Source organism: Rhinopithecus roxellana, chromosome 2 (genome assembly GCF_007565055.1).
Source record: "Rhinopithecus roxellana isolate Shanxi Qingling chromosome 2, ASM756505v1, whole genome shotgun sequence".
Classification (NCBI taxonomy): domain Eukaryota; kingdom Metazoa; phylum Chordata; class Mammalia; order Primates; family Cercopithecidae; genus Rhinopithecus; species Rhinopithecus roxellana.
Genome location: NC_044550.1, coordinates 135,595,603 through 135,708,564, shown reverse-complemented (window position 1 = coordinate 135,708,564; position 112,962 = coordinate 135,595,603). Strand labels below are relative to the sequence as shown.

The following is a 112,962-nucleotide window of genomic DNA, read 5'->3' as shown; positions in this document are numbered from 1 at the left end:
CTAATAGCATTAAGAATTTCATATATCTTTAGTAAAGAGTCTTTTCAAATCCTTTGACAATTTTTTAAAAATTGGGTTGTCTTCTTGTAATTGAGTTGTAAGAATTATTTATACATTCTGAACGTAAGTTATTTATTGGATAAATGTTTGGCAAGTATTTTCTCCCAGTCTTTGACCTACCTTCTCATCTTCTTATCAACATGTTTTAAAAAGCAAAACTTTCCATTTTGATGGCATCCAGTTATTACTTTTTTCTTCTGTGGTTTTTATGTACTATTTAGGAAATAATTGTCTAAACCAAGATTACAAATATTTCCTTGTCTTTCAGAAGTTTTATGGTTTTAGCTCCTAAGTGTACATCTGTGATCCACTTTGAATTAATTTTTGTAAATGGTGTGATGTAATAGTCAAGGTTTTTATTTTTGCACATGGATATTCAGTTGTTCCAGTACCATTTCTTGAAAATAATCACCAATACCATTAAATTACCTTGGTACTTTTATTGAAAATCAATTGACTGGAAAATGTGGATTGATCTCTAGGCTCTTAGTTCTGACCCATTGACTTATATGTCTGTTCTTTTTTTTTTTTTTTTGAGATGGAGTCTCACTGTGTTGCCCAGGCTGGAGTGCAGTGGTGTTATCTCGGCTCACTGCAACCTCTGCCTCCTGGGTTCAAGCGATTATCCTGCCTCAGCCTCCCAAGTAGCTGGGATTACAGGCGCGTACCACCACACCCAGCTAATTTTTGTATTTTTAGTAGAGATGGGGTTTCACCATGTTGGTTAGGTTGGTCTTGAACTCCTGACCTCATGATTCACCTGCCTTGGCCTCCCAAAGTGCTGGGATTACAGGCATGAGCCACCGCGTCCAGCCATGTCTGTTCTTATGCTAACACCACAGTATCTGGATTACTGTAGCTCCATAATGAATGCTGGAATCAGGTAATGTGAGTCCTCCAACATTTTGACTCTTTTTCAAAGTAATTTGGCTATTTTAAGTCCTTTGCATGTCCATACAGATTTTAGACTCAACTTGTCAATTTCTACCTGAAAATGTCTGATTGAGATTGTACTGAACCTGTATCTTAATGCGGGGATAATTAGTATGTTAGCAATATTGAATCTTCTAACCTACATTTACTTAGTCTTCATTAATTTATCTTATCAATATTCTGTAGTTTTCAGTGCACAGACTTTGCACACATTTTGTTAAATTTCCCTATAGGGATTTCATATTTTTATATTTTTCATTTTGTAAATGTTAATTTAAAGAAATAAGACACCCTCGTTATTTTTCTTTCTTTTTTTCTGTTTTTTATTTTATTTAATTTTTTTATAGAGACAAGGTCCCACTATTTTGCCCAGGCTGGTCTCGAACTCCTGGGCTCAAGCAGTCCTCCCACCTCAGCCTCTCAAAGTGTTGGGATTACAGGCAGGAGCCACCACACCTGGCCAGATACCCTCATTAGATTTTTGTGTCTATTCTTATTTCTTTTTTTTTTTTTTTTTTTTTTTTTTGAGACGGAGTCTGGCTCTGTCGCCCAGGCTGGAGTGCAGTGGCCGGATCTCAGCTCACTGCAAGCTCCGCCTCCCAGGTTCACGCCATTCTCCTGCCTCCGCCTCCCAAGTAGCTGGGACTACAGGCGCCTGCCACCTCGCCCGCCTAGTTTTTTGTATTTTTTAGTAGAGACGGGGTTTCACCGTATTAGCCAGGATGGTCTCGATCTCCTGACCTTGTGATCCGCCCGTCTCGGCCTCCCAAAGTGCTGGGATTACAGGCTTGAGCCACCGCGCCCGGCTTATTCTTATTTCTTTAAAGTAAAATTTACTTTAATAAATGTTACTATATAAATATATAGTATTAATATAAAATTGTTACTAGTCATATAAATACAATTAACTTTTTAGATTGCCCTCGTACCCTGTGACCTTGTTAAGTTCACCAATTCTAGCAGCTGCTTTTGTGTATTTGGTAAGATTTTCTACAAAGACAATCATGCCACAGGTACATAGAACCCATTTTACTGCTTCCTTTCCAAACTGCATGCTTTTTTTTTTTTTTTCTCTTGCTTTATTGTATTGGCTAGGTCCTCATGCACAATAGTGAAATGAAGTAACGAGAGTAGCCGGGCGTGGTGGCTCATGCCTGTAATCCCAGCACTTTGGGAGGCCAAGGCGGGCGGATCACAAGGTCAGGAGATCGAGACCATCCTGGCTAACACGGTGAAACTCCGTCTCTACTAAAACTACAAAAAAATTAGCTGGGCGTGGCCGGCGCCTGTAGTCCCAGCTACTTGGTAGGCTGAGGCAGGAGAAAGGCGTGAACCTGGGAGGCGGAGCTTGCAGCCAGCCGAGATGGCACCACTGCACTCCAGCCTGGGCGACAGAGCGAGACTCTGTCTCAAAAAAAAAAAAAAAAAAAGAAGAAGTAACGAGAGTAAACACCCTTGCCTAGTTTCTTGTCTTAGTGGGAAACCATTTAGTCTTTCACCCTTAAGTATAATGTAAGCTGTAATTTTTTTTGGTAGATGCTTTTTATCAGGTTGAAATCTATTTCTATTTTGTTGAGTGTTTTTATCATGAATAGTTGATGAATCTTGTCAAATTCTTTTTTCCTCATCTTTTGAGATTATCATATGGTTTTTCTTTTTCAGCCTGTTCATATGATGAATTACACTGATTCAGTTTCAAATGTCCAACCAAGCTTGTACTCCAGAGATGAAGCCCACTTGATCCATGTGTTATTCTTTTAATATATGATGGATACGACTTGCTGTTCTTTTGTTGAGGATTTTTGTGTTTATGTTAATGAGGATATTATTTGTAGTTTTCTTGTAATGTTTTTGTCTTCGTTTAGTGTCAGAGTAATGCTGACTTCATAAAGTGAGCTGGGAAGTACTCCCTAGTTTTCTCTTTTCTGTAAAAGAACTGTATAGAACTGATGTTATTTCTTCCTTAAGTGTTGCGTAGAATTCACTTGCAAAGCCATCTGGGGTTGACGTCTTCTTTGGGAATGACTTTAGCTATAGATTCAATTTATTTAACAGATATAGGGCTATTAAGGTTATTTAATTTTTTTCTTGAATGAGCTTTAGTGTCCTGTGTTCTTCAAGGAATTTTCCCATTTTAGTTAAGTTCTTAGATTTGTTGGCATAAAGTTATCCCAATATTTCCTTAGAAGTTGTGACTTTTACTGCATGTAAAACATACCTCAATACAGACAAAAAAAAAAAAAAAATGTAGAAGAATCCCTTTTGGCCAGGTGCAGTGGCTCATGCCTGCGATCCCAGCACTTTGGGAGGCCGAGGCAGGTGGATCACCTGAAATCAGGAGTTCCAGACCAGCCTGGCCAACATGGGAAACCTTGTCTCTACTAAAAATACAAAAATTAGCCAGGTGTGGTGGCACACGCCTATAATCCCAGCTACTTAGGAGGCTGAGATAGGAGAATTGCTTGAATCCAGGAGGTGGAGGTGAGCTGAGATTGCACCACTTCTCTCCAGCCTGGGCAACAGACTGAGTGAGACTCCATCTCAAAAAAAAAAAAAAAAAAAAAAAAAAATCTTTTTTATCTATAGGATCTGTAGTGAAGTCCCCTCTTTCATTTCTGATATTGGTAATTTGTGTTTTGTTTGTTTGCTTGTTTTTTGCTTGTTTTTTTTTTAAATGGAGTCTTGCTCTGTCACCCAGGCTGGGGTGCAATGGTACAATCTCTGCTCACTGCAGCCTCCGTCTCCTGGGTTCAAGTGATTCTCCTGCCTCAGCCTCCTCAGTAGCTGGGATTACAGGTGCCCACCACCACGCCTGGCTAATTTTTGCATTTTTAGTAGAGACAGGGTTTCACTATGTTGGCCAGGATGGTCTCCATCTCTTGACCTTGTGATCCGCCTGCCTCAGCCTCCCAAAGTGCTGGGATTACAGGCCTGAGCCACCGCGCCCGGCCTCATGTGTTCTCTTTCTCCTTAATTTGGTTAGAGATTTATCAGTGTTACTGACCATCTCAAAAAACTAGTTTTTGCTTTCATCATTATCTTTATATTTTGTTTTCTATTCATTGATTTCTGCTCTTTTGGCTATTATTTCCTTTTTCTGCTTCCTTTTTTTTTTTTTTTTTTTTTTTTTTGAGACGGAGTCTCGCTCTGTCGCCCAGGCTGGAGTGCAGTGGCCGGATCTCAGCTCACTGCAAGCTCCGCCTCCCGGGTCCACGCCATTCTCCTGCCTCAGCCTCCCGAGTAGCTGGGACTACAGGCGCCCGCCATCTCGCCCGGCTATTTTTGTTTTTTTTTTTTTTTTAAGTGGAGACGGGGTTTCACTGTGTTAGCCAGGATGGTCTCGACCTCCTGACCTTGTGATCCGCCCGCCTCGGCCTCCCAAAGTGCTGGGATTACAGGCTTGAGCCACCGCACCCGGCCTTTTTGCTTCCTTTAGCTTTAGTTTGCCTTTCTTTTTCTAGCTGTCATTTGAGACCTTTCTTTTTTTCTTATATAATTTTTAATGCTATAAATTTTGCTTTAAACATTTCCTTAATTATATTCCACAATTTTCCTTATGTTATGTTTTTATTATTATTCTGGTAAAACTATTTCCTAGTGATATTTGTGATTTCTTCTTTTACTCATTGGTGTTGAGAAGTGAGTTAACTTCTAGACATTTAGGGTCCTTTCTAGATTAGTTGTTGTTACAGATTCCTAATTTATTACTGTTGTGGTCTGGAAACACTCTGTAAGATGTGTGCTATTAATACAGCTACTACAGGCCATGCGCAGCGGCTCGTGCCTATAATCCCAGCACTTTGAGAAGCCAAGGCAGGAGGACTGCTTGAGGCCAGGAGTTTGAGACCAGCCTAGGCAACATAGTGAGACTCCCATCTCTCCAAAAACAAAACAAAAAACAGTTTAGGAAATCAGCCAATCATAATGACATGTGGTGGCTGAAGAAGAAGGATCTACATAGGAGGCTGAAGCAGTAGGATTGCTTGAACCTAAGAGTCGGAGGTTACAGTGAACTCTGATCACACCACTGCACTCCAGACTGGACGACAGAACAAGGCCCTGTCTTAAAACACACATGCACACGCACACACGTGCGCACACACAATAACACACAGCCTCAGCTATGACAACTTTCTTATGCTAGCTATTTGCATGGTATATTATTTTCCATCCTTAAATTTTAATTTCCACCTCTTTGTCTCTTGAAGGCAACATAAGGTTGGTTCTTGCTTTCTTTTTTTTTTTTGGAGACGGAGTCTCGCTCTGTCACCCAGGCTGGAGTGCAGTGGCCGGATCTCAGCTCACTGCAAGCTCCGCCTCCCGGGTTTATGCCATTCTCCGGCCTCAGCCTCCCGAGTAGCTGGGACTACAGGCGCCCGCCACTTCGCCCGGCTAGTTTTTTGTATTTTTTAGTAGAGACGGGGTTTCACGGTGTTAGCCAGGATGGTCTCGATCTCCTGACCTCGTGATCCGCCCGTCTCGGCCTCCCAAAGTGCTGGGATTACAGGCTGGAGCCACCACGCGCGGCCGGTTCTTGCTTTCTTAAGTCAGTCTGACCATTTGTGCCTTTTGCTTGAGATACTTCATTTATGTTTGATGCAATTATCTAAATGGTTATAGTTACATGATATTCTCTATGTGTCTCATCTGTGTTTTGTTCCTCAGATTATTCTTTCTTGCCTTCTTGTTCATTAATGTTATATTTTCTTTGGACATATTTTTCTTCATTCATTAGTGGAAGTAAATTTCCATATCATTATTTTATCCATTAAGGCAAAGCTGCACTGTGTTTGTTCAAATTTACATTCCCACCCAGGTCCCTTTCTCAGTTACCTTTTTCAATCTTTTAACTTTTTTTTTTTTTTTTAAATTTTATGTCTCCCTATAGTTTTCTGGTTACATCCATTCTATCTCCTTCTATATATCTTATTTTATAAATGGTGGGCAACAAGCATGCCCACAGACGTGACTTGCAAAGGTGAAAGCTGACTCCCTGAGGGTGATGAGAAGAGGCTTACCCCTGCTGCCTTGCCCGGAGCTGCTCCTCTGGTAGCTTGAATCCATTTCTTTCATATCCAGTCTTCATCCCTCAGCAACCCAACTGGAGCCACTCAAGACCCATGCGCCAGAAGGACGACCATCATTATTCTGGGGCGGGCAGCAGCTTCCAACAAGATGGCCTTGCGACTCCAGGTCACGACTGCCTGCTGCCTTCAGAGGAAGGACTCACCCCAAATCCAAATTCCGCTGTGTGTGGCCGTCAAATGTGAGGCCATCTGGGGACTTGTCATGGGGACTGGGGTGGACACAAGTCACCTTTCCAGCTCCCTGTTGGATAACTTTTCTGTATTTGATGAAAAGTAGTACCTGACTTCCGGACTTGGAGTTTGAAACTCAGTTTCCAGCTGCCCGGAAACGTGCTCGGGAGACGGACTTGGAAGACAGAGGAGCAAGGAAGCGGCGTCCCAGCGTCACTTCCGGCGGGGAGGGGCAGCGTTTGGCGTCCTCTGCGGCTGACTTCTCAGCAGAGGATCCGGGTGCCTCAGGCCGCAGTGCTCAGAGGTGCCGGGTGGGATGTGGGATATGGTAACCTCTGGGCCGCAGTGCCCAGGGGTGCAGGGGATATGGTAACTGGGAAACATGGCCCCGAGCCCAGTTACTGCCCCTGTTAGTTAGGTAGTGAGGATTCAGTAGTTTGCAAGACTTTGCCTGACACGGTGCCCGGGCGTGGTCTGGGCAGTGTCTTCGCAACATCAACGAAGGCATCTGGGGTTTTTCCTGTCGGTCAGCGGGTGACTCCTTCATCCGTCGTCCCTCCGTCCCTGTGGCCATCTTTTGTCGCGTGCCTACGCTGTGGACGTCAGGCTGGGGACACACAGGACCGACTGGACAAGGTGAGATCTAGAATGTATGCCTCATTCAGTTAATGTTCTTTAGATATTTGTTCAACATTTATTTGGTAAGAAGCGGGTAAAAGTTTTTCCACTGATAAAGACCTTACACTTTCTCAGTAACCTATGTACCAGCTGTCCTTTCGCTCACATCTTTGAGCTTTTCTCTCTGTATTAGTCAGGGTTCTCTAGAGGAACAGAATAGGATAGATGTATTTGAAGGGGAGTTTATTAGGAGAATTGACTCACACAATCGCAGGTTAAGTCCCACAATAGGCCGTCTGCAAGCTGAGGAGCCAGGAAGCCAGTCCAAGTCCCAAAACCTCAAATATAGGGAAGCCGACAGCGCAGCCCTGTCTGTGGCCAAAGGCCCGGGAGCCCCAGGCAAACCACTGGTGTGAGTCCAAGAGTCCCAGAGCTGAAGAGCTTGGAGTCTGATGTTCAAGGGCGGGAAGCATCCAGCACGGGAGAAAAATGGAGGCAGGAAGACTCAGCCTGTCCAGTCGTTCCACATTCCCCTGCCTGCTTTTATTCTGGCCGTGCTGGCAGCTGATTAGATGGTGCCCACCCAGATTGAGGGTGTGTCTGCCTTTCCCAGCCCACTGACTCAAATGTTAATCTCCTTTGGCAACACATTCACAGACACACTCAGGATCAGTACTTTGCATCCTTCAGTACAATCAAGTTGACACTCAATATTAACCATAACATTCCTCAACTCAAAAAAGCAAAGAAAATCCCCCCAAACACAACTCCACTTTCTCATGAGTGTTTGTGAGAGAACTTGCTTAGGATTGCAGGGGTACAGTGGTTTCTAGGTGCACAGCACCTCCCGAGAAAATTTCCATTATCTTTCCTCCTGCCACGCCTCCTTCCCAGCCTCATGAAGGCAGGCCTCCTGCCTCCTGACCCCACTGTTCAGTCTTCCCTGCGCCTCCTTTCTCGACTTCCCTCAGGTCCTTTCTGTCCCCTCCGTAATGCAGAGCAGCTCAGCTCTGTTCTCCCAGCTCCTGTCTTCAAGCTTGAGCAGCTCCCTCCAGCATCCCCAGGTCATCAGACACCACTTTAGAAAGTTGTGGGGGTATTTTTTAAATGGATTTTTCTTTTATGAGTTCAAGTTTAAGAGAGTCAATTTACTTGCTAGTTTTTCTATTTGTGTGTAACAAATTTTCACCATTTTAGTAACTTAAAACAACACAAATGCATTTTCTCCCACTTTCTTTTTTGTTTTTGTTTTTGTTTGAGATGGAGTCTCAGTCTGTCACCAGATTGGAGTGCAGTGACACCATCTTGGCTCACTGCAACCTCCTCCTCCCAGGTTCAAGTGATTCTCCTGCCTCAGCCTCCCGAGTAGCTGGGATTACAGGCACCCACCACCATGCCTGGCTAATTTTGTATTTCTGGTAGAGACGGGGTTTCACCTTGTTGGCCAGGCTGGTCTCAATCTCCTGACCTCTGGTGATCCACCCACCTCGGCCTCCCAAAGTGCTGGGATTCCAGGCATAAGCCCTGCACCTGGCCCTCTCCACTTTCTGTGGGGTCAGTTGGGTCCTCTGCCCCTTGCTGCTCCAGGTCGAAATCAAGGCGTCACCCAGAGCTGTGATCTCATCTGAGGCACAAGGGTCTCTTCCAGGGTTGTTCTGGTTGTTGATTTGTCAATGATCAGTTGTAGGGCTGAGGCCCTCACCCCTCCCAGAAGTCACCACCCTTCCCAGGTGGCCCACATGGGCCAGTCTGCATTGTTCCCGCTCCTGCTTCTGCTCTCTACTCTCAGGGTTCACCTGATGAGGCCAGGCCCACCAGAGGAGCCCAGGAGCCTCATGGGCTGGAGTTGGTGAGCATTGGCTCCCAGAGTGGATTGCTGCACTGCAGGAGCTTTGCAGGCCAGCTGTTAGATACAGACATTGCTGAACATTAAATGATATGCACTTATAATTAAATAAAGCTCACTTAAAACATAGGTAATAAATACTCAAAGCCGTCACTTTCTAATTATTTTACTACATTTTACATCACCTGCATTCCTGAGGTCACTGATACCGGCTGTATCTGTAGGGGTAAAAGCTGTAATGGGCTACCACCGTCTCTTCCTAGCACCGTGCTCAGTGACTTTTTATGTGTGGCTCCAAGTTGGCCACAAGGGGGACATTTACACTATAGAAAGTGGCAAATGCTACAAATGCAGGCTGGATTGTTGCTTTATTGACTGTCTAGATTTAATGAAGTTATGGGAAAATTCGAGTAATGTAGATTAAATTTAAACGTGTGTTGCGGCTGTAACCATTACATTGTGAATAGTACCAATTAGAAAACTATCATCTGATTCAGAAGAGGCACTCATGTCATTGATGAAATGACGTTCCAGTGTCTTTGCGATTTCAATTCTCTTTTACTTATTAACATAAATGAAAGTATGAACCACGTTCAACTCAGAACTGCACTGTTCATTAATAATGTGAGAAGTTGTCTGCTGGGTCAGATGATAATCAGGCATTTATTCAAAGCCTGGTTCTGTGACACCGTTGTTGGTGATAGAATTATAAAATCTGAGAGTGGGCCAGGTGCAGTGGCTCACAGCTGTAATCCTGGCACTTTGGGAGGCTAAGGCGGGCGCATCACTGGAGGTGAGGAGTTTGAGACCAGCCTGGCCAACATGGCAAAACCCCATCTCTACTAACACTACAAAAATTAGTCAGGTGCAGTGGTGTGCACCTGTAATCCCAGCTACTTGGGAGACTGAGGCAGGAGAATCGTTTGAACCCAGGAGCCAGAGATTGCACTGAGCCAAGATCGTGCCACTGCACTCCAGCCTGGGTGACAGAGTGGGGCTCCATCTCAAAACAAAACAAAACAAAACAAAAAACTGAGAGTGGATTTTGTAAGAAACAGTAAGTCACACTGGAGTGATAGGTACAAAACAAAAAAAGATAAGAATTTTAGCTTAAAATATATGTTATTTCTAAAATTATATGAAGAAATTACTAATGGAAATTTTTATGTTAACTCTTACATAGTAGCATGGATTTTAATAACATAAAAGTATTTTTCAAATTTTTATCCCTAACCCACCAAGAAAACAGAATAACTTATGTTTTTTAAGTGTGGCAATGGTAAAAACAGACACAGAAAAGAACCCTGGTGCCCTTCACTCATGCACTTGCTTATTGGCTTGTTACTGTCAGGCAGCCAGGGGTTGCTCTAGGCCTTGGGGCACAGCAGTTTGCAAAAGGACAGGGCTCCTTTTGCAAGGAGCGTGGTGGGAGAGATGGAGATGAATCACATCTTCACAAAAATACCCAGTTACAAACCATAAGTCCAGCTGCTGAAACATACAGGAGCACGTGGCAGGGGCTGCTGTCTCATAGGGACTGGGTGGAGTCCCCTTCACACAGGTATCCCTAAGTCTCAGCCCTTGATTCTGTCCCTTCTGTCTACACTCACTCCCTTGGTGACCTCGTCTAGCTTTTCCCTTCCCTTCCTTTTCCTTTCCCTTTCCCTTTCCCTTTTCCTTTCCTTTCCTTCTTCTTTCCTTTCCTTCTTCTTTCTTTTTCTTTCTTCTTTTTCTTGGCTGTTGAGTTTGTCATGCATGGCTCTTATGATTCTGAAGTATATTCCTTCAATACCTAGTTTATCGAGAGTTTTTAACATGAAGGATGTTGAATTTTATCAAAGGCTTTTTCTGCATCTATTGAGATAAATATGTGGTTTTTGTCTTTAATTCTGTTTATGTGATGAATCACATTTATTGATTTGTGTATGTTGACCCAACCTTGCATCTCTGAGATGAAGCCAACTTGATCGTGGTGAATAAGACTTTTGATGTGCTGCTGGATTTGGTTTGCCAGTATTTTATTGAGGATTTTTGCATCAATGTTCATCAAGGATATTGGCCTCAAGTTTTCTTTTTTTCTTGTATCTCTGCCAGGTTTGAGTATCAGGATGATGCTGGAGTCATAGAATGAGTTAGGAAGGAGTCCCTCCTTTTCAATTTTTTTGGAATAGATTCAGTAGAGTAGTAACAGCTCTTCTTTGTACCTCTGGTAGAATTCAGTTGTGAATCTGTCTGGTCCTGGGCTTTTTTTGGTTGGTAGGCTGTTTATTATTGCCTCAATTTTAGAACTCATTTTTGGTCTGTACAGGGATTCAATTTCTTCCTGGTTCAGTCTTAGGAGGGTATATGTGTCCAGGAATGTATCAATTTCTTCTAGATTTTCTAGTTTATGTGCATAGGGGTGTTTCTAGTATTCTCTGATAGTTGTTTGTATTTCTGTGGGGTCAGTGGTGATATCCCCCTTATTATTTCTGATTGTGTTTATTTGATTCTTCTCTCTTTTCTTCTTTATTAGTCTAGCTAGTGATCTATCTGTCATATTAATTTTTTCAAAAAACCAGCTCCTGGATTCGTTGATTTTCTTGAAGGGTTTTGGGCATCTCTATCTTCTTCAGTTCAACTCTGATCTTGATTATTTCTTTTTTTTTCTTTTTTTTTTTTTTTTGAGACGGAGTCTCACTCTGTCGCCCGGGCTGGAGTGCAGTGGCTGGATCTCAGCTCACTGCAAGCTCCGCCTTTCGGGATCACGCCATTCTCCTGCCTCAGCCTCCCAAGTAGCTGGGACTACAGGCGCCCGCCACCTCGCCCGGCTAGTTTTTTGTATTTTTTAGTAGAGACGGGGTTTCACGGTGTTAGCCAGGATAGTCTCGATCTCCTGGCCTCATGATCCGCCCGTCTTGGCCTCCCAAAGTGCTGGGATTACAGGCTTGAGCCACCGTGCCTGGCCCAGATTATTTCTTGTATTCTGCTAGCTTTGGGTGGGGCTTGTTTGCTCTTGGTTCTCTAGTTCTTTTAGTTGAGATGTTAGGTTGTTAACTTGCAATTTTTCTAGCTTTTCAATGTGGGCACTTAGGGCTATAAAATATTTCCCTAACACTGTTTTAGCTGTGTCCCAGAGATTCTGGTACATTGTCTCTTGTTCTCATTAGTTTCAAAGAACTTCATGATTTCTGCCTTAATTTCATTATTTACCCAAGAGTCATTCAGGAGCAGGTTGTTCAGTTTCCATATAGTTCAGTGGTTTTGAGTGAATTTCTTAATCTTGAGTTCTAATTTGATTGCACTGTGATCTGAGAGACTGTTATGATTTCAGTTCTTTTCCATTTGATGAGTTGTGTTTTGCTTCCAATTATGTGATCAATTTTAAAGTAAGTGCCATGTGGCAATGAGAAGAAAGTGTATTCTGTTATTTTTGGGTGGAGAATTCTGTAGATATCTATCAGATCCACTTGATCGAGAGCTGAGTTTAGGTCCTGAATATCTTTGTTAATTTTTTCTCAATGATCTGTCTAACATTGTCAGTGGGGTGTTAAAGTCTTCCCTTATTATTGTGTGAGAATTTTATAGGTCTCTAAGAACTTCCTTTATGAATCTAGGTGCTCCTGTATTGGGTGCATGTATATTTAGGGTAGTTAGTTCTTGTTGAAATGAACCCTTTACCATCGTGTAATGCCCTTCTTTGTCTTTTTTGCTTTTTGTTGGTTTAAAGTCTGTTTTGTCAAAAACTAGGACTGCAACCCCTATTTTTTTTTTTTTCTGTTTTTCATTTGCTTGGTAAATTTTTATCCATCCTTTTATTTTGAGCCTACGTGTATCTTTGCATGTGAGATGGGTCTCTTTTTTTTTTTTAAGATGGAGTCTCGCTCTGTCGCCCAGGCTGGAGTGCAGTGGCGCGATCTCCGCTCACTGCAAGCTCTGCCTCCTGGTTCACGCCATTCTCCTGCATTAGCCTCCTGAGTAGCTGGGACTACAGGCGCCGCCACCATGCCTGGCTAAATTTTTTTTTTTTTTTTTTGTATTTTTGTAGAGATGGGGTTTCACTGTGTTAGCCAGGATGGTCTCGGTCTCCTGACCTCGTGATCCTCTCACCTCAGCCTCCCAAAGTGCTGGGATTACAGGCATGAGCCACTGCTTCTGGCCTAAATGGGTCTCTTGAAGACAGCATACTGACAGGTCTTGGCTCTTTATCCAGCTTGCTACTCTGTGTCTTTTAATTGGGGCATTTAGCCCATTTACATTTAAGATTAATATTGTTTTGTGTAGATTTGATCCGTCATCATGATGCTAGATGGTTATTTTGCAGACTTGCTTATGTGGTTGCCTCATAGTGTCACGGGTCTGTGTATTTGTGTGTCTTTATAGTGGCTGGTAACAGTTTTTCCTTTCCATATTTAGTGCTTCCTTCAGGAGCTCTTGCAAGGTAGGCTTGGTGGTGATGAATTCCCTCAGCATTTGCTTGTCTGAAAAAGATCTTATTTCTCCTTTGCTTATGACCCTTTGTTTGGCTGGATGTGAAATTCTGGGTTGGAAATTCTTTTCTTTAAGAATGTTGAATATTGGCCCCCACTCTCTTCTGGCTTGTAGGGTTTTCACTGAGAGGCCCACTGTTAGTCTGATGGGCTTCGCTCTCCAGGTGGCCTGGCCTTTCTCTCTGGCTGCTCTTAACACTTTCATTTCAACTTTGGAGAATCTGATGATTATGTGTCTTGGGATTGACCTTCTCATACAGTATCTTACTGGGGTTCTCTGCATTTTCTGAATTTGAATGTTGGCCTGTCTTGCTAGGTTGGGGAAGTTCTCCAGGATGATATCCTAAAGGATGTTTTCCAATTTGGTTCCATTCTCCCCATTTCTTTCAGGTACCCCAGTCAGCTGTAGGTTTGGTGTCTTTACATCATCCCATATTTCCCAGAGGTTTTATTTCATTCATTCTTTTTTTTTTTTTTTTTTTTTCTGTTCTTTTCTGCCTGTCTTACTTCAGAAATATAGTCTTCAAGCTCTAAGATTCTTTCTTCTACTTGGCCTATTCTGCTATTGGTACTCACGGTTGCATTGTGAAGTTCTCATGTTGTGTTTTTCAGCTCCATCAGGTCGGTTATGTTTCTCTCGAAACTGGCTATTCTGGCTATCAGCTCCTGTATAGTTTTATCGTGATTCTTAGCTTCTTTGCATTGGGTTACAAATGCTCCTTTAGCTCAGCGAAGTTGGTTATTACCCACCTTCTGAAGCCTACTTCTGTCAATTCAGCCATCTCAGCCTCAGCCCCATTCTGTACCCTTGCTGCAGAGATGTTGTGGTCATTTAAAGGAGAAGAGGCACTCTGAGTTTTCAGCATTTTTGCCTTGATTCTTTCTCATCTTTGTGGGCTTACCTACCTTCAATCTTTGAGGTGGCTGACCTTTGAATGTGGTTTTTGTGGGGACTTTTTTGCCGCTGATGTTGTTGTTGTTCTTACTTTCTGTTTGCTTTCTTTTAACAGTCTATTAACTATTTATACAGTCTTTTAACAGTCTTTTACTCTAACTATTCAACAGTCTTTTAACTCTACCATAAGATGGCTGCAGTTGGTTGGGGTCCACTCCAGACCTGAGTTGCCTTGATTTTTCCCGTACCTGGAAGTACCACCAGTGAAGACTGAGACACAGCAAAGATGACAGACAGCTCCTTCCTCTGGAAGCTCTGTCCCAGGGGGGTACTGATCTGTTGCCAGCCTGAACACACCTGCAGGAGGTGGCTGTAGACACCTGTTGGGAGGTCTTACCCAGTCAGGAGAAATGGGATCAGGGACCTTCTTAAAGAAGCAGTCTGGCTGCTTTTTCATAGAGCAGGTGTGCTGCGTTTTGTTGGGGGTGTGGGGGGGGTCCTTCCTCATCCAGGCCATTTGTATTCTCCAAAGCTGGCAGGCTGGAATGACTAAGTCAGCCAAATGGCAGAGATGGTGGCTGCCCCGTCCCTCTGGGAGCTCCATCCCAAGGGCAGATCAGAGCTCTATCCATAGGACGCTGGCTGGAGTGGCTGAAGCCCCTGCAGGTAGGACCCACCCAATGAGGAGAAGTGGATGGGATCCCACTTAAAGAACCACTCTGGCCATGATCTGACAAGGCAGTTGTGCTGTGTGTGGGGGACCCCTCCTCGTCTGGACCACTTGTATTCTCCAAAGTCTGCAGGCTGGAATGGCTGAGTCTACCTAATTGCAGAGATGGCTGCCACCCCTCCCCTGGGAACTCGGACCCTTCTCAGGCAGAGTCCAGCCTGTTGCTGTTGGCTGACTGGGATTCCAAGCCAGTGGGTCTTAACTTGTGAGGTGCCGTGGAAGTGAGGACTGCAGAACAATTCTGCTTGGCTCCATGGAGTCAGCCCTTTTCCCAGGAATCTGGAAGGATGGATTTCCTACCTTGCCAGGGATCCTGGGGCCAGAGTATGCAAAACGCCTGGGTCTCTGTGTGTGGCTGAGTGGCTGTTCTGCTGAAGTTTCACAGAGCTCTGTGTATCGGGCCCAAGGCGCTGGTGGTGGGGGCTCATGAAGCAATCTCCTGGCCCACGGTTGCAAAGATCCATAGGAGAAGCATGATTTCCCAAGCAGGGTTGCACAATCACTCACCACTTCCTCGGCTGGCGGTGGGGGTTCCTGTGGCTCCATGCCACTCCTGAGTGGGCCATTGACCCCCCTACCACTTATTTTCTTCTCTGTGGGTTGAGTTGTTTCCTCGTCAGTCCCAATGTGAGAACCTGGATGCTTCAGTTGAAGGTGCTGAATTCACTCACCCCTTTTCATTCTTCTCTGTGAGCGCCTCAGACCGCAGCTGTTTCTAATCAGCCATCTTGGATTGACCTGAAGGTTATTTTAAAGTCATCTAGTTTCATGGCTTTAAGAAACACCTGTATTCTGACCACTCCCAAATTCATATTCAGCTCAGATCTTTTCCTGGGGCCTCCAGATAAGACAGAGCCACGTGTCCAACATCTCTCTCAGGGTATCCAACAGGCACCCACCCATAACATCGAAACGCAAGCGTCTGTTCTGCTCACACAGATCAGACCCACCCTAGTGCTCCCTGTTTGGGGACTGGAAACCCCAACCTTGCTCTGGCCAGAAACCTCAGGGGCATCTTCTATGCCTCCCACCCACAGCCAGGCAGCAAATTCTGTGGCCTCCAACCTCGACGTGCATCGGAGCCTGATGGACCCCTGCATTTCTGACCTGGGTGCTGAAAGAGCCACCCCTGGTCTTTGGTCTATCCCAAAGGAGCAGCCACAATTAGCCTTCAAAATTTTAACTCAGTGTGCATCATCCTGTGCTCAAAATGGCTTTGGGCTCATTCAGAGTAAGAGCTGAAGTCACTGAAAGAGACTGAGTCACTGTGTGCGCTTGTCTCTGGCCACCCCCAGCCCTGCGTCAGCCTCCGCCTCTGACAGCCACAGGACTGCCCCTCCCCCTCTTCGTGTATTTACCCAAACATCACACAGGGAGGCCTTCTCTGACTCAAAGTGCACCCCAGGGCTCCCAGTCTCTTTCTCAGCTCTACTTTTCCCATAAAGGAATCACTCTTGTGTTGTAGAATTCACTTGTTTGCGATCTTTATCCTTCCCATAAGCTCTGGAAGACAGTGTTGTCTCTTTTGTTCACTGGTGATCCCAGGAGGAGGAACTGTCTAGCACAGGAGCACAGGAGGTAGGTGCTCCATGAGTATTTGTGGAGTGAACTAGCTAAACAGTTTAAGTAATTAGAATCCATGAATGGAACCCTGAAGCTATTTGCTAGGATGGGCTATGGTGAAACCCCCTTCATTACCTGAGTCCTCAGCACACCTGCTACTCACCAGTGTTGCTGACAGGAGTGAGGGGCAGGGCCTTGTGTCCAGGCCAGGGGTGCTAGATTTTGTTCTGAAAGTACTGGGAGACTGCTAGGATGTCTTGATCAGGAAAATGATGGGACCAGATCAGTCTTTTCAGAAAAATCTCACTGGCCACAGCATGGAAGAAGGATGGGGTGGACAAGGCTGAGGCTTTGGCTGCTCTTGCCCCTTGTGTCCACACGCGCCTCTGTCTTGCGTCTGCTCAGACCTGGGCACTGGCAGCTGCCCTGCTGGACAGATCAAGGCAGTGAAAGCATTTGTTCTCCAAAATGCTGGTGGGAGACGGCTTGCCCCAGCCGTCTGGGTCGTGAAAGAGGAATTTCAAAAGCAGTTGCCGAGGATCCCACTAGGATTCAAGAACACGTGGCCTCTCTCAAATTCAAGGCGTCAAAGCGGGGCCAGACTGAGGGACATGGGGGAGCCCCACAGGACAGACGAGGGCAAGCAGCCCGACACGGCCACAGGGGCTGCCTCTGTCCAGTCACCTCCCTCCTTGGGTCTTCATGCTGATCCTTTCTACCCAAGGCCAGCCTCTCTCCTGCCCTATAACAACCCCCCCATGTCTCCGTTGAGGGCAGCAGGCACCCCAGGCTGCTAAGACGTGCACTCTGAGGGCCCTCCCAGCCCAGGGACTGTCCCCAGGGTTCAGCTGCCCAGGGGCCCTGAGCAGCCGCTCCCACCTCTTGTCATCACAGCTGATACGGACCTGTAGTTGAGGGCATCCTATCTCACCCAGCCCTGGGGGCCACGCTCAGGCCAGGAGAAGGCACCAAACATGGCCACCATCTTCCTGGCTCCAGAGGCTCTGTTCCAACACCAGGCCCTCTTGGGCCCGCCTAGCCCACAGACCTTGGAGGCAGGTGCATGAGCAGGTGCATCGGTCCCATGGACTCTGATGGGCTGTCAGGAAGGATGCAGGTAGAGCCCAGGTTCTGCCCAGCAGGTGCAGTTCCAAGGCTGCCTCTGGGTGGCATGCTTGGACCAGTCAGGTGCCCTGTGTTCGCCTAACACCGCAGAACCCGTTTCCAGCTGCCAGGGTGATGCAAGCTGGTAGAAGCACAGATGTGGTCATTCCTCAGCCCTGCCCAGGCCTTGAGGGTGGAGGGTCAGGGGCCTCTGCACAAAGTCTCTGGTCCCCCAAATACATACAGACCCCCACTTTCCTTGTTAGTTTTCTAACACTTCCACAGCAAGCTACCACAGACTAGGTGGCTTCAGCAGCAGAAATGTATCCTCTGACCGTTCTGAAGGCTGAATGTCTGTGAAGAAGACGTTGACGGGCGTGGTCTCTGCAGAAGCCTCTCTCCTTGGTCTGCAGACAGCTGCTCTCCTGCTACCTCTTCACATGGCCTTCCCTGCACGCGTGCTCACCCGTGGAACTCTGTGTGACCTGGTCTCCTCGTCTGACAGTCATGCTGAATTACAGCCCCACCTTCATGCCTCATTTCTACTTAATCACGTCTTTATTTTTTAAATATATTTATTTTATTTATTTATTTATATTTTGAGACTGAGTCTCACTCTGTTGCCCAGGCTGGAGTGCAGGGGCGCAATCTCAGCTCACTGCAACCTCCACTTTCCAGGTTCAAGCGATTCTCTTGCCTCAGCCTCCTGAATAGCTGGGATTACAGGTGCACACTACCATGCCTGGCTAATTTTTTGTGTTTTAGTAGAGACAGGGTTTCACCATGTTGGCCAGGCTGGTCTTGAACTCCTGAGCTCAGGCAATCTGCCTGCCTCGGCCTCCCGAAGTCCTGGGATTCCAGGTGTGAGCCACAGTGCCCGGCCCAGGCTGCTCTTAAATCCTGGCCTCAAGTGATACTCCTGCCTCGGCTTCCCAAAGCACTGGGATTCCAGGCGTGAGCCGCTGCGCCTGGCCTCAATTACTTCTTTAAAGGTTTTATATTCAAATATGATCACATAATGAGGTACCGGGGGCTGGGACTTCAACTTATGAATTTTGTGGGACACAATTTCAATCCATAACACTGACGTAAGGTTCTTGTACTGTATGTGAAGTGGTATAATATGTAAATGTGACAATTCAGTGGAGAAAGAATTATCTTTTCTTATTTATTTATTTATTTATTTATTTTGAGACGGAGTCTCGCTCCGTCTCCCAGGCTGGAGTGCGGTGGTACGATCTCCACTCACTGCAAGCTCTGCTTCCCAGGTTCACGCCATTCTCCTGCCTCAGCCTCCCGTGTAGCTGGGTCTACAGGCACCCGCCACCACACTCGGCTAATTTTTGTATTTTTAGTAGAGACAGGGTTTCACCATGTTAGTCAGGATGGTCTCGATCTCCTGACCTCGTGATCCTCCCGTCTCGGCCTCCCAAAATGCTGGGATTACAGGCGTGAGCCACCGCGCCCGGCCGAAAGAAATATCTTTTCAACAAATGCTGCTGGAACTATTGAATATGCATGTGCAAAAAGAAAAAGAGAGCCTCGATCTATACCCGGACCACATATAAAAATCACTAAAACTGCACTTGTAACACCTAAGACTACACAGTTTCTAGAAGTAAACATAAGCGAACATTTCTGTGATCTTGAGTGGACAAAGATTTTTTAGCTGTGATATCAAAAGCATCATCTATAAAAACGATAAACCAGCCTTCATCAGAATTAAAAGCATCTGCTCTTGGGAAGACACTGTTAACAGAATAAAAAGGCAATTCACTGCCTGGAAGAAAGTATTTTAAAATCACATATCTGATAAAGGATTTACATCTGGAATATAAAAACAACAAAATGCGTTACAGTACCCCCCGCCACGCGCTTATCTGTGGCTCCACTTTCTGTGGTTTCAGTTACCAGCAGTAAACTGTGGTCAGAAAATATTACGCACAACAAGATATTTTGAGAGAAGGAGACAGCCCACATTCACATAACTTTTATTACAGTTTATTGTTACAATTGTTCTATTTTGTTATTAGTTATTGTTAATCTCTTACTTTGCCTACTTTGTATATTAAACTTTACCATAGGTATATATTTATAGGAAAAAAATGTAGTATGTATAGAATTCAGTACTATCCATGGTTTCAAGTGTTCATTGGGGGTCTTAGAATGTATACCCCACAGATAAGGAGAAGCTACTGTAATAAGTAAACAAACAATCCAATTTGCTTTGAGGTTTGGGTTTTTTTTTTTTTTTTTTGAGACAGGGTATCATTCTGTTGCCTAGGTTGGAGTGCAGTGGCACCACCATAGCTCAATGAAGCCTTAACATTCCAGGCTCAAGCAATTCACCCACTTCTGCTTCCTGAGTAGCTGGGACTACAGGTGTACACCATCGCACCCAGCTAATTTTTAATTGTTTTGCAGAGATGGGGTCTCACTATGTTGCCCAAGGTGGTCTCAAACTCCTGGGTTCAAATGATCCACCCACCTTGGCCTCCCAAAGTGCTGGGATTACAGGCGTGAACCGCTGTGCACAGCGACAACCCAATTGTAAATGAGGACACAGATTTTTTGTCTGTTTTTTGAGACAGAGTCTCGCTCTGTCACTCAGGCTGGAGTGCAGTGGCGCGATCTCAGCTCACTGCAAGCTCCGCCTCCCAGGTTCACGCCATTCTCCTACCTCAGCCTCCCAAGTAGCTGGGACTATAGGTGCCCACCATCACGCCCGGCTAATTTTTTGTATTTTTAGTAGAGACAGGGTTTCACCACGTTAGCCAGGATGGTCTCGATCTCCTGACCTCGTGATCTGCCCACCTCAGCCTCCCAAAGTGCTGGGATTACAGGCGTGAGCCACTACACCCGGCCAAGGACATAGATTTTAAAAGATGCGGGCCACCTTGTTTCATTGTGTTCACTTTCCTGCACTTTGCAGGTACCGCGTGTTGGACTGTTGAAGGTCCGTGGCCGCCCTGTGTTGAGCAAGCCCACCTGTGCCATGTTTCCAACGGTGTGAGCTCACTGACATCTCTGAGTCACACGTTAGTCATTTTTGCAATGTGTCGAACTTTATGATGATGGTATCTTTATGGTGGTCTGTGGTTGGTGATCTTTGAAGTTACTATGGTCATTGTTTTAGGGCTTCATGAACCACACATATAAGAAAGTGAACTTAATTGATGAATGCTGTGTGTGTTTTGACTGCTCCGTGGACCAGCTGTTCCTCCCTGTCTCCCTTTCCTTAGGCCTCCCTATTCCCTGAGAAACAACAATTTGAAATTAGACCAACCAATAACCCTACAGTGACCTCTAAGTCCTCAAGTGAATGGTCAGTCACAAGCTAGACATGACTAGGCTCAGTGAGAAAGGCATGTTGAAAGCCGAGACAGGTGGAAATCTAGGCTCATGCGCCAAGCTGTGAATACAAAAAAGTTCTTAAAGGAGATTGAAAGTGCTACCTGCCAGAACACATGACTAAAAAGCGAAACAGGCCGGATGCGGTGGCTCAAGCCTGTAATCCCAGCAATTTGGGAGGCTGAGACGGGCAGATCACGAGGTCAGGAGATCGAGACCATCCTGGCTAACACAGTGAAACTCCGTCTCTACTAAAAAAATACAAAAAACTAGCTGGGCGAGGTGGCGGGCGCCTGTAGTCCCAGCTACTTGGGAGGCTGAGGCAGGAGAATGGCATAAACCCGGGAGGCAGAGCTTGCAGTGAGCTGAGATCCAGCCACTGCACTCCAGCCTGGGCGACAGAGCGAGACTCTGTCTCAACAAAAAAAAAAAAAAAAAAAAAAAAAAAAAAGCGAAACAGCCAAATCGCCAAGAGGGAGAAAGTTTCAATGTCCTGGATGGAATGATCAAACCACCACAATATTCCCTTAAGCCAGGGGTCCCCAGTGCCCAGGCCACACAGCAGGAGGTGAGTGGCAGGAGAGTCAGATCAGCGGCAGCATTAGATGCTCAGAACCATGCAAACCCCACTGTGAATTCCGCATGCGAGGGATCGAGGTTGCACACTCCTGTGGGATCTAACTAATGCCTGATGATCTGAGGTGGAACAGCTTCATCCCAAACCTTCCCCCGACCCCTAGTCCCTGGAAAAATCGTCTTCCACGAAACCGGCCCTTGGTGCCTAGAAGGCTGGAGCCAAAGCCTTAAGCCAAAGCCTAATCTAGAGCAAGGCCCTGACTTAAATTCTGCGGAGGCTGAGAGAGGTGAGGAAGCTGCAGAAGAAAACTCTGAAGCAAACAGAGGTTGGTTTGTGAGGTTGAAGGAAAGAAATCATCTCCGTAACATGAAAGTTCGAGGTGAGGCAGCAGGTACTGATGGAGAAGCTGCAGCAAGTTACCTGGAACATCCAGCTGAGATCATGGATGAAGGTAGCCATGCTACACAGACTTTTTATGTAGACTCATAGTTTTCTGTTGGAGGAAGATGCCAAATGAGACTTTCAGAGCTGGAGAGAAGCCAATGCCTGGCTTCGAAGCTTCACGGGACAGGCTGAGCCTCTTGTGAGCTCTGATGGCCTTAAATTGAAGCCAGTGCTTATTCACCATTCAGAAAATCCTGGGGCCCTTAAGAATGATGCAACATGCACTCTGCCTGCTCTAGAAATGGAGCAACAAGGCCTGGATGGCAGCACATCTGTTCACGGATGGTTTATGGAATCCATTACGCCCGCTGTTGAGAACTATTCCTTGGGAAAAACAAGATTCCTTTCATAATATTACTAGGAGTCTGGGTATCATGGTTCACGCTTGTAATCCCAGAACTTGGGGAAGCTGAGGCAGGAGGATCACTTGAGCCTCGGAATTTGAGACCAGCCTGAGCAACATAAGGAGACCCTATCTTTATAAAAAAATTTTTAAATTAGCCAGACATGGTAGCTCATGCCTGTGGGTTCAGCTACTCAGGAGGCTGAGGTGGGAGGATCACTTGAGCCAGGGAGGTCAAAGCTGGTCAGCCCGGATCACACCTCTGCACTCCAGCCTGGGTGACGGTGAGACCCTGTCTCAAAATACATATATATATTCATTGACAATGCACCCAGTTCCAAGAGCTCTAACAGAGATGTACACAGTCATGCTGCTTTCATGGCTGCCAAAACAACATCCATTCTGCAGCCCTTGGATCAAGGAGTTGTGTCAACTTCCAAGTCTTACTATTTAAGAAACACATTTCTGGCCGGGCACAGTGGCTCACGCCTGTAATCCCACCACTTTGGGAGGCCAAGGCGGGCGGATCACCTGAGGTCAGGAGTTCAAGACCATCCTGGCTAACATGGTGAAACCCCGTCTCTACTAAAAATACAAAACTTAGCCGAGCATGGTGGTGGGTGCCTGTGATCTCAGCTACTCGGGAGGCTGAGGCAGGAGAATCACTTGAACCCAGGAGACAGAGGTTGCAGTGAGCAGCACTGCACTCCAACCTGGGCGACACAGCAAGACTTTGTTTAAGAACAAAACAAAGCAAACAACAACAAAAACAAAAACATTTCTAAGGTCATAGCAACCATAGACGGTGATTTCTCTGATGGATCTGGCAAGTTCACTGACAACCTTCTGGAAAGGATTCATCATTCCAGATGCCATTAAGAACATTCACGATTCACGGGAGGAGGTTAAAACAGCAACGTGAACAGGAGTTTGGGAGAAGCTGATCTCAGCCCTCAAGGATGACTGTGAGGAGCTGAAGACTTCAGTGGAGGAAGTCACTGCAGATGTGGTGGAAACAGCAAGAGAACTAGAATTAGAAGTGGACCCTGTGAATGGGACTGACTTGCTGCAATCTCATGATAAATGTTTTTTGTTTGTTTGTTTGTTTTTGTTTTTGTTTTTTGAGATCAAGTCTTGCTCTGTTGCCCAGGCTAGAGTGCAGTGGCACAATCGCAGCTCACTGCAACCTCTACCCATAGGTTCAAGTGAGCCTCGTGACTCAGCCACACAAGTAGCTTGGATTACAGGCACCTACCACTACGCCTAATTTTTGTATTTTTAGTAGAGACGGGGTTTTGCCATGTTTTCCAGGCTTGTCTCAAACTCCTGACCTCAGGTGATCCGCCCACCTCAGCCTCCCAAAGTGCTGAGATTACAGGCGTGGGCCCCTGCACCCGGCCCATTGTTTTATTTTTTACTGTAGAACATGTGTGGTCGTTTAAACGTAGCCAACAGTAAACCAGTGTAGACATCAGAAAGGCTGCTGATCTGCTGGGATTTGCAGAACAGGGCTCTGAGAGCGAGGGCCACAGGCAGAGTCTTCTAAACCCTCTGCAGTCTGGAGTCTGCAGGCGAGTGCTGAGGCCTGGATTGTTTCTCTGTGAGGCAGACGCTGCTCGGGGGCTCCTGCAGGAAGGGCCTTCCCCTCCCGAGTCATACACAACTTTTCTTCAGGGTTAAGCATTGCCTCTTTTTTCCCAAAAGAAGAAAAACAATGCATTCTGGTAAAGTACATAAACATGAAATGTACCATCTTAACCATTTTAAGTATGCAGTTCAGAGGTATTAAGTGTATTCATCATGGCTGCACATCATGAATATATTCAATATGTAAAAGGTTTAATATGTAAAAGGATGTAAAAGGTTTCATCTCCAGAACCTTTTAGTCTTCCCAAACTGAAACTCACTGCCATTAAACATTCACTTCCGGCCGGGCGCAGTGGCTCACGCCTGTAATCCCAGCACTTTGGGAGGCCGAGGCAGGCGAATCACAAGGTCAGGAGATCGAGACCACGGTGAAACCCCATCTCTATTAAAAATACAAAAAATTAGCTGGGTGCGGTGGCGGGCGCCTGTAGTCCCAGCTACTCAGGAGGCTGAGGCAGGAGAATGGCGTGAACCCGGGAGGCGGAGCTTGCAGTGAGCCGAAATTGCGTCACTGCACTCCAGCCTGGGCGACAGAGCGAGACTCCACCTCAAAAAAAAAAAAAAAAAAAAAAATTCACTTCCCCGTCTCCCGACCCCACCCCGGCACCCACCACTCCACTTTCTGTCCCTGGGAATGTGACTTGTGACTGCTCCAGGGACCTCTTTTAAGTGGAATTGCACAGTGTTTGCCCTTTTGTGTCAGGCTTATTTTACTCAGCACAATGTCCTCAAGGTTCATCATGCTGTGGTGTGTCTCAGAATCTCCTTCCTTCTTAAGGCTGAATAACACCCCATCGTATGAATGGAGGACATTTTCTCATCCACTCATCCCTTGATGGATGCTGGGTTGCTTTCATGTTTTAGCTGCTGCGAATAGTGCTGCTATGAACACGGTGTGCAAATGTGTCTTTGAGACCTGTGGGGCAGTTTATGGTACAGAATTGCGTCTGCTTTTCTGCAGCTGTAAACAAAGAGGGAATTTTTTTTCACTTCTTACTTTGTCAAGATTTATTTCACCAGAAATTGGGAGAGCTGGCAGGTTTCTTTTCAAAGGGATAGTGTCTTGCTCTGTAGCCCAGGCTGGACATGAACTCCTGGGCTGCAGTGATCCTCCTGCCTCAGCACCCGAGCAGCTGGGACCACAGGCACACACCACCACACCCAGCTAACTGGCAGGTTTTAAGGCCCGGTGTAGGAATTCCATTAATTAATTCTAAGAGGGAAAAAAGACCAGAGTGGGAAGTTTAAAACTGACAAAACATAAAAACGCCAGAAATATGTTATTGACATATGGAAGACTGACACATGGAAGATTGACACATGGTAAATGATTGACACATGGAAGATGTTTGACACATGGTAGATGATTGACACATGGGAGCTGACTGACACATGGAAGATGATTGACACATGGAAAATGGGATGTGCCCTGTTTTACAGGTACAGCACACAGGTCCTGGTTAGACTGCTGTGGAGGGAGTGTGGCGCAGAGAAGCCCTGCCCCTTCAGGCTCAGGTGGGGGCATGAGGGTGGAGCCCGAAGCAGAGTCAGTGAAGAGCAAGAGGAAGGTGCGGAAGGGGGTCGGGGGAACACAGAGCCGCTGAGGAGCTTAGCAGTGAGGGTTGCGGGAGGGCGTCTGAGCACCTTTGTGTCCGGGGGAGGTCATCTACCCAGAGAGAGCTGTTGATGCAGCAAAACCCTCAAAGTGGTGGCAGGGTAGGAATGTAAGCCAGGAGGGATGGGAGAGAGGGAGACACAGGGGATGAAGGTCTCATTGCAGGTGTGAGTATCAACATCATCAGTGCAGCTGAGAACCCAGCTCCCTCGCTGATGGACAAAATAGCCATTGATTAAAACTTCACTCATCATCCCAATGCTGTCTCAATGGACTCCTTCGCCTTCCCCCAGATATTCAGTCACATAATCCAAATAGCAATGACAAGTTCATCTCTTCCTCCCTGGAATCTAGACTCCAGATTCCTGTTTGCTGTCTTCCAAAATGACATTAGGGATAGTGTTATGGTGGTTGTCTCAGATTGGCATCGCAGGATGTCTGTGAAGATGGCACAATCCCTCCCTTCTTTGCCTAGTGCCTCTGCAATGAGACTCTGCTGCTCTGTTATTAAGAGGTGAAGCCTTTTTCTCCGCCCCTTGAATCCAGTCTGGGCTGTAAGACTTACCTTGACCCACAGAGAGCGACAGGGGAGCCAGGAGGGACCATCCCAGGGAAGGCCTCCAGGTCTAGTCCTCTGGAGTAGCAGCAGCCGCGTGGAGCAGCTGAGGCCTCCTGGACCAACCAGCCAGGGGCGGGCGCCAGCTGCCAGGCTCATGAGAGGCGTTGCCACATCCAGCCCAGGTCAGCTGCCAGATGGCCAAGCTGCACAGTAACCATAGAGAACTGCCCAGCTGAGCCCAGCCCAAAAGCCTGACCCATAGAATCATGAGCAAATAGAATTGTTTGACCCACTAAATTTGGGAGCAGTTTGCTATGCAGCGAAACATAGCTGATACTCTAGGACTTCCTAGAAAACATAGCCTGGGGCAAGGGTTAAGCGTGAATCATTTATTAAGGAGATACAGTTCCAGGCAGTAGTGATTCAGAGAAGAATTGGCAGCAAAGCCAGAAACAGCGTTAGTGTCTTGACACCTGGCTTATGACAAACTGCAAAGAGACGCAGCAGGTTGCTCAGCACGTGTGCTCTCGGCCGCTTGCAAGGTGGCATTTCACCCCCATCTAGAAGTGGCAGAAAAGAACAGCCAAGAGGGAGACAGTGCCCTCCCAGTCCCCGTGATGGGTCAGCACCAGGTGGCACCACATGGACGCATGTGGGCCAGACAGAAGTGGCTGAGGCAGAGGCCAGGAACCTGGGGGACAGTGGCCCTAGGACCATCTAAGGGGGAGAGATTACACAACCAAAACCTGTGCACTGTCAGAAAGTGAGGAAGGCATCATGCCTTCACCAGCACGGAGAGGCTGGGTATGAAGTGTTGGGGAAGCAGGTGCTGGTCTTTCTCAGGAATGCTATTTCCATTCAAGAGCTTTTTGCTGGGCCGGGTGCAATAGCTCATGCCTGTAATCCCAGCACTTTGGGAGGCCCCAGTGGTGAGTGACGACGCCCCGGGGTGTTTAACTGCTCAGCCAAGGCAGGGCTGGGGTGAAGGGACTCCTGGCTGCATCGGCCGCCCTGCCATGGAGAAGCTTCTGGACTGAGAGGTACCAGAGGGTCAATTGCTGGAGGCACAGCCAAAGTCCCACTTGGAGTCGGCCCTGTGTGATGGAGGCCAGGAACCCGGGGGACAGTGCGCCACCTGCCAGCTACATGATGTGATGGAAGCCAGGAACCCGGGGGACGGTGCATCACCTGCCAGCTACACGATGTGATGGAGGCCAGGAACCCGGGGGACAGTGCGCCACCTGCCAGCTACACGAAACCCAGGACGCCACGTGACATCTTACCTCACCAGGAAGACCAGCATGAGTCTGGAACCAAGAGGCAGAAGTGGGGGTGCGCTCTACTCCCCTCCCCCACAGTGACTCTTGGGGCCTGGTGCTTCCTGTCCCTGAAACACTGGCTGGCAAGGCTGAGGGTCGTCATCTCCTAAGGGGGCATGCTGTTAACGGGCCACGACTCAGGTCCTTGCTGCTGGGCACTGGGACTCTGGTATCCAGGGTCGAGACGGGAGAGGAGTGGCTGTCTTGGTGGAGAAGCTGATCCGCGAGCAGCAGAGGATGTGGGGCAGCTGCACACGGGCAGGAAGGGACCTCGTGGGGCCAGGCCAACCTCAGGGCGCCCTTGCCCTGTGTCACTGTGCTTGGGCACGTGCAGCCACCCCAGCCCAGTAAGAGTGTGATCATTAGGGGCTCAGTCCCCTCACATAGCCAGGGAAGCCCCCAAGACCTACAGAAGTGATAGTCAAGGGAGAGGAGGTAAAAAATGAGGATGGAGGATGAAGGGAGCCCCTGTCATGGCCCAGTGAGAAGCGATAATGGAGGCCAGCTGCAGGGCTGGAGGCTGTGGTGTGCTCCACTAACTGTGCACGTCAAAGCCTTCTCTCAGGGGGACAGGCCCCAGGAACCATGAGGAGCTCCTCCCCCAACGTAGATGGAGAAGTCGGACTGTGTGGCCCGAGGCGTGGACTGGCTGCCATAACAACAGGAGGTGCCTGCTCAGACCTCCCCGCTAGAGACCCACACTGAGGAGTGGGGGGCCACGGCCTCCAGGCACCCCCACCACCCTCTCAGCAGAATTGGAGTTGTCTCATTCTGCTCAGGCTGCCATATCAAAATACCACACCGACCCGGTCTCTGAAACAGCAGACACTTATTTCTCATAGTTCTGGAGGCTGGGAGTCCAAAATCAGGGTGCCAGCACAGTCAGGTCCTGGTGAGGGCTCTCTTCCTGGCTTACAGGCAGCCGCCTTCTCGCTGTATCCTCACGTGGCCTTTCTTTGATACATGTGTGGTGCAGGATCTCATCCTCTTTTTATAAAGCCACCAGTGGTGTTGAATTAGGACCCTACCCTTGTGATCTCGTTTCACCTCAATCACCTCCTAAAAGCCTTTTCTACAAACAGTCACATTGGAGGTCAAGGCACAATAAATAAAGTTTTGGGGAGACAAATTCAGTCATATCGGACTGAACGTGTTAAAGTCTCCAACCATGATCATGGATTCATAGCTTTCTCCTTGCGGTTTTTGCCTCACATGGTTTGATGCATATCCCTTAAGGATTGTTATGTCTTCTTGAACAACTTGACCCCTTTATCATTATGGAATGCTTTCTCTTCATCCCTGGTAGCTTTCTTTGCTCTGAAGTCTGCCTTGTCTGGAATTAGAATAGCTACTCCTGCTTTCTTTCCATCAGTGTAAACATGGTGTGTCTCTTTCTCCACTCATTTACTTTTAGTCTATATGTGTCTAACTTTAAAGTGTGTTTCTTGTAGACAATAGATAGTTGGGTATCATTTTTTATCCACTCTGATGTAAAAATCTCGGTTTTTTTGTTTTGTTTTGTTTTGTTTTTTATAGAGTTCCACTCTTGTTGCCCAGGCTGGAGTGCAGTGGTGCTGACTGCAACCTCTGCCTCCTGGGTTCAAATGATTCTCCTGCCTCAGCCTCCCAAGTAGCTGGGACTACAGGTGCATGCCACCATACCCAGCTAATTTTGGGGTTTTTTTGTAGTAGAGACAGGGTTTCACCATGTTTGCCAGGATGGTCTTGACCTCCTGACCATGTGGTCTGCCTGCCTCAGCCTCCCAAAGTGCTGGGATTACAGGTGTGAGCCACTGTGCCCTGCCAAAAATCTGTTTTTTTATTGTTGCATTTAGACCATTGATGTTCAAAGTAATTATTTGTATAATTGGATTAATATCTGCCATTTTGTTACTGTTTTCTATTTGCTGCCCTTGTTCTTTTTCCCTGTTTTTTCCCACTCTTTTTCTGCCTTTTATGATTTTAATTGAGCATCTGATATGCTCAGTTCTATTTTCTCTCCTTTCTTAGGATATCAGTTAGTGATTGCGCTAGAATTTGCAATACATTCCCAGCGAATCCAATTCTACTTTCAAATGCTCTACTGCTTCACAGATAACATGAGTTCCTGACAACAACAACGTCATCTTAACTCGTTGTTCGTATCCTTTGCATGATTTAAGCCATTTATTTCCCTCATGTCGAAGCATATGTAAGCATATACGTACCTAAGACACACGTAAGATACATAATTGAATGCATTGTTGTTATTATTTAGAGCTGTTATCTGTTAGATCAGCTAAGAATATTGAAGATTTTATTTTACCTGACTGTTCCTTCTTTGGTGTTCCTCCTTTCTTTATGTAGATTTGAGTTTCTGATCTATAGCACTTTCCTCTCTCTAAAAAGCTTCTTTTAAGACTTTTGCAAGGCAAGTCTACTGACGACAAATTCTCTCAATTTTTGTTTTCCTGAAAAGGTCTTTATTTCTCCTTCACTTTTGAAGGATAATTTCATGGGGTGCAGAATTTTAGCTGGGTGGGTTTTTTTTCTCTCAACACTTTAAATATCTCACTCTGCTGTCTTCCGGCTACGTGGTGCTGGGGTTCGGATGTCCCCTCCAAAACTCCTGTTGAAATTTAATTACCATTGTGACAATATTGAGAGGTGGGACCCTTGAGAGGTGATTAGCTCCTAGGGCTTCACCCTCGTGGATGGATTAGTGCCATTATCTCAGGAGTGGGTTCACTGTCTTGAGAGTGGGCTCCTGATAAAAGGATGAGTTCAGGCTGATTTTCTCTTTGTCTCCCGGTGCTTGCGTCCCTGCTCTGCCCTCTACCGTAGACTGACCCTGGCCAGACGCCGGCACCGTGCTCCTGCACTTCCCAGCTCCCAGAATTGTGAGCCAAATAAACTTCTTTATAATTTACCTAATCTGTGGTATTCTGTTATAGTGGCAGAAGAGGGACTCGGACACATGGTTCCTGAGAGAAGGTGGATGTCATTCTTATCTTCGCCCCTCTACAGGTAAGGTGTTGGTGTTGGGAGGTTTTATTCTGGCTTCTTTCAAAATTTGTTCATGTTTGATTTTATGTAGTTTAAATGTGAGGTGCCTAGGTGTCGTTCTGTTTACTTGTTTGTTTTCTTCAGGGAGAGTGTTTTTTGTTTTGTTTTGTTTTGTTCCCTGAGTTTCCTGGATCTGTAGTTTGGTGTCTGACATCAATTTGGAGGAATCCTCAGTCATTATTGTTTCAGGTTTTTTGTTGTCCTTCCTTCCTTTCTTTCTTTTAATTTTATTTTTATTTATTTATTTTTTCAAGATGGAGTCTTACTCTGCCCCCCAGGCTGGAGTGCAGTGGCGTGACCTCGGCTCACTGCAAGCTTCGCCTCCTGCCTCCACGCCATTCTCCTGCCTCAGCCTCCCGAGTAGCTGGGACTACAGGTATCTGCCACCTCGCCCAGCTAGTTTTTTTGTATTTTTCAGTAGAGACGGGGTTTCACCGTGTTAGCCAGGCTGGTGTCAATTTCCTGACCTCGTGATCCGCCTGCCTCAGCCTCCCAAAGTGCTGGGATTACAGGTGTGAGCCACCGCGCCCGGCCTCCTTCCTCCCTTCCTCCCTTCCTCCTTCTTTCTTCTTTTCTTTTCTTTCTTTCTTCTGCTTCTGATATTATTCGTGTTACACCTTTTATGGGTGTCCTACAGCTTTTGGATATTCTGTTCTGTTTTTTTTGTTTGTTTTTTGTTTGTTTGTTTGTTTTCAGTCATTGTTCTCTTTGCCTTTCACTTTTGGAAATTTCTATTGAGCTATCCTCAAGTGCAGAGGCTCTTTCCTCCGCTGTGTCCAGTCTACTAATGAGCCTATCAAAGGCAGTCTTCATTTCTGTTGCAGTGTTTTCTATCTCTATGTTTCTTTTTGGTTCCTTCCTAGACTTTCCATCTGTCTGCTTACATTGCCCATCTGTTTCTGTGTGCTGTCTGCTTTACCCACGAGAGCTCTTGGCATCATAATCATTGCTGTTTTAAATTCCTGGTCTGATAATTCCAACATACCTGCCGTGTCTGGTTCCAGTGGTTGTTCTGGCTCTTCAAATTCTGGTGTGGGTTTTTGTTTTTTGCCTTATTTTTAGTATGTCTTGTAATATTTTCTTGATAGCCAGACATGATGTGCAGAGTATAAAGACCTGCTGTAAAGATGCCTTTAGTGATGCTGTCGTGAGATGTGGGGGGAGGGGAAGCATTCTAGAACCTTCTACCCAGGACTCAGTCTTTGGTGAACCTGTGCATTGGGCTGTGAACTTCACAAGGGTTTCTCAGCTGCCCACCCCTCACCTTCTTAGGTGAGACAGGATGGCTCGAGGGGGCGGAAGTTGGATGTTTCTCTTCCCCTGTCAGGTTATACTCTGGTTAACAGTTTCTCCTGAGGGCAGCTCTTGTTAAGGACAGAATGTTCTGGTGTGTTTCAAAATGATTCCATTTTCCATCCTCCTATCTGTAGAATGAGATTTTTCTCTGATATTCACTGTGAGAATGTGTTAGAACTCCTGGGGTAAAACACACACGTGGTGTCCGCCATGACTGGGCCCCTCCCCCCGTGGTGTCCACCATGACTGGGTCCCCCCCGACCATGGTATCTGCCATGACAGGGTCCTCCCTGACCGTGGTATCTACCATGACAAGGTCCCACCGTGGTGTCCGCCATGACAGGGCCCCACCGTGGTGTCCGCCATGACTGAGTTCCCCCCAAGGTGTCCGCCATGACAGGGTCCCCCCCACCGTGGTGTCCGCCATGACAGGGTCCCCCCCATGGTGTCTGCCATGACTGAGTCCCCCCCATGGTGTCCGCCATGACAGGGTCCCCCCCACCATGGTGTCCGCCATGACTGGGTCCCCTGGAGGAGTTTGGAGTTGCCCACACTGAGCCTCCAGGGATTCATCAGCTACAGTTCAGGTTTCCCTGCCCTGGAACAAGCTCCTGAGGTGATTTCCACGGATGCATTTCTGCTCTGGCAAACCATGGCCCCTGTCATTGATAGGCCAGCGCCTGCCAGCCCCGTGTGTACCAGGTACCTATGTCTTCGCTGCTGTTTTGGGTGTGGCAAGAACTGTTGATTTTCAGTCTGCTCAGCTGACTTGTTGTTCGGGTTGGGCAGCAGCTCCTGAGCTCCTCACGTGAGGCACCAGAGACCGGAAGTCCAGTTTGGGCAATGGCAGGTGCTAGACTCAGAAAGTTCCACGCGCAGGGGCTCCCCCAAAAGGCGTTCTTTCCCGAAAGGCTAGTACGGTCTTGAGCTGCAGCCTGAGGCTGGTCCTGCCCAGCCACCTTCCTTTCCTCTCCTTCCACAGGTGCCACCATCACACCCTTACCTGGGGCTCCCCACCTGCTCCTCCTTCATCTCCCTTCTACCCCACACAGGGAGTCCCCATCCCATAAATCCACTTCCTATTCCATCTTGGTGTCTGCAGGAGAAGTCCCAGATGGCCTTGGAATGAACAAGGCCCTCCCTTCTCATGCGTGGTTCTCGAGAATACCTGAAGAATGTGCCAGGAATGTAGCCACCTGGTCTAGGGAGGGACTGGCTGGACAGCCCTGGCTCTGCTCCTGTGCCTCCTAGGGCAGGATGTCCCGCACACTGTAGCCCCGTGAGTCAGGTCACCCCTGGCTATGGAACCCCAAGCACCTTTGGGATCCCTCAGCTGTGGCGTGAAGCAGGGCACACATAGAGAAGGCTCCTTTCATTCTGGGCAGCTTTTCCGAGCCTCGGGGACCGGCTCACCATGGATCCTAGGCTGTTCCCTGCTGCCTGCCTGTGAGTAATAAAGTTGCTTTCATAACTGGTTGTGTGAGTGTTCTGTCTCCCTGGACTCGTGCATGTGGGTTGATGCTGGTTCATGGTATTGGGAGGTCTCTAGAGTCCTCCCCTGAGGCTGAGTCTGGGGCATGCTGGAGTCCAGGACGTCAGTCAGGAGTCCGGGCCGAGTCCAGGGCATCAGTCGGGAGTCCAGGCCGAGTCCAGGGCATCAGTCGGGAGTCCCGGCTGAGTCCAGGGCACCGGTCAGGAGTCCAGGCTGAGTCTAGGGCGCCGGTCGGGAGTCCAGGCTGAGTCTAGGGCGCCGGTCGGGAGTCCGGGCTGAGTCTAGGGCATGCTGTCTTAGTCCATCTGTGTTACTGTAAAGGATCACCTGGGGCTGGGTCATTTATAAAGAAAGAGGTTTCTCTGGCTTACGGTTCTGCAGGCTGTACAGGAAGTCTGGCACCAGGGTCTGCTTCTGGTGACAGCTTCAGGAGCTTCCACTCGTGGGGGAGGTGAAGGGGACCCAGCATGCCAGGGTGAGAGAAGAAGGGGGGTGGGGGTGGGAGCCAGCCTCTAACAACCTGAGCTCACAGGAGGTGAGAGGGAGAACGCGGGCTGCACAAGAGGGGCACCAGCTGTTCGTGAGGGATCCACCTCCAGGACCTAATCACCTCCCACCAGGCCCCACCTCCAACATCAGGGATCACATTTCAACATGAGGCTTGGAGGGGACCAAGGTCCAAACAAATCAACGGTGAACCTGCTTCCCGGCGTCTGCTTCCTGGGGGTCCCGACTGACACCGACCCCAGGGTCTGAGTCTCTTGGAGACTCTGGAGCTATGGGGTGAATCAGTGCTTCTCACAGGGACCTTCCTGTGGCCTTTTTTTTTTTCTTTTTTTTTGAGACAGAGTCTCGCTCCATTGCCCAGGCTGGAGTACAGCGGTGTGATCTTGGCTCACGGCAACCTCCACTTCCCGGGTTCAAGTGAATTTTGTGCCTGAGCCACCCGAGTAGCTGGGATTACAGGCACCCGCCACCACACCCAGCCAATGTTTGTATTTTTAGTAGAGACGGGATTTCACCATGTTGGCCAAGATGGTCTTGAACTCCTGACCTCAGGTGATCTGCCCACCTCAGCCTCCCAAAGTGCTGGGATTACAGGCGTGAGCCACCGCACCCAGCCAATTTTTGTATTTTTAGTAGAGATGGGATTTCACCATGTTGGCCAGGCTGGCCTGTGGCCTTTTTGTGGGCTTCCCCTGCCCCTTTAAATCAGGCAGCCACAGCTCTCATCTGCTGACAATCCTCTCTGTTCAGCTGTCCTTGATAATTTCTACCAGTTCAGTGATTGTTTCTCCAGAGAGTTGCCATTCGAACATTCATACCCATGCCATCTACGTTTTAAAGATTTTTTTGATGATCACTATGGGATAATAGGGGAGAAAATAATCTTTAAAAAGACTCTAGTTCTCCTAATCATGAGATGCTTGCTGCAGAGTTTCGGGATCCATCCAACATGGGAAATCAGAGCCTCTCTGGGATGCTACAGGGCTAAGATGCACAGTTGCTCAGGTTGTGCACAACACAAGCGCACTCCATTCACATGAAAACATCTTCATTATTTTGCAAATTGGCTGAGCACTGTGTAGACACAATTAGGAATTACCTTACATGAGGCTCTACTAATTTATGATAGCAATTATTTTTGTGTTGTTATGGAAAATTGGGAGACAAAAATGAATTACTGTTTTGAGATCTCATGAAGCTCGGAAGACAGATTGGCCCTGGGGAGGCAGCGGTGGCTGCAGTTTGCAGAGAAGATTGCTGCTGAGGAGGAATCTGTGCACACAACAGGCTCCAATGATCTGCACAGGGCCACATGGGGCTTTGGCCAAGGACTAAGCTTCACATGCACAGCACAAAACCCCAAGAGCTGAGCAAGAGTGGCCAACTGGGAGCCCCCTGCAGGCTGTACCAGGGCGAGGCCCCTCTGACCAGGTCAAGTGGGGAGCAATGTGAGCTTGTCCCTGGGAGTCGGGGACTGCACCCGGCAGGCTCTGGAGGCTGTTCTGGGACTGAATGCAAAGCAGGCGACCCTCTACCCTGGCCCCAAACCCAAGCACTGCAGCGGCGCCACAACCCCTGCCCCCACCCACATCCCCACTCCCCTGTCCCCAGTGAGAATTCACTATTTTTAGGAAAAAGGAGAGGCCTCTCAGCAGATCCCTGAAAGGAAGCGACTTTGTGACTAAGCGGAGGCAGAAACGTCATGGTACAAGGGCACGCTTCGCACGCCCAGCTGGGCCTACGGTGGACGGCGCAGCTGCTGCACTCAGAGCAGCCCCAAGACAGGCAGCTGCAGCCAGGGCCCTCGCAGAAGCTTCCCCGGGGCCGGCCTCGTGCTGAGAGAACTGTGCGCTCCAGAGGGCACCTGGCTGTCATGCACATGTGCTCACACATGAACACACACACCTACATGTGCTCATACTCATGCTCTGTGCACACACATATGCGCACACTCATGTACATGTGCACACGCGTCTACCAGCAGAGTGCAGTAAAAGAACCACATGAAAACCTTGCACCCTGGTTAAAAGCATGGTGACAACACGGACTGTGGAAAAGATGGGAAGAAACCTCAAGCCCAGGATCTGGCAGCACAAAGGTGCCTGGAAAGCGGCCATCAGCGTTTTCATATTCAGGGAAGTTAGGAACACTGCCACCCGCCTGCCAGGCTGGTGCCCATGCCAGACCCAGCCAAGGTGCTTCCAGCCACATCACCCGTGCCGGCCAGTGGGCAGCTGGCCCAGGAGCCGAGAGTCCTATGGGAGCAGGCAGGGCTTGCTGTGGTGACAGCGGAGAGGAGAGGCCGGGCTTCATTGCCAGGCAGCCCCCACCATTCAGGTCCTCCTGCTACCAACAGCCATGTGGCCTCAGAGCGGCGTTACCCCGAAGCTTGTCCCGGCTGGGGCGTGACAGCAGGTAAAGGCTGACTAGCGACTCTGGATCCCTCAGAGCGTGGGGGAAGGTGCATGTGGTCCCACCTCCACATCCAGAGTCCCCTTGCTGGCCTCTGGGCATTTGAGTCCTGGGTGTGCTTACCCAGCCCCCTCTCCCTGCACAGGGTGAACTGTGTCTCCCGGAGGCAGGGCCAGGGCCCCACCACCTCCCCAGCACACCCGAGCCCAGGTCTCGGCTCCCAGGAGGGCTTGGAGCCGCCTGTGGGACCAACCCAAACCCTCAGGCAGCTCCGCTGGCAGAGAATGTCTTGCTGTGTGTGGGATCACCTCCTTAGGGAATTAGTTCTCAGGGCTTGGTCTGCTGGAAGCCAAATGCCTGCGCCCAGTCGCCCATGACCCCTGCAATAGGCAGGAGGTCCCCCAGCGGTTACTCCCAGCCCTGATTCCACGGGGTCTGGTTTTCCCGGAAGGTGGGAAGTCCTGGGGTCCGAGCAGAGGGAGCGCAGGCCCCCATTTGTGGGAGTGAGTCAGCTGACCCGCCCCCGGGGTTCCTAATCTCACTAAGAAAGACTTTGCTGAGGACAGGGTTTTCCCAGGAGTCCATGCCTGCCAGGAGCAGCAGCGTCTCCAGGGACAGGCAGCCACCATGAGCCTCAGTGAGGAGCAGGCCCGGAGCTTTCTCGACCAGAACCCCGATTTCGCCCGCCAGTACTTTGGGAAGAAACTGAGCCCCGAGAATGTGGCTGCGGCCTGCCAGGATGGGTGCCCGCCGGACTGCGACACCTTCCGGGAGCTCTGCCAGGTGGAGGAGAGCGAGGTGCTGCTGGAGCTGGTGCAGGACATGCAGGAGAACATCAACATGGAGCGCGTGGTCTTCAAGGTCCTGCGGCGCCTCTGCACCCTCCTGCAGGCCGACCGCTGCAGCCTCTTCATGTACCGCCAGCGCAATGGCGTGGCCGAGCTGGCCACCAGGCTCTTCAGCGTGCAGTCAGACAGCGTCCTGGAGGACTGCCTGGTGCCCCCCGACTCCGAGATCGTCTTCCCGCTGGACATCGGGGTCGTGGGCCACGTGGCTCAGACCAAGAAGATGGTGAATGTCAAGGACGTGGATGAGGTGGGTCTGTGCGGAGCCTCGGGGAGGCGGCTGTGTGCATCTCCTGCACCTGTCCCAGGTGTCTGAGGGTCAGCTCGGATACTCAGGCCTCCAGGGAGGCCTCTTATCAGGGCACAGGCTTGTTCTGTGCAGAGGAGGGAGTACCTAGAGCCCCCGCCCGTCACTGTGCCCTGGCCGCCTGCCTCTCCGGCTCGGAGCTTTCGGCTCAAGCTGACATCGTGTGGCCACTGAGTTGGTTAGACCTAAGTCTGGGAGCCTCGGCTGAAGCAGACTCGGGCCCAAACCTGGGTGTCCCTGATTCTGCATCCACGTCCCATGGTGGGGACCATGTAGGTCATGTGAGGACCCCTGGCTTCCAGGAAGACAGCCCAGGTTGGGGCTTCAGGGCTCTCTGGGCTGGGAGGGAGGCCCTGCCTTGGGATTTGGGAAGAAGAGGTCACAGCTGAAGGTGGTGCAGATGCCCAGAAAGGAAGGAGAGCTGGGGGAACCCCAAGTTCCCACTGTGGCAGAAGCAGATTTATCCCATGGGAGCCAACACTGGCCACCAGGGGAGGACAAACCTGGGAGCCACTGAGCACAGGGGTCCAGGATGGGATGGGGGAGGGACGAGAGACTGAGAATTGAGACAGGCTCACTGGGGTCACTGAAGGCGGGAAGGCCAGGGCCTGTCCATGCAAAGCACAGGCTGGGGCAGACGCTTCCTGAGGACAGAGGCAGCCCTGGTGGGACTGGAGAACAAGCGTGGTGTGAGGTGCCTGCCAGACTGGGTGAGGGCAGTGGCCAGCAGAGACCTGGAAAGGCCCTGAGGGGCTGCCTGGCATGCAGGCTCCGAAGAAAGGGGGGTGAAGAAGCCCCTTCTCCCTGTCCTGCACCAGTCCCCAGCTTCCTCTCCCCTTTTCTGTCCCCACGGCTAAGGAGGCTGCAAGGGGCCCAGGCAGCCTCGCTCTTGCTGGATGGGTCTTGGGAATTACCCACCAGGTCGCCTGCCCAGGGGCAAGTGTGGTCCCTCCTTCCCAGGCAGCTGGGGAGGGAGTGGCAATCCTCTTTTTTTTTGAGACGGAGTCTGGCTCTGTCACCAGGCTGGAGTGCAATGGCACAATCTCGGTTCACTGCAAGCTCCGCCTCCCGAGTTCAAGCCATTCTCCTGCCTAACCCCCCGGAGTAGCTGGGACTACAGGCGCCCGCCATCGTGCCTGGCTAATTTTTGTATTTTTAGTAGAGACAAGTTTCGTCATGTTGGTCAGGCTGGTCTCAAACTCCTGACCTCAGGTGATCCACCTGCCTCGGCCTCCCAAAGTGCTGGGATAACAGGTGTGAACCACCGCACCAGGCCGGAAGTGGCAATCCTCTTATCCCAACGGCAGTAAGCAAGCAGCGAGGCAGTGACCTAGATTCAGTAATCCCTGGGGTTACCTGCGTCTCCACCTCCCTCCTAAGAAGTGGGGCACGCACAAATCAGTCATGCGTCAGGAGCGTAAGTTACCAGGAAGCCAGGAAACTTCGCAGTGGTGGTGCCTGGGAGGGACACCAGCTGCCTCCTCCCTCCCCTATTCCCTCCTCCCTTCTCCCCTCTCTCTCCTACTGCCCTCCTGCCTCCTTTTCTGCTGTCCTCCCTCTCTCCCTTCCCTCCTTCTGCATACAATCCCCAAGACAACTTCTCATCCCCACCCTGTCCCAAGCCTGGGCTGTGTCCTTCTCACCACCAGGAGTTCATCCCCTGCTGCCACCACCCCTTCACGCCTTTGTCCCCACCCAGTTGATGGTATCTCGTCCCTGCTCTGCGGGTCCCCCTCAAACTGCTGGGCTGTCCTAGGTCCGTCCCTCAGCCTGGCCTGTTACCCAGGGCTGTTCCAGGTCCTGCCACCCCCACCCCCCGTGCCATGGCCACACCTGCCCCAGCACTGACCTCCCCTGAGGCCTCTCCCCTGCCCAATGTAGCTGGTGCCTCTCTGAGGGGCTGGGCGTGGTGTCTGCCCTCCATTCTGTGGAGTCTTAGTTATCTCAGACTAAGGGAACAGAGACTTGAGTCTAAATTGCCAAAAAAAAAAAGCAAATTTTCATTAAATGCAAATTTTCATTAAATGCATCTCAGCACCCTAAGCACTGCCAAGGGATGGGCTTCTGGGTTCACATCTCAGTTTACAGAAGGGGAGACTGAGGCAGAGCACACCTCAGTCTGGCCCACTGAGCCCTCTTCAGGGGGTGTGAGCCACAGCGGCCGTTTTGGGAGAGCAGCACATGGCTGTGGTGTGAGAGTCCCTGAGACAGGGCGTGAGTGGCCGGCATGCCATACCTGGGCCACCCAGAGCCTCGCCCACCTGAGCCCTGTCTCCCTGTTTACACTGGGGAAATAATGTCTGCCTCACAAGGGAGCTGCAGTGGCTAAACCAGCCTGCTCCTGAGCACAGGGCTGGCAGGCCCCGGGGAACCAGCTCCTCCCTGAGCTGCGAGCGTCCGTCCTCCTAGAGCTGAGAGTGTCAGGCCAGGGCAAAGGCTGCAGTAGCCTGGCTTGTGGGCCCTCTTGTCCCCAGGGGCCTTTCCCAGGAGCCACCACGGAGGGAGGGGCTGCCCAAGGCTCACACTCTCGGGCCTACAGGGAGCCCAGGCAGTGCCAGGCCACGTGGGACCGGCTTCTGGGAGGTGCAGAGCTTCAGCTGATGGCTCCAAGGCCCTGTCTGCTCCCAGAACTACGCTTGTTGTGTCATGGCAACCCCTGGGGTGACACGGCAGATCCCAGGGCCTGCACAAGGAGGGCGCTGCCAGGACTCAGGATGGAGCACAACCTTCCTGGAGCCCGGCCCAGGCCTGGGCATGGGTTGTGAGCCCTAAAACCTTGGGCTCAGGAACCACAGGTCCCAGAAGGTGGACACCAGGCCCTCCTCCATCCCTCCCAACATGTCAGAAGCCAACGGGGCAGCCGGGTGAGAGGCCCTGCCCAGCCACCCAGTGTCCACGGCCCCCAGACAAGCCTCTCGGCAGGAAGGAAGCACAGGTCGGGTGCAGAGAGGTAGGAGTGAGTGGGCCTGTGAGACAGCACGGCCTTTCCCGTCCGCCGCTGTGCACCCCGGGCAGGGACACCGCCCACACCTGATGAGGGGAAGGCCCCGCCATCACCCCTTTGTGGCTCCTCAGACCTGCAAGAGTTCACAGCAGGGGCAGCTGGGATGGAAGATCCTGGCAGACTGGGGTGGGGGGGCTCGGCCACAGCCACCAAGTGGGAGAGCAGGACTCACACCCCGGCTCTGACTCTGCAGCGGTTTCTGAGCCCAGCCCCAGCCAAACAGCCACGAACCCGCAGTGCTGCGCATGCAGCCTCACCCTCCACCCCTCTTCCAGCTCCTCTCCCTGGGACTGTCACGGGAACCCACCCCGAAGGCCCGTCCCGGGACCCTAGTGGGTCCCCTGACTCCTGTCCCAAAACACCTCATCACAGGGTTCTGCACGTCACCAGCAATCAAGACCCCTGGACTCAGTCCTGTGGTGGTCACTACAAGGCTGGACAGAGCAGAGGCGTTGAGAACACGGGCTGGGTGGGAACCTGGAGACAGGAGGAGGGCGGCAGGACCAGCCATCAGCCATGCTGAGTACAGACGGCAGAGGAGGCAGGGGGCTTGGGCAGTGGAACGGAAGGTTGGGAGTGCTTTGGAGAAGCCACATGGGTGTGAAGGCCCCAGAGCCAGGTCCAGCTGCTCGGCTGTGTGAGCACACACAGCCCCCTGGCCTGCTAGAGGCAGAGCAGATGCAGGGGGTTCCCAGGAGTCTGACAGTCCACAGCTGCCGCCGCTCCCAGGTGAGGCTCCTGGCACATCTGACCAGGAGGCTCTGGGGAAGCAGGGAAGCCCGGACTGGACAGTGGAGAGGAAGAGACCAGCAGGCAAGGACCCCCCAGCCAAGCATCACTACAGGGGACACAGAGCCCAGAGGGTACCAAGGAGGAGAGACGGGAGACCAGCGGGGGACCCTCCCACCGAGCATCACCACGGGGGGACACAGAGCCCAGAGGGCACCAGAGAGGAGGGACGGGGGGACGGCGGAGGCTACATGTTAATCTTCACCATGGTGTGGCTGCATTTCACAACGGGTAATTTCGAAGCTGGCAGTCGGACGGAGAGGGCGAGCGTCCGTCCCTGTGGCTGAGGGGAGTTTGCAGGGCTGTCATCCCAGGAAGTGAAGGCTGGGCTGGGGTCAGGCTGCTGGGCCAACGGGGCGGGGAAGGGAGCCACTGAGGCTGGAAGCTGCACCAGCCAAGCTGGGACCAAGGTGGCTGCGGCCTGGCTGGTACCAAGGGCCCATCCATGCATGGGCAGCAGAGTGACCAGACGCTGAGGAAAGGAGAGCCGGTGTCAGTGAGAGAGTGGCCGGATGTTTCCTTGTGGGACTCTTCGCAGTCTTGATGGCAGATTTACAAAAAGTAAACATTCCCTGTGGTGTCAGGGAAGCTGAGGAGGGCAGAGTGCAAGCTGGGGCTTGGTACAGATGTTCCTGGGAAGTCGCTGGACCAGCTGCTCCCAGAGGCCCAACAAGGTACAGGGAAGGAGGAACGAGGGGCAACCTCACTCAAAATCAGCGCTCGGAGGAGCATAGCTTCTGGCAGAACCTCCGCAGTGGCCAAGCTCCAGTTCTGGCTGCCCTGCTCTGGACCTCTAAGGAGCTGTTCCCCTCGCTCCTAAGGGTGTGGGGGCTGGGGAGACACCAAGGGGCTGCAGTCACAAAACCTCAGGGTGAAGGTCTCAGTGCTGGGGCCAAGGGTGTATCTGGCACAGGCCTGGAAGGACCAGGGAGTGAATGGGGTCAGCGGTGAAGGAGAGAGGCTGTTGGCATCAGGATGGTAACTGCAGCCCACCCACCTCAGCTGGGAGAGCTGAAATGGAGCCAGGCACCTGCTGAGACCAGTGATGCAGCCAGGAAGGCAAGGGATGCAGGAGCGGCTGTGAAGGAGAAAGGACGGCAGACGCACAGGCTGAGAGAGCATTTTACGGAGTCCCGAGTGCACTTAAATCCCAGGATGGGGAGAGACTATGAAGAAGAGAAGGTGACAAATAGTGTGAGGTTCTTGGGTGGAGGGCAGGCCGCAAGAGAGAGGCGGGAAGGCTCTGTGGCTGCTCCCATACTTTCTTTGTGAAACTAGAGCTGTGAAAATGTGTGGGGCAGAGAGAAGTCACGGTCAGGTCTGAGATCCAGGAAGAAACTGGTAGAGACAAGGCTGGCAAGAGAAGTGAGGCTGAACATTCATCAACCGTAGCCTGTGTGACTATGGGGCACCATCTGAAGGTCATGTTGTGTGGATCTCTGTGGCGCCGTCTGAGGGTCACGTTGTGTGGATCTCTGTGGTGCCGTCTGAGGGTCACGTGTGGATCCCTGTGGCGCCGTCTGAGGGTCACGTTGTGTGGATCCCTGTGGCGCCGTCTGAGGGTCACGTTGTGTGGATCTCTGTGGCGCCGTCTGAGGGTCACGTTGTGTGGATCTCTGTGGCGCCGTCTGAGGGTCACGTTGTGTGGATCTCTGTGGCGCCGTCTGAGGGTCACGTTGTGTGGATCTCTGTGGCGCCGTCTGAGGGTCACGTTGTGTGGATCTCTGTGGCGCCGTCTGAGGGTCACGTTGTGTGGATCTCTGTGGTGCCGTCTGAGGGTCACGTTGTGTGGATCCATGTGGCAACAGCTGAGAGTTATGCTGTGTGGATCCGTGTGGCACTGTCTGAGGGTCACGTGTGGATCTGTGTGTGGCACCATCTGAGGGTCATCTTGTGTGATGCCATCTGAGGATCACATGTGGATCCAGGAGGCACCGTCCGAGCATCCTTTTGTGTGGATCCGTGTGGTGCCATCTGAGGGTTATGAGGGTCACATTATGTGGATCTGTGTGGCGCTGTCTCAGGGTCACGCTGTGCTCTCTCCAGAATCACTGGTTTATGTCCAGGTGTCATGCTGTGACGATCAGCAGCCAGGGAAGGACCCCAAGTGAAAGTGTCAGTGAGGTTGGCAAGGGATGGGTTAAAAGGCTGGACTCCAGGTAGAAAGGGAGGGAAACAGTCACAGAGAATCTGAATTCAGCAGGGAGCACACATGGTGGCCACTGTAGCACTGATGGCTGGTGGGGGAGACACTGTCCAAACCGCCACAGGCACAACAGGCACCACAACAAGCAGGCAGGAGCGTGCTGTGCTTGGCTCAGGGGACGCAGGTGCCGAGATGAGCTCTCAGGGGACGCTGGTGCCGAGATGAGCTCTCGGGGGACGCGGGTGCCGAGATGAGCTCTCGGGGGACACAGGTACAGAGATGAGCCCTCAGGGGATGCAGGTGGTGAGATGAGCCCTCCCTCAGGGACCACCCCTCTGCTTCAGATCCAGTAAAGGGATGTTGCCCCCACTGCCCATGCTGCCACCCCTGCCAGGGCTCACTCACCTGTCTTCCTGCCGCACCATCTTTTAAACGCTGGTTTTCCTTCAACGCCAGCCCACGTGGCTATGGGCAGCAGCTGCATCTCCAAGAATCAGGAGAGGAGGAGCAGGAAGGATGGGTGCCATTTAGGAGCATTCTGGCACCTCGGCCAGCCCCCAGCAGGCTTCCTCTGGGGAAGGGGGTGGAGGGAAGTTGCGAGGAGTCTGCCCTCTGCCGCTGCAGGGCTACCGTCCCTAGAAACAGCACGAGATGTGAGATGCATCCCAGGAGCTCCTGTTCAGCTGGTGCAGTGGCTGAGGGCAGAGCCTGTTATTTTTGCCTCATGGACTAGTGAGGAGAAGGCCATAGAACTGCCCTGTGCCTGCAGGTGGGAAGTCCAGACTCCAGCAGGGCCGACCCCGGAGCCATTGATCTGGGTCACTGCCCCAGGGCACCCTGGCCTCATGTAAACAAATGTCAGAACCAGGAAGTAAGAGGAGGGTCTGGGGTCACATCCAACTCTCTGAAGAACAGAATCCTGGTCACCTGGGGGTGCCTGGTCTCAGTAACCCTCAGTGTATCTGGGCTGAGGCAGAGCTCAGCTGACCTGTTCCTTGGGGGGCCGGAACCTAAAATCAAAGAGAGGAGGGGCTGCTCTGAATCTGGTGGGAGTGAGGGTAGGAGTGAGGGTGGGTGGGGAGCCCCCAGGAGCCAGAGGCAGGCAAAGTTCTCATCACAGTGGGCCCCAGACCGCAGGGAGCAGACCCCTGGGAGTGTGGGCCTGGGAGGCCAGAGGGGTAGCGTCCAGACCCCAGGGCTGCCAGGACTCCCACCCCGGCTTGCCAGCTGCACCTGCCCTGGCTAAAGTGTCCCACGAACAAGCCCGCAATCAGAATGGGCTCATCCCGCATCCTACCAAGGGCTGTCTCTTGGGGAAGAGTGTAGGAGTGTCCTGCAGAGGGCTGAAGGCAGGAGAGGGTAGGCGGACACCAGGAAGCTTCAGGGACAAGGTGAGCAGGCAGGCTCAACAAGCATCCAGCAGGCCCAACGCTGCTGGAGGGTGGCAGGTGTGGGACGGCACAGGAGGTGCCAGGCAGAGTGGGGCCACCCGTGAGGCCTGTATAGGTCTGCTGGACTGAGCACTGGGGGGAACCAGCGTCCTCCGCACAGAGGTGCCCGGAGCCAGGCTGGAGTCACAGGGACAGGCCCAGCTCTCACCACCCAGTGGCCACGTTCCAGTGCCCAGCAGGGTCCCCAGGCGCCTCACACCTGGAGGGCAGCAGCCTCCGCAGAGTTTGGCAGCAACCCCAGTGGTGCGGGCTCCAGGCCCATGCAGCGACAGCCTCTTTAGCCTCTTTCCTCTCCTTCGGCAGTGCCCTCACTTCAGCTCATTTGCTGACGAGCTCACTGACTACAAGACAAAGAATATCCTGGCCACACCCATCATGAATGGCAAAGACGTCGTGGCAGGTGATCATGGCGGTGAACAAGCTCAACGGCCCATTCTTCACGAGTGAAGACGAAGACGTGAGTGTGGGGATCGCCTGGGCAGCCGCGTGTCTGCCTCCTTGCCTGCCTGCCCGCCTGCCCGCTTGCCTGCCTGCCTGCCTGCCCGCCTGCCTGCCCACGTGTTCTGTGCTGCGTGTCTGCTGGGCTGCTGGGCTCTACATGCTTGTCCGCACATCGGTGTGCTCCTGTGTGTCTGCGCACACCTGTGTGTGTGTGTGTGTGTGTGTGTGTGTGACAGAGAGAGAGACAGCTTGCGTGCCCGCCCTGTGCACCTGAGCTTGCGTGTGCCAGTCCATGTCTGTGTGCTGGGCACAGCTTCCCTTCGTGTCTGGGCAGCCTCAGGAGGGCACTGTTTCTCCTGCAAAATACCCACGAGGGCACATGTCTGAAAGCTGGAATTTTAACTCCTCTTGTGGCAATTCCCGTTTCAGGTGTTCTTGAAGTACCTGAATTTCGCCACGTTGGACCTGAAGATCTATCACCTGAGCTACCTCCACAACTGCGAGACGCGCCGCGGCCAGGTACCACACGCTGAGCACGGCTCCGCCCGTCTCACTGCCTGCGCAGAGGCCGGTGGTGGCAGGTGGTATTGTGCTCGCCTGGGCAGGTCCCGGGGTGGGCATTGTTTCGGGGAGAGGAGGCCCCACGGCTTCTGTGGTGCAACGCCCAGACGCATCTGCCACCTGCCTGCGATCTGGCCAGAGCGGGTGTGAGGCACCTGCAGAGGGGGAAAGGGGCACCCTTCCTAGAGGCTGCCCCTGACCACCTTGGGAGGATCCAGCATGAGTGATGAGTGAGCAGATCCGGCCTTGGCTAAGAGAGGGTACAGGGGCAGGTCCGGCCCTGGCTGAGAGAGGGCACGGGGTCAGATCCGGCCCTGGCTGAGAGAGGGTACGGGTGCAGGTCCAGCCCTGGCTGAGAGAGGGCACGGGGTCAGATCCGGCCCTGGCTGAGAGACGGTACGGGGGCCGGTCCGGCCTTGGCTGAGAGACGGTACGGGGGCAGGTCCGGCCCTGGCTGAGAGAGGGTACGGGGGCAGGTCCGGCCCTGGCTGAGAGACGGTACGGGGGCAGGTCCGGCCCTGGCTGAGAGAAGGTACGGGGGCAGGTCCGGCCCTGGCTGAGAGACGGTACGGGGGCAGGTCCGGCCCTGGCTGAGAGAGGGTACGGGGGCAGGTCCGGCCCTGGCTGAGAGAGGGTACGGGGGCAGGTCCGGCCCTGGCTGAGAGAGGGTACGGGGGCAGGTCCGGCCTTGGCTGAGAGACGGTACGGGGGCAGGTCCGGCCCTGGCTGAGAGAGGGTACGGGGGCAGGTCCGGCCCTGGCTGAGAGAAGGTATGGGGGCGGGTCCGGCCCTGGCTGAGAGGGTACGGGGGTAGGTCCGGCTCTGGCTGAGAGAGGGCACGGGGTCAGATCCGGCCTTGGCTGAGAGAGGGTACGGGGGCAGGTCCAGCCTTGGCTGAGAGGGTATAGGGGCAGGTCCGGCTCTGGCTGAGATTTTGGGGAGGGAGGCCCAAGGACCTTATGGAGTCAGGTGTGCCAAGGTGTGTGGGAAAATGCAGGGGGGTGACCTCCAGGGCAGGTGGTCCTCCCGTCTAAGACCCTGGCTCAGGGGAGACCTGGATGGATAGTGAGTGGGCCGGGGGAAGGAGGCTCTATGTTGGGGCTGGGAAGCCGTCCACACGGTGGCCTTGGGGCTGAGCCACAAAGGAGAACTGTAAAGACGGCGGGTCACCTCCTGCCTTCCCCATGTCTTGTTCTGCCTGCGGACGCTGCCTGGCCCTGGTCACCTGGTGCGAGCCTGCTGAACATGGCGAGAGGCTGAGGTCTTTATCTGAGCATCTGGAGGGTTTAGGGGCCTCCTCCTGGCCCCAGGCCTGCCTCAGGGGCAGTCTGGAAAGGCTGGCAGGGCCCCTGACCAAGCACCCCCAATCCAAGCAGGCCTCCCACAGGCCAGGGCCGTGGGAACCAGGGACCAGGGAGACCATCTGTGTAATTTATCTGGAATTATTGCATGAGAGGTTTGTCTCCTCTCCCCATTTACTAATTTATTCAACCATTTATTTATGTCAGTCTGGATTTAGGAGTATTGTATGCTTAGGTTATAATTCAACACGGTTTTGTTTATTTTCTTGCTCATGTGAGTCCAGCTTTGGCCACTAGGAGCTCTTCTGCTTGGCTCCTGTGCTCTTTTTACATGACCCCATCACTGTGGGGTTTTGCTTTGGTTTGTTTTTTGTTTTTTGTGTGTTTTTTATTTTTGTTTTGTTTTGTTTTGTTTTTGAGATGGGGGTCCATCTCAGCCCACTACAACCTCTGTCCCCAAGTTCAGGCGATTTCCTGCCTCAGCCTCCCAAGTAGCTGGGATCACAGGTGTGCACCACCACACCCGGCTAATTTTTGTATTTTTAGTAGAGACAGGGTTTCACCACGTTGGCCAGGAGGATGGTCTCCAACTCCTGACCTCAAGTGATCTGCCCACCTCAGTCTCCCAAAGTGCTGGGATCACTGGTGTGAGGCACTGCGCTCAGCCTGGCTTGGTTTTGAAATTCCTCGATTTTTAGCTCTACTGGATGCCCCCACTCATTGTGTATTTCCTGTCCTGGTCTTGCCATCAGCCACTTCTCCAGGGAGCCCGGCTCCTTCTGTTGGAAGCAGTAACAGGAGCTGCGGCCTGGGGGCCGGCAGTGCTGGTTGCAGGGGTCGCTGCTTCCAGGCCGTCTCGGCCAGCACAGCGAGAGGCAGCCATGCTCTGCCAGCCCTTGCGTGTCCCCTGAGTGTGCACAGAGCTGCAAATGTTCCTGCACGTGACCATTGCGCTCGGGCTGACGTCTCCAGCCCTGGTCCACAACAGCATGGTGCATTCTGGCTTCTTCCTCTTGCTGCTATGTGAATTCCCATCCAACAGTGGAATGCCTGGGAGCCATCCTCCGCCCAGGCACTTAATTGTCTGATTCCAGCGCAGGGGTATAGCCGTGTCAGGATTGTTCACCCGCACCCCATGGAGAACAGTGTCACCGAGTAGAATATGGGGTTGATGAAGAGTTTCTTTTGCCTTCAGTCTTACTGAGGCCAGAAGGCGGCTTGCTCTGTTCCTTCCCACCAGTGATGAGCGAGATTTCCTGCTGCTCTGCAATCTCACCAGCATTTGGTGGAACTGCAATCTGATGGGTGTATGGTAGCATCTCATTATTGTTGTAATTTACAATCCCCTAATGACAGATGATGTCACGTGTCTTTTCATTTACATATCTGCCATCTGTACGTCTTAATCTTTGGTGAGTTGTCTGTTCAGATCTTTTGCCCTGTTTGATTGGGTTATTTGTTTTCTTATCATTTAAAGAGTTTTATTTTTATTTTTATTTACTTATTTATTTCTTTATTGGAGACAGGGTCTTACTCTGTCACCCAGGCTGGAGTGCAATGGCGCGATCTTGGCTCACTGCAACCTCTGCCTCCCAGATTCAAGCAATTCTCCTGCCTCAGCCTCCCAAGTAGCTGGGACTACAGGTATGCCCCACCACACCTGGGTAATTTTTTTTTTTTTTTTAGAGACAGAGTCTTGCTGTGCTGCCCAGGATGGTAGGAGGGCAGCTCTGTGATGTTTTTCTGGGGGTCCACAGTTCACAGGAGGCAGAAATGGCAAGTCAGGCAGAACAAACATGAGGGAATAGAGAGCGTGTCCCTTAAGTTCATGGGCAAATGTCTGAACGGCTGTTTCTAAAGGAAAGGGGGAGAAGTGGGGAGCCCAGGCTTCTGGGCAGGAGAGACGCCTCTAAGTTCTTATGGCTGCTATCAACTTGAGCCATTTAGGTGCAGAACTGGAAACTGTCAAGGGTGACTAAGCCCTGCTTCTGGCATGAGAAAGTTAAACTTGTATTCAAAAGTAATGCTCAGGCCGGGCGTGGTGGCTCATGTCTATAATCCCAGCACTTTGGGGAGGTCGGGGCAGGCAGATCACCTGAGGTCAAGAGTTTGAGACCAGCCTGGGCAACACGGTGAAACCGTCTCTACTAATATACAAAAAATTATCCAGACATGGTGGTGCATGCCTGTAGCCCCAGCTACTTGGGAGGCTGAGGCAGGAGAATTGCTTGAACCCAGGAGCTGGGTTCTCCTCCTCAGGTCCTCCTACCCAGGATCTGCAGTGAGCTGAGATTGTACCACTGTACTCCAGCCTGGGCGACAGAACGAGACTCCATCTCAAAAAAAAAAAAAAAAGAAAGAAAAAAAAAAAAGGTGATGCTGAGACCAGGAGCAGTGGCTCCCCTCTCTAGGAAGGCTGAGGCAGGGAGAATCACTTGAGGCCAGGAATTTGAGACCAACCTGGGCAATATAGCAAGACCCCATCTCTACAAAAACAGAAGAGTGATTTGCAAATATTTTCTACCTGGATGTGGCTTGTCTTTTAATTCACTTTACACTGTATTTTGCAAAATAGTTTTAAATTTTATTATAATAAAGTCCAGTTGGCCAGGCATGGTGGCTCATGCCTGTGATCCCAGCACTTTGGGAGGCCAAGGCAGGCCAATCACCTGAGGTCAGGAGTTCGAAACGAGCCTGGCCAAGATGGTGAAACCCCATCTCTACTAAAAAAATATGAAAATTAGCTGGGCATGGTGGTGGGCACCTATAATCCCACCTACTCAGGAGGCTGAGGCAGGAGCATCGCTTGAACCTGGGAGACGGAGCTTGCAGTGAGCTGAGATTGCGCCATTGCACTCCAGCCTGGACGACAGAGCGAGACTCCATCTCAAAAAAAAAAAAAAAAATCCAACTTAGTATTTTTTTTCCTTCATGGATTGTATTTTGTGTTGTATCTAAAAGCTCATCACTAAACCCAAGGTCACCTAGATTTTCTCTTATTGTCTGCTAGAAGCCGTATAGATTTTTTTTTTTTTTTTTTTTTAACGGATTTGCTTGTCCCCGGCTGGAGTGCAGTGCATTGATTGCTCACTGGTGCCTCATTCCATCTTTCAGCCTCTCTAGCTGGACTAAGGCGGCCACCTGCCTGGTAGTTTTTGTATCTTAGATAGAATTTTTGATGTTCGTCTTGACTGTGATCCGGTCGGCCTCCCAAGTGCGGATTACAGTTGAGCCACGCGCCCGCCGCCGTATAGATTTGTGTTTTACATTAAGTTGAGGCACAGTGTAGGTCTGCATCTAGATTAATTTTTTGTGTCTGTTGCATTGAAGTCCGATCCCACATGTGTATAAGCACTTTCTCCTGTAGCTTTTGCTCTTTTGTCAAAGATCAGGTGGCTCTGTTGGTGAGTCTATTCCTGAGCTCTTTATTCTGTTCCACTGTCGTATGTGTTTATTCGTCCATGATACCAGACCGTAGACCGTCTTGATCACTGTAGGTTTAGAGTAAGTCTTGAAGTTGGGAATGTCAGCACTCTAATTTTCTTTCTTCTGCAGTATTGTGCCAGCTATTCTGGGTTTGTTGCCTTTCCACATTAACCTTAGAGTCAGTGTGTCAATATCCACAAAATAGCTTACTAGTAGTGTAATTGGGACTATATTAAATCTGTAGATCAAGTTGGGAAAAATTGCCATCTTAGAAATAATGTATCTTCCAATTGATGAACACAGAATATCTCTTCGTTTATTCAGATCTTTGATTTCTTTCATCAGAATTTTGCAGTTTTTGCATACAAATCCATAATTTTATTAGATTTGTACCTAAGTATTTCATTTTCCCATGGTAAAGTAAGTGATATTGGGTTCTTATTTCAAATTCCAATTGTTCATTGCTGTTATAAAGCAAAGCAATGGACCTCTGTATGTTAACTTTGTATCCTGGGCAGAGAAGAGGTGAGGGTGAGGCGGTCAGTGCAGGAGCCAGGCCAGGCCGGGCAGGGGGTCCCTGAGTGCCCGAGGCCTCACTTTCTCCTTGGTCATGTCCAGGGGGCCCACCAAGTACTGTCACAGCCACACCTTTAAAACCGAGGTCTGAGCCGTGCGGCCGGGGCAGGCCAGCCAGGCATCCCAGCTCCTGGGGGATCCATGAGGCCCTGACCACAGCCCCACACACAGCCATCAGAGACACACTTTTTTTTTTTTTTCTGAGACAGAGTCTCACTCTGTCACCCAAGCTGGAGTACAGTGGCACAATCTCGGCTCACTGCAACCTCTGCCTCCCAGGTTCAAGCGATTCTCCTGCCTCAGGCTCCCAAGTAACTGAGACTACAGATGTGCATCACCACACCTGGCTAATTTTTGTATTTTTAGTAGAGAACAGGATTTCACCATGTTGGCCAGGCTGGTCTCAAACTCCTGAGCTCAGGTGATCTGCCCACGTCAGCCTCCCAAAGTGCTGGAATTATAGGCATGAGCCACTGCACTGAACCAGGAGTTTTTTTGCTGATTATTTGGTGTTTTTACCTAGACAATCATGTCATCTGCAAACAAAGATAGTTTTCTTCCCTCTCAGTCTATATACATTGTATTTCTTTTTCTTGTTTTATTGCACTAGCTAGGACTTCAAGTATAATGTTAAATGTGAGTGGTGAGAGGAGGGAGAATCTTTGCCTTATTCCCAATCTTAGGAGAAAGCATCCACTTTCTCACCATTAAGAATGACATCACCCAGCTAGGCACGGTGGCTCACGCCTGTAATCCCAGCACTTTGGGAGACCGAGGTGGGCCGATCACCTGAGGTCGGGAGTTTGAGATCAGCCTGACCAACATGGAGAAACCCCTGTCTCTACTAAAAATACAAAAAATTAGCCAGGCGTGGCGGCACATTGCTGTAATTTCAGCTACTCAGGAGGCTGAGGCAGGAGAATCGCTTGAACCTGGGAGGTGGAGGTTGCGGTGAGCCACGATTGTGCCATCACACTCCAGCCTGAGCAACAAGAGTGAAACTCCATCTGAAAAACAAAACAAAACAAAAAAAGGAATGACATTGTCCAGCGCGGTGGCTCATGCCTGTAATCCCAGCACGCTGGGCGGCTAAAGCAGGCAGATAGCTTGAGCCCAGGAGCTTGAGATAAGCCTGGGCAACATAGTAAAACACCGTCTCCCAAAAAATGCAAAAATGTTAGCCAGGCATGGTGGTGTGTGCCAGCAGTCCCAGCAACTCGCCACTGCGCTCCAACCTGGGCAACAGACACTGTCTCAAAAAAAGAAAAGAAAAGAAAAGAAAAAAAGAATGCCTTTAGCTCTAGGATTTTTGTTGAATTTTTAAAATCTAGTTGAGGAAGTTCCCTCTATTTCTAGTTTGCTAAGTGTTTTTATTCTGAATGAATGTTGGATTTTTCAAATTTTTTTCTGCATTAATTGATAACATCATGTTTTTTTTGAACAGATTTTGAATGAGCTTTGCATAACTGGAATAAATGCCACCTGGTCATGTAGTGTAATTATTATTTTCATACATTGTTAAATTGGTTTTGCCATGTTTTGTGAAGACTTTTGGCATCTATACGCTGGGCACGGTGGCTCAAGCCTGTAATCCCAGCACTTTGGGAGGTTGAGGCGGGCAGATCACAAGGTCAAGAGATCGAGAGCATCCTGGCCAACATGGTGAAACCCTGTCTCTAGTAAAAATACAAAAATTAGCTGGGTGAGGTGGCAGGCACCTGTAGTCCCAGCTACTCGGGAGGCTGAGGCAGGAGAATCACTTGAACCCGGGAGGCGGAGGTTGCAGTGAGCCAAGATCACGCCACTGCACTCCAGCCTGACGACAGAGTGAGATTCTATCTCAAAAAAAGGAAAAAAAAAAAAAAAAGAATTTTTGCATCTATATTCGTGAGCTACATTGGTCTGTAGTTTTTCTTTCTTATAATGTCTTTATCTGGTTTTGCTATTAGGATAATTTTGACTTGACCTCATTGAATAAGATAGAAGTGCTCCCTCTGCTTCTATTTTTGGAAGAGATTGTAGTGAATTGACATAGTATCTTTCCTCAATGTTTGGTCAGATTCACCAGTGAAACCATTAGGGACTGGTGCTTTCTTTTTGGATGATTATTAATTGTTGATTCAATTTCTTTAATACTCAGAGAACTCTTCAGATGCTTCTCATTCTCCTGGTGTGAGTCTTGGTAGTTTGTGTCTTTCTAGTGATCAGTCTATTTCATCTAAGTTAAAATCAAATTTTGAGGCATAGAGTTGTCATAATTATTATTTATTTTCTTCTGCTTGCTTTAGGCTTAATTTGAAGTTCTTTTTCTAGTTTCTTAAGCTTTGAGTATTGATTTAGATCTTTCTTCTTTTTTATTATGTGCATTCAATACTATAAATTTCCCTCCAAGCACTGCTTTCCCTGCACCTGACAAATTCTGATAGGTTGTGTATTTTTACTCTTATTTAGTTCAAAATCTATTTTTTTTTTTTTTTTTTTTTTTGACAGAGTCTTGCTCTGTCACCAGGCTGGCGTGCAGTGGCGCGATCTTGGCTCACTGCAACCCCTGCCTCCTGGGTTCACGCCGTTCTCCTGCCTCAGCCTCCCAAGTAACTGGGACTACAGGCGCCTGCCACCATGCCCGGCTAATTTTTGTATTTTTAGTAGAGAGGGGGTTTCACCGTGTTAGCCAGGATGGTCTCGACCTCCTGACCTCGTGATCTGCCTGCCTCGGCCTCTAGAAGCGCTGGGATCAAAGGCGTGAGCCACTGCGCCTGGCCGAGTTCAAACCCTTTTAAAAGGTCTCTTGAGACTCTGGCCCATCTGTTATTTAGAAGTGTGTTGTTAAATCCATTTTAAAGTTTTCAGCTGTATTTCTGTTATTGATTTCTAATTTAATTGAACTATAAGAACATATTTTTCATTATTTTTATTTTCAAAATTTTGTTAAGATGTATTTTATGGCCCAGAATGTGGTTTATCTTGCTGTATGTTCCACGTGACCTTGAGAAGAATGTGTATTGCGCTGTTGGTGGATAACATAATTTGTAGATGTCAGTTATGTCCAGTTGAACAATAGTGTTGTTTATTATTTTTTAATTTTTATCTTTTTTTTTTTTTTTTTTTGAGACTGATTCTTTCTCTGTCGCTCAGGCTGGAGTGCAATGGTGCGATCTCAGCTCACTGCAACCTCCACCTTGTGATTCAGGTGATTCTCCTGCCTCAGCCTCCTGAGTAGCTGGGATTACAGGCACGCGCCACCACACCCACCTACTTTTTATATTTTTAGTAGAGACCGGGTTTCACCATGTTGCCCAGATTGGTCTCAAACTCCCAGCCTCAGGTGATCCACCCACCTCGGCCTCCCAAAGTGCTGGGATGACAGACGTGAGCCACCGCGCCTGGCCCACAGTGTTGTTTAGTTCAGCAATGTCCTTGCTGAGCCTCTGCCTGCTAGATGTGCTCATTCTGATAGAGGGTAGTAAGTCTCCAACAGTAGTGGAGGATGCGTCTCTCCTTACAGCTTTATCAGCTTTTGTTTCATGTGTTTTTATGCTTTGTTATTAGATGTATGAACATGAATGATTTTTATGTCTTCATAGAGAAACAACCCCTTTATCATGTTGTGATGCCCCTTCCACCAATCATTTTCCTTGTTCTAAAGTACTCTTTGTCTAAATTAATATAGCTACCCCAGTGTCCTTGGATTCATTTTAGCATAGGATTTATTTCTTCATTCCTTACTTTTAAACTGTGTGTGTCTTTATACTTAAAGTGGGTTTTTTATAGACAACATATATATATATATATATATATATATATATATATATATATATATATAGCGTCAGGTCTTAGTTCTTTTTATCCACTCTGAAAATCTGTCAAGTGGTGTATTTAGGCTATTCACACTTAAAGTGATTATTGATATAGTTGGATTAATATATATACCATATTCTTAACTGTTTTCTCTGCGTTGCACTTAGTCTTTATTATTATCATCCCCTCTTTTTTCTGCCTTCTCTGGTTTTAATCGAACATCTTATCCCATACTTTCTCCTCTCTTAGCTTATCAGTTATACTTGTTTTTCTTTTTCTTTTTGAGACAGAGTTTCACTCTTTTTGCCCAGGCTGGAGTGCAATGGCTCAATCTCAGCTCACCACAACCTCCGCCTCCCAGGTTCAAGCGATTCTCCTGCCTCAGCCTCCCAAGTAGCTGGGATTATAGGCATGCACCACCACCCCGGCTAATTTTGTATTTTTAGTAGAGACAGGGTTTCTCCATGTTGGTCAGGCTGGTCTTGAACTCCCGACCTCAGGTGATCCACCTGGCTCGGCCTCCCAAAGTGCTGGGATTACAGGCGTGAGCCACCGCGCCCGGCTATACTTGTTTTTCTAAAAAAAATTTAGCATTTCCCCAGAATTTGCAATAATCATTTATGACTACTCTAAGCCCTCTTCCAAATAGCATTATACTGCTTCACTAGAGTGCAGCTATCTTACAGCAATGTACCTACAATTTCTCACTTCCACACTTACAAAATTTCTGTCATTTATTTTACTCATCCATGTGCTATAATCATGTAATATAGTGTTACTATTATTACTTTGAATAAATAGTTATTAGAGAAATTAAGAAAAGAAAATATGTTACTTTCCTGTCATTTATTTGTTTTCTGCTGCTGTTCCTTTTTTCACGCATATGCGAGTTTCCGATCTATCTCATTCTTCCCGTTTCCAAGGAACTTCTTTGAACATTTTCTGCAGGGCCAGACCACTAGTAACACATTCCTCAGTTTCTGTTTATCTGAGAAAGTCTTTATTTCTCCTTCACTTCTGAAGGAGAACTTTACTGGATATAGAATTATAAGTTAGCACATTTTTTTTCTCAACGCTTCCAATACTTCACTCCACTCTCCTCTTGTTTGCATCGTTTCTGATGAGCTGTTTCCAACGTCTGCTTCCACTCTTGGTCAGATGTTCCCCCACCCCCAGCTTCCCTCGAGGTTTTCAGCTTGGTTTTGTGCACTTTGAATATGACGTCCCTTAGGATCCGTTTTTTTGGCATTTGTCTTTTTTCACAGCCACTGAGCATCCTAGACTTGCGGTCTGGTGTCTGTCAATAATGTTGGCAAATCTCAGCCATTATTACTTCCAACATGTCTTCCCCTTCGCTCTTTCGGCTCCTCCCGGCACCCGCCGCCCGGGGGCACCTTCTGTATCTGTCTCTCCGCTCCGCTCCCTCCACGCTCCGCTCGCTCGTGGTTCCCTCTGCGTTTCTCCTTCCGGACGGGCCGCGGCGCTCTGCATTTCCGCCTCGCTCTGCATTTCCGCCTCGCTCTGCATTTCCGCCTCGCATCTCCTGTGCTGCAGCAGCGTTGTCCTTCCAGAGCGTCCATCTCTTTGCTTATGTTACCGTCTGCTGTCGCCTGCTGCCTCCTTTTTCTAGTAGCTCCCTTAGCATATTGATCATCGTAATTTTACTTTTTTTTTTTTTTTTTTTTTTTTTTGAGACATTGTCTTGCTCTGTGGCCCTGGCTGGAGTGCAGTGGCAGGATCTTGGCTCACTGCAGCCTCCGCCTCCTGGGTTCTAGTGAATCTCCTGCCTCAGCCTCCTGAGTAGCTGGGATGACAGGCACCCAACACCGCGGCCCAGCTAATTTTTGTATTTTTAGCAGAGATGGGGTGTCACCATGTTGGCCAGGCTGGTCTTGAATTCCTGACTTCAGTTGAACTGCCCGCCTCGGCCTCCCAAAGTTCTAGAATTACAGGCATGCGCCACCTTGCCCAGCCAGATCATAGAAATTTTAAATTCCCAGTCTGAAAATTCCCAACTTCCTGTCACATCTGGTTCTGAGGCTTGCTTTGTCTTTTTGGACTGTTGCTTTTTCTCACCTTTTAGCGTGACTTGTAATTTTTGGCCAAAGCAGGGACTGGGGCAAATCAGCCTTGAGTGTGGGGTTTGGGGTCCATCTGGCCCCGAGCTGGGCTGTATCAAACACTGGCTGCAGCTGAGGGTACCGGCAGCTTCCACGCCCTTGCTTGTGGTTTGCTTTTGCTCCCATGTTAGCTTGAGCTGCCATAACAAAATACCACACACCAAGCGCCTTAGACAGCAGGCATTCGCTTCTGACACTTCTGGAGGAGGCGAAGTTCCAGATGAAGGTGCTGACCAGTTCTGTTTCTGGCGAGGGCTCTCTCCCTGGCTTGCTGTGTCCTCATCCCATAAGGGCACCAATCCTCTCGTGGGGGCCCCACACTCGTGACCTCACCTAACCCTAATCATCCCCCAGGGCCCTACCTCCACTCACCCTCGCATCTGGGGTGAGGGCTTCACAGATGCATGGGGGGAGGGGCACACAATCTGGTCCACAGCAGGGACCACCCAGCAACAGACCTCAGTTTTAAAAGTATGGCTCTGGCCAGGTATGATGGCTATGCCTGTAATCCCAGCACTTTGGGAGGCTAAGGAGGGCAGAACACCTGAGGTCAGGAGTTCCAGACCAGCCTGGCCAAAATGGTGAAATCGCGTCTCTACTAAAACATACAAAAAATTAGCTGGGCATGGTGGTGTGTGCCTGTAACACCAGCTACTCAGGACGCTGAGGCAGGAAAATTGCTTGAACCCAGGAGGCAGAGGTCGCAGTGAGCCGAGATCATGCCACTGCACTCTAGCCTGGGCAACAAGAGCAAAACTGCATCAAGGAAGGAAGGAAGGAAGGAAGATCCAAGAGTCAGGCGTGTTTGCCCATTCTGTTGTCTGGTCACCCCAGCTCTAAACTAGGCAATAAGTGAATTGCCAACACCTAGGAAACCCTTTGTTTCTAGCCTCTCAGCCTGCAGGCGTGTGGAGACCAGCTCAAGGTTCTAACACGTGACCTTGTGTCTCCATGCGAGACTTTTGATTTTGCACCAGACGTTGCCCAATCCTAGGAAAAGCTGTTTCTGGGCCTTCCCCTCCGAACGGCATTTTTAGGCATCCTGACGTGCAGGAGGCACAGGCCTGCCTCACCGCTCTTTTTGAAAATAAAAGTTTGTGATGAGCAAAGATTAGCCCCCAAGGTCCACCCAATGCCTGCACTTCGTCTGCCTCTTGAGCTGTGGAAGGAAAGCTGGTCACTGGGATTAAAGCAGCCTCCAGGCATTCACCCCTCCCTCTGTCTAGGGCCGTCACCTGGACAATCAGGAACTACCTTCTGTCCCAGGCACCCTCCGGACTGGAGGCCCCTGCCACTCCCTTTCTGAAAAGCCTCTCAGACACTCCCATCAGAGCCAGTAGAGGCCGCAGGGAAGCCATGGGTTAGGCCCTGCAGAGTTCAGGTTTCTGTCTGACCTGTCAGGACAGCCGCCAATTGGGCTTAGTGGAGCAATTCCCACGGCCCAGCCATCTGAGCTGCAGCAAAGCTGCATGAAGGGCCTGTGGTTGCAGGGCTGCGGCTCCCACCTCCATGCCGGCCATGAGTCAGGACCCGATGGCTCCCTGCAAGGGCAGAGGACGTGCCCCGACTCAGGTCAGGCGTGGGAGGAGCGGGGGAGTCTTCCGTCTCAGCAGGTCTGACTCTTGCATCCTGTGAGCAAGCAGAGCCATTCAGAAGTGAGAGGCAGCCAGGAGGGGCGGGCATGGTCTGTGCACACCCAGCAGTGGCGGGAGCCTGTTGAGCTGACCAACTTCATGACTTAGGGCCCCGCCATGATGCGCTAGATGGAGCTGTGGGGAGAGACACCCTAGCACAGCAACCCGTCTGCTGTAGCGAAGCCCCGAGCACAGGCAACAGTGACCCACAGTGGGGGCAGGGTGGGTGAGCCTGGATGTCTATCACCTTTTCTTTTAATATAACTTTCTTTTTTTTTTTTTTTTTTTTTCCTTTGAGACGGAGTCTCGCTCTGTCACCCAGGCTGGAGTGCAGTGGCCGGATCTCAGCTCACTGCAAGCTCCGCCTCCCAGGTTCACGCCATTCTCCTGCCTCAGCCTCCTGAGTAGCTGGGACTACAGGCGCCTGCCACCTTGCCCAGCTAGTTTTTTTTGTATTTTTTTTTTAGTAGAGACAGGGTTTCACAGTGTTAGCCAGGATGGTCTCGATCTCATGACCTCGTGATCCACCCGTCTCAGCCTCCCAAAGTGCTGGGATTACAGGCTTGAGCCACCGCGCCCGGCCAATATATAACTTTCTTAATATAACTTTCTAGTTTATAGGTTACATGATTGAATTGTAAAAATGGCTATGTTTAAAACTGGCTCTCAGAATTCCTGAGGATTCAACAACCAGCTCAGAATCTCACCGTGAGTGAGATGAAGCCCTCGGCCCTGATGCCAGGACACACAGTAGATCTGGCGGTGTCAAGGCCCTGGGCCCGGCAGGGAAACGTCTCCAGAAACAAGGCTCCTGGGGCTGCGGTTTCAGTAGGGACAAAGCCCATCCTAGCCACCAGGCTTCCAAGGGACGTTGGGGGCACCTGCTGCTGCTTTGAAAGTCCAGGAGTGCCATTCTCAGATTCCCCAGGCGCTCGCTGGGGTCTCTCATGCTGACCGCAGCCTGGGAAGACTGTTCGCTGGTGGGCCCACAAAGGCCTGGGGTTGGGACCACGTAGGCCTGGGCGCTTCCTCCCACCACGGCCATGGCCCCGGGCTCAGGCGTCAGGGGAGACGCTGGCCCTTCTCCGCAGGGTGGGCAGCCAGTGAGGATCCCATCTTCCTTGGCCCCTTAGGACCTCCTGGCCCCTCCTTCCCATACGTAATGAGAGGGCCTTGAGAGTGAGCAGCTCCCCTTCCAGGGCCACACGCGTGTCTGCGCCTTCTGCCCCCGTCGTGTCAGTGGGTCCCTCACTTCCAAGTACACCGGGCGGCCACCACTGTCACCCTGGTTTTACCCTGGAGCATTAAACCCAACCCCAGTCAATGCAGGAGGGGCACAACCACAGCTTCCGTGCAGCCCAGAAGCCCAGGTCACTCGAACCATCCACGGGGCCTTGTGGATGCAGCAGGTGGTACGGGGGTGCTGGGATGCTGGGCACAGGCTCGGGGCAGGAGGGGCTCCACAGGACGCTGGGCAGAGGCTCGGGGCAGGAGGGACCCCCATGGGATGCTGGGCACAGGCTAGGGGCAAGAGGGACCCCCGCAGGATGCTGGGCACAGGCTTAGGGCAGGAGAGGCCCCCACTCCCCAAGGAGGGGATGAGTCCGGAAGACTCCAGGGCAGGCCTCGAGCCACACCTTGGAAAGGGGATGGGTCCCGCCCAGCACTGGATGTTTGACTTCACAAGTTCCCGACATTTTTAAGTCGAGACATTTCATGTAAGAATTGGGGTTTCTACATCTCTTGAAAGGCTGGGAGCTCAACACTGCTGGGTCTCCGGCCTCCTGGGCCACTGCCCGGGACAGGCAGACCCCAGGTGCGAAGCCTCAACCTGCTTTCTGCTCGCAGTCAATGGCCTCCTTCAGAGGCCTCAGGGCTTCCCTTTGATCTGGAGTTAGAATCGGGGGACGCTGCCCAGGAAGATGCCTGGGCCACCTGTGTGGGCAGAGAGGGCCCAGGAAGGCCCAAGGGTGGGGTCAGGGCACCAAGGGAACAGAGTGGAGGGGGTCTCCCAGCCCAGAACCACCCAGGCACCAAGACTCCCAGCAGTCAGGACAGAAACAGTTCCGGCACCCACACATGGGAGAGAGGGCCGGCGTCTGGAGGCTGTGGAGGCAAGAAGGCTGGCTTCAGGAGGCTGCGTAGATGCAGTTTCAAAGGTTGGAAGAGCCATTCCGAGGGCAGGGGTGTTGACGGAGGCACAGAGGAATGCCCTGAGCCTGAGCTGGCAGCGAAAATTCGCCCACTGCACGCTGAAGATGCCTACACTTCAGTCAATTGCTGTGTGCACCAGCAGGCTTTTAACCGGAAAAATTTTTTTTTTTTTTGAGACGGAGTCTCGCTCTGTCACCCAGGCTGGAGTGCAGTGGCCGGATCTCAGCTCACTGCAAGCTCCGCCTCCCAGGTTTACACCATTCTCCTGCCTCAGCCTCCTGAGTAGCTGGGACTACAGGCACCTGCCACCTCACCCGGCTAGTTTTTTGTATTTTTTGAGTAGAGACGGGGTTTCACTGTGTTAGCCAGGATGGTCTCGATCTCCTGACCTCGTGATCCACCTGTCTCGGCCTCCCAAAGTGCTGGGATTACAGGCTTGAGCCACTGCGCCCGGCCTTAACCGGAAAATTAAAAGTAAAAACAAGGAGGAAAGGCAGAGGCCTCAGGGTGGGGCTGCTGGGCTCAGACCACCTTGGACTCAGTGCTTGCCCTCACTGAGGCTCCAATGTCAACAGCAGTGGGGCTGTCACAGGCAGGGCAGGGGCTGAGGACGTTCAACCAGCCATCCACACTGTGGGGGGAGGGCTAAACCCTTTTTCCGATGTCCTTAGATGACTCCAAAAATTAGATGTGAAGCCCAGCCCTCCCCTGAGCTCCAGCAGAGCGAGCTGCGGCTGTGCCCAATGTCCGGCCTGAGCTTGGTCCCCAGCAGAGTATCTGTGTGGTGGTCGCACAAGCAGCTCACACAGCCACACACAAGGGGCTCCCACAGTCAGGCACCCTTCGAAAGTGTGACAGGCATTACTGCCTGCAACCCTCCCTGTACCCTGAGTACAGAATGTCACTCTTCCTGTTTTACACGTGGGGACACTGAGGTCCAGGAGTGAGCTGGCCTTCTGGAGGTCACAGGGCTGGCGGAACATAGTGTCCTCATCGCTGTGTGTTGGGGAAATGAGGGCTGAGGTGCTCACCCTGCAGTGGGCGGAGGGACGTGCAGGGTGGGGGTGGGAGTGAGCCGCCCTCCCTGTGGCACACATGTGGAGACAGGCCTCCTAGGGGCCACTGGCTGCAATCACACAGAGCCCGGAGGTCTGTGTTGGGCAGTAGCGCCACTGACAGCGTGGACGCAAGGCCCGCACGGGCACCAGCACCTGCACTCCCAACCTCACACAGGCTGCAGCCAAGGGGGCCTCGTGAGGCGGGACCCCCTGTGAGGTCACACTGAATGGGGAGTGGGGGCCCCGGGGGGTTAGTGGGTCCTCAGGGAGGGCCTCCTGGAAAGGACTTGAGGCCAAGCCTTGGGAGGAGGAGGGCCCAGGATGAGGGCCTGGAGGCAGAGGCCAGAGCCCGAGCGAAGACGCTGAGGTCCACAGGAGAGAGACTGAGCGTGCGAGGGATGCATAGGGCGCAGGGGGTGGGACCAGGCCTCCACCTGCAGCTCTGGGTGAACCAGGCACGTGAGGAGAATGCACCTGGCAATTCCACATGTCTACAGCTGAACGTGTCTCCAAGCTGCAGGCCCTGGGATTTTGAAGAGCGGGTTCTCCATTTACAGCCCAACCTGTCTCCTGAGCCGCAGGCCCTGGGGCTATGAAGAGCCATCTCCATTCAGCAGGTCCCAGGGCTATGAAGTCTCCATTCAGCAGGCCCCAGGGCTATAAAGAGCAACCTAGCGGTCGCCATTTGCACCTGCTGTTTTCCTAAGTCCTGTTCTGGACCCACTAACTCCAGTGACTAAACTGACTTCTGCACATGTGCACGGGGCCAAAGCTCCGACCAGTGCAGGGACACGGAGGGCGGGACATACTCAGATAAGGGCTGGGAAGCCTGGGAGCTTCTGCTGAGGGTGGCATCAGCAGCAGTTCCATGACCAGGACTGCAGCCAGGGAGGCTCAATGACGGTGACTGCAGCCAGGGAGGCTCCGGGACCATGACTGTGGCCAGGGCAGGAGAGTGCGGAGGCCACTGAGGAGGGTCCACACCAATCAGTGAGGCAGGAGTCAGTGTAGGCTGCAGACGGAGCAGAGATTGGAAGGCAAGAGTCAGGGTCACTGGAGAAACATGGCTCAGGAAAGGCTTCAGGGAGAAAAAGGTGTTGGACACTGTGTGGAGAGAGGCTAGTGCTTGGGGACTGCTGGGGGGCCGGGCCTCAGCAGGGAGGGAGGGAGGGAGGGGCTCTGGAAACAGCAGAGCTGGCACTGAGGACGCCACCAGGGAAGAACAGTGACGTGCATGGACCTGGAGGATGCCGTTGGCTGAAAGAAGCTAGGATCTCACTCATGTGTGGGATCCAAAAACCCTGAATTCATGGAAACAGAGAGTGGAAACGGGGTTGCAGGAGGCCGGGGCAGGAAGAGAGATAGAGAAAGCAGAGACATTGGTCAAAGGGTGCAAAGAGTTCATTAGCTGGAGCTATGGGCTTCAAGGTCAGCCGCGCTGCTTGGCGGCCACCGCCGCCATTAACCACGGTACACAGGGTGCTCGGTAAGTGCAGTTTGCTTCCGAGGATTTATTATGTGGGAAAAGTTTTAAATTAAAATAACAATAAGAATGTAAAACAATACAGTAGAACAGCCGTTTTCATGGCATTGCATTGCACTGGGTGCTGAGTCATCGGAGATGGTTTAAGGTGTGTGTGCAACCTCTGTGCAGACTCTAGGCCATTTCATATCTGGGACTTGAGCATCCTCAGATTTTGATATCAGAGCGGCATCCTAGAACTAGTTTCCCTGAGGATACCGAGGGATGACTGTGTCGTATACCAAATTGCTAGAAAATCGATTTGCAATGTTCTCACCACAAAAAAATAAGTTGGTGAGGTGATGGATATGTTGAGTAGCTTAATTGAATCTTTCTGCAACAAATACATAGATCAGAACATCACACCAAACCCTGTAACACATAAACCCCATAAATACACACAATTATTCCACCGAAGATAAACTAAAATCATTAAAATCAATGTATTGGGAAATAAAGCTACGAACGTCTCACTGCCCTTGGCAACAGGAGAGCCTAGTCCTGTTCCCACCATGAGCTGAGTGCCAGGGGATAGAACTTCAGAGGGCCTGGCGGGGAGAGAGCCGGGCTAGGATGCCGCAGCGGAGGAGAGGGAGCTGGCACCACGCAGTAGAAGACCCAGCGGCCGCCGCGAGTGTGAGAAGGCGGGGCCTGGAGGGGCCTGGGTCTGGACCTTGACCAAGGAGGCAGAGAAAGGTGGACCCAGGAGGGCCCTGGGGTGAGTCTGAGCCTGGCAGCAGCGCTAACCCAGCAGCCAGGGACCCGTGCGGTGGGACGTCCTGCGCGGGGTCTGGCCAGGACCTCGTGGAGTGCATCAGCAACGCTTCACTCTCAGATGCTTAGCGGAAGCCACAGGAGGCCCCACGTCCAGAAACCACAGCCTGATGTTCTCAAAGCCCAGCTCGCCACAGGCGGTTCTGCAGCAGCCGAGAGGAAGAAGGGCTGGTCGGATGTCTGCCTCTGTAGGTCCAAGCGGCGGATTCCACTTTCCACTCATCCACTTGTGAGTGATCAGGGGATGTTTGCCTCTGAAGGTCAAAGCAGCAGATTCCACTTTCCGCTTGTCCACGCGTGAGTGATCAGGGACATGACGGCAGCCTGGAGGCCTCACCGCCAGCCAGTTCCCAGGCCCCGCGTGTGTGGGTGCCACACGCTCAGATGAAACCTGGCCATGGAGCCCCCAGTCAGGGTCTGTGCCGGGCTCCATGGCTGGGCAGGTGGTCAGATGTGGGAGCGCACCTATGTGTCAGGCTTGAGTTGACCCTGTGCTGCTGTGGTCAGACAGGTGTGAGGGTGGGGTGGCCGCAGGCCCACAGGTGTGCCCCTCCCTGCAGGTGCTGCTGTGGTCGGCCAACAAGGTGTTTGAGGAGCTGACGGACATCGAGAGGCAGTTCCACAAGGCCTTCTACACGGTGCGGGCCTACCTCAACTGCGAGCGCTACTCCGTGGGCCTCCTGGACATGACCAAGGAGAAGGTGAGGCTTTGGCGGCTCAGGGACCCCCTACCTGGCCTGGCCCAGGTCCCGCGCTGACTGCCCCACCCTCACCTCTTCTCTGCCCAGGAATTTTTTGACGTGTGGCCTGTGCTGATGGGAGAGTCCCAGCCGTACTCGGGCCCACGCACACCGGATGGCCGGGTGAGTCTTAGGGGAGGGGCCCAGGGCCCGTCCACATGCCTCTGTTTCCCTGGCTCCAACTTCAGGGCAGGAGCGGGAGGGATAGGGGTGGGGTTTGGGGAGGTGGGAACTGGCGGGTGGGCTCCCGGGTGCCTGTCTGTCGTCTCCACCAGGCTCCCCTACTGCTGCACTCCAGGGATGGGGTGTCCAGGGCTGGTCCCCGAATGAGGGCCGCCAGGCTGGCTGTGAAGGCCCACGTCGGCTCTGGTTGCGGGGACTCCTGCTGCCCCATCTCCCTGCGTGGGACCTCCTGTGCACGTGTAGGATGCATGTGCGTGTGTGTGAGAGTACGGGCCCAGCTTGTGCGTGGGATTGTGTGGGACACAGACTGGGAAGACAGATCTAAACCACGGCTTGTGATGCGTGTCCCATGAGTATCGGTGACAGTCTGCTTGTGTGTGGACGTGGCTGTGAGTGCGCCCGTATTCGTGTGCACAGCGGAGACATCTGTTCATGTGTGTACACATGCACGGTTACATGTGTGGGGGTGTGCATGTGTGTGCATGTGTGTGGCTGTGTGTGGCTGTGTGTGTGCGTGTGGGAGCCCCTTGGAGCTTGGCCAGGCAACCCACCGACCAGGGTCTTTTGTTTTTCAGGAAATCGTCTTCTACAAAGTGATCGACTACATCCTGCACGGCAAGGAGGACATCAAGGTCATTCCGTAAGTGCCGAGTTTTGCCAGAAGCATCCCCGGGGGAGGGACCACCCCTCAGACCTGGGCTCAGCCTCCAGGGCCATCCTCCCAGGGCCTCCCATGGTGTGGTCAGCAGCGCTGGCCTGGTCCGGCTCCACCTGTGGTGCTCTGTGTGCCTGTGGGGCATAGTGGAGTGGGGGGTAAGACAGAAGCCAACTCACTGTTCTGGGAGATGGTGAGGAGGACGTGGGCAGCGGAGGAGCCTGAGTCACTGTGGACATCCAGAGTGGACGTCCAGTGACCAGGCAAGCTGTCCAGGTGGCCTCGTCAGCACCAATTTAGCATGAAGGCCCCAGGACCTGACCCTGTCTCCACCAGCCCAACCCAGACAGTGGAACCTCCAGCCGGGAGGCCGAGTCTTGGCCCTGTGGGGCTGGAAGAGGAGGGAAGTCCAGTCCGGAGGTCAGGGCAGAACTTCAGCCAAGGGAGGGACAGCTGCATGTCCCAGTGGCCCTGTGATCCCACAAGCCTATCGGGACCCCATCCCCAGACCTCAAGCAGGAAGCAGGATCCAGGTGCCAGGCTTGAGCACAAGTCAGGGTCAGGGTGGCAGGGCAGGCACCAACGCTGAGTCCTAGAAGACAGGCTGAAGCCACACGGCCTCCAGAGAGGGAAGGGTTCCAAGAGGGAGGGGCCCCAGCATGGCAGCATGGGGAGGAGGAATAAGGAAGCACAGCCGTCCTCCAACCCACACCCTGGCCTCCTCGCCTCCTCAGCCCCCTGGAGCTCAGAGAACAGAGTAAATGCTGAGGACGGCATACTGCGCCAGAGACCCTCAGACCCCTGCACACATGCCCAGTCCATCTGACTCCTGCACATACACGTCCAGCCCAGCCCGGTCCCTCTGACCCCTGCACACATATGTCCAGCCCAGCCTGGCCCCTCTCACCCCTGCACACCTACATCCAGGCCAGCCCTGCACTTCTGACCCCTACACACACACGTGCAGCCCAGCCTGGTGCCTCTCACCTCTGCACACACACGTCTAGCCCAGCCCGGCCCCTCTCACCCCTGCACACACATGTCCAGCACGGCCTGGTGCCTCTCACCCCTGCACACACATGTCCAGCCCAGCCCTGCCTCTCTGACCCCTACACACACACGTCCTGCCCAGCCCAGCCCCTCTCACCCCTGCACACACACGTCCATCCTGGCCCGGCCCCTTTCACCCCTGCACACACACACGTCCAACCCAGGCCTGGCCCACCTGACCCCTGCACACACACGTCCAGTCCAGCCCGGCCCCTCTCACCCCAGCACACACACGTCCAGTCTATGTGTCCCCTGCACGCACACATCCAGTCCGACCTGGCCCATCTGACCCCTGCTCTCTGCCCGCAGCACACCCCCAGCCGATCACTGGGCCCTGGCCAGCGGCCTTCCAAGCTACGTGGCGGAAAGCGGCTTTGTGAGTCCCGTGCTGTCTGGAGCCCCCACAGCCTTACCCTCGCTGGGTGCAATGATGTGTGCTTGTCCTTGTCTCTGCCACGTCCCAGGTCCCTGGCCAGCCTCCGTGTGCCTTAGCGAGCCCCCAGCTGCTCTGCTTTGCCTACTTAGAAGCTCACCTCAGGGCCACAGAGGCCATTTTAGATCATGATAGACCCTCAGCTGCTTTGGATGAAATCGTTTTTCTGATCCTTTTTCAGATTTGTAACATCATGAATGCTTCCGCTGATGAAATGTTCAAATTTCAGGTATCTGTCCATGCCTTGGTAGAAATTATACTTGCTTACAAAAGAAGAGATTTTGATTCAGCAATGATGAAGTGAATTAGTTTTTGCCACTTAAGAAACAACCTCAGCCAGTGTGGTGGCTCACGCCTGTTATTCCAGCACTTTGGGAGGCCGCGGCAGGTGGATCACCTGAGGTTAAGGGTTCAAGACCAACCTGGCCAACATGGTGAAACCCTGTCTCTACTAAAAATACAAAAAAGAATTAGAGGCTGGGCACGGTGGCTCACACCTGTAATCCCAGCACTTTGGGAGGCCGAGACGGGCGGATCACGAGGTCAGGAGATCGAGACCATCCTGGCTAACACGGTGAAACCCATCTCTACTAAAAATACAAGAAAAAAAATTAGCTGGGCGAGGTGGCGGGCGCCTGTGGTCCCAGCTACACAGGAGGCTGAGGCAGGAGAATGGCGTGAACCCGGGAGGCAGAGCTTGCAGGGAGCTGAGATCCGGCCACTGCACTCCAGCCTGGGCGACACAGTGAGACTCCGTCTCAAAAAAAAAAAAAAAAAAAAAAAAGAATTAGAATTAGCTGGGTGTGATCTCAGCTACTCGGGAGACTGAGGCAGGAGGAATCGCTTGAACCCGGGAGGTGGAGGTGGCAGTGAGCTGAGATCACGCCACTGCACTCCAGCCTGGGTGACAGAGCAAGATTCTGTCTCAAAAAAACAAAAAAGAAACAAGTTCGAAGTCCCAGCAGCTGGCCAGAAGCCTGTATTTCATGCTCACTGGTCTGGAGGTCGGCTGAGGCTCAGTGGGGCTGAGCTGATCTTAGCTGGACTCGCTGGGTTCACTGGGCCAGACTGGGCTCGGCTGGACAAGGGTTTGAGTCTGCTCCACGCACGTTCATCTGGTGCTGCATGGGCAGGGCAGGCTTACTCCGGGGGAAGGTGGAGGGCCAACCCGGCTGGTCCAAACACACTTTGTCCCTGGGGGCCTCCTCTGGGAACCAGCCCACCGTCCATATTTCACTGGCCCAGCCCAGGACCTGTGGGATGGGAGACAGGAGCAACCACATCATTCCCAGGGTCCAGGGCAAATGAAAACATGAGGCCCCTTGATTAGTGATTAATTATGAAGAACTTTAAGAGGGTGACAGCAGAGCACTCAGCCACACACGGGACGGAGAGCGGGTCCTCGGGACTCCAGCCCCACACGCACCCGTGAGGCCGTGACCGCAGCCCCCACACGCACCCGTGAGGCCGTGACCGCAGCCCCCACACACACATCCGTGAAACCACCCCTGGTGGGAGAACGGCCTCCACCTCCTCCAGTGGGAAAATATCATGACACAAAAACCATGGACATAAACTCCAAATGCAAAGAGGGAGAGAGGGAGAGAGGAAATGCAGAGAGCAGAGGCAGGAATGAGAGTCCAGTTGTCACGGCTCTAGGGGAGAAGACGTGAGGTCACTCTCCCCCGCCACACTGGGTCAGGGCCAGCCTCAGGGCGGAGCTCAGCTCTGGCCACTGCTCCCGCAGGAAGGGGCCCTGGATGACTCCGGGTGGCTCATCAAGAATGTGCTGTCCATGCCCATTGTCAACAAGAAGGAGGAGATCGTGGGGGTCGCCACGTTTTACAACAGGAAAGACGGGAAGCCGTTTGACGAACATGACGAGGTTCTCATGGAGGTCAGCACCTGGGCAGACGCGGTTCCGCCGGGGATGCCCTGCCAGGGGTAGGGCCTGTGCCGTGTGGGGGCCTCCCCGCCACGCATTCAGCTGTGTGTGCGTGCTTGTGTGCGTGTTGTGTACGTGTGGTGCAGCGTGCGGCCAGGGAGAGGATGACAAAGGGCCCCCCCGGGGGCAGGGGACTCTGCAGAGCACCCGGGAGACCCCGCACGGAAGCACTGCGACACCACGGTGGCAGCCCCAGGACCTGCCTGCCGAGCCACGGGGCCCGGCACACGGGCACACGGGAGGGGGCGCGCCAGGAGCACTGAGCGCCAGTGACACTGCCACCCCCTCCAGTCCCTGACACAGTTCCTGGGCTGGTCAGTGATGAACACCGACACCCACGACAAGATGAACAAGCTGGAGAACCGCAAGGACATCGCACAGGACATGGTCCTTTACCACGTGAAGTGTGACAGGGACGAGATCCAACTCATCCTGGTGCGGCGGGGGCAGGTCGTCCAGGGGTCACCCAGGGGTCATGTCTGTGTGGCGGGGGCAGGTCCCAGGGGTCACAGCTTTGCAGTGGGAGCAGGTCATCCAGGGGTCCATCCAGGGGTCGCCCAGGGGTCATGGCTGTGCGGCAGGGGCAGGTCGTCCAGGGGTCACCCAGGGGTCACGGCTGTGCAGCGGGAACAGGTCACCAGGGGTCACAGATGTGTGGCAGGGGCAGGTCGCCCAGGGGTCATGGCTCCCTCTGTGCAGTGGGGGGCCAGGTCACTCAGGGGTCACAGTGGGGCCAGGTCACTCAGGGGTCACAGTGGGGCCAGGTCACCCAGAGGTCACAGGTGTGCAGTGGAGGCAGGTCGCCCAGGGGTCATGGTTCCCTCTGTGCAGTGGGGCCAGGCTACCCAGGGGTCACAGCTCTCTCTGTGTGGCAGGGGCACGGCCCTGGGGCCAGAGCCGAGGACAGCCCTGGCATGCCCCCTGAGATCTCTCTGTCTGCATAGCCCCGGTACCCCTTCCCTGTGCTCAATCTCCCCAGCCAGGGGCCTTGTGTGGCCAGAGCCCTCCTGGTCATCATGAGAGAGTCCCATCATTATCCCTGAGGACTGTAAAGCAGTGCCCAAGAGACAGGACAGGTGGGAAAGTGAGCAGGCCGTGCCCACGGTCGTTTGTCTCCAGATCAGAGGCTGCCAGGGCCTTCCCAAGGAGAAAGCATGACTCTTGGCAGCACCTTCCTCCAGCTCACACGGGGTGGTCGCACTGCAGTCACCCTGTCCCACACGCGAGGCTCCTTCTTGTGACGCATCTGTGTCTCTGTGCTAGCCAACCAGAGCACGCCTGGGGAAGGAGCCTGCTGACTGCGATGAGGACGAGCTGGGCGAAATCCTGGTAAGAACCTCGCTCCCATCCCTCCCGTGGAGGCCGGCCACGTGTGAGGCTGGGAGGAAGAGCTCTCCATTCTCCGGGACCCGAGGGTGCTTTGCACACACAGTGACATCGGGGATGTTGGTGCTGTGTGTGTGTATACTTGTGTATCTAAGCACCTCAGTGTACGTGTGTCTACCTAAGCCTGGCTTTCAGTCTCAGCCAGTGTGTCTCTGAGTGTGTTTGCAAGACCAGAATGTGGGTTTGATGTCTGCACTCCTGAGTGTATCTTCATGTCTTCCTGTCTCCTCTGTGCTTTGCCAGATGTTTAGTCTTCACCAGATGTTTAGTGGGCCTGACTTGGACTAAGTGCCTGTCTATGTCATCTCTGCTGTTGAGTGCCTAGGTGCCTGCAACACCCAGTGTATGTGCATCTGCATGTGTGCACACACGGAGGTGTCTGTGTGCATGTGTGTGCACATGTGGGTATGTAGTGTGCATGCGTATGAGTATACACGTGTATATATGTGGGGGTGTGTGCACGTGTGTACACACATGGGTGTTTATGTGTGTGTGCTCGTGTGTGCACAGGTGGGTGTGTATTGTGTGCGCATGTATGTGCATATGGGTATATAGAGACACATGCTTGTGTGTGTCTCCCAGAGACCATTGCTGGATCAGTGTGGTGATTACATGGTGTCCCCATCATCCTGTGTCTGTCTGTGCAATTCACCCAGAATCTCCCCGGGCTGTGCGCCTTGTGAGGAGGCCTTGGGCCGAGCTTGGGAATGTGCCAGTGAGTCCGCTGTTATGTGTGTTACCTCATGGCTGTGTGTGAGCCTACATGTGTGAGTCTGCACGTGTGTGCCTGCGTGTCTGTGGGTGTGCCTGGGTGCTTCTGTGTGTGCCTGTGTGTCCACACTAGTGCCTTTGTATTCACGGGAGTGGCCGTGTGTCCAGGTGTGCCTGTGTCACGTGTGTGTCTGTATCCGTGTGTGTGTGTGTTTCTTTTCATGTGCACGCCTTTGTGTTTTCTTATTTCAACAACATCACCCTGTCCACCCAACTGGGCAAGTTCTTCACTGTTGGGCCGCAGGGTAGAAGAGGGGAGAGTGAGGCTGAGTCACGGGGGCTTGTGAGCAGCCTGGGATACAGGCTGGAGCACCGGAATGACACGTCTCCTCATAGATGCCTGGGGTGTCTGAGGCTTGACAGGGGATCCCGAGGGAAGAAAGGATGAGAAGTAAGTGGGAGCTGTGGCAAGCCAACTTCCTCAGCCCACAATCCCTCCCACAGAAGGAGGAGCTGCCAGGACCCACCACATTTGACATCTACGAATTCCACTTCTCTGACCTGGAGTGCACTGAACTGGACCTGGTCAAATGTGGCATCCAGATGTACTACGAGCTGGGCGTGGTGCGAAAGTTCCAGATCCCCCAGGAGGTGGGAGACACTGCAGGGCGCATAGTCAGGTCCCTGAGGGCGCCCAGGATGTGGGGATGGGGATGTGGGCAGGGCCTCATGTTCCCCAGAAGGTGAGGGAGATGGGATTGGGGGTTCCAGATCCCACAGGAAGTTTAGAGGGCAGACATGTTCATCACAGAACAGGTAAAATGCATACAGGAAGTAAGCATAAAACAAATAATTGGATGGCTGGATTGATGGGTGGCTGGGTAGGTGGAAAGCAGGAAGGAAGGAGGGAGGTCAGGAAGGAAGGAAGGAAGGAAGGAAGGAAGGAAGGAAGGAAGGCAGGCAAACAGGTAAGCAGAAAGAAACAAAGAATAAATGAATGGATGGGCAGGTGGGCCAGTGGCGGTTGGGTGGTCGGATAAATGGATGGATGGGCGGGTGGGCCAGTGGCGGCTGGGTGGTCGGATAAATGGATGGATGGGCGGGTGGGCCAGTGGCGGCTGGGTGGTCGGATAAGTGGATGGATGGGCGGGAGGGCCAGTGGCGGCTGGGTGGTCGGATAAGTGGATGGATGGGCGGGTGGGCCAGTGGCGGCTGGGTGGTCGGATAAGTGGATGGATGGGCGGGAGGGCCAGTGGCGGCTGGGTGGTCGGATAAGTGGATGGATGGGCGGGTGGGCCAGTGGCGGCTGGGTGGTCGGATAAGTGGATGGATGGGCGGGTGGGCCAGTGGTAGTTGGATGGTTGGATAAGTGAATGGATGGATGGATGAATGGAGAAGTGGGTGGATGAGTGATAGATGAGTAGGTGGGTCAATTCATGAATTAATAGATGGGTCGATGAATGGGCGAATGGATGGGTGGACAGCAGATGGATGGTGAATGGGTAGATTTGAAGTTTTATTATTGGGAGTTCCAAGCAATTTGATCACTAGGCACATCATCTGGCAATAACAGGGGATTTGGTGTGGGGTGCTGAGGAAAGGGAGGCATCCCATCACCTAAACAGAGAGCACAAAGTGGCCCTCCAGGTTTGGCCACAGTGGCGCTCCTTGGAGACCCCATGGGAAGGACGGGATGGCTTTCCCAGCCCTCGTCCACAGCTCCGTGCCCTCCCTGGGTTCTCCTGCTCTGCCCTGCTTCCAACATTGCATCTCAGGGGGCTTCCCACAGCCTAAGGAAGAGAATCAATCCTCTTTTCTCATGCCCCTCTGAGAACAGGTGCAGCAGGCCGGCATTTTCAAAATAAATTTTACTAAATACTAAGGGAAAACACTCAAGAAAAGATGTATAGAAATATGTGCAGAATGAAAGCTATTTCCAAATAATTTTCTGACCCTAAAAATCACAATGGCTGCAGGAAGAGCTCCCAGTGACCAGCATTCTCTTGCCCTGCAGACATCGGCTCTCCCATCCCAGCCTGCAGCCCACACATTCTGCTCATTCAAATGTCCATGCCTAAAACTGACATCTTAAAATATGCTGTGTCCCCAGGGGTCCTCCTCCCAGCTTGAGGCCAGGCAGTTGGATGGAGGCTGGGCAGCCCCTGAAGGCTGGGGCTGTTCTCAGCTCCTGCCCTGCCTGGCTCCACCCCATAGGTGCCAATGTGGCAGCTTCCTACCCAGGAAGGCCAGCGGAGGCCAGGGGGAAATGCAGGGATGGGGAAGGTCGGGGAGTCCAGGAGACAGTGTGTGGAGATGACGGCACGCAGCAGAGCTTCCACCATGCAGACAACCACATGTACCACTCTGGTGGGACTTACACACTGGCCGCCGAGCCCTGTGTCCTCTCCGCTCCCCTAGGTCCTGGTGCGGTTTCTGTTCTCCATCAGCAAAGGCTACCGGAGAATCACCTACCACAACTGGCGTCATGGCTTCAACGTGGCCCAGACGATGTTCACGCTGCTCATGGTCCGTGGCTGCCAGAATGACCAGGGTTGTGCGGGCCCTCCTGGTACCAAGGGCAGCGCTCATGCACCCGGAGGGATGAGATGGGGGTCCTCCCAGGGCAGAGGGATGGAGGAGGGCAACGCCCTCTGACACCGCGCACCCCGCCTCCCAGTCCTGCAGTGGTTGGAGGGCACCCGGGCCGACTCCTCTGCCATCCCAGCCCCTCACCACTCTCCACCCTGCTGGAGCCAGGACCGGTGAGCAAGGCGGCCCTGTCTCTACAGACCGGCAAACTGAAGAGCTACTACACAGACCTGGAGGCCTTCGCCATGGTGACAGCTGGCCTGTGCCACGACATCGACCACCGTGGCACCAACAACCTGTACCAGATGAAGTAGGCACCGCAGGCGGGCGTGTGAACTAGCCCTACATCAACTCCACGCCCTTGGCATGAATCGGGCTCCGCATAGCAGACTATGTAGAAAGTGGAGTCCACCGCCGGGGCAGTGGTCCACACCCGTACTCCAGCACTGTGGGAGGCCAAGGCGAGCAGACTGCTTGAGCCCAGGAGTTCGAGACCAGCCTGGGCAACATGGCAAGATCTCTCCTCTACAAAACTTTTTAAAACATAGCTGTGTATGGTGGCGCACGCCTGTGGTCCCAGCTACTTAGGAGGCTGAGGTGGGAGGATCACTTAAGCCCAGGAGGTCAAGGCTGTGTTGAGCCATGACTGCACCACTGCACTCCAGCCTGGGTGACAGAGCCAGACCCTGTCTCAAAAAAAAGAAAAGAAAGAAAGTGGGGCTTATCTGGAGGGGCTGCAGAGCACAGGGTGGGCTGAGGGCAGGTGCCATGGGCCTCACCCCCACCGCCTGTGTAACAGGTCCCAGAACCCCTTGGCTAAACTACACGGCTCCTCGATTTTGGAGCGGCACCACCTGGAGTTCGGGAAGTTCCTGCTCTCCGAGGAGGTTGGTATCCTCATTTTCGGTGTCTGCTGTGGGAGCTGGGGATGCAGCGTCCGCAGGACCGCAGGGCCGTATCCTGCGGAGCAGGGTTCTGATGCGGAGGGTGAGCAGTGGGTGGGTGAGCACTGGGTGAGGGCGAAAGAGAAGGCCCAGGGCGGAGGCTGGGAGCTGGTGCATCGGAGGCTCTGGGAAGACGCTTGTGGGGCTCGATCCACATCTGGAAAGGACCCCTCGTGGGGTGGGGTGGAAGCCGAGGGGGAAGCGGCCTGGGACCCACCAGCGGGGGAATGAGGGGCAGCTGAGCTCTGAGTGGCCCCCGAGGACCTGGACCCTCAGCGGCCCCCTCCCTGCCCTCCCCGGTGGTGACCTCTGAGGCCATCTGCGTCCCAAGCTGACGACCCCGGGCGGGAGCCGCTGGCGGAGGATAGGGCACCCTGAGGAGGGCCCTGAGCAGCAGGCGGATTTAGGGGTCCCGCCCACCGAGGGCGTGAGGGGCACAGGCAGCTGGGGCGGAGGGGGCGGGGTCCCCGGGCACCCCGAGAGGTGACCGCAGGGCGCCTGACGCGCTGGGCACGACCTCCGCAGACCCTGAACATCTACCAGAACCTGAACCGGCGGCAGCACGAGCACGTGATCCACCTGATGGACATCGCCATCATCGCCACGGACCTGGCCCTGTACTTCAAGTGCGCGCCGTCCCGGGAGGGGCGCCTCGCGGGGCGGGCGGGAAGCCTGGGACCCCCAGCAGACACGGGGGCGCAGCGGCCGTTTAGCCCGGGGGACGCAGCCCCGGATTCTGTCCCTGCCCGCCGGCCCCGCACACCCCGATGGGGCCTCGCTCCGGCTCCGCTCCTCCCTGCAGACGGGCGCTTGGGGCGGGGTCTCCACACTTGCTCCCACCTGCACCTCCCTTGTTCCTGGGTTCAGGAAGAGAGCGATGTTTCAGAAGATCGTGGATGAGTCCAAGAACTACGAGGACAAGAAGAGCTGGGTGGAGTACCTGTCCCTGGAGACCACCCGGAAGGAGATCGTCATGTGAGCGCGCGCGGAGGGGGCACGAGGGCTGTCCTTCCCCCGCAGGGACCCGACCCACTTATCAGCTGGTTAACCCTGCAGCCCTCCCTAGACGCTCTGGAGCAGGAAGAGCCGGTCGCGGCAGCTCCTAGAGGCCTGTGAAACAAATGCACCGTCCTTATTTCCCCCCAACTCTCAGGGAGACGGTGCAGAGGTGGGGAGCATACAGGCACTGCCTTGGTCTGTAGCCCTTGGCAATAACTTACTTCATTTTGACTTTCCACTTTTTCCCCTGTAAAATGGTGATTCACAACCAGTGCCTCCCCAGCCTGGTCCCAGGGACCCAGTAAGAAAATGCATATAAACCAGGTCTGGTGCAGTGGCTCAGGCCTGTAATCCCAGTACTTTGGGAGGCCAAGGTGAGTAGATCACCTGAGGTCAGGAGTTCGAGACCAGCCTGGCCAACATGATGAAACTCCGTCTCTACTAAAAATATAAAAATTAGCCGGGCATGGAGGCGGGCGCCTGTAATCCCAGCTACTCGGGAGGCTGAGGCCCAAGAATTGGGAGGTGGAGGTTGCAGTGAGCTGAGATCGCGCCATTGCACTCCAGCCTACGTGACAGAGCAAGACTCCATCTCAAAAAAGAAAACACATATAGACCACCTGCCCTCAGCAGATGCCCATCAGCACTCATGCCCATCAGCACTCATGCCCATCAGCACGCATGCCCATCAGCACTCATGCTGGCTTGTGTGTCTGTAGGGCCATGATGATGACAGCCTGCGATCTCTCTGCCATCACCAAGCCCTGGGAAGTCCAGAGCAAGGTTAGGACACAGAGCTCTCCAGACCCAGAGTCCGCACCTCTCAGCACAGGGGACTGCCGGCAGGAGAGGTGGAGGGCGGTGGGAACCTCGCAGACGAAAGACCATTGTTTGCAAGGAGCGCTGAGGGCTGCCTCCTCCTCCGCCTCTGGGCCAGGCCAGGGTGGCAAGGGTGGGGGTGCTGCAGTGTGCCCAACCAGAACCCTGTTTGGTGAGGACCCTGGGGGTCTGGGGAGGAGAAGACCGAGGCTCAGAGCCTCACGGGGCAGGCCCAGGCCCCTCCACATGGGCTCAGAGCTCCACAGACAGCTGCCTTCCTGTGCCTCCAGGTCGCACTCCTTGTGGCTGCAGAGTTCTGGGAGCAAGGTGACTTGGAAAGGACAGTCTTGGATCAGCAGCCCATTGTGAGTGCTGCTTCTGGAACCTTCCACTCCTGAAATGAGCGTTAGAGACCCCTGTTGGTCCTCGGGAGCCTCAGGTCCTGGCTTGGGGTCAGGCAGGGGGTTCTGAGGTCCTGGGGCTTCATCTCAGGTTGTGGGGTCACGTGACATGCGTATGGGTGGCTCGGATCTGGGTGCAGCTGTGCCCTGAGCGATGCTTACGCAGAGGTGACGTTGTTGGCACTGAAGGAACGAGGGCCACCGGCTCATCACCAAGAGCCTCTGGGTCCAGGCAGCTCTGCAGGTGAACCCCAGTGGGGCCTCGAGCCGTGTCCCAGGAAAGCCCTGGGGAGGGTACGGGGGCAGAGAACCCATGGGGAGTGTCCCTGCCCACGCCGTGGTATGATGGACAATGCCAAGGTCCTCAGGTTAGCAGCGGGGTCTGGATACCTGCTGGCAGCAGGAGAGGCGCCAGCAAATGGGAGAGGTAGGGTAGGTGCCAGGGAACAGGAGAGGCAGGGCTGCCCCAGCCCCACGTGGACCAGGTGGGAGCTGTGCTTTCTCACAAACCTGCTCCAGTGGGTGGTGACGGGCTGTCTGGAGCCTGCAGTGGAGAAGGCTTAGGCCAGATGCAGCCTCGGCAGGAATGGGGGCCTTGGTTGGTCAGCAAAGCCCCACAGGGGAAGGACAGGCAGCAGGTTCATCCCCTGGACCCGGCCTCTAGAGTCCTGTGTGGTTCACCCTCCATGGGGAGGCTGTGAGGGGACTGACAGATAGCCCAGGGCACTTGGGGTCTGACACTAGAAACAGCTCCAGAGCACATCTGTCTGCCCCAGGCGAGTGCATGGCAAGGTCCTGGTCAGCCAAGTATCTGGGCAGTGCAGCTTGTCCGGGCTCGGCACTGTGTACAGCGCCATCCCCCTCCCTGCCTCTCCCCAGCTGCAAGAAGGGTCCCCAGAGCCAAGAGGGAGCGGCCCTCAGGGGACCATGGGCTGGAGCCAGCAGCAGCTGTGGGAAGGAGCTGCCCACAGTTCCTAGGAGCTGTGAAGCAGCTGGCCAAGGGGGAGGGTGTCAGCTTCCCCTCCCGAGAGCCAGTTTCTGTCAGGCAGGCTCCTTCCCAGGCTGTGTCTCCATGAGCACATCTGTGTCGCAGGGTCAGGGGGGCTGGGCGGGGTCTGAGGAGCTGCCTCCTCGGTCACTGTTCTCTGGCCCTCTGCTCCTCCCACCAGCCTATGATGGACCGGAACAAGGCGGCCGAGCTCCCCAAGCTCCAAGTGGGTTTCATCGACTTCGTGTGCACATTCGTGTACAAGGTTCGTGGTTCACAGGTGTTCCGAGCTGACTGGGGCAGTGTGGCTGGGAGCAGGCAAGGGGCCGTGGGCTGGAGTCGTGGGGACTCACACAGGGGCCCAGCGGGCATCCTCACTGGAGCAGGGATGCCGGTGCCGGCTTCATGCCACTCTCGAGGAGGAACATCAGTGTCCGTACCCCGACAGGTGCCCCCGCCCATCCTCACCCTGCTGCGCCCCTGGAAGCTCTGAGCCCTTTCCCAGCCCAGAATGTCCTCCGATGGCCTCCAGGCCCACCCCAGAAGTCCCTCCTCAGTGGCCCCCGCCGCAGCCAGCACACTGTGTTTTGGGGGCCCTGGCTGCAGCCCTGTGGGTTCATTCGTTCCATGTCTGTGAACCCTCGAGGCGAGGCTGGGTTGGCCTGTCTGCTGGTGTGCCTGCCCGCAGTGGCGTTTGGAAAAGCAGGAGGAGCCCCATCCCTGCCAATCTGCCATAGTCCGGTGCCAGCTGAGTCTCCAAAGATGCAAGGCGGGTAGTGAGGGGGAGACACGCTGGGGCAGGGGTCTGACCGTGGGGACCCTGTGTGATGCCCACAAGAGCCACCTGCCTCCGGCCGCTCTCCCTGGTGATGGAATCCACGCCCCAAGGAGGATGCCATGGGTTCCACATGAAGTTGTCCTGAAGTGGGACATGCCCACTCCCTGCCCCGGGTCATCAGTGCTAGGGAGAAGGTGGGACAAGGGAGGATATTTGGGCCTGAAGTGGCCACAGGTCACGACCCCACTGCAGGTGCCCCCCACTGCCTTCCCCACCCCGCCACACTCCATGTGTGATGTGCGCGAGTGCACACGTGTGGTGTGTTGCATGATGTATGCCGTGTGGGGGGGGAGGGACGGGAGAAGGCACTGCAGGGCCTGCTGTCCACCTGCGCCCACCACTCCTGCCCGGCACCCTGCCCCCACCCTCTGAGCTGTTCTGCTTATTCTTGGGTTCCTCTCCCTGCAACACTGCATCTTAAGCATTCACACCCTAAAGCTCCCGGCTTTAGTGTCACCAACACAAGCCCGGAGGTTTCTCCCTTGATAGGGCTCTGCTGGGAAGGTGCCCCCTCCGTGGCGCTCCCTCCTCCTGCCAGGCAGTTCCCCTACGAGGGGGAGCAGCTGGGGAAGGGCTATCTTACTTTCGGAGAGCAGGAAGGACAGGACTCGTGGTGACTTCTCGACCCCCCTCAGGAGTTCTCCCGTTTCCACGAAGAGATCCTGCCCATGTTTGACCGACTGCAGAACAACAGGAAGGAGTGGAAGGCACTGGCTGATGAGTACGAGGCCAAAATGAAGGCTCTGGAGGAGGAGAAGAAGGAGGAGGAGAGGGTGGCGCTCAAGAAAGGTCTGGCTCTGTGTGGCCTGCAGGGCAGGGACTCGGTGACTCTCCCAAAACGAAGTGAAAAGACAGGGCGCAGAGCAGAGTTAAAATGGAGAAAAGCAGAGCCACTTTCAAGCAGCCCCGAGGTGGACAGGGCCATGGTGCAGGGAGCGGGGCCACGGCGGGCGAGAGCAGCAGCTGACTCCATCTCGGTAGCAAACCCGAACTGAAAAGTTTCCTGTTCCTAGCTGATGAACCCCATTTTTCACTAAAGAAGTAACCACATGTTACGTTCTTTATAAAAGACTTATAACAAGTTGTAACAAGTCAGCACACCCCCAAGTTCAAATCCCAAAGTCATCGTGGTCTTGCCGTTTGCCCGCAATTGGGGCTACCTTAGCTCTGAGGTTTGGCATGCTATTCCCACTACCCCATGCTGCTCCCACTATCCCGTGCTGCTCCCACTATCCCGTGCTATTTCCGCTACCCCATGCTAGTCCCACTATTCCATGCTGCCCCCACTACCCAGCTACCCCATGCTGTTGCCACTACCCCATGCTACTCCCACTACCCCATGCTATTCCCCTACCCCATGCTATTCCCCATCTCATGCTATTATTCCCACTACCCCATGCTATTCCCCATCTCATGCTATTCCCACTACCCCATGCTATTCCCACTATGCCACGCTATTTATTCCCACTGCCCCATGCCATTCCCCTACCCCATGCTATTCCCACTATCCCATGCTATTCCCCTATCTCATGCTATTTCACTACCCCACACTATTCCCATTATCCCATGCTATTCCCCTACCCCATGCTATTCCTGCTATCCCATACTACATAAACAAGGAGACTTCAGGGCTGTGGAAGGCCACGATGAGCATAATCAGGGCACAGTGTCAACAGGGGCTAAAGCACTAAGAAAGGCTCAGCCTGGCTAATCAGCTTGGACTGGTCACAGGCCCAGGCACTGTCCTTCCTCCCGCAGGGGTTGGTAGAGGTCACACCAGGCAGGAGGGAATGAACAGGGCTGGTGTGCACAGGTGGTCCCACTCACCATCTTCCGTCTTCCCTTGCAGTAGGCACAGAAATTTGCAATGGCGGCCCAGCACCCAAGTCTTCAACCTGCTGTATCCTGTGAGCACCAGGCCGGTGGGGACCCAATGGCTCCCTCAGTCTTCACCCACTAGGATGTGGGTTCTGCCTGTGGCCATTTGCTACCAGAGGTTAGGTAGTCTAAGAAAATGACTGAAGATCATTTTGAATATTTTAATTTTTTTTTTTTTTTTTTGAGATGGAGTCTTGCTTTGTCACCCAGGCTGGAGTGCCATGGCACAATCTCAGCTCACTGCAACCTCCACCTCCCAGGTTCAAGCGATTCTCGTGCCTCAGCCTCCCGAGTAGCTGGGACTACAGGCGCCCACCACCACACGTGGCTAATTTTTGTATTTTCAGTACAGACGGGGTTTCCCCGTATTGGGCAGGCTGGTCTCAAACTCCTGACCTCAGATGATCACCCCACCTCAGCTTCCTGAAGTGCTGGGATTACAGGCATGAGCCACCACACGTGTTTTTATAAACTGAAGCCAACTGTGAATAAATTGTAGCTTACATTACTCATAGTTTTTGGATAGTTACCACTGGGAGGTCTTTGAAAAGGGTCCATCCATGAACTCTGAAATCACCGAGAACATTTGCAGCCACACATGTACATATGTGTATACAGGTAGACAGATGCACACAGGCCGTTTCTCATCTGGTTTAGAAAAACACACATGCTCAGAAATTCAGAATAAAATAAATGGAAAACAACTTGCCCATTATTTGTGGTAAAATGATAGCAGAAGCCACACTATATTTGACCCATCAGAAAAATTCTGCCAGGTCAAGGCCACAGGTAGAGCGGCCATCCAACTTCAGTGGTCTGAGCAGAAATGATCTGTAATGAACACCACGCAGTGGCTCTGATGGCTCCAGACGGCACCAGGAGGGGCGGGCGGGGCTGGATGCCAATGCCTGTGCACCCCCATGACTAAATATTGGTGAGCCTGGAGTAAAGGACAGAGGCAAAGAAACAGACTTCCCAGTTGAAATGGGAATTATGTTAAATTCAGGATGTTCAACTCATGATGGGAGCTCCAAAGCATTTGCTCCCGACACCAATTGACACTTAACTAGATGGGGTCATTGGGGTGGGCGTGGGAGAGCAGCAGACATGCCCAGCACAGCCAGAGGCCTGCAGGAAGGGGGTGCTGGGTTTTTTGTTCTGAGACAGTCTCACTCTGTCACCCAGGCTGGAGTGTAGCGGCATGATCTTGGCTCAATGCAACCTCCACCTTCTGGGTTCAAGCAATTCTCCTGCCTCAGCCTCCTAAGTAGCTGGGATTACAGGCACCCATCACCACAACCAGCTAATTTTTGTATTTTTAGTAAAGACAGGGTTTCGCCATGTTGGCCAGACTGGTCTTGAACTCCTGACCTCAAGTGAGCCGCCCACCTCAGCCTCCCAAAGTGCTGGGATTACAGGCGTGAACCACCACGCCCAGCCTTCATTTTCATCTCACTGGTCAGAGACCCCTGGTATCCAGAGCCTGGGACTGGGATGAGGGGCTCCTAAGAGGTTCTGAAGGACCCTGCAAGCAGCCCCTCTGGACGCCAGGACAGGATGTGAAAGCATCTTGCTCACTCAAACCTCACCTTAACCAAATGTCCTGAAAAGCTTGTAGGCTGCTTCTCCCTTTGGCCTCACATTTGCAAATGAACTCATTTTACAAACTGGGACTCCAAGCCTAGATTTGTTCAAGGCATGTAACTGGGAAGTAGCAACTTCAGTCTATCCATTGCAAACCACCAGGCCAAGGGTTAGAGCTGTTGGCAAGCTCACAGCCAGGAGGGGCGAGAAGCCCAGGAAGGCTGCAGGGGAGGGAAGTCGCTCAGGCACCACAGGACCACCTCCCTGCACAGCTCAAACAGCACTCAGGCTCTGTCCTCATGAGGTCACATCATTTTAGTCCCAAGTCTGACCTGGACACCTCCTGGGATCAAAGGGAGGATTTGTGAAGTGGCAGGTGGGGGTGAGGAGTTATCGTGGAGGACCCAGCTTCCTCCAAGCTGTAAGGGCGGCAGCCAGTGCCCACCTCTCCCCATCCAGGGGTCTGGGCTGCTGACAGCAGCAGCCTAGAACTCAGAATCAAGACAATCCCAGTACTCATGAGGCCTCCAGCTGACTGACCATTACAGATACCCTTTGGGGCACCCACCTGGATGCCCTAGACAGAACAGGTCGCGCGTGTCTGTCCTTCCTGCTGTGTTTATATGATGCATTCTGGGTCTGTGAAGGGTCATGTGGATTAATACTTTTGAAACCCCCTCCCTGTCTTCCACCTCATGTGAACCTGGGAGATGGACAGAACTTCAACCTAGGAGTTTGACAACCAGTGACAGCAAATGAGAAGGAGCCAGAGTATTACACAGCACAGGAGGCTTTATTCATCCACTGCTGCTCCAGAGAGAGGGTCACAGGGTCACTCACTTTAATATGCTGTCATCTTGGGCTAGAAGGTTAGAAGAAAAGCACATGTTACTACACTCAGGCAACCTAAAAAGACCACGTCAGCTTCCCAGTTGTTTTTGTTTTTTTGTTTTGAGATGGAGTCTCCCTCTGTCACCCAGGCTGAAGTGCAATGGTGTAATCTCAGCTCACTGCAACCTCTGCATCCCAGGTTAAAGCGATTCTCCCGCCTCAGCCTCCTGAGTAGCTGGAATTACATGTACCTGCCATCATACCTGGCTAATTTTTTTTTTTAGACAAAGAGTTTCGCTTTGCTGCCCAGGCTGGAGTGCAGTGGTGTGATCTCAGCTCACTGCAACCTCCGCCTCCCGGGTTCAAGCACCACCTCCCAGGTTCAAGCAATTCTCGTGCCTCAGCTGAGTAGCTGGGATTACAGGTGCCTGCCACTATGCCCGGCTGATTTTTTGTATTTTAGTAGAAACGGGGTTTCACCATCTTGCCCAGGCTGGTCTCGAACTCCTGAGCTCAGGCAGTCTGCCTGTCTCAGCCTCCCAAAGTGCTAGGATCACAGGCATGAGCCACCGCACCCGGCCATGCCCAGCTAATTTTTGTAGAGACAGGGTTTTACCATGTTGGTCAGGCTGGTCTTGAACTCCTGACCTTAGGTGATCCGCCCGCCTTGGCCTCCCAAAGTGGTGGGATTACAGGCATGAGCCACCATGCCTGGCCAGCTTCCCTGTTTTTATTTTTATTTTTATTTTATTTATTTATTTTTTTTGAGACGGAGTCTCGCTCTGTGGTCCAGGCTGGAGTGCAGTGGTGCGATCTCAGTTCACTACAAGCTCCGCCTCCCGGGTTTACGCCATTCTCCTGCCTCAGCCTCCGGAGTAGCTGGGACTACAGGCGCCCGCCACCTCGCCCGGCTAGTTTTTTGTATTTTTTTAGTAGAGACAGGGTTTCACCGTGTTAGCCAGGATGGCCTCGATCTCCTGACCTTGTGATCCGCCTGTCTCGGCCTCCCAAAGTGCTGGGATTACAGGCTTGAGCCACCGCGCCCGGCCGCTTCCCTGTTTTTAAACAATCCACATCTACTTAGCTCTGCTTAAATGTCCTCCTCCATCTTCCTTATCCCTGCACAAACCTGGGAGGGACAATCTATAAGAGCCAGTGTCACACGTACCTTCTGCCAATTCTCTGGCAATCCGTTTCAGTTCATCCTGCCTCTTCTTCTCCTCTGCTTCTATCCTCCTCTCCTCTTCTGCCCGAGGTTTTAGGTAACCTGTTTGGGGGAATGCAGGGGAATAAACTTCACTGGAAATGCTGCATAAAAGGAACTGAGTCCACAGGTCAAGGTATCTTCAGCGACGCTGTGAACCAGGAGCACCTGCTGTCCCCTCTCTTTATGTCAATGAGAGTCAACGTCTGACCTTCACCCTAAAGAGTCCAATCCAGAGGCTACAGGGTCCCTGCTGCCCACCCCCTCATGCACTGGCTCACTCGTCCTCTGTGAACAGTGACTGCCTCCCGTCAGACCTTAGCACTCCAACACCCACTGAGCACCCGTTTTCAACAAGCAGCAGCCGTTTTCGAGTCCCCCGCCCGAGCCTCAGAAGCTTGAGCTTTGGGTGAGCTGTTTCCACTCTAGGGGTCACGCTCGGTGGAGGCCACGGTCCTGCAGCCTCGCATGCGTCCCAGCCCCGCTTCCAGGGCTGGAGTTCACCAAATGGCACAGGAAGAGCTCCACAGGAAAGCCGAGCAGATCCCGCCCCGGCCCCGCCCGCAGTCACTCACTGTAGCGCGTGGCTCCGTAGGCCACACCGAGGAACAGGGCGGAGTAGCGGCCGAGCTGCGAGAGAGGTTGATCAGAGGCGGCGGGAAACCAGACTCGCGGGATGGGGGTCGTGGGAGGAGAGGGGGTAGTGGGGTCGCCGGGCAGAGGTCGCAGGAGGGGTGGGGGTCGGGTCGCCGGGCGAGGGTCGCCGGGCGGGGATCATGGGGGCGGGGGACGGGGGTCGCAGCCCGCGGGGTGGGAGCTGCGGGGAGGAACACGGAGGGGCCCAGAGCACTGGGCGGCGGCCGCAAAGCCTGGATCACCTTGATGAGCGGGAGAGACCTGCACCGGCGGCACCATCTTGTCCGTGACCTCCGCACCGGAAGCACAACCCGCAGTCGGAAGAGGACGCTGCAAAGCCCGCAAAGCCTTGGAGGCAAAGGCGGAGCTGGACGGACGCATGCGCCGTCAGCAGCGAGAGAACGGGACGGGGAGGCGGGGCGCTCCCCCTGGCGGCCGGAGGGTGACTGCGCGCGCCCGGGCGGCGGTGACGTCATGTGGTGCGCACGCGCGCAAGGGCCGGGGCGTGCGCGTAGGACCACCGGCTGCGCCCGCGCGGTTGCTGTGTGAGGCGGTATCTGCGCCGAGTGGGCCGGGGGTTTCTTTTCGCCGCAGGGCTTGGGGTCGGCTGTCTCCCCGCGTTACTGCTGAGGTCCTGTCGTGCGCGTCCTGGCCGTGTGTCCACACCCCAGACTGCGGACTGGGGCGCACTGTGTCTTCCTGCGGCGCGGAGCGTCCGGGACTTGAGGTCGGGGCGGCTGGGGCGGGTCCAGCCCCGCGGTCCGTGCCCACCTGAGGGCGGCCTGGGCAGGGACCTGGGGGTCCTGGGAGCGGAGTGTGAGCCGAGTGCAGGTGGCTCCCCGGGCAGGTCCTTCCCCTGCAGGGCAGTGACCCCCTGGCCAGTGCCTGTCGCCGGCCGGGCCGCGCTGGACTCCGCAGCCCGCGGTAGCATGGCCTCCAGGCCGCTCTGCCTGTGGCTGCTCTGCCTGGGGGCACCGGACGCCCTTCCCGCCGCAGCTGGAGCTTCCTCACCCCAGGATCTCCCATCGCTTCCGTCCCAAGGAGGGGCTGGGATCTTCTTGGGAAGACCAGCCCCCAACAGAGGCTGCTCCCTGGGTCTCCCGACTCCAGCCTTCAGGACTCCACAGCTCCAAGGGCCCGCCCTGGCCCAGGCTTGGGGACCACTGAGCCCCTCACTGGTCTTTGCTGGCCTCTGTCCACCTCCCAGTAGCTGTGTGTCTCCCACAGCTGCTCAGAGATAGGGCCTGCGGTGCCCATGCAGCCTCCCCGCTGTGCCCGGGGTGCTGACCCGCCAGCCCCATAGACACCAGGCCTGGAGTCTGGGCAGGAGCCTTACCCCTCCCACGTTCTGGATCTTCCTGGCGGCAGCCATGCTGCCAGTGTTGGGCCATCCACGGGCCCCCTTTGGCCCCATGCAGTAGTGACCCAAGGCCTCCTGTGTCCCCTCTCCTGGCCCTGCACTGCTACGGGCAGAAAGCAACTGGAGAACTATGGCTCGGGCCTCGCTAAGGTGCAGCATCACAAACTCCAGGACTCCTGAAGCGGGCATGGGGAGGACCACAATCCTGGCGACCTGGGCTGCCTGCCCGGGCCTGAGCCGCCTCTACCCCCTCTCCTGGCTTGTTCTGGGGTCCAGGGCCTGGGCCTCTCTGGCTGAGAAACTGGGAAGTCACTGGGCTCTGTTTCCTGGGCTGGGTATACCAAGACCAATCCTATAGGGCAGGGGTTGCCATCCCCCAGCCACAGACCAATACCAGCTTGTGGCCTGTTAGGAACCGGGCAGCGCAGGATAAGGTGAGGGAGCATTGAGGGAGCACGACCGCCTGAGCTCCAGCCACTGCCAGATCAGCCGGGGCATCAGATTTCCACAGAAGCATGAACCGTACTGTGAGCTGCGCACTTGGGTCTGGATTGCGCTCTCCTTGTGAGAATCTAATGCCTGATGAACTAAGGTGGAACAGTTTCATCCCAAAACATTCCTCCCCAACACAGAAAAATTGTCCTCCATGAAACCTGTCCCAGGTGCCAAAAAGGTTGGGGACTTGCTGTGGGGCCACCCTGATCTTTCCTCCAGCTTCTGTGAGGTTGACCTGCAGCCCCTGAAGACTCCTGCCTGAAGCCTCTGCCTGAACCCTGTCCTCAGGGGGCCAGAAGCAAGCCCCAGCCCTCCCCAGACCTCCTATTGCTTGTTGAGGAAGCCGCAGGTGCACACTGGATCCACCAGGCACAGAACCATTCTGGCCCTCAGCAAAGCCCCCACCTTCCGCCAGGGCAGATGGCCTCGAGTGACAATGGGTGGTTTCCCTTCACTGGATTTTAAAATAAACCAGACTCCTCAGCAACTCCTGCTTCCAGAATCAAAAATAAGTGTCTCTGGGGCCCGAGGTAGGGGGTGAGGGGGGACATACCAGCAGCTTCCACCGCAGGTGGGTTGGGGCAGGGCAAGGCACCAGCAGAGAAAACGCTCGGGCAAACACACACTGCCCAGGGAAGACCCCCTGAAGCCGGTGGAGACCTGCCTTTGCTCAGGGCCTTTCCTGAGAGCTCAGTGGTGGGAAGGGTCCCACCTGGCTCAAGACAGTGCCCGTCGGGGCCTCTGCAGCTGTCAGGTCAGCTGTGGGTGCAGAAGCCGATACTCCCCCGGCTCAGGCTTTGCTGCTATCTTTAGTGCTGTGCTCAGACTCCAGTGGCCTGGGAACCCTCTGCAGGAAGCTCTGCAGCCCTTCTCACATTCCCGGTGGCCTCGGGGGGCCTCCCAACCATGCTTCCTCTTTCGGTGTGGTTCTTCCCACTCCTGCAGCCCAGCAATGCCACTTCAGGGTCATACCCAGACCCCACTGGACTAGCAGCAGGGGATGCCCTGGCCCTTGCTCCCAGCCCCAGGTTCCCACATCTGGTCACCTGGCCCCTTGCAGTCAGCCCCAGGTCCCTCCTGGGCAGGTCATGCCTCCCAGGGACCTCGACCTCAGGCGTCAGTGCTGTGTAGAGACCGTTGGACCTGGGGATGGAGGCAGGCAGCATCTCAGGGGATGCTAACTGTAACCATGTGTCCCTCAGAGGGTAGGACCTCTGCTCAAGAGACACGCAAGTGGCACCTGTCTTTTTAGCTTTGCAGACAGTGGTGCCCCCAGGGGATTCCACCCGACTGCTGTGGCTGCATACACTCACTCCCATCCCCGCCCCTGCAGCACCGAGGGGCAGCTGCCCTGGGTCCTACTACCTGCTGCCTTCCACCCAGACACAGGCCTGGGGGGCTCCAAGAGCTAGTTCTCCACTCAGTCTGCAGGCCTCCTCCTTGATCCTGCTTGGCCTGCAGACCCTCCTCCCACCCCTTGAACCAGGGCATCTGGATTGACTCTGGTGGCCTCCGATATCTGGCACCACCAACAGACCCCGGGCCAGGTCCCTTCCCCAGACTCTGCCCTTGAGGCCATGGTATAGGGGGTAAGACCAGGCTCAGGGCCCTGAAGTCCCCGTCCCAGGCCATCTGAGCAGCGTGGCCATCTCCGTGGCTCCTCCATCCCAGAAATGTCATCACCCATGGGCCAGGCAAGGAGCTCCCAGCCATGAGGTCAGACCAGGTGGTCCCAGGGCCAAGGCTATGGACTGACTTTTCTGTCACTGAGGCAGGGAAGGGCGTAGACACCCCTGACACACAGAGTGTGTGTGACCAGCTGGTGTCACCCACAGCAGCTTGGTGCAAATCCAGAAACGATGCCCCTTCCTCTGGCTCCGGCAGTTCCAGGGTGCTCAGGCCCCCAGGCAAGAGCTTGTGCAGGTGGCCCTGGTGACACACAGAATCCTTGGGAGAACTAAGCCCCCCCGGGGGTGGGGGACATGTGGGGTAGGAGGTAGTCCTGGCCAGTGGTGCCTGGGGAGGCTGGGGGCCTTGCAGGGTGGGGCAGGGCAAGGGTGTGAGTCACTGCCGGGCTGCCAAAGCTCACTCTGCAGTTGTCCAGTTCCCTGGGGTAGCCCCAAACCTGTCCTTGTAGGGAGTGGCAGCCGGAGTCTGAGCTGTCCTGGGGGACCAAGCGGGAGCTTAAGATGGGCAAGACCTGGGGCCCTGGGCAGACGCATCGAAGCAGGCAGAAGCAGGCATGGTGAGCAGGCCGCTGTGCATGCCTGGGGTAGGCATGTGGGTGTGAGCTGCGCCATGCGCGTGTACATGTACACAGAAAAGAGCATGGTCGTGTCTGTGCATGCCTGTGAGTGCAGGTGTGGGCATGTGCTGTGTGTGCATGTGTGTGTGCATGACCATGTGTATGTGCGTGTGTGTGTGACCATGCAGGTGTGGGCGTGTGCTGTGTGGTGGGAGGTACATGCCCCACGCTGCTGCCCTGGTGAGAGTCTGGAGCAGGATGAGGGGGTTCCTGGCCTTCATGAAATCCCAGTACCCAGAACAAGCCCACCCAGAGTCCACTTGCCCGTCAAGCCTTCAGAGGCCAAGCTGGCTCCTGCTGGACCGCGATCCCTGACCACTGTGCTCTGTGGGTCTTCTGGAAGCCACTGTCTCTCCCCCCACTCCCAGTGCTGCAGCCAGACACCTGCAGCCGCCCTGCCCCCAACCCCAGCTACCCAGGCTTGAGGCTGGCATGCTCCTTAGCTACCTGGCCCCCTCCAGCCCCACCCAAGGGCTGAGGTCCACCCTTCATCTGAGTTAAGTCTCTCAAAACTCTGGGTGCTCTGGAGGGTTTCCTCAGCCGGCCCAGGCCCCTCAGCCATGGTGCTCCCATCGCAGGCCAGCAGGAAGACCAAGAAGAAGGAAGGGGGTGCCCTCCGGGCCCAGAGAGCCTCATCCAATGTCTTCTCCAACTTCGAGCAGACTCAGATCCAGGAGTTCAAGGAGGTAAGATTTTCCTGCTTCACTGGGAGCCCCTGTCCCCAGAAGCCTGTGCTGGGAAGACCCCATGTGGGCTGGCTCCAGGGCCAGAGGATAGGAGTGGGAGCGTATCCTCAGTCAGGGGTGCTGAGGAGCCGGGAGCAGGGGGCAGGGGCAGAGCCCAGCCGGGTCGACAGCACAGCAGCCCTGGCCTTGCTTCCCAGGCATTCACACTCATGGATCAGAACCGAGACGGCTTCATTGACAAGGAGGACCTGAAGGACACCTACGCCTCCCTGGGTAGGTACCCAGGCAGAACGCCTCAGAGACCTTGGAGGAGGCGAATACAGAGCATCCTCCAGTCCCATACACTGCGGCCCCTCCTCCTCGAGTGGAGCCAGGGCCTGGGCTTTAAAGACCCATCCGACGGCCCTAAAGGCTGCGAGGGGATGGCCCTGGCCTCCCTTGGTTCCATCAGAGCTAGCAGAGAGCGTCCCAGGGTGAGACAGGGTGGGTGGTACAGCCCAAGCCTGGAAACTCAGAGTGGGCTTTGGGGCAGCAGGCTCCAGGGCAGGGCTGACGCTCCGGTAGGACACCACGACGCTCCGGTAGGACACTCTGGTAGGCAGGCAGCTTGCCCCAAGCCTGACCACAGAGCTGACAGAGGGCATGGAGACCCTGCCCAGCCTCTGCAGCACAGCCTGAGTGTGGTGGGGCACACTGCCCTCCCCAGCCTCAGTTCTCCCTGTGGCATATTCTGTTCCCAGCAGCTGCCTCTGACCTGAGGCAGGAGGACAGGGGGCTTCGGTCCCACCCTGGGAGCTGCAGAGTGGCTTCTCCTTGGGGTGGGAGGGTCGCAAGTGACCTGCCTTCCTCTCAGCCCTGCTTATGCCCAAGTAAGAACAGCAGATCCCAGCACCTTCCCAAGCTCTGTGTCACCTCCCTCTCCATCAGCCCTTAGTCCTGGGGCTCAGGGTTTGGGGTAAGGTGGGCACAGCTAGCCAGATGCACCCACTGCCCCACATGCCTGGGCCAAGTGCCTCCTTCCCGCTCCCTCCCCACCCCTCCCATCTGCCTGCCTGGCCTTGTGCTGGGGTCACCTGCTGGTGGGGCCTGGCCCTGTGCTGGGGTCACCTGCTGGTGGGACAGCAGACGTAGCAACAAGCCCTGCCCTGTGACGCCCCCGCATCTGTGACAGGCAAGACCAATGTCAAGGACGATGAGCTGGACGCCATGCTCAAAGAGGCCTCGGGGCCCATCAACTTCACCATGTTTCTGAACCTGTTTGGGGAGAAGCTGAGTGGTGAGCACTGGTGGGGCAGTCCTTGCCCTCCTAGTTAATTCCTGACAGTTAAGAGATCCAGACATTTCACATAAAAATCCCTCTTTTCCTATCTCTGGAGAAGCCCTAGGGCCTGGCACACTGGGAGCCAACAACTGTGGGGCCCCATCAGCCATTCCAGAGCCATGTGCTCAGGCTTACCCTCCTGCCCCACATGCTGTGTGACCTGCCGTCGGGACCTCTGTCCCTCACTCATGCAGCTCTCACCCCCAGCTCCAGGCCTGGGCTGACCCTGGGCACTCCAAAACTCACTACATCCCAGGGCAGGAGTGCCCGACAAGGCCTCCTTGGGGCTCAGGAAAGGAGAAGGCCTCAGGCAGAGGCCACCTTGTGGGCAGAGGCTTGAAGTCACCCCCTGCTTGGGGCAGGGGTCTCCCCTCCTGCCATCTGCCCTTGGCAACCGAAGCAGGACTGCCACCCTGAAGGCCCAGGGCTGAAGGTGCCTTTGTGGCAGGTACCGATGCCGAGGAGACCATTCTAAACGCCTTCAAGATGCTGGACCCAGACGGGAAAGGGAAAATCAACAAGGAGTAGTGAGTGCCCAGCTTGGGGGGGCAGGGCCGGGCCGCCGGGGGTCCCCAGCGATCTCACCCTGTTCCAAAAGGGACAATCACCCACCAGATGCCACGCCCACCTCCCTACCTCTGACCAGCTTCAGGACCCTGAGGAGCGAACCCAGGATCCCAGCTAAGTGGGAGGCCAGCCCTGCCCACACAGGGACCAGCGGCCGGTGCCCAGGGGGCGGCTTCCCCTCAGCCCACTCCTCCATCTTCAGCTTCTGCCAGGCGCTGGGCCGTAACCTCCTTCGGGCTCTGTCCCCATCAGCAGCCCCCAGGCGGGCCCCCCAGAAGTGATGACCCCTGAGTGTGTCCTCTAAGGTCCTTCAGGCTCTGTCCCCATCAACGGCTCCCCCAACCCTGATGATCCCTGAGTGTGTGTTTGGAAGGGACCTGCCCCACGGCCACACTCCTGCGGGAAGGGCAGGAGTGCAGCGAGCGGGTGCAGCCTGGGGCCCCTGGAGCACCTGAGCCCCACGAGAAGGCTCCTGCGCCCCCGCATCAGCCCGCGCTGACCCCTTTCCTCGTCCTCAGCATCAAGCGTCTGCTGATGTCCCAGGCTGACAAGATGACAGCGGAAGAGGTCTGGCCCGCGGCTCCCCTGCCAAGCCCACTAGGGGAGGGCGGGGCTCCCGGGGTCAGCTGGGTGGAGGCGCACGCGGAGCCCGAGGGGCTGCAGCGCCGCGGTTAGGACCCAGGACAGAACAGGCCCCCGGGGGGGCTCCCAAAGTGCCCGTTTGAGGGACGGAACTGGCTCAGAGGGGTCAGGTCAGCGGCTGGAGACCCCTCCCCTCTGTTAGATCAGCGGCTGGAGACCCCGTCCGCCGCCCGAGCGTCTGTCCCAGCCTGAGGGGCGGGGCTCACAGCTGTGCGGTCCCGCAGCCGCCCCCCACGCCTGACGCACCCCTCCCAGCCCCAGAGGGCGAGACCGATGCCCGGGCACCCTCAGGACCCCCGCACCTCCCCCAGACCCCACATGGTCCTCCCCGACGCTGCTGAAGGGCCGAGCCCAACACCCGCGCCCAGGCTATGGCTGCAGCCGCCGCCGCACCGCCCCCAGCACCGCCCCTCCCCGCTCCCTCTCCCCGGGCGCAGAAACCACACCCGGGACCGCTGCAGGTGCGCGTTTGTATTTCGCTCCCGGAGCCCGCAGGGGGCCCTTTCGCCCCCGCCCGCAGGTGGACCAGATGTTCCAGTTCGCCTCCATCGATGCCGCGGGCAACCTGGACTACAAGGCGCTGAGCTACGTGATCACCCACGGGGAGGAAAAGGAGGAGTGAGGCCCGGCCTGGTCAATAAACCTGGACGCTAGGATCCTGCCTGCGAGTCCGCCGGGGCGGGAGGGCGCGTCCGTGGCTGCTGGGCCCTGCGCGCGAGGAGTCGCTCGGCAGCAGACAGGGTGGGGGCTCTGGGGCCCTCTGGGGTCCTCTAGCGAGGCCCCCCGCCCTGCACTCCGGAGTCGCCCTGCTGGGCCTCAGGACCCCAGCCCTTCCCGCTCCCCCTCAGTCCACACCCCACCTTGAGTCTGCACCGCCCACGGCCGTCCTGCCTGGTCCAGGTCCACACAGCAGTAGCCCTCTCTCTCAGCCTCGCATCAGTCTCGGGCCCAGGGGCTCTCCGCAGGCCCTTAGTGCGCCGAACGCCTTGGGTCCCTGCGCCCAGCTGTCTGGCGTGGTGGGCACAGCCCGGGTGACCCGATCCTGCCTCCCCTTCACCACACGTCCCTGGTCAGTCTCTGCGTCTTGGGGCTCTGGGAGGAGGAGGCAGGGCCCAGAGAAGCGGCTCCAGGAATGAGCTGGCCCTGAGCTTCCAAGCTGGGAGTGCCATGCTGGGGCCTCAAGGGGTAGTTTACGGCGGGGACTCCTGGTCCTTGGCGCCTGGGCACGCATTCTGGGTGGAGGAGGACTTGCCAGACTCTGCCTGCAGGCGCCGGTATGAGGTGTGGAAGAAGAGTACCAGGATGCAGCTGAAGAGGTTGCACAGGCCGGCCATCAGCAGCACAGACACTGGGGACACATAGCACAGCTGTCCCCACAGCCAAGCCCCGGGGCCACAGATGGGCAGAGCTGGACGCTGGCCTATGGTGACACCACTACCCTTGACCACAGAGTGACCCCAGACAAGAGCCCACTCCCAGTTCTTGACAGCCCTGAGGGGGTGTTTGCAGACCCAGGTCCTGAGAGAGGTCACCAGCATGGGGTCTGGGATATGGGTGTGCCAACCCACCTCTGATCTTGGCCACATCTGTCCTGGCTCACCTGTCCTGTTGCCCAGGGACTCCCTGCGTGGGGCTCACCTGTCCTGCTCTCCAGGGCTCCCCACGTAGGGTTCATTTGTCCTGCTCCAGGGGACTCCCCACATGGGGCTCACCTGTCCTGTTCCCCGGGAACTCTCCATGTGGTGCTCACCTGTCCAGTCAAGTGGATCCTCCCCCTGCTGGCAGGTGGAGAAGGACTGCTCCAGGCATTGCACAGTCAGTGCTATCATCGCCAGCGTGATGAGTATTCCCTCGGCCTGCCTAGACACACATGGCCCTCAGCCCCCGCTGCACTGCCCATCCCCTCGGAGCCAGGTGCCACCTTGGGAAGTGTTGACATCAGTGCTGTCCCTTTTGCCACCACCCTCCCGAAGGCAGCACACAGCTTCGGTCACGGGCCCTATCAGCTGGCCCAGCCTGCACACAGCAGGCACTCAGAACTTGCTCAGCTCTTGCCGGAGCAGGCAGGTTCCCCACCTCCCCGAAAAGGGGCCTGGACCACACGGTGCAACCCCAGGGTTGTAGGGGTGGAGCAAGGGGAGTATCTCTGGGGTGCAGCAGGGGCAGATGGATACTCACCCCAGCACAAAGATCAGGCCTACGGCAGCCCCCTCCCCCACGGGGAAGGAACACTCGACTGCCAACTCCATGGCCACGGGGGTCACCGAGAAGCCAAAGAGCCCAAGGAGCGAGCAGGTGGTGGCCAAGGCAAACATCTGTCCCTGCAGCAGGGACACCTGGGAGCAGTGGAACGGCAGGCAGACAGGTGGAGGGGGTGGCGGTCAGAATTGGACCTGGATTCATCGGACATGAGGCACAGGGCGGGAGAACCCATCCCACCCAGGGGCCACCCTGGCTGGCAGAGGCCGGGCATGAGATAGTCCAGACCTCTGTTCCAGCCAAGCTGCCAACTGCCCTCTCTGGGCCTCACCACCCACCCACCCCCGCAGGGCGGTCTTGGCTTGAGGAGACCCTCACCAGGGCAAAGGCCATGCAGGCCAGAGAGACCAGGCACAGGCCGATCTTGGTGGCCTCAGTGAAGTGCTTGGTCCGGTCCACGTAGGGGCTGAGAGCCAGCGCCCCCAGGATCCCAAATGCGATGAAGAGAGCTCCACAGAGGCCAGAAAACCCCTGGAGGAGGCGAGGAGAGGCCAGGGCCCCAAGAGGCCGCCATTATCATAGGTGCACACCATCAGGGCAGGGGGCTCAGGGTAGGGCCATGTGCTGTGCCCAAGGCCCAGACACAGCAACACAGGTTCCAGCCGCACCGCTGGCTGCCTGTGGGGTAAGGTTTCCTGCCCTGTGTTCCCCACCCCACCCCAGAGCAAAGCAATCGCTGAAGGGAAGAGCCTGTCGCCACAGAGGCCCCACAGGGCCGTGGTGCCTGTGGCCCTGGCAAAGATGGAAACATGCCCCCAATCCTACACCGGGCACTGATCCCAGAGGGCAGAGGGCCAGCTCAGAATGTGTGAGCAGAGCAAGGCCCTCCCTGCGGCATGTCTAGATACCAGAAGATGGCCCTGTCCTGCAGACCCACAGGGGTGGGGCCTTGCTGGGAAGGGGCACTGGGAGCCCTGGGGGCCCCATCTTCCCAACCATGCACCATCAGTCCCTCCACTCCATCCCACAGCTGCACCCCCTCGCTGCAGCTCTGCCCACCACCTGTGGACATAATGTCGCCCAAGGCATCTCGGGAGGGCCCACACACAGAAGGGCGTCCATGTGGCCCCCGCCAGGGTCGGACACGGAGCACCCCGGAGGCAGCAGTGACTCTGTGGCCGTATGGGGTGAGTGAGGCAGAACCCCCATGGGTGGGGCCAGGGCTCACATTGGAGTAGCCGCTTGCACAGAGGATCTGCTGCAGGAGGGTTGAGAAGCTGTAGGAGATCCCGAGGCATCCCCCGAAGCACACAGCCAGGATGACATAGGCCTTATTCTGCACCAGCTTCGGGGAAAGAGTGTCTCAGCCCTGGAGCCCCGGGGGCCCTTCCCAAACCCATCCCCTCCTCAGCCTCTCACCCCAACCCCCAAATCCACCCTGCCCCGGGGATCCCACAACACTGACCAGCTTGAGCCCATCCAGGAACTTCTCTGAGGTGGAGCTGGTAGCCCCGGCAGAGGGCGGGGTGGGGGGCACGCTCTCCCGGAGGCAGATGGTGGACAGCAGGCAGACAACGCCGGCAGGGATGGCGTAGACACCGAGCTGGGGAGGGGTGTGTGTGTGTGCGCAGGGAGACCACGCAGACTGGCACGCACACACGCCGCAGCCCTGCCTGCCCCAGGTGCCACCTCTCAGCTCCTCCTGCCCCACCACTGGCTGCCTCCCAACCTCTGGTCTGCAGCCACCCTCTGCGAGGCCCAGGCTGGGAGGGGCTTGCTCGACTTCATCCTCGCCTGCTCCAGGGGCTGATAGGGAGCCCTGGCTGTCAACACATCCCTCACTAGTGACACCCTCCTGGCTGACATTAGCCCAGCACCCCCAGGCTCCAGACTCATCTCACTGTCAACTGCACAGCCCGTGACAGGGCTCAACACACGGACACCAGTGGGTGCAGAGGCACACGTGCACACATGCTTACCCTCAGTACATACCCACAAGCACAGACACACCACACACACCCGATGCACATGCACGAGCACACACAGGCACACACCACACAACACACATGGGCACAGGAACAGAGACACGCACCGCACACACCACACACACTCGATACACATAGGCATGCATAGAAACATCACACACTGGCCGGGCACAGTGACTCACGCCTGTAATCCCACTTTGGGAAGCCGAGATAGAAGGATCACGAGGTCAGGAGTTCAAGACCAGCCTGGCCAACATGGTGAAACCCCACCCAACTCTACCAAAAATACAAAAAAAAAAAAAAAAAAAAACATTAGCTGAGCATGGTGGCGCACGCCTGTAGTCCCAGCTACTCCAGAGGGATGAGGCGGGGAATTGCTTAAACCCAGGAGGTGGAGGTTGCAGTGAGCCAAGATTGTGCCACTGCAGTCCAGCCTGGGCGACAGGCTGACTCCTTCTTGGGGGGCGGGGCAGGAGGAATCACACACAGGCATAGGAACACGGACATGCTTGGGCTCAGGAACACACAGACATGCATGCGCACACACCACACAGGCCAGGCACAGGTGCCTCATGACCCCTCACCATTAACGGAATGTCCTCACCCTCCTTGACCAGCGCAGGGGACAGCACGTTGGCCACAAGGACGCCCAGGGGGTTTGCTGGGTGGGCGGATGCACAGGGAAATGTGTCAGGTCGGCTGTGGCCTGGCTTCATCTCCAGCCCACAGGCAGAACCTTCTGGGCCCCAGCTCCTCCACCCTAGCCAGAGAGCCCAGGGAACCGAGTATCTGTGCGTGGAGCCAGAAGAGACCCCGGGGTGAGCCCAGGCAGGCGGCCTCCCTCCCCGGAACTCACATATGGTGGCGAGCATGTTGGCCGTGGCTCGCTGGTGCTGTGGGAACCACAAGGCAGCCACCTTGGCTGGAGAGAAGATGACCAGGCTCTGGGCAAGGGCACAGAGGCTCTGGCCACCCATGAGGAAGGCAAATGGGTTTTGGGTCCCAACAACCACGCAGGGCACGATGCGTAGCACACTTCCAGCAAAGTTCAGCCACGCGCCCAGGATGGTCTGCGAGGAGGGCGTCAGGGATGGGGTCAGGATTGCTGCCGCTGACCCAGGTACCCGCCGCGTCCTCCCAGCACCTGCACTTCCCACCGCCGCCACCCCGACAGCTCTGCTGGGTCCCCAGCTGTTGGGACTGATGGGCCCTGGTCTGGGGAGGAGGCCTTGACTCTCATACCCAAATGCAGGGGCCTTCACCCTGTCCCAGAGCGGGCCATGGTGTGGGGTCTGACTCACCGCCCCACGGAGCCCGACGGAGTCCAGGACCCAGATGGCCACCACGCCAAACAGGGTGGATACCACGAGATAGACCAGTGACAGCCAGTTGATCTGCGCCATGGACAGGACGAAGTGCTCGGCAATGATGTCAGCCACAGGTGCAAAGCTGAGCCACAGCTGCAGGGGCCAGGTGGGAGTCAGCGCAGAGCCACAGACCCCGGATCTACGTGCTCTGGCCCCAGCCAGCCTGAGGGAGCTAGAGTGCCAGCAGGCCTGTGAGGCCGAGGGGATCCAGCAAGTTGGACACAGGGCCCTCCTGCCCAAAGAGAGCGCCACCCTGCCTTCCCCGAGGGAGGGCACCCAGCGCAGGGTCAGAAAGCATGCCCTGACCGGGGACCAGCCTGAGGGGCAGACACTGAGGCCAAGGACCTGGCCAGAGCCCACAGGACCACGAGCCCCACCCAGACCAGACCTGGGGCTCCAAGGCAGGCCGGGGAAAGGTGGGCATGACAAGGTCTCAGCTAGAACCTCTGGGATTGCAGGCCAGCCCCACCCAAAGCCAGCCCAACCTTCCCTCCCAGAAGGCCCAGGTGTTTGGGCAGAATGTTGACAGAGCGGATGCCATTCCCCACCCCGCTGGCATTATCAGGTGCTAGGGCTCTCCACCCCACAGACGTCTGGCACACAGCACTAGTGCACACTGCGGCCGAGGGGAAGGCCTCCTAGAGGAGGTGAGACTGGCTCATCCCTGAGGGGAGGTCAAAGTGGAGCCAGTCATCAGGGCTCACTACAGGAGGGAGGAAGGCATCCATGCGTGGGCCCCGAGGAGGCTGTCTCACTCAAGGTCAACTTCCATGAGTCCACCAAGCTCCAGGCCACACCCTCCGGCAGAGCAGCCAGACCCAGGCTCCGCCGGGACAAGGTCTGACTCAGCCCACGGGACAGGACAGGGAGCTTGGACAACAGCCACCTTGTCTTCCTTTTTCCGCAGGACAGGGCCAGGGGCAGATCTCCCAGGCACAGAACGAGCTCCCCAAGTCCAGCTGATGGCTGCCTGGCCGAGCCCAGGGAGAGAAAGCCAGGCGTCCACTGACAAAGCCTGCCCTGCAGAGCCAAGCCTGCCACTCCAACCTCAGCCCTGTCCTGCTTCCTCGGGGGCCTGAGTGAGGCCCACAGCTGACTCACTGAGCAGAGATGCGTCTGAAGCGTGCGGGGCAACATGGGAGGACAATCTGTCCAACTCCCTTCCTCCTCTCCCAGCATCGACCCTGCCCTCGCTCGCCCCCTTGGGTCCTTTGAGTCTCATCCAGAGCACTGGGCTTGGCTGCCTTCTGGGGTGGGTGTTGACCCAAGCTCTGCTCCGCCCGCCCCTTACGCTGCCTGCTGGAACCGGGGAGCCCTGGTCACTGGCTGCAGATGAGTAACTCCAGCCTCAAGGGCACTTGGCTGGAGTGAACGTGGTGCTCACGGCTCACTGTGGTGACCCAGGCAGAGACCATGACGACTCTTGGTGTCACGGTGAGATTTCTGTGTGCTCCATCATGGCTTGTGGGTATTGCTACAACGGTGAAGAACTGCAGTAGGAGGCCCTTGACCGTCCAAGGAATGCCCCACACCCAGGACACCTACTGACTCTCGGACCATTGAACCAGCTACACCCTCAGACGCTCCACCCAAAGTCAGTTATGGCTTCCCCAGTGCCTGGACATGCTGGGCCAGGACGCCAAGCCACGGCAGTGAGTTACGGCGTGTGCTGGCATCCGTGGGCAGCAGGCAGCCCCCAGGCCCATCCAGCAGATCCCAGGCCTGTCTCATCCGGGAGCTGGTTCTCCATACCCAGCCAGCAAAGGAGGAGGGGAGAGGCCCTGGAGTCCACCTGGAAGAACCCTGACCCAGGCCTAAGAGCGGCTCCTGCTCCTGACCCTGAGCTTCCTGACCATCCCCATGACCCGGCGCCTCCCTGAGCTGTGGGTCCTGCTGCCAACTCTAGCTGTTCATTGCACATTGCCCAGATACTGCCCAACCAGTTCCTGAGGCTCCCTGGAATGGTTGATGAGGGCGCACAGGGTGGGAAAGGCTGCAGCGTGCAGCACAGGAAGGGAGTAGGGGCAGGATGGAGCCCAGCCCAGCCCAGGAGCTGCCCCTCACTCAGAGTCAGGTGGAGGAGAGTGTGGCTCCAAGCCCACCTCTGCTCTGTGCCTGCTGTCCTGGGGCTGGGAGGCGTGGAGGGAGGGAGGGCCACCGCAGGGCCACCTGTATGTGACTGGCTGGGGAAGAGGGACCCAGGCCACTGGCTGGAGCCACTGAAGGCTGGGAAGGGCTGGGACTCCATGACTGGCAGATCCCCCCTGGGCACCCAGCCCTCCTGCTCTGTGCCCTGGGCCCCGACACCTCCAGGACAGTCAGTGCCCCCAGTGCCCACACCCCCTAGCCGCCCCCAGAAGGCGTCCCCTGGCCCCAGCCCCAACCAGCACCTGGCACCTCGGGCTGTGGCCACAGGAAAACGAAACTCGGCTGGTCCGAGGCGACCAAGGGTCCCGGGGCCCCCTGTCCCTGTCCCCGCCCCTACCATGGCGTTGGAGCAGCTGACCAGGCTGACCATGAGCAGGAACACCCAGCGGCGAGCGTAGGTGCGGTGGCCCTGTTGTGCGCACAGGGCCCCGGGCTTGGCCAAACCCGTGTCTGCCCCCGTCTGTCCCGCCATCGTCCGCGGCTCCATGGGTCTCCACCGCTCCCGCGGGCCTCCCGGGCTTAAGGACCTTCCAGCGTGGGCCGGGACCGCCCGCGGGTGGAGGTGGGGATGGGCGGGGCCACGGGGCCAGTTCCGCCCCAAGGACTATGGAGGAGGGTCCCGCCCCGGTGCAGTTAAAGAAGACCCAAAAAAGGGGAGGAAAGGAAGGCCAAAGGTGAAGTTGGACCCTCCTCCTTTGGCCTCAGTTTGGAAGTCCCTGCCACAAAAACCGAGCATCCCCTCCAGAAAGGGCCCCCGGTAACAGCCTGTGTGGTCCTCAGGGTCGGCGCAGGAAAGGCGGCCTGGAAGTCACTCTGCCCAGCTTAGAAGCTCTGCATTTCCTGAAGGGGGCTGTGGACCCCAAGTTCCTGAGGTTCAAGCCAGCCACAGGAAGGGGCCAGAGGCCAGCCTGGAGGAAGAGGCTGGGCTCGCTTTGCACGGAGCCTCAAATCAGACCAGTCCCTCTAGTGCCCCTGTGGAAAGCAGGCATGGGGTAGGAGGGGCCAAGGGCTGCCCGCCAAGGTGGGAGGGAAGGCTGGGAAGGCCTGTGGGCCCTACCCTGGGGTAGGCAGTCCCCCACACACACGCCGGATTGTTACCTGCATTTTACAATGGAGGACACGGCTCTCAGAGGAGTAGACACACGTTTCTGTTTGTTTAGGATGGAGAGGCCTGTGTGTTGGAAGGCAGAGAGGAGGGAGTTTCGGCTTAGTCTTGTCTGCAAGAACCTGCTGATCCCACAACTGTACCTGGCCCACCCTGGGAGAACCCAAGGGGCTTCAGGCCCTGTTGCTGAGGCCAGTATAGGGGTGGGGTGGAGGCTGGCCTGGTCAGACGTGCAAACAGACCCCAAACAAGAGGCTCTCTTGACCCTGAAACACAGCCCTGTTTTCTGATACTCACAATATTATTCCTGGTTTTGGTTTTTTGTTTTTTTTTTTTTGAGACGGAGTCTTGCTCTGTCACCCAGGCTGGAGTGCAGTGGCCGGATCTCGGCTCACTGCAAGCTCCACCTCCCGAGTTCACACCATTCTCCTGCCTCAGCCTCCCGAGTAGCTGGGACTACAGGCGCCCGCCACCTCGCCCGGCTATTTTTTTGTATTTTTCATAGAGATGGGGTTTCACCGTGTTAGCCAGGATGGTCTCGATCTCCTGACCTCGTGATCCGCCCACCTCGGCCTCCCAAAGTGCTGGGATGACAGGCGTGAGCCACCGCGCCCGGCCGGGTTTTTGTCTTAAACATTCACCTCCTTTGCCAGGGTCCGTCCGTTGTCCACACCTGAGTCTGAACAGGCTGATCATGAGGCCTCAACTTTCACTGTGCAATCGTCTGCAGAGATTGGGTATGTGTCTCAGATAGAGCTGTGCACGTTGGGATTTTTCTTTTTTTTTTGCATAGAGTCCCATCCAGTAACAAAGAGAAAATGGGGCTCACCCAGGGGTGTCCTGAGACGGGCGGGCCCCAAGGGAGTTCCACTCTCTTGAGACATGTGATGGGGCCCTGTGATCCTTGCTCGCTTTATCTCCTCTGCCTTCCCCCGTCTAGCCTCCCTCCTCATCTTTGTTCCCCATTCCTCCACCAGTTCCTTCTGTTCTCCTTCTCCTCACCTCTTGCTCGCCCTGCCCTGAGGACCTAGCCCCCTTAGAACCTTCCTTCATAGCCCAATGCCAATGTTGGCCTGGGGCCTTCAACATCCCCTAACCCCACCTGGCAGAGGGGGAGTTGCAATGCAGGCTTCCCTGTTGAGGGACCTCACTATTGTGGAGCACTGCCTCTGACAGGTGGTGTCTGAGCCTGTCACCATGAAATGGGGCAGCCACAGTAGCTACTTTCATCATTCAGTCTCTGTTGAGCATGCATTGTTGAGGGCTCCTCCCCTCTACATGTCAGAACTCTTGGATTGAGCAGGTGAGCTCAGCAACATTGCAGAATGCAAGATTAGCACACAACAAGCAATTGCATTGATGTATACCAACAAGAAACATGAAAACCGAAGTTAAAGACATTTATAATTACTCCAAGGAAAATTAAATACTTTGCAATAAACTTAGCAAACCATCTACAGAACTTGCATGTAAAATTAAAAACCATGGACCAGGCGTGGTGGCTCACGCCTTAATCCCAGCACTTTGGGAGGCCAAGGCAGGCAGATCACAAGGTCAGGAGTTTGAGACCAGCCTGGCCAATATGGTGAAACCCGTCTCTAGTAAAAATGCAAAAATTAGCCAGGTGTGGTGGCATGCACCTGTAGTCCCAGCTACTTGGGAGGCTGAGGTAGGAGAATCTCTTGAACCTGGGAGGCGGAGGTTGTAGTGAGCTGAGATCGTGTCACTGCACTCCAGCCTAGGCAACAGAGTGAGACTCCATCTCAAAAAAAAAAAAAAAAAAAATATTTACACACCATGGCTGGGCGAGGTGGCTCACGTCTGTAATCCCAGCACTTTGGGAGGCCAAGGTGGGTGGATCACCTGAGGTCAGGAGTTCAAGAACAGCCTGGCCAATATGGTGAAATCCTGTCTTTACTAAAAATACAAAAATTTGCTGAGCATGGTGGTGCACTCCTGTAATCCCAGCTACTGAGGAGGCTGTGAAGTGAGAATTGATTGAACCTAGGAGACAGAGGTTGCAATGAGCTGAGACTGTGCCACTGCACTCCAGTCTGGGCAACAGAGTGAGACTCTGTTTCAAAAAAAAAAATTGCACACCATTAATAAAAGACATCACCAATAAACACCTAAAGACACGGATAGGCATTAGGCATACAATGTTCATGGACTGGAAACCCCAACAGAGTAACAATGTCAGTTCTTCCTAAATTGATCTATACATTTAATTCAATTCCATCAAAAGGTTTTTGTACTCGTAGACTGGGAAAAATATTTGCAAACCACATATCCAACAAAGGTCTAGTATTGAGAATATATAAAGAGCCCTCAAAACTCAACAGTTTAAAAACCCAATTGGTAGCCAAGTATGGTTTCACATGCCTGTAATCCCAGCTACTCAAGAGGCTGAGGCTGGAGAATTGCTTGAACCCAGGAGATGGAGGTTGCAGTGAGCCAAGATTGCACCACCACACTCCAGCCTGGGTGATAGAGTGAGACTGCATCTCAAACAAACAAACAAAAATCCAATTAGAAAATGGGCAGCCTGGCGCATTGGTTCACGCCTGTAGTCCCAGCACTTCGGGAGGCCAAGGTGGGCAGATCACAAGGTCAGGAGATCGAGACCATCCTGGGCTAACACAGTGAAACCCCGTCTCTACTAAAAATACAAAAATTATCCAAGCATGGTGGCAGTTGCCTATAATCCCAGCTGCTTGGGAGGCTGAGGCAGAAGAATCGCTTAAATCTGGGAGGCAGAGGTTGCAGTGAGCTGAGATCGCACCTTTGCACACCAGCCTGGGCGACAGAGCAAGACTCCATCTTGGAGAAAAAAGGAAAAAGAATGTAAAGTGTTACAGCCGCTGTGGAAAACAGGTTGGCAGTTTCTCATAAAACTAAATATGCAATCACCATATGGTCCAGCAATTGTACTCTCAGGCATTTATCCCAAGGAAATAAAGATTTATGTTCACCCCAGCTGGGCACGGTGACTCATGCCTGTAATCCCAGCACTTTGGGAGACTGAGGTGGGTGGATCACAAGGTCAAGAGTTTGAGGCCAGCCTGGCCAATATGGTGAAACCTCAATTATACTAAAAATACAAAAATTAGCCGGGCATGGTGGCAGGTGTCTGTAGTCCCAGCTACTCAGGAGGCTGAGGCAGGAGAATCGCTTGAACCTGGGCAGTGGAGGTCACAGTGAGCCGAGATTGTGCCACTGCACTCCAGCCTGGGCAACAGAATGAGACTGTGTCTCAAAAAAAAAAACCCAAAACAACAACAACAAAACACTTATGTTCACCCCAAAAATAGTGCCCAAATGTTCATAGTAGTTACTTGTGATATCCCCAAACTGGAAACAAGCCAGGTGTCTCTCAGTCAGTGATGGCTGAGCAAAGTGGACTCAGCAGGAACCAACCGTTAATACACAGAACAACCTGATGAATCTTCAGGTAATGACGCAAAGTGAAAAAAAAAGCCAAGCCTAAAAAGCACACCCTCTATCATTCCATTTATGTTCCATTTTGAAAAGATAGCGTCTTAGAAGTGGAGAACAGGTCAGCAGTTGCAAAGGTTTAGGGACTAGGGGTGTGGGGCAACAGGAGGGACCCTTGTGGTATGGAAGCGTTCTGTATCTCGAGTGTGGCGGATACAGGAACCCACACGTGCGAGATAAGTACACCCACACGAATGAACACAATGAAAACCGGGGAAATCTGAGCAGCACGGGCGGATTGTGTCAATGTCAGTATCATGAATATGATATTGTACATTCGGGTTCTGCAAGCTGTTACCTTTGAGGGAAAACTGGGCAACGTGTACAAGTGATCTCTCTACTACGCATGTGCATCTATAATTAGCTGAAAATAAGAAGTTTAATTTTTGGCCGGGCGTGGTGGCTCACGTCTCTAATCCCAGCACTTTGGAAGGCCGAGGTGGGCAGATCAACTGAGGCCAGGAGTTCGAGACCAACTTGGCCAACATGGCAAAACCCCATCTCTACTAAAAATACAAAAATTAGCCAGGCGTGGTGGTGGGCGCCTGTAATCCCAGCTACTCGGGAGGTTGTGGCAGGAGAATTGCTTGAACCCAGGAGGCAGAGGTTGCAGTGAGCTGAGATCATACCATTGCACTCCAGCCTGGGTGACAGAGCAAGACTTCATTTCACAAAAAAAAAAAGTTGACCGGGCTCGGTGGCTCACGTCTGTAATCCCAATACTTTGGGAGGCTGAGGCAGGTGGAGTACGAGGTCAGGAGATCGAGACCATCCTGGCTACTACAGTGAAACCCTGTCTCTACTAAAAATACAAAACATTAGCTGGGCGTGGTGGCAGGCGCCTGTAGTCCCAGCAACTCGGGAGGCTGAAGCAGGAGAATGGCGTGAACCTGGGAGGCGGAGCTTGCTGTGAGCCGAGATCACACCACTGCACTCCAGCCTGGGCGACAGAGCGAGACTCCGTCTCAAAACAAACAAACAAAAAACACAAGCTGTGCCCCAGCACCTTGAGCACGTGCCATCAGAACTGTCTGAGGCTGTGTCACAGGCACGTCCTTAACCTTGGCAAAATAACCTTCCTAAGCTGGCCGGGTGCGGTGTCTCACGCCTGTCATCCGAGCACTTTGGGAGGCCAAGGCAGGCGGATCACTTGAGGTCAGGAGTTTGAGACCAGCCTGGCCAAAATGGTGAAACCACATTTCTACTAAAAATAGAAAAACTAGCCGGGTATGGTGGCACACCCCTGTAATCCCAGCTACTCAGGAGGCTGGGGCAGGAGAATCATTTGAACCCGGGACGGGGAGGTTGCAGTGAGCTGAGATCGAGCCATTGCACTCCAGCCTGGGGGACAAGAGCGAGACTTCGTCTCAAAAAAAAAAAAGTTTATTTATTTATTTATTTTTTTGAGACAGAGTCTCGCTCTGTCGCCCAGGCTGGCGTGCAGTGGCCGGATCTCAGCTCACTGTAAGCTCCGCCTCCTGGGTTTATGCCATTCTCCTGCCTCAGCCTCTGGAGTAGCTGGGACTACAGGCGCCTGCCACCTCGCCCGGCTAGTTTTTTGTATTTTTTTTAGTAGAGATGGGGTTTCACCATGTTAGCCAGGATGGTCTTGATCTCCTGACCTCGTGATCCGCCCGTCTCGGCCTCCCAAAGTGCTGGGATTACAGGCTTGAGCCACTGAGCCCAGCCAAAAAAAGTTTATTTTTAAAAAATCGCATAGTATAAGTGCACTCATTTGGAAACAATGACTTTTTCCACTCTCACATCTAATGAAACAGTTTTATTTAAATTTCTCCATAAGCACCTTCAGCGCACTCATCTAAGCTGCCTGGGTTTTGGATCCGGGTACAGCACCATCCTGGGATCCTCACCTTGAACCCAGAATTGTCTGTGCACCTTTAGATGGTGACCTCCACACAAAGGCACCCAGCATCTTGCTTTTCAAAAGGATCTTCGGCCAGGTTCGGTGGCTCATGCCTGACATCCCAGCACTTTGAGAGGCCAAGGTGGGCAAATTACCCGAGGTCGGGACTTCGAGACCAGCCTGGCCAACATGGTGAAACCCCGTCTCTACTAAAAATACAGAAAAAATTAGCTGGGCTTGGTGGTGGGCACCTGTAGTCCCAGCTACTCGGGAGGCTGAGGCAGGAGAATCGCCTGAACCAAGGAGGCGGAGGTTGCAGTAACCTGAGATCACACCATTGCATACCAGCCTGGGCGACTCAAAAAAAAAAAAAAAGAAAGAAAAGGATCTTCAAAAGTTTATTTAAATAATCCTTAATGTACACAGTTATGGCTAAATTTGCATTTCAGTGCTGTTATCTCTCTTCTTGTAACCCAACATAGACTTCTGTCAGCATCCCAGACTAGCATTCATTAATTTTGGGCTAATGTGTCTTCCCTAAATAATATCTTGCTCACAATGAAGCCACTGGGAACAGTTGCTCTGCCATGACTGAAGGAGGAGGCAGGCTGCCTTTTGCGAGGCTGTCAGGGAGGGAATCTCACGTGCTGCGCCTGCCTGTCTTGCTGCTCCTCTGCTTGGTTTTTATCTGCTCCTCCCAGAGAACCTCAGCAATGTGAGGGCAGGAGCCATCTGCCCACCCCAAAGCCCTGGGGGAAGGACTGCCCAGCACAGCTCCAGGGTAAAAGCAGCTCCAGGGTAGAAACCGTGGGCCCATGGCCTCTCTGCTATGGGTCCCTCCACCGCCCCGGGCCTGCCGGACAGGTTCCTCCACAGGGTGCCCACTTCCTGTGTGGAGCCTTCTGGACCTGTCTGGTTCCATGTGTACCCACCCCGTCTCCACACACCTGCATGCCATCACTCCCACCTGTCTCTGCTCCTCCCTCCAGGGCCTAGCTGCCAACAGCCCATGCGGGACAGCGCCTGTGGCCGGGACTGAGTCAGCACACACAGACCCGGATGCACAGACTGCCCCAGAGTGACAACGTGATGGCATCCTCAAGCATGTGGAAGACCCATGTCTTTCCAGAGATGTGCACAGAAACGGGAGCCTATTTATTTACTTAGACAAGGGAGGGCTCTGGCCACAGTCAGTCCACATGCCACTCCAGTCGGGCCGCCCAGAGAGGAGGCCTCCATGTCCTTCTCCCCTCCCCATCCCACCTGGGGGCTCCCGTGAGCCCCGAAGTCAGGGCACCTTGAATCTGGAGTCCAGGGGACCCTTCCTGTCTCTCCTCCACAGAGGATTTGGTGTAAGCAGTCGAAGGACCTGGTGTTCTCATTTGTGTGTAAACAAAAATTAAAATTCTAAGCCCCTAACCAAAGGATGGACCCTCCCCTTGGCCAACAACATTCCAAATTATCCAGAAAAACTGCTTCAGGCCATGAGGGGAAGTGGAAATCAGACCAGCCTCATAAACATCAACACAGAGACCTTCAGTCTCTTTGAGTCTGATAAGCATTTCCCAGCTATTCTCTCTGAAGCCTTCTCCCTGGAGGCTTCATTTGCAATAAAACTTTGGTCTCTACAACCTCTAATTTTAGCCCAGGGATTCCTTTCTGTTTGATTCCAGGTCTTTAGGTGGTAACTCTTTTAACCAATGGCCAAACAGAAAATCTTTAAATCTACCTATGACCTGAAGCCCCCCACCTCCTCACGTTGTTCTGCCTTACCAGACTGAACAATGTTACATGTATTGATCAATGTCTCATGTCTCTCTAAAACGTATAAAACTAAGATGTGGGACGGGCATGGTGGCTCACGCCTGTAATCCCAGCACTTTGGGAGGCCGAAGTGGGTGGATCACCTGAGGTCAGGAGTTCGAGACCAGTCTGACCAACATGGTGAAACCCCGTCTCTACTAAACGTACAAAAATTAGCCAGGCGCAGTGGCAGGCGCCTGTAATCCCAGCTACTCCAGAGGCTGAGGCAGGAGAATGGTGAACCTGGGAGGCGGAGCTTGCAATGAGCCGAGATCACACCACTGCACTCCAGCCTGGGCGACAGACAGAGACTCTGTCTCAAAAACAAACAAACAAAATAAAAACAAGTTGTGCCCCAACACCTTGCGTGCCATCAGGACTGCCTGAGGCTGTGTCACAGGAGTGTCCTTAACTTTGGCAAAATTAACTTTCTAAGTTGGCCAGGTGCGGTGTCTCACGCCTGTAATCCCAGCACTTTGGGAGGCCAAGGCAGGCGGATCATTTGAGGTCAGGAGTCTGAGACTGGCCTGGCCAAAATGGTGAAACCCCATTTCTACTAAAAATACAAAAATTAGCCAAGCGTGGTGCCGCATGCCTGTAATCCCAGCTACTCAGGAGGCTGAGGCAGGGAGGGCAGAGGTTGCAGTGAGCCGAGATCGTGCCATTGCACTCCAGCCTGGGTGACAGAATAAGACTCCGTCTCAAAAAATAAAATAAAATAAAATAAAATATTTATATCATATGTATTATATATTTATACAATATTATATAATATATAATATATAAATATATGTATATATGTATGCATATATATACACATGTACATATATACACATGTACATATATACACATATATACACGTGTACATATATACACATGTACATATATGTATACATATATACATGTGTACACATATATACACGTGTACATATATATGTGTATATATACATATATATACACATGTACATATATATGTATATATATGTATATAAAAAACAAACTTTCTAAATCAATTGAGGCCAGGCAAGTGGCTCACGCCTGTAATCCCAGCACTTTGGGAGGTCGAGGTGATTGGAACACTTGAGGTCAGGAGTTTAAGAGTAGCCTGGCCAACATGGTGAAACCCCTCAAAAATACAAAAAAAAACCTAGGCGGGGTGATGCGCACCTGTAATCCCAGCTACTTGGGAGGCTGTAAAAAGTAAAGTAGATGTTCGTCTTCAAAGACTTTCCTCCCCGTCTAATTAGGAATAAATAGCAACTTCTCTTAGAAGCAAAATTTATTCAAAGACCTGTGCTAACATTCTTAACTATCTGCTAGCTGTAATAAAGAAATCAATGTACTTTACTTTCTTAGCTCCCACAATTTAGCCTAATATTTGCCCTGGCATGCTTATACTGGTCCAAGCAAGCATTAGTTCAAAGCCTGTTCTTCTTCATTGTTTGAAGGTGTTTTTACCTTTCTCAGCATTCCACAAGTTACTTCCTCCTTCTTTGTTCTCCTCTGCCCTTGCCTCTTTTAAAAAGTTCTAAGTTGCAGCCAATCGGGACAAATACACAATGTGAAGTCCTGTTCCAGACAATGGAAACTAGACACAGCAGGAGGGTGGGTGCGTCGGGTTATAAATTATCCTCTCTCCTTGTTTGGTGTACTCTCGTGGCAAAACTGCTGGCAAGTGTACCCTTTCTGCAAGAAGTAAAAATGGCCTTGCTGAGTAAATTAAATTTATTTTCAAGTGCTATTTCTTTACGGCACTGGGGAACAAGCATTTCAAACAAGGCTGAGGCAGGAGAATCGTTTGAACCGGGGAGGTAGAGGTTGCAGTGAACTGAGATCTCACCACTGCACTGCAGCCTGGGTGACAGAGTGAGACTCTTGTCTCAAAAAAAAAAAAAAAAGAAGAAGAATTTGTGTGTGTGTGTGTGTAGGGTTTAAAAAGTTATCCAATATTGTGTACATTGTGTGATCAGGTATCCACTTTCTTATCCACATGGTGTGGAATTAGTGTGTGTGTGTTATAAAATGAGCATGTGTTAAATCAGAGACTTAAAGTGCCTGAGATTTTGCTCTGCTCACAAGCTAACAAGCTGATCAGCCAGTTTCACACATACATGGACATGGGAAAGATTAGCTCCTGTCAGAGCCAAAAGCGTTCACCACTCCTGGCAATGGCAGTCGCCGATCCCGTCCCCAATCCCGTCCCCATGTCTCAGGCTCGGACCATGCAGGTAGAACCTGGACAGGCAGCGGGTGCATGTTGGGGAAGTTGGGGAAGAACCCCGTTCTCTTATCCTTTTTTTTTTTTTTTTTTCCAACGGAGTCTCGCTCTGTCGCCCAGGCTGGAGTGCGATGGCACGGACTCAGCTCACTGCAACCTCCCCGTCTTGGGTTCAAGCAATTCTCCTGCCTCAGCCTCCTGCGTAGCTGGGATTACAGGCATGTGCCACCACACCCAGCTAAGTTTTGTATTATTAGTAGAGATGGGGTTTCACCACGTCGGCCAGGCTGGTCTCGAACTCCTGACCTCAGGTGATCCACTCGCCTCGGCCTCCCAAAGTGCTGGGATTACAGCCGTGTGGCTGCTGGGGGCCTCCACATCCTCCCTTCCAGAGAGACAAACCTGGTCCCTCCTCTGGAGTGTAAGTAAGCCTTCTCCAGGGACAGAGGTGGGGGGGGTGTTGTGCGGGTGGAGGAGGTCTTTGTCCTTTCTGCCCCGAAACGTCTCCAGAGAGGGAGACTTCCTGAGCCTCACTACCCTAAGGCATCTCCAGAACAAACATCCTTTTTTTTTTTTTTTGAGACGGAGTCTTGCTCTGTTGTCCAGGTTGGCGTGCAGTGGCACAATCTTGGCTCACTGCAGCATCTGCCTCCTGAGTTCAAGCAATTCTCCTGCCTCAGCCTCCCAGAGCAGCTGGAATTACAGGCACCTGCCAATACATCTGGCTAATTTTGTATTTGTAGCAGAGACAGGGTTTCACCATGTTGGCCAGGCTGGTCTTGAACGGACCTCAAGTGATCCGCCTGCCTCAGCCTCCCAAAGTGCTGGGATTACAGACACGAGCCACCGCGCCCGGCCTGGACAAACATTCTTAACGTGGTTTCAGTGACTCTGAGGACCTGGACCGTGGAGAAACACGAGGTGTGGAGAATTGCCTCCCAACAGGGTCTAACCTGCTTTAAGACTTTGAGATGGAAGCCTGGCACAGTGGCTCACGCTGGTAATCCCAGCACTTTGGGAGGCCGAGGCGGGCGGATCACGAGGTCAAGAGATAGAGACCATCCTGGCTAACATGGTGAAAACCTGCCTCTATTAAAAATACAAAAAGTTAGCCGGGTGTGGTGGTGGGCGACTGTAATCCCAGCTACTCGGGAGGCTGAGGCAGGAGAATCGCTTGAACCCGGGAGGCGAAGGTTGCATGGGCCAAGATCGTGCCATTGTACTCCAGCCTGGGCAATAGAGCAAGACTCCATCTCAAAAAAAAAAAAAAAAGAAAAAAAGACTTTGAGATGGGTATTTAATTTTTTTGCATATGGTTGTCTTGTGGTATCTTTTGGCAGGTAGGTATTGTGTGTGTTTGTGTGCACACAGCTGTGTATAGTGTACGTGTCTAATTTTTCTATAGGTATGACTGATATCTAACCTTTTGTGTATTGCGTGGCGTAACTACTGTGTGTATATTATCAAGTTTTTATTGACTATGTTGGAAATGAGCATCTATTTTTGTTTTTTGTTTTTTTTTGAGATGGGGTCTCGCTCTGTCACCCAGGCTGGAGTGCAGTGGCGGCATCTCAGCTCACTGCAACCTCCACCTCCTGGGTTCAAGTGATTCTCCTGCCTCAGCCTCCAGAGTAGCTGGGATTACAAGTGTCCACACCATGTCTTGGCTAATATTTGTATTTTTAGTAGAGACGGGGGTTTGCCATGTTGGCCAGGCTGGTCTGGAACTTCTGACCTCAGGTGATCCACCCGTCTCGGCCTCCTAAAGTGCTGCACTTATAAGTGTAAGCCACCGCGCCTGACCAATTTTGTTCTTTTTAAGGTTGTTTTGGCTATTCTGAGTCCCCTGAATTTCCATATAAATTTTAGGATCAGCTTGTCAATTTCTGGAAAAAGCTCACTAGGACTTTGATATAGATTGTGTCAAATGATGAGGTTGGAAGACACCTTAACGATATTGTCTTCCCACCATGGATGCAGGAGATCTTTCCATTTACTTAGATCTTCTTTAGATTATTTTGGTCATGGTTTGTAGTTGTAGCCTTCAGAATATTTGTTTTGCATTCTTTGGCTACATTTATTAGTAAGTTGCTTTTTAAAATTATTAGACTTTATGTTTCAGAGCAATTTTAGGTTTATGGAAAAATCTATCAGAAAGTATGGCATTGGCACATACCCCTCTCCCCCAAACCCTGCGCTCTACTTCCCCATTATTTACATCTTGCATGAGTTTGGTACCTTTGTCATGATTGATGAACCGATATTGACACGTTCTTCTTAATTGAAGTGCATCCTGAAGCCCACACTGGCTGCTCTTTGTGTGGTGTGTTCCGTTGGTTAGTTAGTTAGTTAGTTTGTTTGTTGGAGACAGAGTCTCCCTCTGTCACCCAGGCTGGAGTGCAGTGGTACGATCTCGGCTCACTGCAATCTCCGCCTCCCGGGTTCAAGCGATTCTCCTGCCTCAGCCTCCCAAATAGCTAGAATTACAGGCGTGTGTCACCATGTCCGGCTAATTTTGGTATTTTTAGTAGAGATGGTTTTGCCATGTTGGCCAGGCTGGTCTCGAACTCCTGACATCAAGTGATCTGCCTGCATCAG

The 112,962-nt window shown here is 53.6% G+C and overlaps 4 protein-coding genes and 2 long non-coding RNA genes across 12 annotated transcripts in view; 4 read left to right on the top strand and 2 right to left on the bottom strand.

Annotated features, from left to right (window-relative positions):
* Positions 1 to 3,221, top strand: part of LOC104671714 — a 9,039-nt gene extending 5,818 nt beyond the window's left edge. The window contains exon 3 of the long non-coding RNA XR_749315.2: positions 2,656 to 3,221. This is a non-coding gene — a long non-coding RNA (uncharacterized LOC104671714). The remainder of the gene's footprint in view (positions 1 to 2,655) is intronic.
* Positions 3,222 to 6,584: 3,363 nt separating this feature from the next.
* On the top strand, positions 6,585 to 32,352 carry LOC115895463. The gene is made up of 3 exons (XR_004055635.1): positions 6,585 to 6,887; positions 30,265 to 30,337; positions 32,163 to 32,352. It is a non-coding gene; the product is annotated as an uncharacterized LOC115895463 (long non-coding RNA).
* Positions 32,353 to 36,710: 4,358 nt separating this feature from the next.
* Positions 36,711 to 80,582, top strand: PDE6B (phosphodiesterase 6B). The gene is given in 23 exon segments (XM_010375309.2): positions 36,711 to 37,178; positions 44,929 to 45,024; positions 45,026 to 45,082; positions 45,496 to 45,585; positions 64,551 to 64,691; positions 64,779 to 64,853; positions 65,489 to 65,553; positions 66,928 to 66,994; positions 67,233 to 67,280; positions 68,799 to 68,948; positions 69,288 to 69,431; positions 70,260 to 70,325; positions 71,598 to 71,744; positions 73,512 to 73,619; positions 73,883 to 73,992; positions 74,482 to 74,569; positions 75,152 to 75,252; positions 75,494 to 75,601; positions 76,345 to 76,408; positions 76,735 to 76,809; positions 78,015 to 78,098; positions 79,307 to 79,460; positions 80,521 to 80,582. Coding segments are annotated over 23 exon segments (2,568 nt in total).
* A 2,323-nt stretch (positions 80,583 to 82,905) lies between these two features.
* On the bottom strand, positions 82,906 to 85,310 carry ATP5ME (ATP synthase membrane subunit e). The gene is made up of 4 exons (XM_010375318.2): positions 85,047 to 85,310; positions 84,744 to 84,798; positions 84,133 to 84,231; positions 82,906 to 82,995 (listed from the first exon to the last, which is right to left on the bottom strand). Exons 1-4 carry the CDS (start codon positions 85,278 to 85,280, stop codon positions 82,970 to 82,972), a joined length of 414 nt encoding a protein of 137 aa, XP_010373620.2. The 5' UTR covers positions 85,281 to 85,310; the 3' UTR covers positions 82,906 to 82,969.
* Positions 85,311 to 92,836, top strand: MYL5 (myosin light chain 5). 2 transcript variants are annotated; one of them, XM_010375317.2, is made up of 7 exons: positions 85,311 to 85,635; positions 89,543 to 89,650; positions 89,848 to 89,923; positions 90,822 to 90,926; positions 91,420 to 91,498; positions 92,057 to 92,105; positions 92,701 to 92,836. In XM_010375317.2, exons 3-7 carry the CDS (start codon positions 89,860 to 89,862, stop codon positions 92,800 to 92,802), a joined length of 399 nt encoding a protein of 132 aa, XP_010373619.1. In that variant the 5' UTR covers positions 85,311 to 85,635; positions 89,543 to 89,650; positions 89,848 to 89,859; the 3' UTR covers positions 92,803 to 92,836. The 2 variants fall into 2 exon arrangements, with proteins under 2 accessions (XP_010373619.1, XP_010373618.1); XM_010375316.2 differs by lacking the exon at positions 85,311 to 85,635 and adding an exon at positions 88,797 to 88,904.
* On the bottom strand, positions 92,637 to 100,428 carry SLC49A3 (solute carrier family 49 member 3). Of its 6 annotated transcripts, none has more exons than XM_030924077.1 (10): positions 100,217 to 100,428; positions 97,666 to 97,824; positions 97,221 to 97,434; positions 96,949 to 97,025; positions 95,845 to 95,982; positions 95,608 to 95,724; positions 94,758 to 94,910; positions 94,359 to 94,516; positions 93,931 to 94,040; positions 92,637 to 93,488 (listed from the first exon to the last, which is right to left on the bottom strand). In XM_030924077.1, exons 1-10 carry the CDS (start codon positions 100,364 to 100,366, stop codon positions 93,106 to 93,108), a joined length of 1,659 nt encoding a protein of 552 aa, XP_030779937.1. In that variant the 5' UTR covers positions 100,367 to 100,428; the 3' UTR covers positions 92,637 to 93,105. The 6 variants fall into 6 exon arrangements, with proteins under 6 accessions (XP_030779937.1, XP_030779943.1, XP_010373615.1 ...); XM_030924083.1 differs by having other exon boundaries at positions 92,637 to 93,528; positions 93,893 to 93,955; XM_010375313.2 differs by lacking the exon at positions 100,217 to 100,428 and adding an exon at positions 98,120 to 98,196.
* Positions 100,429 to 112,962: the final 12,534 nt, after the last annotated feature.

Bases quoted from the DNA above. Each gene is read 5' to 3' on its own strand.
- ATP5ME (XM_010375318.2), bottom strand. From the start codon at position 85,280: ATGACGTCACCGCCGCCCGGGCGCGCGCAGTCACCCTCCGGCCGCCAG. The intron at 84,232-84,743 runs GTGAGTGACTGC...TCCCCCAAACAG, and splicing joins CTACGGAGCCACGCGCTACA to GTTACCTAAAACCTCGGGCA. The intron at 82,996-84,132 runs GTACGTGTGACA...CTAACCTTCTAG, and splicing joins TGCCAGAGAATTGGCAGAAG to CCCAAGATGACAGCATATTA.
- MYL5 (XM_010375316.2), top strand. The intron at 89,924-90,821 runs GTAGGTACCCAG...CATCTGTGACAG, and splicing joins GGACACCTACGCCTCCCTGG to GCAAGACCAATGTCAAGGAC. The intron at 92,106-92,700 runs GTCTGGCCCGCG...CCCCGCCCGCAG, and splicing joins ACAAGATGACAGCGGAAGAG to GTGGACCAGATGTTCCAGTT.
- SLC49A3 (XM_030924077.1), bottom strand. From the start codon at position 100,366: ATGGAGCCGCGGACGATGGCGGGACAGACGGGGGCAGACACGGGTTTG. The intron at 95,983-96,948 runs GTGAGGGGTCAT...ACCCCTCCCCAG, and splicing joins GTGAGGACATTCCGTTAATG to CTCGGTGTCTACGCCATCCC. The intron at 94,517-94,757 runs GTGAGGGTCTCC...CACTGCTCCCAG, and splicing joins CCTGCATGGCCTTTGCCCTG to GTGTCCCTGCTGCAGGGACA.